This window comes from Thamnophis elegans, chromosome 2 (genome assembly GCF_009769535.1).
Source record: "Thamnophis elegans isolate rThaEle1 chromosome 2, rThaEle1.pri, whole genome shotgun sequence".
Classification (NCBI taxonomy): domain Eukaryota; kingdom Metazoa; phylum Chordata; class Lepidosauria; order Squamata; family Colubridae; genus Thamnophis; species Thamnophis elegans.
Window position 1 is genome coordinate 3,595,389 of NC_045542.1, and position 113,941 is coordinate 3,709,329.

General features: G+C 44.0%; 2 protein-coding genes and 1 long non-coding RNA gene across 4 annotated transcripts in view; 1 reads left to right on the forward strand and 2 right to left on the reverse strand.

Annotated features, from left to right (window-relative positions):
* Nucleotides 1-31,326, reverse strand: part of CRB3 (crumbs cell polarity complex component 3) — a 31,451-nt gene extending 125 nt beyond the window's left edge. The window contains exons 1-4 of one of the 2 annotated variants that reach the window (XM_032212330.1): nucleotides 31,102-31,326; nucleotides 9,416-9,646; nucleotides 3,926-3,993; nucleotides 1-760 (exon numbers count right to left, since the gene is read on the reverse strand). The exon at nucleotides 1-760 is cut by the window's left edge and continues 125 nt beyond it. In XM_032212330.1, coding sequence (XP_032068221.1) covers nucleotides 557-760; nucleotides 3,926-3,993; nucleotides 9,416-9,491 — 348 coding nt within the window. In that variant the 5' untranslated portion in view covers nucleotides 9,492-9,646; nucleotides 31,102-31,326 and the 3' untranslated portion in view covers nucleotides 1-556. Of the gene's footprint in view, nucleotides 761-3,925; nucleotides 3,994-9,415; nucleotides 9,647-31,091 lie in introns of both variants that reach the window. The other variant, XM_032212331.1, reaches the window with a different exon arrangement.
* Nucleotides 31,327-51,512: 20,186 nt separating this feature from the next.
* Nucleotides 51,513-107,645, forward strand: LOC116504002 (calcium-binding mitochondrial carrier protein SCaMC-3-like). The gene is given in 15 exon segments (XM_032210811.1): nucleotides 51,513-51,938; nucleotides 66,821-66,947; nucleotides 82,874-82,961; nucleotides 85,316-85,429; nucleotides 97,013-97,035; nucleotides 97,038-97,114; nucleotides 97,116-97,169; nucleotides 99,010-99,142; nucleotides 99,145-99,161; nucleotides 101,627-101,734; nucleotides 104,787-104,908; nucleotides 104,910-104,952; nucleotides 105,336-105,384; nucleotides 105,387-105,485; nucleotides 106,880-107,645. Coding segments are annotated over 15 exon segments (1,608 nt in total). The 5' UTR covers nucleotides 51,513-51,569; the 3' UTR covers nucleotides 107,065-107,645.
* On the reverse strand, nucleotides 63,861-81,133 carry LOC116504003. The gene is made up of 2 exons (XR_004254760.1): nucleotides 81,092-81,133; nucleotides 63,861-64,456 (listed from the first exon to the last, which is right to left on the reverse strand). It is a non-coding gene; the product is annotated as an uncharacterized LOC116504003 (long non-coding RNA).
* Nucleotides 107,646-113,941: the final 6,296 nt, after the last annotated feature.

Consider the following 113,941-nt stretch of genomic DNA (forward strand, 5'->3'; position numbering starts at 1 on the left):
CCCCCTCGTCAAAAAAAAGGGGAGATTGGATTTTATTAGAAAGTGGCATTCTTAAAGGCAGAGGGCAACCAGCACACACGTTAAAAAAAACCCTTGAAAGGCAAGTCCCCTCCCAGAATCCATCGGTTGGGCCAAGGCAGCAGGCTTCCTACCCCAAAGCCACAATCCTTCTTCTCTCTTCAGAAAGACCGACCTTTCCCCTACTGGCTGCGCCATCAACTCTATTCTAGGAAGATGACCACGACTTGTCCTGGAGGACAGTGCAAACAGAAGGTATCCCAGCCAGCATGTTCTGTTCCCATAGCATCCTTTCCTTTCTGGGTGCAGAGAGCAGGATCCCACCTTGCATCTCCACCCATCATCACAGCTCTTTCGTTTCTGGTATTTGGAAAGTCTCCACCGACAGCTATTCATAGCTAGCCAGCCAGATGGGAATGCTGCCAACCACACCAGGGATCTTCCAATTTCACAGGTCCATTCTCAGTCTTTATTTTTTTTCTTTAGTCCAGTGTGCTAAGCAGCTTTTGTCCAAGGAGAGTCCCTTTTCCCTCCTCTGTCAGATAAGTCGTTCTTCCGGAGGCAGCTTGAGGTTGGTCTGTGGTTCCATACGGGGCCCTGCTTGCTCCTCATTGCTGGGCCGGTAGGTCCCTTCTGTCTGGCGCTTCTCCCGAATTTTGAGTCCCATGAAAACCAAAAGGCCAATTAGCAAGAGTCCTAGAAAAACACAAGGCACGGCTATGGCAGCGTCGAGTTCCGCCTTCTGCAGAGGAACAGTTGAAGAAAGAGAGAGCAGGGTTAGTTGCTGTTCAACACAATAACAGAGAAAGGCAGAGCTCGCCGTGGAAACGCTACTAACCACCCTTTCGGTCTGTACTGCACAAATCAACAGATGTAACACATCAGTACAGGTCAGAGGTGGGTTCCTACCAGTTGGCACCTATTCGGTAGAACCGGTGCATCAAATCTACCGAACCGGTTAGAAGAGGTTCCACCAGTGGACCCGGAAAGCAGGCCACACCTACAGAAGAGGTTCCAAAATTTTTTGAAACCCACCACTGGTCCTTGGAGATGATTATTCTACACTATCATGCTCCTATTTATAAAACTCAGTTTATTTATAATAAAAGTGTCAAAGGAATACTGAAGTCTTGTTTAGCACTTGGGAGGAACCTGACTGAGGTTATCATGAGAGGAAAAATAAGACTGTTGATATTGCAACTTCATTCTCAGAGAAAAGGAAATGAGTGGGCCAAATGCTCCTACCCAAAACCTCTCCTTCCTGGAAGTGCCTGATTATTTATATTAATATTCTTATTTGTATCTCAAATGTCCTCGCCAAGCTCAAGAGGATTTGCAGAGAGACTTTTCTTCATTTTATCCTAGCAATTACACTGTGGGGTAAGCAGAGAGTAGATTCAACTGGGTCTCCCCTAGTCTAATCTAGCATCTAATTCACTGCACCACACTGACCATCGGCATTACTTAGACATATTCAAATATTTTGGGAAGGCACACCAGAGGTGGGTTCCTACCAGTTCGCATCTATTCGGTAGAACCAGTTCGTCAAATCTACCGAACCAGTTAGAAGAGGTTCCACCAGTGGACCCGGAAAGCAGGCCGCACCTACAGAAGAGGTTCCAAAAGTTTTTGAAACCCACCACTGGTCCTTGGATAGGATTATTCTACACTCTCATGCTCATATTTATAAAACTCAGTGCCTCTGTGAAAGGGAAGGATGACTACTGCGTTTGTGGTGCAATCAGAACATTGCGTGTGTTGAAGTTCTTTTAACGCAAACCAAAGATGCCTTTTAAGAAACAAGTTTACATCCTATTCTTATGCATGCCAGTGCTGTGTGTGGGGTAATTTAAGGTGGTTCTGACAAGTGTCGTTGGCATCTTCATATCCGGTCACATGGGCGGCAAGCCACTCCCATCCGGTCACATGGGCGGCAAGCCACTCCCACAAAGGAGGCCACACCCACAGAGTAGGTTCGAACAATTTTTGAAACCCACCACTGGTACAGGTAGTCCGTGAGTTATGGTGGCAATTGGGATTGGGTTGGCTGTTGTTAAGTAATATAATCATAAAGCATCAACTCTGGAGTCCAGGCTGCTGTCATAACACAAGAGCCACTTGGGTGATCGAGTGGGCAGAGGCAGAGGTCCCAGGCGAAGGAGTGCACCGGGGTCATGTGGATGATGTAGGTATGTTGTGGGTTGGAACTAGGGAGCATATATGGGCTGGTGGGACTGTGGTTGGGCATTGGGGGAGTGAGGTCAGTCCAGCAAGGACCATGGGCAGGTGGGGAGTGCTGCAAGCATGATGCTATGGAGCATGGGAGGGAGAGGGATATTGCAGACCTACTCCCTAGGGGGGGTTTCTCAGGAGGAAGAGTGGCAAAAGCAACTTATGGAAGTGGCTTGTGAGTTTCCCTGGTGGCTTTCCCTTGACTTTTGCTTGTGGGAAGCAATCAGGGAAATTCACAAATGGTTATTCTTTCACTGTAGGGAATCTGCAATGGGCACAACATTATGGACCCATCAAAAGTACCCCTTGTTCAGCACCTTTTAAACAGTCACTGAGTGGTAACGGGAGGACTATCTGCAACAAAGCCACAGCTTTGCTTATGCGCTAAGCCAGAGCAAAGCTTTTGAAAATATTTGGAAGAGGGATTTGAGATCTCACAGAAGCCAATAGCAATAGCAGTTAGGCTTATATACCGCTTCATGGGGCTTTCAGCCCTCTCTAAGCGGTTTTACAGAGTCAGCATATCGCCCCCAACAACAATCTGGGTCTTCATTTTACCCACCTCAGAAGGATGGAAGGCTGAGTCAACCCTGAGCCGGTGAGATTTGAACAGCCGAACTGCAGAACTGCAGTCAGCTGAAGTAGCCTGCAGTGCTGCATTTAACCACTGCGCCACCTCGGCTCGCCAGCCAAGCACCTCTGCTATCCATAAAACGATCAGATTGTCATTTTTAAAGCTTATGCACAACTGAAAAAGATTCAGCTGCTTTAAGAATCATATTCAAGACACACTGCTTCATTATTTGATTCACTAAACCACAACTTCTTTGTAGGCTTATCAATTATGGTAGGATGTATGGACACACAGACAGAAAGCAGAGACTTTTACGAGATCTTCTATTTTTTGTTGGTTTCTGATTCCAAAAGTGCAGTCCAAATCCAGACCCACATTGCCAATGCATTCTCGTGTTTGTGTATAATATACTGAAAACACTCAGACTTTTTATAAGCAATCCTGTGAGGACACAACTCATCTTTCAAGATGTGTCTCTTTTAAAAGGCTGAACACTTTGTGAGCCAAAGGGCACCATCTTGTGGTGATGTTCCACATTGCCCATCTTATAATGTACATTATCAATCTTCCAGTCACCCAGTTCACCATAGCAAATAGCAATAGCAGTTAGACTTATATACCGCTTCATAGGGCTTTCAGCCCTCTCTAAGCGGTTTACAGAGTCAGCATATTGCCCCCAACAACAATCCGGGTCCTCATTTTACCCACCTCGGAAGGATGGAAGGCTGAGTCAACCCTGAGCCGGTGAGATTTGAACAGCCGAACTGCAGAACTGCAGTCAGCTGAAGTAGCCTGCAGTGCTGCATTTAACCACTGCGCCACCTCGGCTCCTTATTGATACAAGCATCAATTGTGTTCTTTTCACTCACGGGAAAGAAGGGAAATTGCTCTAGAGCAAGGGGTCCCCAAACTTGGCAACTTTAAGACTTGTGGACTTCAACTCCCAGAATTCTCCAGCCAGCAGCTGGCTGGAGAATTCTGGGAGTTGAAGTCCACAAGTCTTAAAAGTTGCCAAGTTTGAAGACCCCCTTGCTCTAAGGGCTACTATACCTTTCCCTCAAGAACTTATTAATCAGTTAGCTCACATTCTGAGATACCTACCGAGAGGCCTTTGGAAGAAGTGGTTAGCACCGACGTGGGCCCGGCTGTGCTGTTGCCATTGGAGGAATCTTGGAGAGACATAAAACAGCATTAGAAATACAGTAAGAGCCTCATATCTGGCTCTGATGCCATGGAAGAAACTGTGCAGTTGTACAAGACTTTTCCATTAACAAACTACAGCATTCCAGATAAGGGACCACTGAAGCTTCCCCTAATTCTCTCCAGTAAAAAATAAGGCCACAGTCTCATAACGGCGTCTGTTCAAAATTGGGTGTCTATTAGGAAAGTCCTTCTGTTTGGGTCTGCGCATTTAATTTGTCTTCGGGAATAATTTCTGTTCCTTGGAGCACAAAAAAAAGGGATTCTGCTCCATCTTCTAGATGTTATTTCCCCCCCCCCTACATATTTGACAATTGATATCGTATCACTCCAATCTTCTCTCCTCAACCCTACACATACTGTATAGTCAATTTATTCTCCGTTTTTGTCATGGGATTATATGTCTTATATCCCTCACCATTCTGGCTGCCTTTCTGGACTTTCCACTTGCTGTTTTTCTTAAAATGTCAGTTAGCCATAAGTAGAACATGGCATTGCAGATGAAAGCACTGCTGAATGGAAATTATTCTTGACTATTAGTGGTTCTGCCACTTTGCTGGATCATGGTCTGCTTGTCAACAACTATGGCCCTTAAACTTTTCATTCATACTGTTGCCGCCTTACTCTATTTCCTTTGTTCTAGGACCTAAACTATCTCGACCCCTTCCAGTCTGGCTTCAGACCCGGTTACAGCACAGAAACCGCTTTGGTCGCATTGACCGATGATCTCTGGAGAGCCAGAGATGGAGGACATTCCTCCATCCTGGTCCTCCTTGACCTCTCAGCGGCTTTCGATACCATCGACCATGGTATCCTTCTGCGACAACTGCGGGAGGTGGGAGTGGGAGGCACCGTGTTGCGGTGGTTCTCCTCCTACCTCTCGGACAGGTCGCAGTCGGTGTTAGTGGGGGGGCAGAGATCGTCCCCTAGGCCCCTAACATATGGGGTGCCTCAGGGCTCGGTCTTATCCCCCCTACTATTCAACATCTACATGAAACCGCTGGGAGAGATCATCCGTAGGCACGGGATCAGATACCATCAATATGCGGACGATACCCAGTTGTATCTGTCCGCCCCGTGCCAACTCAATGAAGCGGCAGACGTGATGAACCGAGGCCTTGAGGCCGTTATGGACTGGATGAGGGTTAACAAGCTTGTGCTCAACCCAGAAAAGACCGAGTGGCTGTTGTGTTTCCCTCCCAAAGATTCGACCAATATTCCATCACTCAGGCTGGGGGGTCAAATTTTATACCCCTCAGAGAGGGTCCGCAACTTGGGAGTCCTCCTGGACCCACAGCTATCGTTTGACCACCACCTTACGGCTGTGACCAGGGGGGCATTCGCCCAGGTTCGCCTGGTGCGCCAGTTGCGACCCTACCTGAATCGGGAGGCACTCACAACAGTCACTCGGGCCCTTGTGACCTCTAGGCTGGAATACTGCAATGTGCTCTACATGGGGCTGCCCTTGAGGAGCATCCGGCGACTTCAGCTAGTACAGAACGCGGCCGCGCGAGTGATTGTGGGTGCACCTCGGTTCACCCACATAACACCTATCCTCCGCGAGCTGCGCTGGCTACCTGTCGATCTCCGGATGCGCTTCAAGGTGCTATTAGTCACCCATAAAGCCCTGCATGGTAGTGGATCTGGATACTTGAGAGACCGCCTTCTGCCAATTACCTCCCTGCGACCAATTAGATCTCACAGATTGGGCCTCCTCCGTATTCCATCGGCCAGCCAGTGCCGGCTGGCAACTACAAGGAGGAGGGCCTTCTCAGTAGTAGCCCCGACCCTTTGGAACGAACTCCCCGTGGAGATTCGTACCCTCGCCACCGTCCAGGCCTTCCGCACAGCCCTTAAGAACTGGCTAGCCCGTCAGGCCTGGGGACAAGGATAGCGGCCCCTCCCGAATGATGAATGTATGTTGCTTATTACTTTTATTATATGTGTCCACGTCATTGTTTTGTATTCCCCCTCCCTGATTTTATGTGAGCCGCCCTGAGTCCCCTCAGGGAAAAGGGCGGCCTACAAATGTTAATAAAATCTCAAATCTCAAAAAATCTAAATGCAGGAGCGTAAATCAGGCTCTAGATTTCCAGTTTGATAAACACCCTTTAGAAGCATTTAAATCAGGAATAAAAACGTGGAATGCCATAGGGCTTAGAACAGAACTTAATGGTATTCCATTCATGTCTTTCTTCTAAGGTGATTTTTAATAGCACACCAGCCAAGAAATCAAATCTGCCCAAGGTAATAATGAGTTATTTTAATTCAGCCGTGCACTACTAAATCCAATGCCACCTAGTGACTGTTATGATATAATATACCCAGGCATCTTTGTAATGCAGTAAACAGGTAGGTTTTCCAACCTGTTCGTCTGGATTTCTTTTTTGTTTGAATAAAAACAATGATATAGCAGTTCTGTGTGTGAAACAGACAAATATTCATGGGGAATCCAGGGTGGTAGCAGCAGGAATAAGAAGTGCTTGTCAAGGAATAGCTTCAATTATTCACTAATTCCCAGTGCTAGTTAGGGTTTGGTTGTTTCTAATATTCAAGCCAGTGGTGGGATTCAGACGGTTCGCACCTATTCGGGAGAACCGGTTCTTAACTTTCTAAGCAGTTCGGAGAACCGGTTGTTGGAAGAAATCTCCTTTTGTTTTTTCCCACTTTACAGGGCTAATCCTGTAAGGAAGGCAGGAAGGAAACATTCTGGTGTTGCTTCTAGCCTCATCTTTTTTGCCCTGCTTACAGAAACTGCCTCTCCGGTTAACCCTTATTATCATTGTAACAGCTAAGACGAAGCGCCCATCGACCTGAGTAACCTTGAGTTGACCATGCCCACATGGTCACATGACCACTAAGCCCCGCCTACCCACCTGATCATTAGGACAGAGAATGGGTTGTTAAATTATTTGAATCCCACTACTGATTCAAACTTACCACTAGGTCCTTAGATAATCACTAATACATCGGAAACCCTAAAGAGGGATAATGCCTGCTCTGTTTATACCCCAGTTAATGTTTTGGGCATTAGGGAAACGGAAACATAGATATACTACTTCCACAAAGTGTCATTCAAATCGTGCCTATATAAATACATTTTTTAGACTCAGTTGCTAATCTGTTTTGTTTTGTTTTTTTGTCCTGCTACAGGGACTCAACAATCTTTTCACCTGAATTAGTCCGTCGGTGACTTTCCTTTTAAAAATGTCCCAAATACCAGCAAGATTTTTAAGTCTCACCCAAGAATGCAACGTTTAGGGGAAGGACTTCCTTGACTATTGAATTGCTGGTTTTATTTTATTTATTTTTTTAAAGAAACTTCCCTTGACAAGCTTTCACCTGGCTCTCGAGGCAGGTGTGGCTCATGTTGAGATAGTTTCTGCTCCCAGGCATTCCGTTTCTGTCTTGGCCTGAGCACTGTTTCAATGAGAAGGTAGGAGGTGGTGGAGCCACCAGGTTTCAGAAGCCTTTCCAGGTTTCAGAGAATCCACGCCCAGTGTGAGAGGCGGGCACTAAAGATTTAGCCATTTCTCATTCCCTGGCCTGAAGGCTATATACCCTGAAACTGTTTTGCAATTCATAGGTGAGGTCTAGCCAAGAGTCAAAGCATTCAGGGGAAGCCACAGAGGGAAGAAAAGGGTTCTGCTTTTAGTTGAGATGTTATTTTAATGTCTCGCTACCTTTGAGTGAGCAGAAATTTTACGATTCGTGACTTTCTCAGATCGCAGAGAAATTGAAACTACTAAAACAAAGCGCATATATAATTGTGATCTCTTTGAGCAGAAACCAATTTGCTTCTCCTGCAGAGGTGGGTTTCTACCAGTTCGCACCAGTTCGGTAGAACCGGTTCGTCAAAGCTACAGAAGAGGTTCCAAAAATTTTTGAAACCCACCACTGACACACACACACACACACACACAGAGAGAGAGAGAGAGAAAGAGAAAGAGAAAGAGAAAGAGAAAGAGAAAGAGAAAGAGAAAGAGAAAGAGAAAGAGAAAGAGAAAGAGAAAGAAAGGAAGAAAGAAAAAAAGAAAAAAGAAAGAAAAAGTGAGAGATGAAAGAAAAAAAGGAAAAAGGGACAGAGAGACAAAAGGAAGGAAAGAGAAAAAGAGAGAGAGAGAGAGAGAGAGAGAGAGAGAGAGAGAGAGAGAGAGAACACATGGCCAGCAAGCCACTCCCACCAGGTCACATGGATGGCAAGCCACTCCCACAAAGGAGGCCACACCCACAGAGTAGGTTCGAAAATTTTTTGAAACCCACCACTGTTCTCCTGTCTACCAAGATGGAAGTCAAACATTTTCCAAATAATGCATTTATAACTTTCTGGCAAATTGTGACACTTGAAATTTAATAGGCTGTGTCCATAATGTTGGGTAATTTATTTATTAAAACTATTTCTAAGCTACCTTTATGAACTAAAGTCTCCCAAGATATTCAAACACGTTCAAGGGGTTAAGTTGAATTTAACTTAATTAAATTTGAATAAAAGGAGTTTCCCCAAAATAGACAATAAAAGCAGATATTGCACTACAATTTGCAATCCAATGCCTACTGGGATTGCTTTGCTCAAAATCTGGATCCTGCTGTGTTTTCAGAAAGCTTGAAGACTTGGCTTTGTTCCACAGGCCTTGGGGCAAAAAAAATGATCTCTTGCTCCATATTTGAATTGATACTGAGTATTTTACTTCGTTTATATTCATGCTGATTTTTTCCCAACATGCTTTTTAACGGTTTATTATTGATTTTTCTTTCGGTTTTTCCCCCCTCAAATGTTTTCATTAATTTCTTGCCTATTTCCTTAGATTTGCTTTAGCATTTGAGATGGCTTAGAAGGAAAACAAATGAAATAAAAACAAGTATATAATGATTCCTTACATGGAAGACTGTTTGAATATGACACTGCACTCTTGCTAAATACTTTACAGTCTAAGACAGTGTTTCTCAACCTTGGCAATTTGAAGATATCTGGATTCAACTCCCAGAATTCCCCAGCTAGCATTCGCTGGCTGGGGAATACTGGGAGTTGAAGTCCAGACATCTTCAAGTTGCCAAGGTTGAGAAACGCTGGTCTAAGACATTGTAGGATCCCTGCCAAAATAAAGCCATTCAATGAAAGCCAATCATACTCCCAACAGGAGATAGAATTCCCAGACTTTGTAGTATAAACTGGATATTTGCTATCAAAACTGTTGCAAATATAGAGTTTTATGGGGGGGGGGGGTTTACAGAAGACATTCTGACTGTTGGGCATGATCCACTCTTTGGGGCAATCACTAAACAGATGGGCAATTGTACCACCCACCCGCCAGCAAAGATGCCAGGTTCTCCCCCCAAATTCTAGCCAGCCCATTCTTATTTCTTTTATGGCAGCAAAGATAGCTCACCTACCCTGACCCCATGCAGGAAGCCAAAGGGATTGGAGAGACACTGTCAGAAGGAGTGCAAGGTGTCCAGAACCGGCCATTGCCCACCTCTCCAGCCAGGAGAGGGGCAGGATAAGGGAAGGAATTCCCCACTGCCGCCGGAGAGAAGCAGCTGGCACTAACTTCTGTCTGTATTGCAGCAACTTCCCAAATACTCCAGGTAGTTCTTCTGCTGCAAGAAAGTCCTTGTTTGCCACTGGAAAAGAAAGAGACAAAGTGAATGATACTCAAATGTCTGGGCAACTGCTAGGTTTGAATCCGGGCCTCCCACTGTTGTAATATAGTTCCTTGTGTAGGTATAGCGGTCACCCATGGCCCAGTGGATAACAGGGCATGCAGAGCCACGCTGAACCACACAGGAGAAAACAAACTCCTAAAACTCCATAACATCCTGATAGTTCATAACATAACATCCTGAGATGTGCCCTACCAATGACGCCCAGGATTTGACCATATATAGACAGAACTTCCCTGAGCAGTAGATTAGAAATTGTACTTTTACAGGCTGTTTTTAATCACATGCTATTGCTCCTCCTGCCTTTGTCCTATCTCAATAAAAGGGGCTCTCAGACCCCCAATCTGGGTCGCTCCATCCCGAGAAAGATTGTGTCCTGTCTTTTCTCCACATTGGCCTCATGGACGAACCACGGGAACGTTACATCCCACAACCTTAGTACAACAACTCCTACATGGCATCGGACCTGGGTACCTGAGAGACCGCCTCCTGCCAATTACCTCCCATAGACCGATCAGCTCGCACAGATTAGGCCTCCTCCAGATTCCATCTGCCAGCCAATGCCGGCTGGCGGCTCCCCGGGGGAGGGCCTTCTCTGTTGCAGCTCCGGCCCTTTGGAACGAGCTCCCTGTGGAGATGCGGACCCTTACTACTCTCCCGGCCTTCCGCAAAGCCACTAAGATCTGGCTGCTCCGGCAGGCTGGGGGGTATGTTGAAATAGCCACCCCCACTGTAACTATGAATGTTGTGTATTTTAAACGGTTGTTTGTCTGTCTGTCTATTTATCCCCTTCCTCTGTTTATTGTAAGCCGCCCGGAGTCCTTCGGGAGTGGGCAGCAGACCAATAAATAAATAAACTCAGAAATTGTCTGCAATCATCAGAAGGTATTTCTTCCTTTGAACAAATGGTCAATTAGATGTTCTTCTGAATGCACAATAAGGGTATGGAACAGAACTGCAACTGGACAATCTTTATGAAAATTACTCGCTCCCCAGTGTGATTAGCAGGGAGGGGAGAAACCGCATCTAAACTAGGATCTCCATGGCAGGAAAGTTTTAACCCCTCTCCATAATACCTAGGCCCGCCATGCTCCCCCAAGTTACTCCTGTTTGACAGAGTAAGAGAAGCATATTCTCTTCTTGTTCTTCCCATCCCACCTGGGAAGGTTCACTGAGCCAAGGTGGCGCAGTGGTTAAATGCAGCACTGCAGGCTACTGCTAGATCAGCAGTTCAGCGGTTCAAATCTCACCGGCTCAGGGTTGACTCAGCCTTCCATCCTTCCGAGGTGGGTAAAATGAGGACCCAGATTGTTGGGGGCAATATGCTGACTCTCTGTAAACCGCTTAGAGAGGGCTGAAAGCCCTATGAAGCGGTATATAAGTCTACTGCTATTGCTATTGCTATTGCTATCTGAGTCCCATCATCAACCTGATTATTCTTAAAGTAATTCAGCTTCCCAAGTGCTCCTCGGCAGGAACAGAAATATGCCTTTGTCAATGCAGGATGAAAAAAAAGTTTGGCTCTTCTTATCTTATTAAACATCACATTTCTATGGAACTTTCAAACAATCACAGTGTACCAAGTTTCAACAAAGGAAACAATTGTGATATTGACTTTTCCCATTAGTAAAGAACGCTGAACGAGATGAAGGAAGCAGCGGCATTCATAATTGAAAGATTTTTGTCAGAGGACCAAGAACTACCTGGAGAGGCTTCCTCAAACCAGGACTCTGTAACTAGAACCCAAGTCCTCTCAGAGAATATATTCATCATTACAATCACCAGAAAGAATTCCGGTTGGAGATCTCTACCACCGCATTTTGTTTCCTAGGAACTAATCAAATGCTCTGGGATGGTTACAAACAGATATTGCTGATGATGACTATCAAGCTTTTCTCCATTGGTTTTCTTTTGGGGGGGGGCAGAGGTGGGTTCCTACCAGTTCGCACCTATTCGGTAGAACCGGTTCGTCAAATCTACCGAACCGGTTAGAAGAGGTTCCACCAGCGGACCCGGAAAGCAGGCCACACCTACAGAAGAGGTTCCAAAAAATTTTGAAACCCACCACTGCCACACAGAGAGAGAGAGAGAGAGACAGACAGACAGACACACACACACACAGAGAGAGAGAGAAAGAAAGAAAGAAAGAAAGAAAGAAGAAAGAAAAAAGAAAGAAAAAAGAAAGAAAAAGAAAGAAAAAAGAAAGAAAAAAGAAAGAAAAAGAGTGAAAGATGAAAGAAAAAAAGAAAAAGGGACAGAGAGACAAAAGGAAGGAAATAGCAATAGCAATAGCAGTTAGACTTCTATACCGCTTCATAGGGCTTTCAGCCCTCTCTAAGCGGTTTACAGAGTCAGCATATCGCCCCCCACAGTCTGGGTCCTCATTTTACCCACCTCGGAAGGATGGAAGGCTGAGTCAACCCTGAGCTGGTGAGATTTGAACCGCTGACCTGCTGATCTAGCAGTAGCCTGCAGTGCTGCATTTAACCACTGCGCCACCTTGGCTCTTGGAAAGAGAGAGAGAGAGAAAGAGAGAGAGAGAAAAAAACACATGGCTGGCAAGCCACTCCCACCAGGTCACATGGCCAGCAAGCCACTCCCACAAAGGAGGCCACACCCACAGAGTAGGTTCCAAAATTTTTTGAAACCCACCACTGGTTTGGGGAGGGGGGGGTAGGGATGCCCTCAAGTCCGTGTTGAGGTCTGAGGACTGTCTGGATTAATCCCTGAAGTTTTCTGGGCAAGATTCCAGAAGCAGATCTTCTTCTGAATGCACAATAAGGGTATGGAACAGAACTGCAGCTGGCTTCCTGCATTCTTTGAACATTCTGCTCTCCACCAATATGGCAATTCCAATATTTTTTCCACTCCACACCCACACACAAAACCGGGACAATAGATCAGTCATCCTGTCCAGCAATATAAGATATTCCTCCATAAAAATGTGATGCTCCATAAACTGTTACTCATAAACTTACACCTGGGAGACATGGTGTGCGTTTAATTTCTGGCAACTGTCTTTCAAAGTATTTTAAAGGATACCCTTCTTGTTTGGCACAGCACACACTTAATAGAGCCGAGGTGGTGCAGTGGTTAGGGTGCAGTACTGCAGGCCACTTCAGCTGACTGCTATCTGCAGTTCGGCGGTTCTAATCTCACCGGCTCAAGGTTGACTCAGCCTTCCATCCTTCCGAGGTGGGTAAAATGAGGACCCAGACTGTTGTTGGGGGCAATATGCTGACTCTGTAAACCGCTTAGAGAGAGCTGAAAGCCCTATGAAGCGGTATATAAATCTAACTGCTATTGCTATTGCTGCACTGCATCCAGCCATTATGGATTAGAATGGTTTTTGATGGCACCAGTGGTAACCCGTGGATTGTTTAAGGAAGTAAACCAGAGTTTGATACCACTGCTTGTTAGCTTGTTTATTACAACTATGGCTTAACAAGGATCTCTGGATTCGGTTTATAGTTTGCTGGATTACTACTGGATTACTTTAGAGCTCTGCCTAAATGTTTTTCTGAATCAAACAGATGCAACCAAGGACACCTCAAATGGGAGCAAAAATAAACCAGTAATGTGACTAATCATACAGATTATCTATGTGGCTGCTGGAAGCCAAAAATGGTTTGCTGAAACATAATTAATCAATTGGCTAAACAAGCCACTACAATATTACTTTTCTCATTTACAAGGCTGATTCTGTCTCATTTCCCATTTAACAGATTATGGTAAAAATGATTTAAATGGTATTAAGTCCTTAAAAACGGACAGCCTGAACCAGAAAATGGCAATATAATCAATGAAATTTTCTTCTGATGTTTCTTCTGTTAGGTGTTTTTCTATTTTGTTGTATGGCGTTATTTTCCTTTTTAGAGCCGAGGTGACGCAGTGGTTAAATGTAGCACTGCAGGCTACGTCAGCTGACCATGGAATCCAGAATGTGTATCTGTGCACTGTGTAAACCTCCTACTTGATAGGATACAGGTCATAAATTTGGGGAATAGCCATTTATATTAGGAAGCTAGTTTGCATAGAACCATAAAGAACATGCTGAGGTGGCGCAGTGGTTAAATGCAGCACTGCAGGCTACTTCAGCTGACTGCAGTTCAGCGGTTCAAATCTCACCGGCTCAGGGTTGACTCAGCCTTCCATCCTTCCGAGGTGGGTGAAATGAGGACCCGGATTGTTGTTGGGGGCAATATGCTGACTCTGTAAACCACTTAGAGAGGGCTGAAAGCCCTATGAAGCGGTATATAAGTCTAACTGCTATTGCTATTGCTATATGTTAAATCATTAACGTATTTTAAAAAACAAATAAAAATGAAAAAGTGAATAATTTGTGTTTAAAAAATTGAAAACCACAAAATCAAAAAGATTTGCTGACAAATCCAGATGGAAGTACGGCTTCAGTATCTCACATGAGGCAAGCTGTGCTGCCTGAAGGGACCAGATGACTGCAAAGAAATGTAATCTTTGCACCACCTGTCAGCCCTGCAATTATATTCCTTTTAGAAATTTGGCCTGCCACAACTTTCTCTTATTTCATTACGCTGTTTCATTAGTATAGTTGATGGGAGGGGGGAATAGACAGGAGTAGGATGGTGGAATGTATTGTTGTCATTCTTTACTAGAAGCCAAGGTCATCCTTTGTCTCTGCACCAGTACACCTGACCGGAAGCAGTTGGGTGGAGACACCAGCGTGGAAGAAGAAGATTGGACCATGTCATTGGATTATGGGTGTGGGGACAAGATCATGAACTTTTAACTGGGTGGAATTCTGATGTCATTTCCAGAATTGGGATTAAGACAGATGTGCCTAAGATGTCTGCTTTATTAAATTGGAACTTTAAGGATCATTTTGCCTTGGACTCTGATTTAATTCTACATGATACTTAGAACGCTGACACCACCATCCTGCCAGAACCGCCCATCCTTCCATCCCTCTACCACCCAATCTCAACTGTCAATGCCTGTCCTCCCACCCACCTGCCATCAGAACTGATGAAGCTTCTTGGATGAGAAGCGAAACATTTTCTTCTTCTTCCTCAAAGAAAAAAAAACAGTCTAGGGGGGAAAAAAGCATCTTTGAGACAACTATGATCTCGATGACTGAGAATCTCCAGAGAGATCCTTGCTATCCCCACAAAAAAACATACCATTGCTCCTCTGAGGTGGAAATACTTCAACATTCATGACTTGTATTTGGTTAGTTAGGGCTATTAAGTCAGGCCCAACCCTGGTGATTTATATGGACAAACACTCTCTGCAGTTTTTCCAAGGACATCCCTATTATCTCCCTGATCCCATCATCCATTACATCCGCTGCCTTTCCCTCCCCTTCCCTGAACTTTGCAACAAGGAGAGGTGTTTTTCATACTCCAAATTGCATGCCCCAAATATGTGACGTTTTTTGGCAGGGTAACAACTCAAGGAAACAGGACCAATCTTGCCATCCGTGGCAGTCTTAGCAAATGACCTCTAATCTGTAACTCGGTGATTTTCTTTCACTCTCTCTTTCTCTTTCTCAATGCTCAACTACACAAGGTTTTCAAAATTCACCCACCTATATAGTCGATCCTTATTTATTTATTTTGCCGCTCTCCCTAAAGTGAACCCAACATCCAGAAGCTGCTCCCCTCTCCTCGTGCATATAAAAACGTAATCTTTAATGCACATTTCAATCCCACTCTGGATAGAAAAGAGGAACGTGCCCCAAATTGTTGGAAGTGTAAAAAAAACAAAAAAAAAACACCAGGCACTTTTTATCATATGTGGTGGACGTGCAATGAGGCAAAAAATTATTGGAAAATGATTCAATCATGGTTAGAACAAATGGTGGGAGACCAAATCTTGTTTAAACCGGAAATTTTTCTCCTAGGTATAATGCCGGAGGGGTTTAAGAAAGATACACTTTATTTAATTATTCATGTGCTAACTGCGGCGCGCATAACTTATGCACAATATTGGAAAAAAGAAAATACACCATCAGAGCTAGATAGAATCAGAAAAGAGTTGGCCTGTGCGGAAGCAGATAGGCTCCCTCTTGAGCTTAAAAATAAAGGGGGAATCAGAATATTTTGAAGTCTGGAATAGATTTTATGACCGGTATAAGACAAGGTGACAAGACTGGAACAAACTGTATATATTGTGATTGGACAGAAGGATTGATAATGTATTAAGTAGGCTAATTGTCAATGGTTGAGACTAGCTGAATATAATGTGGATTTATAGTCACTCCGACTTCACAGTACTGCATTGTTTTAAATGTAAAAATAATAAAAATATATTGGGGGGAAAAAAAGAAGGAGATGGATTAGAAATTGTTCCACTGAAATCTATGAGCACAGGTAGTTCTCGGCTTACAACCATTTGTTTAGTGATCACTGGATGTTACACCAAAAAAAAAAGATATGGCTGTTTTTTCACATTTATAACCATTGCAGCAATGGTGGGTTTCAAAAAAAAATTCGAACCTACTCTGTGGGTGTGGCCTCCTTTGTGGGAGTGGCTTGCTGGCCATGTGACCTGGTGGGAGTGGCTTGCCGGCCATGTGTTCTCTCTCTCTCTCTCTCCTCTCTCTCTCTCTCTTTCCTTCCTTTTGTTTCTCTGTCCCTTTTTCCTTTTTTCTTTCATCTCTCTCTCACTCTTTTCTTTCTTTTTTCTTTTTTTCTTTATTTCTTTATTTCTTCCTTCCTTCCTTCCTTCCTTCCTCCCTCTCTCTCTCTCTCTCTCTCTCTCTCTTTCCGTCCTTTTGTCTCTCTGTCCCTTTTTTCTTTTTTTCTTTCATCTCTCTCTCACTCTTTCTTCTTTCTTTCTTTCTTTCTTTCTTTCTTTCTTTCTTTCTTCCTTTCTTTCTTTCTTTCTTTCTTTCTTCCTTTCTTTCTCTTTTTCTCTCTGTGTGAGTCTGTCAGTCTGTGTGTCTGGCTGTCTGTGTGTGTGTGTGTGTGTGTGTGTGTGTGAGTGGTGGGTTTCAAAAACTTTTGGAACCTCTTCTGTAGGTGTGGCCTGCTTTCCGGGTCCACTGGTGGAACCTCTTCTAACCAGTTTGGTAGATTTGACGAACCGGTTCTACCGAACTGGTGCGAACTGGTTAGGAACCCACCTCTGCATTGCAGCCTCCTCTGGTTCGCACATGATCAAAATTCAGCAACTGACTCACATTTAGAACAATTTCAGTATCCTGGGATTATGTGATCACTTTTTGTGATCTTTTGACGAGCAAACTCAACGAATAAGCCAGAGTTGCTGAATAACCATGTCACTAACTTAACAACTGCAGTGATTCACTTAACAACTGTGGTCCTTATGAAAGGTCATAAAATGGGGCAAAAATTCACTCAACAATTGTCTTGCTTAGGAACAGAGATTTTGGTCTCAATTGTGGTTGTAATTCAAAGGCTACTTGTAGTATGAATGAGGTGTAGGATGGAGCTATATTTAACAAGCATATCCCAAACCCTGAGTGGTATATCAGCAAAGGCCCAATTGAAAATTCACCTCTGGCATGAATTTATTAAGTGGACTTCAAGGAAGCTACCCACTAATTCACATACACTAGTCACAGCTAGTCCTCAGCTTACGAACACAACTGGGGCCAGAATTTCTGTTGCTAAACAAGGGAGTTGTGTCCAACTTCATGACCTTTTTTTTGCCATTGTTTTTAAGCAAATCACTGTAATTGTTAAGTGATTCATGTCATCCTTAAGCAAATCTGGTTTCTCCCCTTGACATTGTGTGTCAGAAGCCAGCCAGGAAGTTCACAAATGGCAATCTCATGACCTGGCATGCTGCAACAGCTATGAATACATGTTGCCAAGCACCCGGATTTGATCATGTGACCATGGGAATACTGCAAGTGGGGGGGGGGACCACTGTTGTAACGCCAAATGATTGCTAAACAAACGGTGCAAATTATGATGCAAACTATGTATAAGGATAACAATATTGCCCTACCTTGAAATATGTCCTCAAGATAGAACTAAATAGCAATAGCAATAGCAGTTAGACTTATATACCACTTCATAGGGCTTTCAGCCCTCTCTAAACGGTTTACAGAGTCAGCATATTGCCCCCACAGTCTGGGTCCTCATTTCACCCACCTCGGAAGGATGGAAGGAATGAAACAGTAGCTCCAGGAACAGCAAAAGGCTATCTCAGATGGGATTTCTCATCAATAGTTGTTCCCATAGGTTTAGAGCAGTGTTTTTCAGGGATCCGTGAAATTAAAATCACTTGTCATATATTGAAAATATTTGCAGAAATTTAAAGCAACGTGGCTTTTTTCATTAATTTTGTAAAAGATACAAGGATTTTTCATAAAAATGTTTTACGTATGTTCATATTTAGCAATAACAGTTAGACTTATATACCGCTTCATAGGGCTTTCAGCCCTCTCTAAGCGGTTTACAGAGTCAGCATATCGCCCCCACAGTCTGGGTCCTCATTTCACCCACCTCGGAAGGATGGAAGGCTGAGTCAACCCTGAGCCGGTGAGATTAGAACCGCCGAACTGCAGCTAACAGTCAGCTGAAGTGGCCTGCAGTACTGCACTCTAACCACTGCACCACCTCAAAAGATGCATAGACTTAGCATTAAGATTTAACATGGGTTCCTGTTCTGGCCCCCACTTAGCCTGTTCCAAAACTAAAGTCACACAAAGCTTGCCAAAAGAAAGCCTTTATCAGTCCCGGCTCACCCTGGCTGTGAGCCCAAAATAAACATAGATAAAGTCTCTGGCAACAAGGGTTACGCAGGGTTACGCAGCAGAATGCAGAAACAAAACTCTTACAGCACCAGGTTTTCAGGAAGTAAATCACTTATCCAAGTGCCTCTCACAAACCACGACCGATGAACGACGAACCACAAACGAACGAGTGAACGTTGACTTCTGCAACCAGGGCGTGGCACCATCTGTCAGCATCACTTCATTCAGTAATCAGGAAAGAAAACCACTGGACTCCATTGGTATTGAAATCAAGTGTACTTTGACTAATTATAGATGAACAGTTGCAAAGCTAAGCTGAGTCTGGTTAATTAGGCGCGAAAGCTAATAATATAATGTATAATCCATTCCCCTCCCCTTGGCCTCCCCGTGCACAGTCCAGTCATATGTCCCCCAAATGTCAGGTGTGAGATAACTTCGAAAGGCATCACCAGGATGGAATGCTGGACCGTTGGCCTTGGCGGGAAACACCCCTCCTCCACATGCGCAGTAAGGTGGTCAGTTCAGCGTCTAGAAACTTCCTCCAGCACATCAAGGATTCCCCTCCCAAATACCATGCCCCCCTCCCTGTTTCAATAGCAATAGCAATAGCAGTTAGACTTATATACCGCTTCATAGGGCTTTCAGCCCTCTCTAAGCGGTTTACAGAGTCAGCATTTTGCCCACAACAACAATCCGGGTCCTCATTTTACCCACCTCGGAAGGATGGAAGGCTGAGTCAACCTTGAGCCGGTGAGATTTGAACTGCCGAACTAGCAGTCAGCTGAAATAGCCTGCAGTGCTGCATTTAACCACTGCGCCACCTCGGCTCTAATGGTAGCCGAAGCAGCAGCAAAGCAGAGGCTGACACCATCATTCCTTTTATCTCCAGAAGACGACACTAACAAGCCCCAGCTGCATTGTTATTCCTGCATCCCGACTCAACTCACAGCAAACTTCTGCTGAGTCACAACAGGTTCCTGTGATTTTTATTTCGGGGGCAGCTTTTATATTTAAGGAATAAATCAGGGGAAAAAAATAAGTTTTACCATATAAATAAGGCTGGGCTCTTATTTTTGGAGCAACAATCTCTCTCCACCAAACACCAAAACTTTTGACTCCCACTGTCAGCAGTGCAACTGGGGAATAGTGAAGGGCTAGATCACACTGCTAGATGTTCACTCCTGTTTTAAATGGTGTTTCTTAGAGAAACAGCACAGTGGAAGCCAGACTGAGACGCAGAAGAAGAGCTGTTCAGTCCAAAGACTTTGAGCAAGGTATGTTTTGATTCACATCACCCAGCAAGGGGAGATAAAACCAAACAGAAACACAGCAATGCGCACTTCCCAATCGGACTAGTTAATAATTTATCTGTGGGTCATAACCAGCATGCTCCCTGGGACTGATAAGGGAATTGTGGAGGACACCGATTCAGGAATAGGAGTAGGAAGGAGTATTAGATAGGTATAAGTAACCTTGAGTTACTTATAAAGTAATAAAAAATATAACAAATAAATACATTTAGCTCAGAACTTCTGGGGATAAGGTGGGGATAAAGAGTTAATCTGTATTCACGGGGAGCCAATTCACCAGGAGGTAAATTAATTAACATTTCAAAAATAGAGATTGCTCACTCTTCTGTACTACAACGTCAAGGGGGAATAGTTTCAGGGCTTTGTCAGGGAGGGGAGAGGAAGAGAAATTGGGTTTTGCATTTGCTTTTTTGATACAAGATCAAGAGCCCGGTGGCACAGTGGTTAGAGTGCAGCACTGCAGGCTACTTCAGCTGACTGCAGTTCTGCAGTTCGGCTGTTCAAATCTCACCGGCTCAAGGTTGATTCAGCCTTCCATCCTTCCGAGGTGGGTAAAATGAGGACCCGGATTGTTGTTGGGGGCAATATGCTCACTCTGTAAACCGCTTAAAGAGGGCTGAAAGCCCTATGAAGCAGTATATAAGTCTAACTGCTATTGCTATTGCTATAAGAGGAAGGGCGGGGGCTCCATATTCTCCAGAAATTGGACATCCTGCCAGCGATAGGGATGTCCAGATAGCTGCTTATGTACAGCACTTAAAATCAGTCTTTTAAAACAAAACCCATTGCTGTTTTTTCCTCTCCCAGAAGTTTTACATTTCTTAATTGCGTTAACCCATGGCAACAATTTCAAGTCAAGTTTTTTTTCTTTTCTAAAAAAAAAAACAGAACAGACTCTTTCCCAATTAGCCAGGTCCACGCACGATTTCTTCACCTGCAGGAACCCCATCAATTGCCCGCCCGGCTGTTAGGAGAGAACATACATGCCCTCAAGTAGTTAATTCAATGGGAGTGCGCATCAGCAATTGCTTCACTTCCTGGGCGGAAAGCAAAACCGGATTGCTTAATAATCAGCAGCACACACCAGAGGAATTTATTTAGTGAGTCGATCACACATCCACCTCATCTGGCATTTCGCCAGCCACCACCCCGTAAGATGCTCTGGAAAAGTTCCCAAGGGAGACAAGCCATGATGAAGCCATGATGAAGGCTGTGGCTAGTAGCCACCAATGAATACACCACTAATCATCTCTGACGGCTATGGCAGTGCCTATAACAGTGTCTTTCATTGCTTAAAGCAATGGTTCCCAAACTTGGCAACTTTAAGACTTGTGGATTTCAATTCCCAGAATTCTCCAGCCAGCTCTGCTGGCTGGAGAATTCTGGGAGTTAAAGTCCACAAGTCTTAAAGTTGCCAAGTTTGGGAACCACTGGCTTGAAGCACAATAGCAGGGACCTAAAAACTCTTTTAAGCCTGCCCAACGAAATACTATATTGTTTCCTCAGCACAGCTTTCAGATTTTACCTCCACTTTGCCCTTTGAACACACTTGCATGCATGCATGAGCACACACAAACACACACACACACACCCTTTTCTGGGGAGAGAAATGTAATTTGAGCACACTGGAAGGATCCAAATTAATCTGACCTTAGACTTGTAAAACAAGGATTACTCCAGATGCAAGTTGAATTAACAGCCCTGGGGAAAAAAATTCTACTGTTATCCACGTGGATACTACAGCGCTCACATCTTAGCCTATGTTCCTTGTGCATAAAAGTGTGCCTGCGCTACTGATTGTGGCTTCGCCCTCTGTGAATGCTAACTGTAAAGCAGCCTCCACATGGTGCATTAAAAAGCTTTCCTTGCCTTGTTTCAGGTAAAGGTGGATGTAATTTGAAAATAGTGAAAATCTTTCGCCTGCAAAAGGAATGGCATAAGAAAGCTTGCCCGATTATCAAAAGGGCAGCCATATTCAGCAGGGTTCCACCACAAAACCGCGGACGACAAAATTGCGGTCGACGAAAGCGCGTATGTGACGTCATCCCAGCGCGACGAAAAAGATCGAAAAATGTAAAAATAAAGCGAAAACCTTACCCTAACCCCCCCAAACCTAACCCTAAACCTAACCCTAACCCTAACCCTAACCCTAAACCTAACCCTAAACCTAATCCTTAACCTAACGAAAAACCTAACGCTAACCCTTAAACTAACGCTAAATGTAACGCTAACGCTCTAAACCTAACCCTAACCCTTAACCTAACCCTAACCCTAACCCTTAACCTAACGCTTACCTTTATGTGAATCGGCTTGCTGTAATTTAATTTTTATTTCAATTTTTCGATCTTTTTCATCGCGCTGTGATGACGTCACATACGCGATTTCGTCGACCGCGCTTTTGTGGAACGCGGTTTTGACGGGTCACGATTCAGCAGCCACTTGCCATAAGAAAAGCTTGCAAGTTTGCCCTCTATCTTCTGCTCCAGGACGCCATGAACTAACAATCATTTGCTCTGATCAGGTTCACGGGCATGCTTCCAATACATGCTGGGCTGCAAGAATCCAACATCCCAGCATGTCAGAGAAACAGACATCTTGATTTTAAAAAAAATGGCTGCCAAGATAGTATGTCAAGAATTCTTCATCCTGGACAATCCTTATGAAAATTACTTGCTCCCCAGTGTGATTAGCAGGGAGGGGAGAAACCGCATCTAAATTAGGATCTCCATGGCAGGAAAGTTTTAACCCCTCTCCATAATACCTAGGCCCGCCATGCTCCCCCAAGTTACTCCTGTTTGACAGAGTAAGAGAAGCATATTCTCTTCTTGTTCTTCCCATCCCACCTGGGAAGGTTCATCCGAGTCCCATCGTCAACCTGATTATTCTTAAAGTAATTCAGCTTCCCAAGGGCTCCTCGGCAGGAACAGAAATATGCCTTTGTCAATGCAGGATGAAGAAAAGGTTGGCTGTTCTTATCTTATTAAACATCACATTTCTATGGAACTTTCAAACAATCACAGTGTACCAAGTTTCAACAAAGGAAACAATTGTGATATTGACTTTTCCCATTAGTAAAGAACGCTGAACGAGATGAAGGAAGCAGCGGCATTCATAATTGAAAGATTTTTGTCAAAGGACCAAGAACTACCTGGAGAGGCTTCCTCAAATCAGGACCCTGTAACTAGAACCCAAGTCCTCTCAGAGAATATATTCATCATTACAGTCACCAGAAAGAATTCCGGTTGGAGATCTCTACTACCTCATTTTGTTTCCTAGGAACTAATCAAATGCCCTGGGATGGTTACAAACAGATATTGATGATGATCACTATCAAGTTTTTCTCCATTGGGTTTTTTGGGGGGGGGCAGAGGTGGGTTCCTACCAGTTCGCACCTATTCGGTAGAACCGGTTCGTCAAATCTACCGAACCGGTTAGAAGAGGTTCCACTAGTGGACCCGGAAAGCAGGCCACATCTACAGAAGAGGTTCCAAAAAAATTTGAAACCCACCACTGCCACAGAGAGAGAGAGAGACAGACAGACAGACTGACACAGAGAGAGAGAGAGAAAGAGAAAGAAAGAAAGAAAGAAAGAAAGAAAAAAAGAAAAAAGAAAGAAAGAAAAAAGAAAGAAAAAAGAAAGAAAAAGAGAGAGATGAAAGAAAAAAGAAAAAAGGGACAGAGAGACAAAAGGAAGGAAAGAGAGAGAGAGAGAGAGAAAGAAAGAAAGAAAGAAAAAAAGAAAAAAAGAAAGAAAGAAAAAAGAAAGAAAAAGAGAGAGATGAAAGAAAAAAGAAAAAAGGGACAGAGAGACAAAAGGAAGGAAAGAGAGAGAGAGAGAAAGAAAGAAAGAAAGAAAAAAAGAAAAAAGAAAGAAAGAAAAAAGAAAGAAAAAAGAAAGAAAAAAGAAAGAAAAAAGAAAGAAAAAAGAAAGAAAAAGAGTGAGAGATGAAAGAAAAAAAGAAAAAAGGGACAGAGAGACAAAAGGAAGGAAAGAGAGAGAGAGAGAGAGAAAGAGAGAGAGAGAAAAAAAACACATGGCCGGCAAGCCACTCCCACCAGGTCACATGGCTGGCAAGCCACTCCCACAAAGGAGGCCACACCCATAGAGTAGGTTCCAAAAAATTTTGAAACCCACCACTGGTTTGGGGGTGGGTGGGTAAGGATGCCCTCAAGTCCGTGTTGAGGTCTGAGGACTGTCTGGATTAATCCCTGAAGTTTTCTGGGCAAGATTCCAGAAGCGGTTTGTCCTTCCCTTCTTCCTAGGACTGAGAGAGAGAGAGATTGGCCTGAATTCACCCAGCTGGCTTTGTGCTTAAGGCAGGACTAGCACTCCCAAATCTCCTGGTTTCTATCTGCCTTAACCATTATGCCAAACTTGCTGGGTCCGATATCCAGCATCAAAAATACACCACCTCAGCTCAGGGAAGTCCATGAAGATGATCCCTACCAACCTTTGCCATTTTTTAATTCAGGTGTTTGGTTTCTCTCAGCAAAGCACAGGGGATAGAAACTTGACAGCAGTACTTAAAACTCGATGGAGAAACATCTCAGCCTCTCAGGCACTCTGGCTGGCCTCACATATCATACTAAACGCAGTCTTTCTCAACCTTGGCAACTTGAAGATGTCCAGACTTCAACTCCCAGAATTTCCCAGCCAGCAAATGCTATACTAAAGCCATGGCTTCCCCAAGATTCTTTTAAAAGCCATCATGGCTCAGTTTATTTATAATGTTACGTCATCAGTCATAATTTACCAGCTCTAGTGGTTCTGTCCACACACCACATTAAACTGGAATCATCCAGTCTCATTATGGCTGAAAGCAACTTGTGATGAGCCCAGTCGCTAAGTAATTTAAGGCATCCATTCACAAAGAAGAGGATCAACGCAGGAACTTTTGAAAGGATTGAGCTAAGGTTCTTCGGCAATCATATTTCTGGAAACCTGAGCCAAAATACATTGCTAACGAACTTTCAGCTTCTTTTTTCTAATCAAATTACACTGTAGCTTGCAGATCATATTACCTTCTGGTTAGGTTTAACTCTGGTTGATGGAATAAATTGTAATCACTTAGGTTATGGAACATGCTGGGTTGAAACCTACACGATACATTACTGTAATGTGTGAATTGAGCCTAAAAATCATAATTAGTTTATCCAAAAAATGTTTAATTAGCCCCTTTTAATATGACAGTGATTCGCATCCATAAGCCTACTTTACAGTACTTCTCACTTTACATATCAGTATCAGCCCCAGAAAATACAAATATGCTGAATAGCATAGAATAAGAATAAGAATAAGAATAAGAATAAGAATAAGAATAAGAATGAGAATGAGAATAAGAATAAGAATAAGAATAAGAATAAGAAGAATAAGGAATAAGGAATAAGAATAAGAATAGAATTCTTTATTGGCCAAGTGTGATTGGACGCACATATGGTTACTTCTAATTTCTCTAAACATTTCTTGCATCAAAAAAAGTTTAACAAGTGGTTTAGCCTCTGAGAGTCAATGAGATATTTTCCTGGATCCTTTAACAAATTATCCCACCTAGCTCTTGAAATAATTACATCCTTATTTTGTAGATGTAGATGTAGATAAGTTTATTTATAGGCCGCCCTTTTCCCTGAGGGGACTCAGGGCGGCTTACAACTTATGGGGAAGGGAATACACACAATGACATATAAAAACAATACATAATTAAAAATAGAAGCAACATTCATCATTCGGGTGGGGACGGATTATAATCTTTAACCCCAGGCCTGACGGGATAGCCAGATCTTGAGGGCTGTGCGGAAGGTCTGAAGGGTGGTGAGGGTACGAATCTCCATGGGGAGATCGTTCCAAAGGGTCGGAGCTACTACTGAAAAGGCTCTCCTCCGCGTAGTTGCCAGTCGACACTGACTGGCGGATGGAACTCAGAGGAGGCCTAATCTGTGTGATCTAATAGGTCGCGAGGAGGTAATTGGCAGGAGGCGGTCTCTCAAGTACGCAGATCCACTACCATGAAGGGCTTTATGGGTGGTAAGTAGCACCTTGAAGCGCACCCGGAGATCAACAGGTAGCCAGCGCAGCTCGCGGAGGATAGGTGTTATGTGGGCGAACCGAGGTGCACCCACAATCACTCGCGCGGCCGCGTTCTGGACTAGCTGAAGTCGCCGGATGCTCTTCAAGGGCAGCCCCATGTAGAGCACGTTGCAGTATTAGATAGTAAGATAGCACCACTTCTAGTTTGGGTCCTGTGGGAACCAAACTAAAATCGCTGACACTTTAAGTAAGTTCTTAGTGACTGCCACCAATGAAATAAAGGGTGCGTTTTCTTTCTACCATGATGGATCTAGGTTCTTGAATAATTGTTAATCCAAGTATATTTTATACAGGCAGTTCTTGACTCACCACCTTTCATTTAGTAACCATTCGAAGTTGCAATGGCACTGAAAAAGATGACTTATGGCCATTCTTCACACTTATAACCATTGCACCATCCCGGTGGTCATGAGATCACAACGTGGACACATTGATGGTTGCAATGTTGCAATGTCATGCGATTGCCTTTTGGGACCTTCTGACAAGCAAAATCAATGGGGAAGTCAGATCCACTTAACAATTGTGTTACTAACTTAGCTGTGGTGATTTACTGAACAACTGTGGTATGAAAAGTGGTAAAATGGGGTGAATTTCACTTAACAACTGTCTCACTGAGTGGCAAATTTTGGACCCAATTGTTGTCATAAGTCGACTACCTGTGTCTTAAAAAGTTGAAAAGCTCTGCCTTATATTACAGTGGTTTCTTGAAATAGATACAGGAACTAACCTTTGTGTATTTCCACACAGAAAGTTGTGAACGCCTCTTGACTCAGAGGTTTCCCTTCCCTCCCACCCCCTCTTCTTCCTTCTGATACCATATTCTAATGCTGGAAGCCCAGAGCAAAAAGTCAGCTGTGAGACAGACTCATTCCCATGATTTTTAGGAAGTTTTCGTGAGTCACTGGTTAAAAGGTGATACCAACTCTCTTGCACTGACACACGTTGATTTCATTCCACTGGAATCATAGCATGGAGCTAAACTCCCTTAGAAAGAGCTAAGCCCCTAATTAGCCAACCACATTTTATCTTCATGTCATGTGTGAACCTATTCATGGGTGTTAGTCTACAATTCAGAGTACTGTCTGTATTCTGCCAGCCAAGTCAAGAGGGCTGCCTGCTAATATTTTCAGCTGGGCAAGGCCTTGACCCTATCCAGGAATCCAAGTGGGTAAATCTCTCCAGTTACCTTTGAACTTCTGTTTCTAAGGCAAGCACACTGCAGGGGCTAATCATAGAGTAAACTACACAGGGATTGCTTACACCAAGAATTATCTTTAATAGCCAGAGTTTTGCCTGTGCATTAGACAGATCCTAGAAATATCCCTCGTCATTTCCACTTTGTTCCGAATTGATTTAACTTCTCTAACAGCAACCAAGTTCTGAGAATCTGAACCTTATTATTTCAGAGGTATATTCACATTAATGATACCGCTTCGAAGCATGGAAGAGAGAAAAGTGGAGTTTTGTTTTGCTCTTTTTCTTATCCTGGTTCCTACACTTTTCAAAAAGAGCAGGATTTATCAGGAGATATTTATGTTTGCTGAGTAGGTAATCATCATGTCATCAGATCTCTGCTTGGCAATTAAGGCCCAGAAGTCGAATGGGGAAAGGACCTTGGACCATCCTAGATTTCAGATAGGGAAGCTTTTAGACCAGTGTTTCTCAACCTTGGCAACTTGAAGATGTCCGGACTTCAACTCCCAGAATTCCCCAGCCAGCGAATGCATTTGCTGGCTGGGGAATTCTGGGAGTTGAAGTCCGGACATCTTCAAGTTGCCAAGGTTGAGAAACACTGTTTTAGACGTAGCATTGTCCAAGCAAAATTTCCACCCTTATAAAACACAGTGTGAAGCTGCCAAATATTTTATGGTTGGGTGGTATGAGTAAACCTTCCCTATCCTCTTCCTTTTGATTTGCACCACTGAACAAGTTTCAAGCCTGTTCAAGTAATACGAAGGCCCTACCCATCAGCACACAAATAACCACAATCGTTTCAAATCTTGGCAATCCATTTGGACTCTGAACGGTTACAGGTAAAGAAGAGCCTGGATTAATACACTTATGCTCTGTTTTGCTAAGTTTCAACAAGCATCACTAGCCTGGTTCACATATAATCCTAAACAACAAACCATGGTTTACAACCACATGGTTGACTCACAGTAAAACTAAATCAAAACACATTATGGATTTGAGCGGCAGTTCTTACGAGTATTCAAGCTCAAACACTTTTAACATTTCTCAGTTTTCACTTACAGTACACTAAATATCTATCGGTAAAATCCACATTAGCCAAAGCTCTTCAGAATAGGTAGTTATTTTAAGAATGTGAAGAGATCCCAAGATCAACCGCTAGCTTAGAGCATTGAATGAATCCAGGCAGAAAAAAAAGGGCAGCTTTCTACCTTCCCCACTTCCAAAAAAATATATTCTAATCTGATCTGATGTTTATTTCTGTGCACCTGAAAGTTTTAACTTTCTGGCAGTCCTGGGCCTGCAACTTCTATAACGATTGTCATTTCACTGGTTCCTACAATTAAGTTTCACAGAATCCTGACTGACTTTCCTAGTAAGGCAAAGAAAAGTCACTTTTCCCCCTCTGCAGAAAACAATCCCCCAGCGTGACAAAGGGAACCAAGGCCTCAGTGCTTTGAGAAATTTCAAAGGAGTTACACCTGCTCAATATCATACCTCCTATCTGTGCCAAAGGCGCCGCTTTTATTTATTCAAAAATCTTGTCCTCTGCACTCTAGGCAGAGCAGAAAGTAACTCACAGTCTATTCGGCTGTTTTTCAGCAGGCTACCTGCTGAGATGCTTGCAAGAATGCTAGGCTTAAGTTACTTAAAGGCACATGCTTCCAGAGAGCAGCTGTAGGAGGAAAAACCTGTAGCCCCTTCAAAACAAATGTACAGCAAAAATGTACAGTTAATCGGGTGCACAGAGTGGGGATTCTGAGTTAGGGAATATATATGGTGGGGAGGGAGAGATGGTTTATAAACAATGAGGCCAGAAATTAAAAAAGTAGAAAGTGTAAGTTAAAAGTACATCTCTCTACTACCTACATGTAAGAATAGAGCAGTAAAACGCATTGGGGGGGGGGGGGTGAAGGGAATTCCAGCCTTTTCTTTTCTAGTGATAATTTTTTTAAAAATTTTAAACACATAAGCACATCAACAAAAACAAACGCATAACTTAAAAACAACATAGGAACAGTAAGTCCCATCGTATATCATACTGCAGTTCCGAATCGGTTTCTTTGCAGTTGGTGTTTTCCCTTCTATACATTTCTATCTTGCGTTCATAATCTCCTTATTCGTTATCCGTTTTTATGTAAAATTCTTTATTTATTTAAACTTAGCTACTTATGACCAAATATTATTTACCTATATTATGCTACATATTTTGACTGTCATTTGTTCTCTTACATACAGATTATAGATATACATTCAGATAATTATTCTTTTTCTTTGCCATTCTTATATTATTATTATCCCACTTGGCAGGTTATAAGGTATAGTTTAAAATGCTTTGTTTGCCATCCTTCGCACCTGCTAAGACACCACCTCGTTTTCTCTTTCTTTTCTTTTCTCCCTCCCTTCCTTCTCTACTTCCTTCCTTCCTCATCTCCATCCCCTTCTTCCTTCCCTCCCTTCCCTCTTCCCTCAGCCTTTTCTTTTCTAAGAAGACAGGGCAAAACACAGGGGGGGAGATTCGCTGCATCTTCTCATCATTCCCAAAAGCCTTACATGAATTTCTCATCCCCAGCCTTACAAGATTTGGCTCAACTCCGTTCCTAGAGGTAAACAAGATCTCCCTCTACCCGGAGGGGTAGTAGGAAAGACAAGATGGAGAGGAGAAAGGAGAGGAATAGGAAAAAGGGAAGGGTAGAAGAAGGGGGGGGAGGTTAAAAAAGGAGGAAGAGAAAGGAGAGAAGGGAAGGGAGAGGTGGAAAGGTGAGAAGAAAGAGAAGAAAGTGGGATAGGAAGGAGAGAGGAAAGAAGGCAGGGAAGCAAGGAGGGCAAGAGGGAGGGAAGGAAGGAGAGAAGGAGAGTAGATAGGAAGGAGGGAAGAAAGGAGGGAACTTAAGAGAAGAGAAAGGAAGGAAGGAAGGAGGAAAGGAGGGAGGGAAGATATGAGAGAAGGAGGGGGGGAAGAAGAGAGGAAAGAGAGAGGGAAGGAAAGGTAGGATAGGAAAAGAAAGGAGGGAAGGAAGGAGGGAAGGAGAGAGGGAAGGAAGGGGAGTGGGAAAGAAGAAATAAGGGAAGGAAAGAGGGAGGGAGGGGAGAAGATATCTAACCTCTGATGTCTATAAGGATTTTGATATTATGGGAACGTCTTGAAACGCAGTCAAATGTAAAGCGAAACAGTGAATGTTGTACTGTTTTTTACCAGTTATTGGTTGTTGTATTTTTCTTTTACTAATAAAAATATTTATTAAAAAAAAAAAAAAAAAAAGATCTCCCTCTACCCGGTTTCCCAGGTCGGATTGCGAGGAATTCAAGCAGAGCCGAGGTGGCGCAGTGGTTAAATGCAGCACTGCAGGCTACTGCTAGATCAGCAGGTCAGCGGTTCAAATCTCACCGGCTCAGGGTTGACTCAGCCTTCCATCCTTCCAAGGTGGGTAAAATGAGGACCCGGATTGTTGTTGGGGGCGATATGCTGACTCTGTAAACCGCTTAGAGAGGGCTGAAAGCCCTATGAAGCGGTATAGAAGTCTAACTGCTATTGCTATTGCTATAAGCAGGTGACTCAATGGTTAACCTGGTCGCTTAGGAAGCACAACCCAGGGAGAAGTCGCTCCAACGGCGAGCTGCTCTAACCGCTCGCGGCCTCGGCTCGATCGGATCCCCTCCCAGACGCCCCCCCACCCTAGAAGCTGCCTTACGTTTCCCTTCCCAGCAGGAATGAAAGCCGGGAGCGCCCCGAAAGGACCCCAAAGTCCAACGGAGCCGTTTCCAACACCTGCTTCGCCCGCCCTTGCCCGGGAAACAGCTGGAAGTTGTAGGGGGGGAAGAACCGCCAAAGTGGGCTTCGGCGCCGGGCTCGGAGAGCGTGCCAACCACTCTAGCTCCCCGCACAAGCCCCCCGGCTTCATAGACTGAACCCCCCGACCCCACCCACCCAAGGCAGCCCGGCCATAACAAAACACCCCGCCCTGGGTTGCCGAGGATCGGGAAGGAGAAAGATACTCGCCTTCCTTCTCCCGGGCATTTTCAAGCCTTCAACTTCGCTGGTGGGGATGCCAAAGTCCGCGAACCCCAAAGAGGGAACCTCCCCACCCCCGTCCCGCTTCGCGCCATCCCCACCTTTCTTTACCTGTCGGCCGAAAGCACCTTCTGGGCTGGAGAGCTGGCTCTGAACCCAGCCGTGACTCTCCCGCAACGACGACAGCGCCGCCTCCTCCTCCTCCTCCTCCGAGGCACGTGATCCCCCCAAAGCAACAGGTACTTCCCGTCCCGTACCTGAGCCAGGTGAGGCGCCCCCTCCCGCTCACCTGGCTGCTCTGCGGAGCCGAAGGAAGCAGATCTCGCTCCCGCGAGTTCCCTCGGCCTGGCTGGCTGCTTCCCAGGGCGCATCTGCCTTTCCCCACCCCCCACCCCTCTGGTGCCCGCTTTTGCCGGTCCATTGGACTTCCTCGTAATAGCAATAGCAATTAGATTTATATACCGCTTCATAGGGCTTTCAGCCCTCTCTAAGCGGTTTACAGAGTCAGCATATCGCCCCCAACAATCTGATAGATAGATAGATAGATAGATAGATAGATAGATAGATAGATAGATAGATAGATAGATAGATAGATAGATAGATAGCAATAGCAATAGCAATAGCAATAGCAGTTAGACTTATATACCACTTCATAGGGCTTTCAGCCCTCTCTAAGCGGTTTACAGAGAGTCAGCATATTGCCCCCAACAATCTGGGTCCTCATTTTACCCACCTCGGAAGGATGGAAGGCTGAGTCAACCCTGAGCCAGTGAGATTTGAACTGCCGAACTAGCAGTCAGCTGAAGTGGCCTGCAGTACTGCACTCTACCCACTGCGCCACCTCGGCTCAACGTGGCTAAGCACGTTGCTTTACACAGCATAGTAAAGAAAAGGAGGAAGGCGTGCCCCGAGGAGACCGCAATCGAAGTGCCCGCCCGGAGTTATCACATCCAAATGATCACAGTGGCCAAGTTGGTTTCTCTTTTTCCCGGCTGCTGTGCTAGGCGCCCTTTCCTAAGAGTAGATGGCGCAGAACGGATGGGAAACAAAGTTAATCTGACGCTTTAACGTGGCACAAGGGAGCACCCCCAGTTCAGTGTTTCTCAAGCTTGGCATCTTGAAGATGTCTGGACTTCAACTCCCAGAATTCCCCGGCCAAGTCCTTTTCTTCAAATCCCTTATTTCCACAGGTGAACAAGGGCGTTCTGCATCCAGAAGAAAGTTGCAGAAAGTAGGAATGGCAGGGAGGAAGCATTTCAAGATTTGGATACCTTTAAATCAGTGTTTCTCAACCTTGGCAACTTGAAGATGTCCGGACTTCAACTCCCAGAATTCCCCAGCCAGCATTTGCTGGCTAGGGAATTCTGGGAGTTGAAGTCCGGACATCTTCAAGTTGCCAAGGTTGAGAAACACTGGTTTAAATAATGGATTTTAAAGTGGGCCTCCTTGACTCTGGTGCCTTTGGGGGATGTCGACTAGCCATTCCCATAATTATCCAAGGGAAATTAGCGGAGGCTGAAAACAAGTTGAGGAAGGTCCCTTGATATTCACAATGCTCCAAATTCTGTAAAATCTCAAGAAACCATCTAGTTTTCTAGCTTTTATCACCACCACCATCAATTGACAGCCACTGTCTTGTTGGTATGTTTGAGGATGTCTGATGATGTGGGGTTTGGCCTCAGGAATTCCTGTAATGAGTCAAAGGCCTGCAGACACTGAAATTCTCTCTCTCTCTCTCTCTCTCTCTCTCTCTCTCTCTCTCTCTCTCTCTCTCTCTCTCTCTCTCTCTCTCTCTCTCTCTCTCTCTCTCTCTCTCACACACACACACACACACACACACACACACACACACACACACACACACACACAGCCCAGAGGTGGGTTTCTACCAGTTCGCACCTATTGGGTAGAACCGGTTCGTCAAATCTACTGAACCGGTTAGAAGAGGTTCCACCAGTGGACCCGGAAAGCAGGCCACACCTACAGAAGAGGTTCCAAAAATTTTTGAAACCCACCACTGCCACACACATACACACATACACAAACAGACTCACACAGAGAGAGAAAGAGAAAGGAAGGAAGGAAGGAAAAAAGAAAAAAGAAAGAAAACACACACAGAGAGACAGACAAACTGACACGGAGAGAGAAAGAGAAATAAATAAATAAATAAAAACACTGGTTGAATAGAAGGCCATTAAACCATGCCAAGACCAATCAACCATGCCAGGACTGCTGTAGGCTGGGGCTGAAGGAGCAAAAGCCCCAGAATGCATCGGCACTTGCCGAAACCACTTCCCTTTTGTTGCCAAGAAAACTACTGTAAGTGGAGAGTCAGGGTTGACTTGGAACATGGCCTTTATCTTAATGTGTCACTGGCTGTTGCTGCTCGCCTATGGCGTTTCTCCCCCTCGTGGAAGCATTCTGCATCTTCACTGAACAAAGCATTAATCTGATGCACCCATGAAGTGTGTGTGTGTGTGTGTCAGTGGTGGGTTTCAAAAAAGTTTGGAACCTACTCTGTGGGTGTGGCCTCCTTTGTGGGAGTGGCTTGCCAGCCATGTGACCTGGTGGGAGTGGCTTGCCAGCCATGTGTTCTCTCTCTCTCTCTCTCTCTCTCTCTCCTTCCTTTGGTCTCTCTGTCCCTTTTTTCTTTTTTTCTTTCATCTCTCACTCTCTTTCTTTTTTCTTTTTTTATTTATTTATTTCTTCCTTTCTTTCTCTTTCTCTCTCTCTCTCTCTCTGTGTCAGTTCATCTGTGTGTGTGTGTGTGTGTATGTGTGTGGCAGTGGTGGGTTTCAAAAAATTTTGGAACCTCTTCTGTAGGTGTGGCCGGCTTTCCGGGTCCACTGGTGGAACCTCTTCTAAACGGTTCGGGAGATTTGACGAACCGGTTCTACCGAATAGGTGCGAACTGGTAGGAACCCACCTCTGGTGTGTGTGTGTATGTGTGTGTGTGTGTGTGTGTGAGGGAGGGAGGGAGGGAGAGAGAGGGAGACTAGGCCAATAAGATCCCATAGATTAGGCCTCCTCCGAATTCCATCAGCCGGCCAGTGTCGGCTGGCAACTACCCGGAGGAGAGCCTTTTCGGTGGCGGCTCCGACCCTCTGGAACGAACTCCCCGTGGAGATTCGTACCCTCACCACCCTCCAGACCTTCCACGTAGCCCTTAAAACCTGGCTGTCCCGACAGGCCTGGGGCTAGAGACCTCAACCCCACTCGAATAGTATGACTGTTGCGTTTTTTAATGATGTATTGTCTTTATGTTTGTAACTTGTTTGTCCCCCCTCCCCCTGAATTGTGAGCCGCCCTGAGTCCCCCCAGGGAAAAGGGCGGCATACAAATAAAGCAATTCAATTCAATTCAATTCAATTTCAGTGTCTGCAGGCCTTTGACTCACTACAGGAATTCCTGAGGCCAAATCCCACATCATCAGACATCCTCAAACATACCAACAAGACAGTGGCTGTCAATTGATGGTGGTGGTGATAAAAGCTAGAAAACTAGATGGTTTCTTACAGAATTTGGAGCATTGTGAATATCAAGGGACCTTCCTCAACTTGTTTTCAGCCTCCGCTAATTTCCCTTGGATAATTATGGGAATGGCTAGTCGGCATCCCCCAAAGGCACCAGAGTCAAGGAGGCCCACTTTAAAATCCACTATTTAAACCAGTGTTTCTCAACCTTGGCAACTTGAAGATGTCCGGACTTCAACTTCCAGAATTCCCCAGCCAGCGAATGCTGGCTGGGGAATTCTGGGAGTTGAAGTCCGGACATCTTCAAGTTGCCAAGGTTGAGAAACACTGGTTTAAACGTATCCAAATCTTGAAATGCTTCCTCCCGGTCATTCCTACTTTCTGCAACTTTCTTCTGGATGCAGAACGCACTTGTTCAACTGTGGAAATAAGGGATTTGAAGAAAAGGCCTTGAAAGAATTCTTGATGTTGCTTGGTCTCATCGGGGTGCTGAGGTCTCAGGAGATATGATGACAGAGCTTACACCAGTAATAAATAGCCGCTTTGTAAAGCAATCTCAGCTATATGATAGCTGCCCTTTCCTTGAGCGGCATTCTCTAGCCTCAACAGGCAGCCACGTAGGAATTCCTGAAAGCTTCTTATACCCATAGGAACCAAGGCCTGACCCAGGGGATAATTCAGTCTGGGGTCAGTTGAGACAAAAAAAAACAATCCCTTTTCCTTCGAATTAAGCGGTTCAATGTGAGCACTTCATGGCATGCGTGCATATAGTTCTTATACACCCACTCAAATAGAATTATTTGGCAATTATACTACCTAGAGCTACAACATGGCATTATGTTGCCTGCAACAAAAAACTTCAATTGTTTCTTGTTTCTCTTAAACTGTAGGAAGTTCAAACCCGCCCCTCTGCTAGAAAACTGAAATATCCTGGGAGCCGAGGTGGCGCAGTGGGTAGAGTGCAGTACTGCAGGCCACTTCAGCTGACTGCTAGTTCAGCAGTTCAGCGGTTCAAATCTCACCGGCTCAGGGTTGACTCAGCCTTCCATCCTTCCGAGGTGGGTAAAATGAGGACCCGGATTGTTGTTGGGGGCGATATGCTGACTCTGTAAACCGCTTAGAGGGGGCTGAAAGCCCTATGAAGCGGTATATAAGTCTAACTGCTATTGCTATTGCTATTGCTAAATATTGAAAAGGCAGAATATTATATTTTCCTGGATGGGAAAAGGGAGAAACATGTTTCTAAAGATAAAGTAGCTCCCTGCAGCTTCCTGCCCCACCACCTATTGTCAATGAGCCATTAAAGCCTGAGCTAGTCTACTTTACATAATAAAGGTAGGATTAACCTTCCACAGAAACTCACCACATGGCATCCGGAAACTCAATCAAACTTGGGACTCAAAACGCAGCCTAGAGAGTAGCCCCCTGCATGGCCCCATGGGAGTCTGACAACCAATCAGAATACATTTCCTTACACAGGAACAGGAAACAGAGAGGTGGGACTGAACAGGGTATAAAAAGCCTAGCCAGCCCCTCCCTCAGCCCTTCTCTTCTTCTCCACCAACATTGAAGCATGTGGTCACCTTTTCTGTTCAGGGCTCAAGCCATGTGGCCCTGTCCAACAATAAACCATCTTTCCAAGCAGCCTCCATGTCTCCAGTGTCTTTTTCCCCACTTGGAGCTGAACCCAGAAGGACATTTCTTTCAACAAAGCGATGCATTGGGATTCTCTCTTATGAAATAAGCAGGATATAAATAACATAAAGCAGTGGTGGCCAGGCATGAAAAGGAAAGCTGAATCTTTTACAGCCTTACACTGAAATGAGTGAATGCTTAGATTCACACCGTGACCCGTCAAAACCGCGGCAGACTAAAGCGCGCCCGATTAAAGCCCGTACGTGACATCATCAGCAGCGCGACAACAACGACCGCGGAGAAAAAAGGGCGCTTTAAAAAGCGCTTTTAAAGCAAGCCGATTCACATAAAGGTAAGGGTTAGGTTAAGGGTTAGGGTTAGGTTAAGGGTTAGGGTTAGGGTTAGGTTAAGGGTTAGCGTTAGGTTTAGCGTTAGGTTAAGGGTTAGGTATAGGGTTAGGTTTAGGGTTAGGTTAAGGGTTAGGCTTAGGGTTAGGTGTAGGGTTAGGTTTGGGGGGGGTTAGGTTTAGATTTACGCGTACGCGCTTTCGTCGAGCGCGCTTTAGTCTACCGCGGTTTTGTGGTGGAACCGATTCACACATATTCAACTAAAACCAGCCAAATTACATGACGATTTAGCGTGATTTAAAGTTAAGATACCTGCTCAGTCACAAATGGTTGACTTTAAAATATTCAGTAACGAGGAAAAATAAATTTAAGATTGAGGAACGTAGGATCAGATGTGATAATCAGAAAGATATTTTCACTCATTTCCTCCAATTAAATAGGCTTGTGGTTATTCACAGGCTAAAGTTGGGCTGTTCTTAAATGGCCAGTTAGCACCTTACAGATAATACAAAGGGTATGATTCCCTTTTTTCAAATAATGGAAGCCAGAGTTCTCCTAGCCCATTGCTATAACCATTTCAAAACTTTTGTAGCATATTAATTTCAAGTTGTTTTATTAGCATTCACTGGCAAAACTGCAAATATATACATTGCATAATTTAATCTGATGCCTTTTTTATTTATTTGCCTTGGCACCCATATTAAAAGATCACCCAAAGCTGGCTTTTCATTTTAGCCCAGGCGCAGACTGCTATTATTCAGAGACATGCTCTTAATTTAAAAACCTATTTCTTTGTTTCCACATTATCTCAATCAAAACTGGTGGGACTCTACTTTTTAGCAGTACACGTAGCCAGAGGTTGCATTAGGCTAATGCCAAAATTAAACTGAAGTAGTAGGTGGAATTAGGCAAAGGATGACTCTCTTCCTTTAGTACATCACACTCAGAAAAAATGAGTTAATATTCCAAGTATAATTTCCATCAAGTTTGTAGGAGGATGTGTGGGATAGAGCAAATTGTATAACAGTGTTACACTAAGATAATATAACAAAAAACGAGGAATAGATTTTTATTAGAGCCTGGCATTTTTAAAATGCTTCCTAAAATGCTAGAGATTAAGAGGTCTATACCTTGGTATGCACTGCAAGGATTTGCTTTTCTAAGCCCTTGGGGATGTAGCTCAATCCTGTCCAAAATACAGGAATAGGATAATGATGGTACAGGAGACGGGTAGGCTGTGCTGCTTCTCATTTTCAGCCTGTGAAATTATTGTAAAGGAAATGTAAATGTTTAATTTGCAATCATTATTCCAAAGTGTTGTTGCAGGATTAAAGGTGTCCTGTATTATTTGAAGCTAAATGATGCCTGCAAGGAAAAGGAAACCATTTGCATTTGTTTCAAAACTGATTCAGGATCTGAAACAAATTGGAAGAGCCTCGGGGAAACGTTGAGCTGGATCGTCATAGTTCCCTACTGTGTGTTCTCATCCGGAAACACAGCAAAATTTTATTTTTTTAATCCTAAACCCAATCTACTGAAACTAAATGCTTAAAATCCCTAACTTGACTAGGAGCAGTCTCTAAGACTGTGTGGGAAGTTATCATCCAGCCCTCTCCCAGAAAAAATGAAATATCCTGGGAAATATTGAAAAGGCTGGATGTGAAAAGAAAGAAACATGCTTTAAAAGACAGGATAGTTGCCTGTAGCTTCCTGCCCATCCACACTTTGTCAATAGGCCATTGAGAAGGCCAGGCTAGCCCACTTTACATAATAAAGACTTCTCCACTGCAGCTGTAGGGGGAAGGGATATTACTCAACTCTCCACATGGCATCTGAGAACTCATCTATACCTGGATTCAAAACAGCCTAGAGAGTAACCCCCCTGCATGGCACCATGGGAGCCTGACAACCAATCAGAATACATTTCTTACACAGGAACAGGAAACAGAGAGGTGGGACTAAACAGGGTATAAAAAGCCTAGCAAGCCCCTCCCTCACCCCTTTTCTTCCTCTCCACCAACATTGAAGCATGTGATCACCTTTTCTGTACAGGGCTCAAGCCACGAGGCCCTGTCCACCATTAAAACCATCTTTCCAAGCAGCCTCCGTGTCTCCAGTGTCTCTTTCCCCACTTGGAGCTGAACCCAGAAGGACATTTCTTTCAACAACTGGAAAGGCAGGAGCTGTCACATCTATAGGAAAAGCAGCACCTACATTCCTACCTCGCTAATGCTGTCCTAATTCTCAAAATTCCCAGCCCATGCAGTCATTGGCCATGCTGACTTGAACTTTCAGAAGGTGCAATCCTCTGGAGGGCGTAGATTATGAAAGTCAGGTCTAAGATGTCTCTTCTCCTCATGAGATATACTCATGAAACTGATGAAGTGGTTCGTGGTACCAAACCACCTATGAAGAAGCTCTTTTTATAGGGAAAAAAAAAGCCACGCCATGGTTAATTGTTAGTATTTAGGTGCCTGAGTTCTGCTGAAATGGAAAACCTTTTTTAGAATTGGCCCTAAGGCCGCATTCCGATGTGCGCTGAACTTACTCATCAGATTGGGTTGTAAACAGATTGACTGCAAGCCGTCATCAAAGTGACGTGGCCTAAAATTCATTTCAAAGTGAAAAAAGAAGTAGAAGCTCAACTGGCTGGCTGGAAAATCCTGCTTCTTTATCCAAGTGGAAGGATGGTCGTGCTTCAAATTTAACCCGACGTCTACTTTTCCATTTAAGGGAGAACATCTCCCCTGCCCCAGGAAGCATTTGCACTGTTCTCAGATTGGCTACAGGTCATCTCCCAAGGCAGTGGTGGGATTCAAATAATTTAACAACCGGTTCTCTGTCCTAATGACCAGCTGGGTAGGTGGGGCTCGGTGGTCATGTGACTGGGTGGGTGTGGCCAATTCAATGCCACTCACGTCGATGGGCGCTTCACGTTGGCTGTGACAATAGTAATAAGGGTTAACCAGAGAGGCAGTTTCTGTAAGCAGGGCAATAAAGATTAGGCTAGAAACAACACCAGAATGTCTCCTTCCTGCCTTCCTTACAGGATTAGCCCTGTAAAGTGGGGGAAAAAACAAAAGGAGATTTCTTCCAACAATTGGTTCTCTGAACTACTTAGAAAGTTAACAACCGGTTCTCCCAAATAGGTGCGAACCGGCTGAATCCCACCACTGGCTGCTTCACTGCTCATCCTCTTCAAAGGCCATGAGGTTTATTTAAAAGTGGGGCACTGTTTGGAGTTTCATTTGTAAGCTCCCTCCTTGGTCAAAGAGATTGGTTCCTGTTGTGTTTTTAGTATTTCAAGATCAGCAGCAGTAAGAACATGAGTCAGTTGTGAACTATTTGACAGGACTTGGGGCGAAAACAGCAAACTCAGAAAATAGCAATAGCAATAGCAGTTAGACTTATATACCGCTTCATAGGGCTTTCAGCCCTCTCTAAGCGGTTTACAGAGTCAGCATATTGCCCCCACAGTCTGGGTCCTCATTTTACCCACCTCGGAAGGATGGAAGGCTGAGTCAACCCTGCGCCGGTGAGATTTGAACCGCCGAACTGCAGATAACAGTCAGCTGAAGTGGCTGCAGTACAACACTCTAACCACTGCGCCACCTCGGCTCTTAAAGAACATGAAAAACATGAAAAAAAAAGAACATGAGTTGATATTGAAAGAGTAGAAAACGGATGTCTCCACCTAGTCATCAATTGCATCAATCTTCGCTACCATTGGTACAAAAAAGATTGTAACTGTACATCTACTTCTCATTCAGTGACTACCTTGGTTGATGATAATTCACAAATTATAATGGAAATAAAAGATAATAAAAATCATTTCCCAACCAATGTGTGCACTTCCAACAAAATTTCATGCAACTGACAACAGCATTTATTGGTATTAAAATAACTCCTTGGTACGCTAGAAAAATGTGAAATAGACAACATTATCACCAGATGGATTTTTGTAGCTGGCTGACAAACCATACTCAGTGAGTAGTCCTTAATGGTACTTACATCCACATGGAGATAAGTAAGTAGTAGGGTATCACAAGGCTCCATTTTAGGCCCAGGACTCTTCAATAGCTTCATAAATGACTTAGGTGGGGAGGTGTGGCCAGTGGAGCGGCGGGTCGACACCTTCCTCAGGGACTCCTGAGGTATTGTTGATATCACACCCGTCAGGGGGTCTTTTTTGACCGAAACCATCCTGTAGGGACGATGAACAAGTGAGGCATAGACCGACGAGCCAACGAAACTTCCTGATGTGGCTGGAAGAACAGACGACTGGGAGAACAGCCATTGCGAACCGTTAAGAAGCTGGGGCAGCCACAACGGAAGAATTGAAACAAACGAAGTGTGAATCATCTGGGTGAGATCTTTGATTTATTCTAAAGGGGGAAAATCTTTTCTAATCTCCTTGGACTAAGTAAAAGAGGAGAAAACGGCATAAAGAGGGGAGGTGGGAGTGGCGGGGTATATACTGCCTCACCTCTGGTAGTACAACGGTGAAAAAAGCAGGCAGGTTCAGCGGAAGAAGAAAACAGATAAAATAAAATTCGATTTGGAATAAAAGGACAAGGATCGGAAGCCTGATTATTATTTTTAAATTACTATTTTTGCGAAATCGAAATTAAATTAAGAGGATAAGGTGATTAAATGAACTATCTCTATAGCAGTGTTTCTCAAACACTGCTCTATAGTGTGATTTATCTTTCCCGTTTGAGAGCCAACTTTAGTGTCATCTAGCGGCACAAGTGAGATCGACAATTAACATAATGAATTAACTGAATTAAATAAATGAAAGCAACTGACCCTGACAAGGCTGGCTGAAAGGTGTTTGGTCTAATATACCGAGAGAGATAGGTTTTTAATACTAGCTGGGACAGTTAGAAATAACAAGAAAGCCTGGGGTCATTTTCTACTTTTACTTGTTTAGGTGATGGGGATATTTTTTGTTGTTGTTGTCTCTTTTGTGTTGGGGTAAAGGTGTAAGGCAGGGGTGGGTTTCTCGCCCCATTCCAACCGGTTCGGTTGGAACGGGGCCGGCGGCGTCCTCGTGCACGCGCGCAGTGCACGCATGTGTACTAGCGTCTGTGCGATGCTCCAGCTGCTCCTGGAGGATCGCGCAGGCGCTGTATGCGTCCTGCGCATGCGTGGAAGCGCAGAACTTGTCAAAACCGGGTAAGGAGCGCGGGCGGGCGGGTGGGCCCTTCGCCGTTCCCGGAAGTTACTTACTTCCGGGTTCGCCGACCAACCAGTTCGCGGGGACCGCCGCGAACCGGTTGAAACCTACCTCTGGTGTAACGCTATAAGTACAGATTAGGCGAGACTTGGCTCAAAAACAGTAACTGTGAGAGGGATCTTGGAGTCCTAGTGGATGATCACTTGAATATGAGCCAGCAATGTGCAGCAGCAACCAAAATAGCTAATACAATCCTGGGTTGTATAAACAGAAGCATAGAATCGAGATCACATAATAGTTCCAAGAAGAGCAACTAAGATGATCAAAGGCCTAATACATATGAAGGACTGCTGCAGGATTTGGAATTGGCTACTTTAAAGAAAGGAAGAATTAGGGGTGACATGATAGCAGTATCCCAGTATTTGAGGAGCTGCCACAAAGAAGAGGGAGTCAAATTATTCTCAAACAGGACAAGAAACAATGATTGGAAACTAATCAAGGAGTGATTTTGTAGCTTTAAAAATGGGTATTTTAAGCTGGGGCAAAAGTTTACATTCACAGCAATAATAGATTAGCAATACCACTCAGAGTCGGTCCCTGAAAGAGATGGGTGGTTCAAAAATGTGAAAAAATAATAAAATATATTACATGGGAAGAAGATAAAAAGAAACCGTAATTATGCATTTATTAAAGGTTTCTCTCCTCCCCCTGCAAATATCTCAAAAAGAAAGGTCATTAAATATAAAAGGAAAAGAAATCAAGGTGCAAGATAAATCTTTTTCATGGTACCCAAGCCCATACAAAGAATTTAATTGTAGCATATCCAGGACAAACAAAATGAGGAAAAGGGCTTTATTTCACACATTAGTCACTGGGGAAGCATATTTTGAAGTCTAGGAAAAATTCCTGCATTATCATGGCTTTTCGGAAAGGTGAGGTCTGGATCTGTCCTGGATCCAGTTTCTCACTCTTAATAGATCATATTAAGATACTGTCCTGTTCTGACCCCCCTCGTCCCACACCAACACACACTCCGAGCCAAAGATAGGTTACGGCATTTAATTAACAGACAGAGAGGTCCTTGGCAGCAAACCGGCACAGACAAGCTTGGGCAGCAAAACCAGCACAGATAAGCCGTGGCAGCAATCCAGCCTGCCAAGCTCACCATAATGTTCTCTGACATTAGTTCCTGCGTTGACTTCTGCAAGAGGGGCGTGTGCACAAGCAGTCCTTTTATGGTCTGGAGAGGAGCCTATTGACCACCAGCTGAGTGCGATTACCTCCTGTAACTGGGCAACTGTTCCTGATGCCTATTAGCTCTTCGGTGCCGTGCATCCAGGAACAACTCACTGCTGACCTCAGGCTCACACTTCCTTGTCTCCTCCCCACTGGTCCAAGGCTCAGGCGCCTCCTGGTGGCCAACCAGCCTCTCTGCGCCCTGCTCGGAGTCAGAACCCTGCCCAGGGTCCTCCACATCCTCCAGAGCCAACTCATAGGGCCCCTCGCTGTTAGAGTCTGGTGGCAGCTCCAACGGCTCCTGCTGGGCCACAATACTTTCCTGTGATATATTCCAGTTGGGATCAACATTAGGAAGGTAGTATATTGGTAGGAAAAGAAGGTTGGTGGATTAAATTAGTAGGAAGAACATTCTTTTTACAGTTTACCTACAGGAGAAAAGCAATCAACGGAGCCACAGAGTAAGAATAAGAATGATTTTGGAACGTCAGAATTCTCAGCTAACAATCGGCAAACTGTTGAATTCTCAAATGGCCCCAGCTGTGCATTTCAAAGCTGTGAGATGCGCAGCTTACTTAGCAGTGAAATGCCAGGTAACTCTTCAAAATCTGTTCATATACAATTGGCTGTAAACCATCTTGATTTGTAAGCCCACGTCAGGACTGGGCAGATTCCAGCTAATTAGAGATTGGAAGGGCGAAAGAAAATGTCACACATGATCAGAGATGTCCATCAATTTGCCACTTCTGGATCAGAAGCCTCTCCAAAATCACAATCCCTGCCAATCCCTGGCCATTGTTGCAAATATAAGAACTTTCATCATAAGGGTGGAGTACCTCTCTTTCCTCTCTTATGTTTTGTAGAGCAGGTGGAACAATGGAAATAATAGGCTGAACTGAGAGACAATGCCAGTCCTGAGAACTAGGAGCAAAACTGAAGCCGCCAAACCATTCTTGCAACATCGTATTTAATTCATGGGAAATGGCCTCCATGGTCCATTAAGGCTACATGGTAATCCATCTGATATTTATATTCTTATAGAAATAGTTTATAGTTTATCATCAGAAAGGCATTGGAAAAACTAACATTTCTATTCTGTATTAGTAAACCCTATCCACATATCTCATGTTTTTGTTTTTGTTTTGTTAAAGCACAACTCAATCCTTTCTTGGGTCTTCTAAAGTGTGGGCATTAAATTCCAGATTCCCTCTCAGCCAGGATGCCACAAAGGACAGAAACACAGTCAGTTTATTGAAAAACAGAGGTGGGTTCCTACCAGTTCGCACCTATTTGGTAGAACCGGTTCGTCAAATCTACCGAACCGGTTAGAAGAGGTTCCACCAGTGGACCCGGAAAGCAGGCCACACCTACAGAAGAACTTCCAAAAATTTTTGAAACCCACCACTGGTCCTTGGATATGATTATTCTACACTATCAAGCTCATATTTATAAAACTCAGTGCCTCTGTGAAAGGTAAGGATGACTACTGCGTTTGCGGTGCAATCAGAACATTGCGTGTGTTGAAGTTGTTTTAATGCAAACCAAAGATGCCTTTTAAAAAACAAGTTTACATCCTATTCTTATGCAGGCCAGTGCTGTGTGTGGGGCAATTTAAGGTGGTTCTGACAATTGTCATCGGCATCTTCATATCCGGTCACATAGGCGGCAAGCCACTCCCATCCGGTCACATGGGCGGCAAGCCACTCCCACAAAGGAGGCCACACCCACAGAGTAGGTTCGAACAATTTTTGAAACCCACCACTGTTGAAAAACAAGCATTTGGATCAGAGGGTGGTATTCAGCAGGTTCTGACCAGAACCAAATTTCCGGTACCGGAAATTTTAAATAGTTCAATAAATACCACCTCTGACTGGCCCCACGGCGCCCCATCTATTCTCTGCCTCCCGAGTCCCAGCTGATCAGGAGGGAATGGGGATTTTGCAGTAACCTTCTCCTGGAGTGGGGAGGGAATGGAGATTTTACACTACCCTTCCCCTGCCATGCCCACCAAGCCACACCCACAGAACCGGTAGTAAAAAAATTTGAATCCCACCACTGATTTGGATATAGGGTGGTGTTGTGGCCCAGCAGGAGCCGTTGGAGCTGCCACCAGACTCCGACAGCGAGGGGTCCTATGAGTCTGCTCTGGAGGATGTGGAGGACCCTGGACAGGGTTCCGACTCCGAGCAGGGCGCAGAGAGGCTGGTTGGCCACCAGGAGGCGCCTGAGCCTTGGACCAGTGGGGAGGGGACAAGGGAGAGTGAACTAGACGCCAGCAGTGAGTTGTTCCTGGATGCCCAGCACCGAAGAGCTAATAGGCATCAGGAACAGTTGTGAAAGTACAGGAGGTAATTGCACTCAGCTGGTGGTCATTAGGCTCCTCTCCAGACTATAAAAAGGACTGCTTGTGCACACGCCCCTCTTGCAGAAGTCAACGCAGGAATTAATGTCGGAGAACATTATTGTGAGCTTGGCAGGCTGGATTGCTGCCAAGCCTTATCTGTGCTGGATTGCTGCCCAAGCTTGTCTGTGCCGGTTTGCTGCCAAGGACGTGTCTGTCTGTTAATTAAATGCTGTAACTTATCTTTGGCTCGGAGTGTGTGTTGGTGTGGGACGAGGGGGGTCAGAACAGGTGGGGTGGGGTGAGATCTGTCTTTTTGTTCAGCAGTTGCAGAGTTAACAGCAGTTCTGTGGTTTGTCTGTGGCTGACTTCGGCGGGAAAGCAAAACAGGACCCTTCCAATCACAAACCAGGCAGGCTTCACGAGCAATGCATGGGTTCACATTTCAGTTCTGCATGCACAGCAAGATGGTCGGGAAGGTGTAAGCATGCATGATTAACAACTTCTGCAGCCCAAATAAATCACCCTACCAAGGTGGGGACACAAATAGCCCCCGTTCAAGATTGAAGGAACTGGAGGCAAGGTGTGTACCAAAGCAGACACTAAATGTGAAATTGCTTACGAAACTCTAACGACAGCAATAGGCAAGTGGTAAAAAAGGAAGTATGAAATGTGTGTCCAGCTGATTGATGGAAGCATTTACATACGATTACTGATTAGTGGGAAGTAGTTAATTTAGTGTACAAGGAAGAAGGAAGGTGGCTCTCATGGGCTAGATAATTGGATCTAGTACCTTTTCTCTGAGCAATAAAATAGAGTTAGCATATCTAGGTTGCAAAAATGCAAAGAACTACTAGATGGTATGAAAATAATTATTTTTACTATTATTATTATTATTATTTATTACAGTTCTGCCTTGCTCATCTCACCTAAGTGACTCTTGGCAGTTAACACCACCATTAGAGCCGAGGTGGCGCAGTGGTTAGGGTGCAGTACTGCAGGCCACTTCAGCTGACTGTTATCTGCAGTTCAGCGGTTCAAATCTCACCGGCTCAGGGTTGACTCAGCCTTCCATCCTTCCGAGGTGGGTAAAAAGAGGACCCGGATTGTTGTTGGGGGTGATATGCTGACTCTGTAAACCGCTTAGAGAGGGCTGAAAGCCCTATGAAGCGGTATATAAGTCTAACTGCTATTGCTATAAAACTATATAAACTTATGAAAAAAAGCACAGATCTAAAACAGTTAAGAACAAATTAAGATATACACAAATAAAAACCAAAGTTAAAAATTCAGAAGGATATAGACAATTCTTAACTCTTTCCTGCCATTCTAGCTAAAATGCAATAATGAAAGCCAGGTTGATCTACTAGTCCTGACTACGACTTCTAGTTCCTCCTTAGGCACGAAAGACGCCTGGAAGGCCTTGGGCCAATCACCCCCTCTCAGTCCAACTCACCTCACAGGGTTGTTATTGTGGGGAAAATAGGAGGAAAGAGTATTAGGTACAATCCAGAGGTGGGTTCCTACCAGTTCGCACCTGTTCGGTAGAACCGGTTCGTCAAATCTACGGTTAGAAGAGGTTCCACCAGTGGACCCGGAAAGCAGGCCACACCTACAGAAGAGGTTCCAAACTTTTTTGAAACCCACCACTGCTAAAGGGTTAGGGGTGCAAGGATCTTGTAACTTGACAGCTTTAAGACTTGTGTGCTTCAATGCCAGAGTTCCTGAGTCAACATGACTGGAGGAGGAATTCTGGGAGTTGAAGTCCACAAGTCTTGAAGCTGTCAAGTTTGAACACCCCTGGTTTTTTTTTAAAGGGTTAGGGGTGCAAGGGTCTTGTTAACTTGACAGCTTTAAGACTTGCACGCTTCAATGCCAGAGTTTCTGAATAGCTACTTGGACCGACCTTAGTACTAATTCATAATTTCATATCCGGTCACATGGGCGGCAAGCCACTCCCATCCAGTCACATGGGTGGCAAGCCACTCCCACAAAGGAGGCCACACCCACAGAGTAGGTTCCAACAATTTTTCAAAACCCACCGCTGGTACAATCCCCGCCAAGTTTTTTATAAAACTGATAAAGCCATAAAATAATCCACTGTTGAATTACTATTGCCATTACTGTAGTATCATTCATGAAATTCTAAGACACATAGCTGCTTCACTCTATTCAGCAGCGTATGAGTCAGCTGCCATAGAACAAAACGGACCTTTATTTTTTCAATGGATTTAAACTACGTGGAGAGAGAGCTATATATAGACAGAACTTGATTCAATGGCTTAGGTGACTGATGTGGACAATCCCAGTTTGCTAACCTTATTCATGATCAATGAAACAAATACCTTGGAAATTTAACTGAATCAAAGCAAACAGAGTTGCATCTAATGCAACTATGATAAATGTCAGGTTGGGACTAATGCAGCCTCCTGCCAGATGTTCCACTTGGGCTGCAATTGTCGATAAAGAATAAAGAACAAGTGTCAAACAAGTCGATTTTATTATATCTGCTAGTCCTGACATCTTCACAATCCATTTCTCCACTGTAGGTATGTAATCTTTCTGCAATTACCATATATAATAAAATCAGTTTTCCACATCTTTTCTAACTGGCCATCCATTAGTCCCAATAAAAAAAAAGAGTTCTGGTTTCATCTCAGTATTAACCTTCAAAATTCTTTACATCATATTATATATTTGTGTCCATTTTTATTTGTTCTTTTGCTTTTTCACAAAATCTACCACGCATGGTAAAATGTCCGTGTGTTTTTGCATTTCCAAAAATGACCTCTTTTCTCTGGTGTCTTATGCCTCATCTGATTTTCTCAATCTGAGAAGAGTGTGTGACTAAGAAGCTAAGAGGTGGAACATGGCACAATTCTTCTGTAGATTAAGAAGCTTTGACCCATAACCAGCCTCATTTTACATTAATGGTGATGTGGGAAGTTATCACGCAGCCCTCTCCCAGAAAAATGAAATATCCTAGGAGATATTGAAAAGGCAGAATATTTCTCTGGATGTGAAAAGAAAGAAACATGCTTTAAAAGACAGAATAGTTGCCTGTAGCTTCCTGCCCATCCACACTTTGTCAATAGGCCATTGAGAAGGCCAGGCTGGCCCACTTTACATAATAAAGACTTCTCCACTGCAGCTATAGGGGGAAGGGATATTACTCAACTCTCCACATGGCATCTGAGAACTCGTCTATGGATTCAAAACAGCCTAGAGAGTAGCCACCTGCATGGCTCCATGGGAGTCTGACAACCAATCAGAATACATTTCTTACACAGGAACAGGAAACAGAGAGGTGGGACTAAACAGGGTATAAAAAGCCTAGCAAGCCCCTCCTTCAGCCCTTCTCTTCTTCTCCACCTACACTGAAGCATGTGATCCCCTTTTCTGTTCAGGGCTTAAGCCATGTGGCCCTGTCCAACAATAAACCATCTTTCCAAGCAGCCTCCATGTCTCCAGTGCATCCTTATTTATTACCCCACCCAACCCATTGTCTTATATTGCTGCTCTATTTTGTTTTGTTTACTATTTGCTTTCATTTTTGTGTATATTACAGCAGAGTGTTTCAAACTTTGTTCCATGGAACCTCGGATTCTAGGAGAACTTAGAATTTCAGAGAATGGGAAACTAAGAACAAAGACAAACATTCACCAAAACGCAGCTACGTTTCTATCATTGCACCTTTGCCGCTTGTGATGAGGGGTTCCAGAATTGGTCTCATAGCTTGAAAAAGTTTGAAAATACCTTTATTAGGGTACGTTATAAATGGTTATTGTGATTCATCTTAGAAGGTTTTTGTATCAAAAAGAAGTTTGGAGACATTTCAAATGAAGAAATATAAAACCAGTTGTAGGAAGTTATCAACCAGCCCTCTCCCAGAAAAATGAAATATCCTAGGAAATATTGAAAAGGCAGAATATTTCTCTGGATGTGAAAAGAAAAAAAACATATTTTAAAAGACAGAATAGCTGCCTGTAGCTTCCTGCCCATCCCCACTTTGTTAATAGGCCATTAAGAAGGCCAGGCTAGTCCACTTTACATAATAAAGACTTCTCCACTTCAGCTAGAGGAAAGCATGATAATATTGGCCCCAACTGACCACATGGCATCTGAGAACTCAACCAAACCTGGATTCAAAACGCAGCCTAGAGAGTTGCCCCCTGCATGGCCCCATGGGAGTCTGACAACCAGTCAGAATACATTTCTTACACAGGAACAGGAAACAGAGAGGTGGGACTAAACAGGTTATAAAAAGCCTAGCAAGCCCCTCCCTCAGCCCTTCTCTTCTTCTCCACCAACATTGAAGCATGTGGTCACCTTTTCTGTTCAGGACCTCAAGCCATGTGGTCCTGTCCACCAATAAACCATCTTTCCAAGCAGCCTCCATGTCTCCAGTGTCTTTTCCCCCACTTGGCGCCGAACCCAGAAGGACATTTATTTCACCACAGTGAAAGAAAACTCACCTCTACATTTTATTATTAAGAGATGTGTTGAAATCTTCCTAGCTAGGGATTGTGGAAATGGAGGTCCAACACAGTTAAAGAAATCTTTAATAGAAGCCAGGCCCTTTGGGGGGTTTTATGCTAGACAACATTATGATACAACTAGGTTGTGATTAATGGTAGTTCAAATAAAACAATATTTGATTAAGTACAAATTACATAAGGATATCAGGGCTCATTTAATGCTTCCTGATTACCAATGGAGTTTTAGATCCTGCTACTTCAGTCTGCATTTGTTTATCTTTGAATGTGCAAAATAGACCAAAGAATGATAGAAACGCTATTGCACAAGTACAAAGAAGAAGAAGAGGCTCGTTATTACATCAGAGTAAAAAATTGATGTGGTTGAACGACATAAAAAATCCTGAAGTAGGAGATCATGTCAGAATGCCTATATCTATGGCACAATATTTGGTTTTTATTTTGCTTTCTACAGCTACTTTGACTTTCTTGACAATAAATGTAAATTATATATTCTTCCTATTGCTTACTGTGGGAAGTTATCACGCAGCCCTCTCCCAGAAAAAAATGAAATATCCTAGGAAATATTGAAAAGACAGAATGTTTCTCTGGATGTGAAAAGAAGCATGTTTTAAAAGACAGAATAGCTGCCTGTAGCTTCCTGCCCACCCCCACTTTGTCAATAGGCCCATTAAGACTAGCCAGGCTAGCCCACTTTACATAATAAAGACTTCACCAGTAGCTACAGAAAGGCATGATAATATACTCAACTGGGAGGGGCTTGCTAGGCTTTTTATACCTTGTGTAGTCCCACCTCTCTGTTTCCTGTTCCTGTGTAAGAAATGTATTCTGATTGGTTGTCAGACTCCCATGGTGCCATGCAGGGGGCTACCCTCTAGGCTGTGATGAGTTCTCAGATGCCATGTGGAGAGTTGAGTAATATCCCTTCCCCCTACATCTGCAGTGGAGAAGTCTTTATTATGTAAAGTGGGCTAGCCTGGCCTTCTCAATGGCCTATTGACAAAGTGGGGATGGGCAGGAAGCTACAGGCAAACTATCCTGTCTTTTAAAGCATGTTTCTCTCTTTTCACATCCAGAGAAATATGATATGATTTGATTTGATTTATTGCATTTCTACGCCGCCCTATTCCCAGTGGGACTCAGGGCGGCTCACAAACCAAAGTAAGTGGGGGGGGGGGATACAAACAGGAGGAATATTCTGCCTTTTCAATATTTCCTAGGATATTTCATTTTTTTTTCTGGGAGAGGGCTGGGTGATAACTTCCCACACTGGATTAGAAGGTCCCAGGTTCAAATCCCGGGATTAAAGTTCACAATCAACAGAGGATGTGGGGTGGGCGGAGGGAAGGGTGTTTAAAGCATGTTTCTTTCTTTTCACATCCAGAGAAAGATTCTGCCTTTTTCAATATTTCCTAGGATATTTCATTTTTTTTTCTGGGAGAGGGCTGGGTGATAAACTTCCCACAGTGGATTAGAAGGTCCCAGGTTCAAATCCCGGGATTAAAGTTCACAATCAGCAGAGGATGTCGGGTGGGCGGAGGGAAGGAAGGGTGTTTTTTTTATCCCCCCCCCCTCCCCTCCGTGGCGGCTAAATTCAAACTGGAGAAAAGGCTTTCGCCCTGCATTTCCCAGCCAGTCAAGCTCATTGCATTGCATTGCATTGCCTTGGCCTTCCTCTTGCAACGGGACTGACCCACGGACGCCCGGGGAGCGTGGTTCGGATCCCTGGATCTTCTCACGAGCTGCCTTCCTCCCTCCTCGAGGCGGAATCAGGCTCTGCTATCTTTGCAAGGAGCTGCTTCTTCTTTTTTTTTAAGTTGAAGGGGAGGAGGAAACGGCTGTGGGAGGCGACGTGAACCAACGCATCGTTCAATGCCCTTGTACGGGAGGGAGGAACCGATTCCGCAAAGCCAGGCTCAGAGCGAGCCGAGCGTGCGGGGGGCAACGACGCTATGGAACCCGGCCCGGGATACGCTCCGCCGCGCCGCCTTTGATGCCGCCCTACGCAGGGCTCCAGCGGGAAGAGCCAGGGCCATGCTCGAGCCCCGCGGAGGCTCCGGGCCCCCGCAGCAGCAGCAGCAGGTGTCCCTCCAAGAGGGCTTCCGCGACCCCGAGCGGCACCAGCGCTGGGCCAGCCTCTTCGAGCAGCTAGACACCAACAAGGATGGGCGAGTGGACATCAACGAGCTCCGCGAGGGCTTGGCGCGGATGGGCACGGAGGCCGGACCCCAAGCCGGGCAGGTCAGTGCAGGAGGAGGAGGAGGAAGAGGAGGCAAGGCTTGGGCTCGGCGGTAGAGTAAGACAAGGCGAGGCTTGGCTGCGGACGGGGTTGCTCGAGCCGGGCTTCCTCCGTAGGAGCTCTGCAGCAGCCCCGCCGCCACCCAGCTACCAACCCACCCCAAAACCGCGTCTCGGCTTCCCTTGCCTCCCTTCTTCGGTTTGCTTGAAGCTGCAAAGGCGGCGCCTGAGACAGCGGAGCGGGGAGGGGGGTTCTGCCAGGAGCCGATCCCACGCGTGGGTGCTGGGGAAGGACCACTTCTAGTGCGCCAAAGGATCCCTTCCCACGCGCCGGGATCCCTGCATGCAGGAATGGGAAGGTTCGCTTAGTGTTTCTCAACGTTGGCCACTTGAAGATGTCTGGACTCCAACTCCCAGAATTCCCCAGCCAGCGAATGCTGGCTGGGGAATTCTGGGAGTTGAAGTCCGGACATCTTCAACGTTGATTCGCTGGCTGGGGAATTCTGGGAGTTGAAGTCCGGACATCTTCAACGTTGATTCGCTGGCTGGGGAATTCTGGGAGTTGAAGTCCGGACATCTTCAACGTTGATTCGCTGGCTGGGGAATTCTGGGAGTTGAAGTCTGTTTTTATGTTTTATGTTTTATTGAACATTTATATGCCGCCCTTTTCCCTGAGGGGACTCAGGGCGGCTTACAACAGTAGGGGAAGGGAGTGCAAGACAAGACTTGAATAAGAAAAGAAACGTGAGTAAAAAAAATTAACCATAAAAACACAACATTCGCTCAACATTCGGGCAGGGTGAGAATAAATCCTATCCCCAGGCCTGACGGGATAGCCAGATCTTGAGGGCTGTGCGGAAGGCCTGGACTGTGGTGAGGGTACGGATCTCCACGGGGAGGGTGTTCCATAGCGTCGGAGCTGCAACTGAGAAGGCTCTCCTCCGCGTAGTCGCCAGTCGGCACTGACTGGCGGATGGAATTCGGAGGAGGCCTTCCCTGTGCGATCTGATGGGACGCAGGGAGGTAATTGGCAGAAGGCGGTCTCTCAAATAGCCAGATCCACTACCATGGAGCGCTTTATAGGTGGTAAGTAGGACCTTGAAGTGCACCCGACGATCAACAGGTAGCCAGCGCAGCTCACGGAGGATCGGTGTTATATGGGCGAACCGTGGTGCGCCCATGATCACTCGCGCGGCCGCGTTCTGGACTAGCTGAAGTCGTCGGATGCTCTTCAAGGGCAGCCCCATGTAGAGCACATTGCAGTATTCCAGCCTAGAGATCACAAGGGCTCGAGTGACTGTTGTGAGAGCCTCCCGGTTCAGGTAGGGCCGCAACTGGCGCACCAGGCGAACCTGGGTAAATGCCCCCCTGGTCACAGCCGACAGATGGTGGTCAAAACTCAGCTGTGGGTCCAGGAGGACTCCCAAGTTGCGGACCCTGTCTGAGGGGTATAAATTTTGCCCCCCCAGCCTGATTGGTGGAACGTTAGCCGAATTTTTGGGAGGAAAACACAACAGCCACTCGGTCTTTTCCGGGTTGAGCACCAGTTTGTTAGCTCTCATCCAGTCTTTAACAGCCTCAAGGCCCCGGTTCATCACGTCCACCGCTTCATTGAGTTGGCACGGGGCGGACAGATACAGCTGTGTATCGTCCGCGTATTGATGGTACTTAATCCCGTGCCTCCGAATGATCTCGCCCAGCGGTTTCATGTAAATGTTGAATAGCAGGGGGGACAGAACCGAGCCCTGCGGCACCCCACAGGTTAGGGGCCTCGGGGACGATCTCTCCCTCCCCACCAACACCGACTGCGACCTGTCCGAGAGGTAGGAGGAGAACCACTGTAAAACAGTGCCGCCCACCCCCACCTCCCGCAGTCGTCGCAGAAGGATACCATGGTCGATGGTATCGAAAGCCGCTGAGAGGTCAAGGAGAACCAGGATGGACGCATAGCCTCCATCTCTGGCTCTCCAGAGATCATCGGTCAATGCGACCAAAGCGGTTTCAGTGCTGTAGCCGGGCCTGAAGCCAGACTGGAAGGGGTCAAGATAGTTAGCTTCCTCCAAGGTACGCTGAAGCTGTAAGGCCACCACCTTCTCGACAACCTTCCCCTTGGCAGTCAGCCAAGAGGGACACGGGTCCAGTATACAGGTGGAGGAACTCACAGCTCGCATAGCCTTGTCCACATCCCCGGAGGCAACATCCTGAAACTCAACCCAGAGATGGTCTGCCAAGACGTTCCCCTGTGTCTCGACTGGATCTGCGAAGGTGGAGTCCAGTTCCGATCGAAGCCGAGCAACTTTGTCCGCCAAGAACTGACCATACTCCTCAGCCTTACCCTGCAGGGGGTTCCCCGCCTCCCTCCTATTTAGGAGGGAGCGGGTTATCCTAAACAGGGCGGCTGGGCGGGACTCGGCGGACGCTACCAAGTCCGGACATCTTCAACGTTGATTCGCTGGCTGGGGAATTCTGGGAGTTGAAGTCCGGACATCTTCAACGTTGATTCGCTGGCTGGGGAATTCTGGGAGTTGAAGTCCGGACATCTTCAACGTTGATTCGCTGGCTGGGGAATTCTGGGAGTTGAAGTCCGGACATCTTCAACGTTGATTCGCTGGCTGGGGAATTCTGGGAGTTGAAGTCCGGACATCTTCAACGTTGATTCGCTGGCTGGGGAATTCTGGGAGTTGAAGTCCGGACATCTTCAAGTGGCCAACGTTGATTCGCTGGCTGGGGAATTCTGGGAGTTGAAGTCCGGACATCTTCAAGTGGCCAACGTTGAGAAACACTGGCTTATGGATGAGTCTTGGGGCCAGAGAAAGCCGATCCCACGGGTGGGTGCTGGGGAAGGACCACTTCTAGTGCGCCAAAGGATCCCTTCCCACGCGCCGGGATCCCTGCATGCAGTCATAAGAAGGTTCGCTTATGACAGTGTTTCTCAACATTGGCCACTTGAAGATGTCTGGCTGGGGAATTCTGGGAGTTGAAGTCCGGACATCTTCAAGTGGCCAACGTTGATTCGCTGGCTGGGGAATTCTGGGAGTTGAAGTCCAGACATCTTCAAGTGGCCAACGTTGATTCGCTGGCTGGGGAATTCTGGGAGTTGAAGTCCGGATATCTTCAAGTTGCCAACATTGAGAAACACTGGCTTATGGATGAGTCTTGGGGCCAGAGAAAGCCCACGGCACCCTCCATAATCGGGAGGGGCATGTAGAGGAGCTAAAGAAGAGCCCATGAATTAAACAAGGGTCAGGGGCTTGGTTTTTTTTAGGCCCCCTGCGTGGCCATTAGAAGAGGCAGCTCTCTAGGGAGGCCAGCTGGTTTTAGAAGCGGGGAATTGAGGTGGCTTCAACGTCTCTCATCCCGGTGAGAAATCTAATCCCAGTACTGTGCAGAAGTCCTCCCTTTCCCAGCCCTGGTTACCCTGAGAAACTCATGTTCGCTCATAGTAAGTTTATACAGTGGATAATCAGTGTTTCTCAACCTTGGCCACTTGAAGATGTCCGGACTTCAACTCCCAGAATTCCCCAGCCAGCGAATGCTGGGAGTTGAAGTCCAGACATCTTCAAGTGGCCAAGGTTGAGAAACACTGTCATAAGCGAACCTCCTCATTCCTGCATGCAGGGATCCCGGCACGTGCGAAGGGATCCTTTGGCGCACTAGAAGTGAATGCTGGCTGGGGAATTCTGGGAGTTGAAGTCTGGGCATCTTCAAGTGGCCCAGGTTGAGAAACACTGGTGGATATATTGCAGAGTTTTTATTTGAGCCCTCGGGCCAGTCCCATGAAATACATTCTTGCAGCAATAAAGGAATCTGTGCTGTAAAATGCCTGCCTTAAGGTAAGCCCAACCAACTCCCCAGGCTAAGAGTGAGAAGCAAGACTGTGGGATCCAGCTGCTGTTCGCTTCTAACCAGGCTTCCTACAACGGGGCTGTCCTCAGCAAACTTGTACAGCAACCTTGTTCCAAAACCAACAAGCTGAATTGTGGCAGCGATATTAAAAGTATAAACTGTTGTGGATTAGAGGCCACTTCAGCCAAAGCACTGAAGTTGGCAGCTGGGTAAAAAACTAGAGGGGGGAAAGGTAAGCAGTGAGTGAGGCCAGTAGCAACAAAATTCAAATAGCATTGCTCAGTTAAGATAAATGCAAATTAGCACAGTCATTTTATTTCCTGGATAATTTTTTTTTTTTTTGGCTGCTGAGGACAGTAATAAAAATGCTCTGCAAACTGAAAGTTATAGCTCAATCTAGAAGGCAAGGGAAAGGCTCTTCGAAAGGAGGTATCCGTGCATGCCAGACTAGTGGTGACTTAATTGTTCTCGTTATTACATTAATAATTAGAGCTGTGGGAAGAGGAAATAAGCTATTTTCTTGGGGAACTTGGGAACAATGCATGTATTCGGAGATCCTTGCCTTTCCCCGTGGCTATTTTGCAAGTTCCTCTCTTTTGGAGTCCTCATGGGGGGTCATCGTCACTCTTTGTAAATTAATTAAAAGTACATTCAAGTACCTCTAAGCACAAGGCAATTAAACAGCTGCAGAAGCCGTCTTTAGAAGTGGTGCAAGCAATCCATTGAAAAGGAAATGGCAGAAGGAAGAGAAAAGGTATAGGAAAAAGCGTCTGGTTCTTCATGGGGGGGAAAACTTTTAACCTTGGTGCAGTTCAGAGGTGGGTTCCTACCAGTTCGCACCAGTTCGGTAGAACCGGTTCATCAAATCTACCGAACCGGTTAGAAGAGATTCCACCAGTGGAAAGCAGGCCACACCTACAGAAGAGGTTCCAAAAAATTTTGAAACCCACCACTGACACACACACACACACACACACACACACACTTACACACAGACTCACACAGAGAGAGAAAGAGAAAGAAAGGAAGAAAGAAAGAAAGAAAAAAGAAAGAAAAAGAGAGATAGATGAAAGAAAACAAGGAAAAAGGGACAGAGAGACAAAAGGAAGGAGAGAGAGAGAGAGAGAGAGAAAGAAAGAAAGAAAGAAAGAAAGAAAGAAAGAAAGAAAGAAAGAAAGAAAACACATGGCCAGCAAGCCACTCCCATGAGATCACATGGCCGGCAAGCCACTCCCACAAAGGAAGCCACACCCACAGAGTAGGTTCAAAAAAAATTTGAAACCCACCACTGGTGCAGTTCATTAACTTAAAAGTTCAACAAAAAAACGAATCAGGACCAGCAGTTAAAAGAATAAGAATGCCAAACAGTTTCAGTTTTGCCTCTGAGCTTGTGCAAAGTGCTGCTGGCTCATGTTCTTTGGCTGAGCCGCAGTAGCGCTGTAATGAGATTGCTTGATCATTGGATATAGATTTACTTATTTTGATAGTGGTTTAATTGAATATGCTTCAGGGGCTGTTCACACCATTAAACCATATGATGTGATTTACAGAACACAAAATACATTGTTTCACATGGTAGTTTTTTTAGGTTGGGTTTAGCATGTTATGGGGAATGTAGCTGTTAGGTTTTGAAATAATAAATTATGGCTTAGTGCCGTGATGGTGAACCAGTGGTGGGATTCAGCCAGTTCGCACCTATTCGGGAGAACCGGTTGGTAACTTTCTAAGCAGTTCGGAGAACCGGAAGTTGGAAGAAATCTCCTTTTGTTTTTTCCCCACTTTACAGGGCTAATCCTGTAAAGAAGGCAGGAAGGAAACATTCTGGTGTTGCTTCTAGCCTAATCTTTACTGCCCTGCTTACAGAAACTGCCTCTCCAGTTAACCCTTATTACCATTGTAACAGCTAAGGCGAAGTGCCCATCAACCTGAGTAACGTTGAGTTGGCCATGCCCACACGGTCACATGACCACCAAGCCCCGCCTACCCACTTGGTCATTAGGACAGAGAACCGGTTGTTAAATTATTTGAATCCCACCACTGTGGTGAACCTATGGCACGGGTGCCAGAGGTGGCACGCAGAGCCCTCTCTGGTGGGCACGCGTGCTGTTCGCTAGCTGCTCTTCTGGTTTCTGGCATCCACATGCACACTGGTTAGCTGGTCTTCGTGGGTGCTGGAGCATCAGAAAATGACCCCCAAAATGCCCCCCAAGAGGCCATTTTCCGGGCCGTTTTTGGCCCCAAAATGGCCAAAGGCTTGATCACATCCCCCAAAACAGGCATGCATGTGCCAGCCAGCTGGTCTTCGGGTTTCTGGTGCTGCGACACGCACATGCATGCACATGTACATGCATTCTGGTTTGGGAACTCAGTGCTGAAAAGGTTCACCATCACTGTCTTAGTGTGTTATGGCTACCATGGTATTGGACCTGGGTACTTGAGAGACCGCCTGCTGCCAATTACCTCCAATTAGACCAATTAGATCCCACAGACTAGGCCTCCTCCAAATTCCATCTAGTGGCCAATGCCGATTGGCTACCACCCGGAGGAGGGCCTTCTCTGTGGCTGCTCCGGCCCTCTGGAACGAGCTCCCCGTGGAGATTCGGACCCTCACCACCCTTCGGGCTTTCCGCAAAGCCCTTAAAACCTGGCTGTTCCGACAGGCCTGGGGTTGACGAGTTCTCCGTCCCCGCTCGAATTTGTGTGGTTGTTGATTGTTTTTAAATTGTTGTAGTTGTTTGTCTGTTGTTTTCCTTCTGTTTGTATCCCCCCCCCCTCCTATTTTGGTTTGTGAGCCGCCCTGAGTCCCTCTGGGAATAAGGCGGCATAGAAATGCAATAAATCAAATCAAATCAAACTAATAATGTAATAAACCATATGGTATAAATCAAGCCGGCTTTTTCCCCTTAAGATCCCCCCCCCCCAATTCTGGTTATTAGATATCTCAATAATTCCCAAATGAAAATGATCACAATTCCTGTAGATGTGGCACAGATTGATTTTTTTTTTATATTAGTCTCACTGACACTGTAGTAGGAGACAACAAGACAGCATTCCAAGCCACTATTTTGAAGCTATATTGCTAGTTCATAGTCTATTTTGAATCTAATATTCAAGCCAAGCTGAATTGGGTTACCAAGGAAACCACCAGCTTAAAAAAGAAAAATCCTAACTAAATATGCTAATCTGGTTAGTGCCTAGATTCAGTAAATTATCTAAAGTAAAAAAGAAAAAAATCAATACAGTATGACACAGCATAAAATCTAAAAGCAGAAACATTTTTTCCTTTTTTAAAACGGACCATTACATGAATTCTGGACCCCTAAATGCAGCTGATATGAAAGACTGTAGGTTTTTCTCAATAGAATTTTGTAAGCTGCCCGGAGTCCTTCGGGATTTGGGCGGCCTATAAATTTTGCAAATAAATAAATAAATTTACAAGATAGTATTAAGGATGTTTTGTGTGTGTGCAGATTAACGGGTCAGTTTGGATGCTGGTTAAATTAAAGTCTGGGATTTAATTTGAAGTAAATGTATGTAGTATTATAACCTTTAAAAAATCTTCAAACTATTTAAATTTAGTTTCTTGTGTATTTATGTACACTTCTATGTAGTTTTCCAAAATAATAGTCCCATGGGATAGAGGATTTTGTTAAAGGATTTTTGTCCTTATTAAGCATTGTATCCTTGATTTGCTAATAATGTGGAAAGGGGATTTAATCTGCTAGAAAGGGCAAGGAATATTAAACTGTAATGATAATTCTCAAGGTGCATTCGGATAACTAAGAACTATTTAGGACAAACAAGACTTTTCCTGGATCTCAGTGTATTTGCTCTGAAACATTTTGTGCAAAATGGATTGTGTCTACCCGCAATGCCAAGATGTACTTTTCAGTATATAATTCTTGGATGCATTGTTGCTGTCAGGGCATTTAAGTATTGGCTTAGTTTACAAGTCACATTAACTAATAAGATTCATTTCATATCCAAAACCTACATTCTGATTTAATTCTTCTGCATTAGAAGCACCATGGGAAGAAGGTGGAGATATCCTTACAGATTATCTAGGACAGCCTTTCTATCCTCTAGATCAGTGTTTTTCAACCTTTTTTGTGCAAAGGCATACTTTTTTCATGAAAAAAATCACGAGGCACACCACCATTAGAAAATGTTAAAAAAATTTAATTCTGTGCCTATATTGACTATATATAAGGTGTTTTTCCCACGGCACACCTTACACTATGTCACGGCACACTAGTGTGCCACGGCACAGTGGTTGAAAAACACTGCTCTAGATGAGTATTGCTTAATATTTGACTTCAGGACACCTTCCACTTTTAAAAATCATGGTGGATTTGTTCGCATGGGTGATATTTGCTATACATTAAAAATTAAAGCTGACACATTTGGTTAAATGCAGCACTGCAGGCTACTTCAGCTGACTGCAGTTCTGCAGTTTGGCGGTTCAAATCTCACCGGCTCAGGGTTGACTCAACCTTCCATCCTTCCGAGGAGGGTAAAATGAGGACCCGGATTGTTGTTGGGGGCAATATGCTGACTTTGTAAACCCGCTTAGAGAGGGCTGAAAGCCCTATGAAGCAGTATATAAGTCTAACTGCTATTGCTAAATATGAACATACGTAAAACATTTTTATGAAAAATCCTTGTATCTTTTACAAAATCAATGAAAAAAGCCACGTTGCTTTAAATTTCTGCAAATATTTTCAATATATGACAAGTGATTTTAATTTCACGCATCCCTGAGAAACACTGCTCTAAACCTATGGGAACAACTATTGATGAGAAATCCCATCTGAGATAGCCTTTTGCTGTTCCTGGAGCTACTGTTTCATTCCTTCCATCCTTCCGAGGTGGGTGAAATGAGGACCCGGATTGTTGGGAGCGATATGCTGACTCTGTAAACCGCTTAGAGAGGGCTGAAAGCCCTATGAAGCGGTAGATAAGTCTAACTGCTATTGCTATTGCTATTTGCCCCTTTATTCTGCTTGGACCACCATAATTGCTTTATCATCCTAAAACCAACGTTCTTAACACACTATCAATATTTTTCTCGTTAAAAAAAAAAAGATTTACAAAATGGTACATTTGTAAAACTCTCCACACCAAAAAAAGAAAACCCAGGAAGGGAGTTTCTGCAGAGTCAGTTTGCAGAGCTCTTTATAATGGCTTTATGCCCTTCAAGTAATTCAGATTCCCCTTTCCCTCGGGGGGTAGCACACTCTGGGGTCTCCTTGGGTCTTTTGGCCACAGTGAATATTAAATGCACTTGTTGCCAAGGCTTGGCACGTGAAGCAAAATTGAACAGACCTATTGGGGGGAAAGGGACAGATAACATTAACTGGGCATTAACATCCCATTTTTTGTAGCCCTAAAATCATCCGTCGAGTGGGACATCACTTTCACCGATGGCCACTTTAGTTACGGTGCCAGGGTTTGATCTCAAATCCACTTGGGATCCATTGACAGGTTTGCTTCAGTAACTGCAGGAAAGACCTCTTCGTGCAACTTTGGGAATGTGTAAGCCATGGTTTGTGTGCTAACTAAACCAACAGTAGCTTAGTGTGAGGTAAGATGCAATCCCAAACTTAATTCTCATTCATCAAAAATTTGCTGAGCCAGGTAATTTAATGCATGGTAGTGTTGAAAGAAATGTCCTTCTGGGTTCAGCTCCAAGTGGGGAAAAAGACACTGGAGAGATGGAGGCTGCTTGGAAAGATGGTTTATTGTTGGACAGGGCGACATGGCTTGAGCCCTGAACAGAAAAGGGGATCACATGCTTCAATGTTGGTGGAGAAGAAGAGAAGGGCTGAGGGAGGGGCTTGCTAGGCTTTTTATACCCTGTTCAGTCCCACCTCTCTGTTTCCTGTTCCTGCGTAAGAAATGTATTCTGATTGGTTGTCAGACTCCCATGGTGCCATGCAGGGGACAACTCTCTGGGCTGTGTTTTGAATCCAGGTATAGATGAGTTCTCAGATGCCATGTGGAGAGTTGAGTAATATCCCTCCCCCCTGCAGCTGCAGTGGAGAAGTCTTTATTATGTAAAGTGGGCTAGCCTGGCCTTCTCAATGGCCTATTGACAAAGTGTGGATGGGCAGGAAGCCACAGGCAACCTATTCTGTCTTTTAAAGCATGTTTCTTTCTTTTCACATCCAGAGAAAGATTCTGCCTTTTCAATATTTCCTAGGATATTTCATTTTTTTCTGGGAGAGGGCTGGGTGATAAACTTCCCACAGTAGACCAGAAAAAAAGAGAATCCATTCAGAAATAGGGTATAGTTAGTGGACATAAGGCACTCAACGTTCAGCCTCTTTAGTCATTAGAGCATTTCGCAGCTTGTTTAAACCATGCGGCATTGAGCTATCTTCATACTTCCATTGTTTACATTCTTTTGATTTGTCTGGCTCCTTTTCCTGCTCAGACTGTTCATGTGAGTGCCCTGGAAGTGTGTGAGAACACCACCCTGCTGTTCAAACCAAAAGAAAAAAAGAAAAGTAAAGACTCTGGATTGTTCGCTTTATTTACAAAATGGAGTAGGGACGTACCCATTTCCTTTGAAGCAGATGTGACCCTCTTTGCATTTGTCTTTGAAAACAGATCCTGGCCAATCTAAGCAACTCCAACTTTGTGAATCATAGATATTTTTTTTTTTTGAAAAAGTTTTTATTTTTAGACAAACATAAAACAAACGGACCTAAAAACACACAAAATAAAAACCCTTCTCCAATTACTTACAGTGTGTCAATTAGTTACAACGCTCTTGTGCTTTCTTACAATAGTCTTCATTTGCAATTTACATTAAAACGTATCATCATTCTAATATATATATATATGTATACAGTTGTTATGGTTATTAAACATTCATTTGACTATAACTATTATTACATTATATAAAATATTCTAAATTTAAAATGAATTTATATTATGGCATTTCATTACATCATCCTGAAATCATCCAATAGTATTACATTTTTTTTCAGGCTCAGAAGTTTTATTTCTTTTAAGTGAATCATAGATATTAATGGCGTTGAGGGAGACCAAAAAGAAAAGAAAAAAAAAAACGATTTAGGCAAATAAGACAGAACGGGCACTGTGCCAACAGTTTATAGCTGGAAAATGGTGATTGAATTGAACAGGGTTGGTGGGGCGGGGGGAGGAGGAAAGGTGAGGTGATGAAAAGGCCTGGAATATTAAAAAGAGGAAATATGTCTTTTAGGGGCTGCAATTGAATGAATAAGAAAGGATGTGACTATTTGAAATACGTACACAGGAGTTCCCATCTTTGCATTCAGGAGGTTGCAATTATTACAGGAAAACTCGCCTAAGAATAAAAAAATGGTAGACACTTTATTTATTTATTTTATTAATTAGACTTATATCCCGCTTCATAGAGCTTTCAACCCTCTCTAAGCAGTTTACAGAGTCAGCATTTCGCCCCCCACAGTCTGGGTCCTCATTTCACCCACCTCGGAAAGATGGAAGGCTGAGTCAACCTTGAGCCGGTGAGATTTGAACCGCCAAACTGCAGATAACAGTCAGCTGAAGTGGCCTGCAGTACTGCACCCTAACCACTGCGCCACCTCGGCTCCTTACTCCTCGACTTCCCTCCCCTCGTGGTATTCAGTAGACATGCTTTGTATGAATGTAAGAGCCGAGGTGGCGCAGTGGTTAAATGCAGCACTGCAGGCTACTTCAGCTGACTGCAGTTCAGCGGTTCTAATCTCACCGGCTCAAGGTTGACTCATCCTTCCATCCTTCCGAGGTGGGTGAAATGAGGACCCAGACTGTGGGGGCGATATGCTGACTCTGTAAAACCGCTTGGAGAGGGCTGAAAGCCCTATGAAGCGGTATATAAGTCTAACTGCTATTCCTTGAGTTACAACTATATTATGGACCCTGCCCATTACAATTGTAAATTGTTAGTGGCAAAACAATTTTACATTTTTTTTGTGGCAGTCAAGCAGAAACTCGGAGGTAAATCATGGTTTGCTACGGTGTGGTTTTGCTGATAACCGGAAGTGCTGTCGTAATTTTGGATCCAGGTCATAAGTCCCCTTTTTAAGACAAGTTGCACCTTCAACTGGTCACAAGCCAAGGTCTATGTGTATTGCATTTTAACAAGTTGACAAGGAATTGTTAATTCCATCTTTATTCCCATCTATAGATTTATCCTTAATTAAGAGAAATCCTTGGAAAAGCAGGGCTTATTTTTTTAAAAACAAAAATATGACTCCCCCTTCCCCGGGGTTTTATATATTCACAAAGGTACTATCTTTATGAATAAAAGCTCTAGCGAACGTACAACATATTTTGTAATATTTTGAGCTGCAGGAAATTAGTAATTACTTTATGTCACTTCTTCTGTCTTCAGACTTACAAGAGCAGAAATAATTCTTGTTGTCTGGTTTAGCGGAATCTGCATGTAGCCTCACATCTGGCCTTGTCCAGCTAAATGACTTTCCCAGCTCTTGTTACACTTAAGCCTCTTGGAGTTAGAATAGCAGTGGTGGATGAACGCTTTGCAAATTAGAGTGACAGCCGAAGTTATGCTAGCTAGCTTGTGAGCAAAGATGGTGTCTCCCCAAGAATTTCTGCCTCCTCAGCCAGATCTTCATCTCCAGGACATTCCCCTCCCCATTGTAGGCATCCCCATCAGCTTTCTGTAAGAGAAAGAGAAGGATCTCCAGGTCTTTGGACTGTACAATTTCTAACTATGGCTCTACAAAGAGGGGTTGTGTCTCCTTAGATCAGGAGATCTTACATCAAACTCACAATGATATATTGTCATGTGATGTATCGCAACTTTTCTCCCCTTTGCTAAACCGGGTTTGGGTGTGCATGGCGCATCCACCCCACAGGCCACAGGTTTGACACCACTGCCTTAGATAAAAACAGTGGTGTCAAGAAGAAAAATTCTAGCCTGGCCTTCTCCTGGATATCTTCACCAGGAACAGGGGTGGGTTCCTGCCAGTTCTAACCTCTCCTATAGAAGAGGTTCCATAAATCTACAGTGCTGGTTAGAACCGGTTCCAGCTCCCTCCCCCCCGCCTGTCCGCACATCATCAAGGTGAAGAACAAGAGGAAGAATTCTGGTAGTTGAAGTCCACAAGTCTTAAAGCTGTTAAGTTTGAACACCCCATGGGTTTTTTTTCTAAAGGGTTAGGGGTGCAAGGGTCTTGTAACTTGACAGCTTTAAGACTTGCCCACTTCAATGTCAGAGTTCCTGAGCCAACATGACTGGAGGAGGAATTCTGGGAGTTGAAGTCCACAAGTCTTAAAGATGTTAAGTTTGAACACCCCTGGGTTTTTTTCCCTAAAGGATTAGGGATGCAAGGGTCTTGTAACTTGACAGCTTTAAGACTTGCACACTTCAATGCCAGAGTTCCTGAGCCAACATGACTGGAGGAGGAATTCTGGGAGTTGAAGTCCACAAGTCTTAAAGCTGTTAAGTTTGAACACCCCTGGGAGTTTTTTTTCTAAAGGGTTAGGGGTGCAAGGGTCTTGTAACTTGACAGCTTTAAGACTTGCGTGCTTCAAATGTTTCTGAGCCAACAATTTGGTTGCTAAGCAAGAGCGTTGTTAAGTGAGTTTCACCACATTTTTACAAGTTGGCCACCCCCACCCAGTCACATGACTGCCAAGCCACCCCCCCACCTGGTCACATGGCTGGCAAGCCACTCCCACAAGGCAGGCCACACCTACAGAAGAGGTTGTAAAAAAATTTGAAACCCACCACTGACCGGGAGATACCCATCACAAGCATTGCCTAAAAGACCAAGCTATGAATCAGGGAATTCCTAGGGCAAGTGTCACCTCTGCCGCGAAATCACTTGGCAGCATTAAGGAAATTTGTTTTTTCTCCACCTCACCTCTTCATTTGCTAAATATAGGCACATTATTTCCTTCGCGGGTCAACAGTAGGGACTATAATTAGGTACTACAAGTGGAATTTGAAACATTTTAAAAGTTAAGTGTCATATGTAAAGGACATAATTCACTGTAGGGTTTTTCGCTTGTGAACTTTTGGAATTTGAACATTTTCTTTCAGGAATCTAAACATATTCTTACAGTGAGATGTAGGCATGTAACTCCAGTATAAATCAAAAGACATGACAGATGTAGACATGATGTACACACTTAAAATATCACGCTGACAACACTTGTACAGAGCTAGGTATGCATATCTTTTGCAATAGGAGAAGCGGATTGCGTAACCCATTAAATCAACTTGTGTTTTCCAGATATGTTAGACTTTCTATCCTGTTTTCCTGCACTGGACATGAAACATGAGAATTATAGTCCATTACAGTACTGGGCCACTGTCGTGGGGAAATGTGCATTAAAACAATCACTTAGATCAGTGTTTCTCAACCTTGGCAACTTGAAGATGTCCGGACTTCAACTCTCAGAATTCCCCAGCCAGCGAATGCTGGCTGGGGAATTCTGGGAGTTGAAGTCCGGACATCTTCAACGTTGATTCGCTGGCTGGGGAATTCTGGGAGTTGAAATCCAGACATCTTCAAGTTGCCAAGGTTGAGAAACACTGACTTAGATATATAGCAATAGCAGTTAGACTTATATACCGCTTCATAGGGCTTTCAGCCCTCTCTAAGCGGTTTTACAGAGTCAGCATATTGCCCCCAACAACAATCCGGGTCCTCATTTTACCCACCTCGGAAGGATGGAAGGCTGAGTTGACCTTGAGCCGGTGAGATTTGAACAGCCGAACTGCAGAACTGCAGTCAGCTGAAGTAGCCTGCAGTGCTGCACTCTAACCACTGTGCCACCTTGACTATAACTTCCTCCTGCAATATCCAAGGTGCTTTGAAATGGTAACGTTCACTTTGGTCCGGCGGTGTCAAACTGGCAGCCCCCAGATCAGATGTGTCACAGGTAGGCCACGCCCACCCCTGCCCGTGAAGGGGAAACCGTCGCAAAATCTATGTGACGCCACGAGTTTGACTTTGGTGAATTGCAGTTTTCTCCAACTCCTTTCTAAGACTCACTGTTTTTTTTTTTTGCAGGATATCTTACGGGAGGGTGACACGGATCACGATGGGGAACTCAACTTTGAGGAATTTGTTCAGTACCTTCAGGAGCGGGAACGGAAGTTGATGCTGATGTTTCACAGCCTGGATCGCAACAATGATGGTAGGAACCTCCCCCAAATATTAGTATGACTTCCATTCTGTCCGAGTCTAAAGTGGAATCAGTTTTAAACTCTTCTCCAGCTTAACAACATGTAGTGCTTGGTTTATAATTGTGCCATTTTCCTCATTCCCCTCCCATAACAGACCTATTAATAAAGCTAATTTCTTTTAAAATAGCAAGGAGTATTTCATATATATTTATTCTCTATCCTTTGAGCAGAATCTAAATGTTAAAAAACCCTTCATTTCAGACTTACAGATCTGTTCTGACCCCCCCCCCCCCGTCCCACACCAAAGCACACTCCGAGCCAGAGATAAATTACAGCATTTAATTAACAGACAGACAGGTCCTTGGCAGCAACCCAGCAGAGACAAGCTTGGGCAGCAATAAACACAGATAAGGCTTGGCAGCAATCCAGCCTGCCAAGCTCATAACAATGTTCTCCGACATTCGATCCTGTGTTGACTTCTGCAAAGAGGGGAGTGTGCACAAGTAGCCTTTTTATAGTCTGGAGAGGAGCCTAATGACCACCAGCTGAGTGCAATTACCTCCTGTACTTTCACAACTGTTCCTGACGCCTATTAGCTCTTCAATACCGGGCATCCAGGAACAACTCACTGCTGGCTTCCGGCTCACTCTCCCTTGTCTCCTCTCCACTGGTCCAAGGCTCAGGTGCCTCCTGGTGGCCAACCAGCCTCTCTGCACCCTGCTCGGAGTTGGAACCCTGTCCAGGGTCCTCCACCTCCTCCGGAGCCGACTCATAGGGCCCCTCGCTGTCGGAGTCTGGTGGCAGCTCCAACGGCTCCTGCTGGGCCACAACACAGATCATAACAGTATTTAAAGCCAGAATGTAGGTTACCTGATTTTGGTTTAGCATGTTGTGCTACAAGATAGCATAGTAACCTCATATTGTGATTTTCTAAATTCATGACCACCTTAACTCACTTCATACAATTCTTCCCATGTCACATTTGCCCAGAAATAATACCTTTCTGTATCTTCACTAATAACAATATATCCTGGCTTGTTCTTCTCTGATGCACCTCTAGTCTCATCTGTTTGGGACTCAATTAATACCTGACTTTCCCAACTGTGAAAATAGAGATCCAGGGCACAAGAGTCTCAGAGTTTTTGTCCTTTTGGTCATCTGTTCTGTTCTTTTCCTGGATTGAGTTCCAAGAGCCAAGAAGTATCTGCCCTGTTCTATTTTTTTTTTTTTTAAAGAATGCCTGGTTAACTTCTCCTAGACCAGTGGTTCCCAAACTTGGCAACTTTAAGACTTGTGGACTTCAACTCCCAGAATTCTCCAGCCAGCAAGTCTTAAAGTTGCCAAGTTTGGGAACCACTGTCCTAGACACTTCTATGATACAGTATAGGCAAGGCTTCTTAAAGCCTTGACTTCTAGCAATAGAAGGCCTTACATATATTATTATTATTACTATTGCTGCTGTCATAGCCCTTCCAACTTACACCTGACAATTGCAGATTCTTTTTTTTTATAGCAGATTCTTTTTTTAATTATTTTTTCCCTTCTACAACACCTTACAGTCATTACATCAACATTGTTATGTCATCCTACCTGTACATGTATATAATATTTCGCTTCTATATTTACACATTTTATACACAGTTCTATATATATATTTATATATATTGCTTTTTGGCTTAATTGATTTTATTCTTGTTTTGCAGCCATTTGTACCAATTGTTCCAAATTTCATAATATTCCGACTCTTCTTTTATCTTTTAATTTCAGTGTTAATTTGTCCATCTCTGCACAATCCAAAGTTTTTTTTTATCACTAATTCGTCCAAGGGGATATTATTTTGTTTCCAACAATTGCAGATTCTTTCAGCTGGCTCCTCTTCCCTTACAAAAAGACACAAGTAGCCACATGCCACTATTTAGTTGGTGCTGCCTTCTGGTCTACTTAGATGCAATGCAGTCAGTCCTGTTATCAGGCAGAGTGCTGTTGTAGGGCAGTCCAAGATGACCAGTCCAGATTTAAGGATAAAACTAAGCGTTACCCGGCTTGAATATATGTTGTGTTTAGCCATGAAAACACAGGATGTTACTCTTACATCTCTTGCTCATTTCTCTCTGATTCATATGCCTGGAAATAATGGATATTTCTAGGCAAAGCTTTTATGGTATAAAATACATTGGACTCATCCAGAGGTTGGGTTCCTACCAGTTCGCAGCTATTCGGTAGAACCGGTTCGTCAAATCTACCGAACCGGTTAGAAGAGGTTCCACCAGTGGACCCGGAAAGCAGGCCACACCTACAGAAGAGGTTCCAAATTTTTTTGAAACCCACCACTGACACACACACACACACAAAGAAAGAGAAAGAGAAAGAAAGGAATAAAGAAAAAAAGGAAAAAAGAAAAAAGAAAGAAAAAGTGAGAGAGAGATGAAAGAAAAAAAAGGAAAAAGGGACAGAGAGACAAAAGGAAAGAAAGAGAAAGAAAGAAAGAAAGAAAGAAAGAAAGAAAGAAAGAAAGAAAACACATGGCCAGCAAGCCACTCCCACCAGGTCACATGGCCAGCAAGCCACTCCCACAAAGGAGGCCACACCCACAGTGTAGGTTCGAAAAAATTTTGAAACCTACCACTGACACACACACACACACACACACACACACAGAAAGAGAAAGAAAGGAATAAAGGAAAAAAGAAAAAAGAAAGAAAAAGTGAGAGAGAGATGAAAGAAAAAAAGGAAAAAGGGACAGAGAGACAAAAGGAAAGAAAGAGAGAGAGAGAGAGAGAAAGAAAGAAAGAAAGAAAGAAAGAAAGAAAGAAAGAAAGAAAGAAAACACATGGCCGGCAAGCCACTCCCACAAAGGAGGCCACACCCACAGAGTAGGTTCAAAAAAAATTTGAAACCCACCACTGACACACACACACACACAGAAAGAGAAAGAAAGGAATAAAGAAAAAAAGGAAAAAAGAAAAAAGAAAGAAAAAGTGAGAGAGAGATGAAAGAAAAAAAGGAAAAAGGGACAGAGAGACAAAAGGAAAGAGAGAGAGAGAGAGAAAGAAAGAAAGAAAGAAAGAAAGAAAGAAAGAAAGAAAGAAAGAAAGAAAGAAAACACATGGCCAGCAAGCCACTCCCACAGGTCACATGGCTGGCAAGCCACTCCCACAAAGGAGGCCACACCCACAGAGTAGGTTCCAAAAAATTTTGAAACCCACCACTGGACTCATCATTCATATATAATGACCCCATGGATTCCATATGTCATTTTTATCCACAAACAAACACACACACACACACCAAAAAAAACCCCAAGCTGGTGAAGAAAAGAGACAAACCCAAATTTTTAAATTGTGCAGTTGAAAAACCTTTCCTTTTTGTATGGCCTCCCCTGTTACAGAACTACTTTGTGTTTTGCTAAGCAAGTTGTTTCTCTAAACAGAGAAAGCAGAGATAAATCCACTTCCCGCTAAGTTAACATTGGTAGGATCTGGGCAGTGTGGTTACATAAATCCATCCTATTCATTTATTTTTGAATTTGAAGATAATCCTGAGCTGCAGAGAGACATGCTGTTGTTATTGTGCAAGGGGTTGCATTTTTCTCTTTAAAGGAGGCATGAAAGTAAACTTGACGAACAACTAATCAAAGTTCACTTTGGCTTTTCCTTTTGAGGAAAGAATACTTGGAAACAATGAACCAACAGTGAGGTAGATGAAGATGCCACAAACTGTAGTTTTGTGGCGACTTCTGAAACTGAATAATTAAAAAAAAAAAACTCTGAAACTATCAGGTAACTTTTAAAACTGGCCTTGTTCTAACGAGAAAAAGGAAAGGTTGAGTTTGAGATTGTCTAAATTAGCTTTTCCAGCTGTTTTCAAATTGGAATGTCTAGCCAGAATGGTCCAAACCAGATTGTTAAAAAGACTGTGCTAAAAAAAGCATCCGTTGCTAAAGGATGAAATCATGGCTCTGGTTGATTCTTCGTGACACATTCTTTTTATATTGCTCTTATGCAGGGCAGATCTGAATCCCTTTTTGAAGTCCTTGTCAGACAGCCCTGGGGATTATAGAGCTTCCATCCTATTACATAAGGGTCTTCCCAATTGGCTTGCAATTTTATTTTCAGCACTTAGTGTTTTCATTTAATGCGCTCAGCTGAAGCTGCAGCCTTATTTCCAGATCTTTCTGTCATGCCTTTAAACTTCTGCTTACTCAGCAAACATTAAGTAGGTGCAGTTTTCCCTTGAAGTCAGGGGTGGGTTTCAACCGGTTCGTGGCGGTCCCTGCGAACTGGTTGGTCGGCGAACCCGGAAGTAAGTAACTTCTGGGAACGGCGAAGGGCACACCCGCCTGCCCGCGGTCCTTACCCGGTTTTGACGAGTTCTGTGCTTCCACGCATGCGCAGGACGCATACAGCGCCTGCGCGATCCTCCAGGAGCAGCTGGAGCATCGCACAGATGCTAGTACGCATGCATGCGCCACGCGCGTGCACGTGCGCGCTGCACACGTGCACGAGGACGCCGCCGGCCCCGTTCCAACCGAACCGGTTGGAACGGGGCGAGAAACCCACCCCTGCTTGAAGTCAAAATAAGGGGAAGGGCAGGGGGGGAAAGGCCAATATAAAAAAGTTTATCAATCTTCTTTAAGAATTTAGCGCTGGAGATATAAAACTGATAGTTAAATATGCAGATACTTGAGGAATGCTTGGGAAACGCAGCTTGCTGAATTAGGCCCAAGTCCAACAAATTGAGAGTGAATGCAGAGGTTTCATTCAGGTCTCCTGCATGGGGTTGCAAACTCGTGGTCCATGGGCCCCATGCGGCTTGTGCTGGCCCCGCCCCCCACCCAGTTTAGCGAAGCGGGGGAAAGCCCTGATACGTCACGTGATGCCGCCGTGTTGACAGGGGTTTGAAACCCCTGATCTAGTGCAATCAATGGAAAAATATGTAAGTTCTATTCTGACCCCTCCCTCTCAACTACTGCTGGAGCAGGGGTGGGTTTCAACCGGTTCGCGGCGGTCCCTGCGAACTGGTTGGTCACCGAACCCGGAAGTAAGTAACTTTCGGGAACGGCGAAGGGCGCGCCCGCCCGCAGTCCTTACCCGGTTTTGATGAGTTCTGCGCTTCCACGCATGCGCAGGACGCATACAGCGCCTGCGCGATCATCCAGGAGCAGCTGGAGCGTCGCGCAGACGCTAGTACGCATGCGTGCACCGCGCGCGTGCACGAGGACGCCGCCGGCCCCGTTCCAACCGAACCGGTTGGAACGGGGCGAAAAACCCACCCCTGTGCTGGAGAATCATGCTTGTTCTTCTTTGTAACTTTGCTATATGTTCTGTCTCCCTGGCCCTGAATGAAGGTCCTTTTTTTAGCGATAAAAAGCCAGCTTCTCTAGTCAACAATCTGTCCTATGAAAGCCTATGAAAACAGAGGTGGCAATTTTCTCGCATTCTCAAAAACAAGCTCAAATCGAAGAAACAAGATAATGGCTTAGTATAAGGTGGGAACTAGTGGTGGGTTTCAAAAATCGTTCGAACCTACTCTGTGGGTGTGGCCTCCTTTGTGGGAGTGGCTTGCCGCCCATGTGACCGGATATGAAGATGCCGACGACACTTGTCAGAACCACCTTAAATTGCCTCACACACAGCACTGGCATGCATAAGAATAGGATGTAAACTTGTTTTTTAAAAGGCATCTTTGGTTTGCGTTAAAACAACTTCAACACATGCAATGTTCTGATTGGGCCACAAACGCAGTAGTCATCCTTACCTTTCACAGAGGCCCTGAGTTTTATAAATACGAGCATGATAGTGTAGAATAATCATATCCAAGGACCAGTGGTGGGTTTCAAAAACTTTTGGAACCTCTTCTGTAGGTGTGGCCTGCTTTCCGGGTCCACTGGTGGAACCTCTTCTAACCGGTTCGGTAGATTTGACAAACCGGTTCTACCGAATAGGTGCGAACTGGTAGGAACCCACCTCTGGTGGGAACCTACCCTTCTAGTTTGTAAACCATAGCTTGCATCTTGGTGCATTGAGTCAAGACAGCCAATGGGACTATATTCAAACTATAATTTAGCATACCAGAGTTTGATGTAATATGTGAGCCAGATCCATAATAATCTCTTCCTTTTAAAAGAGCTGGCCTACTTATAAAAAGGAAAAAAAACCTCTCTTGCTTCAATTTTTCTGATTGCTCAGTGTCTTTTCCTGTGGGGATAAAAATAAGGATTTCAACCCGTAGAGAAGAATATAAAGTTGGCCCAGAGCAAAAAAAAACCCACACTATTTGGAGACAACAGAATCCATGGAATTGGGAAGGCTGCTCTTCCACAAGTCTTGATTTCACAAGACTATACACACACAAAGGGAGACAACTGGTTTCCTAAGATAATTTTGAAAATGACCTCCAATTCCACCTCCTTGCTCTCTCTTCTAAAAGAAATGTTAGTTTGGAAGCCAAGGCAAAAAGCCCTCTTTTAGATGAAATTGTGCTCTTTCTATAACTCAAGCCAACAATAGTCATCTTGATGATGATTGTGAGTGATGCCATCCGTTTGTTTCACACAATAACAGTTTGGTCAAATTTTATTGGAGATTATTAAAGACTGGCTGTCGTTCTACCCCATTAAGCAGCAATTCTGGATTTTTCCTTGTATTAGCGTAAGGAGAAAGAGGCAATATTTTCTTTCTCCTATTAAGAGAGCTGGCTATGTATTTGTGTGGGAGCAACCGTGGGTTGAAAAATGCCAAAGAAAGCATCTTTCTAAACTGCACTCTCACTGCAAAAATATCTAGGCATGTGTGTTGTTGCTTGTTTTTAAAAAACACAATAAAGCACACAAACAAAATATCCCACTGGTTTTAAATGTAGACTTAGCAACCATCCATTCCATTTTCCATTATTTCCTCTTTTATAAAAGGTTCAGACATAACTCCTTAATCAATGGCCAATAACTATTACAGTTGTTGCAGTCTGCCTTATTTCCCCATTCGTCTGGTAGTCATACCACTAGGTCCTTGTTCTCTGATCCCTTGCCCTACCGGGAGGGAAAGATGATGCTTTCTATCTTGTGGTTGTGTAATTTGTTGTTTATCTTGTCCTTCTCGTTGTCTTTCTCCGGATCCAGATGATTCAGAATGTCCCACCTTCAGGGTCTTATGATAGAAATCTCGGGCTTCCCATACAGAATTGAGACGATATTTTTGCTCACCAAGTGTAATTATAATACCAATTGGCACATCCCATCTATACTGTATCTGACGGTTTCTGAGTTCTTCCACAAGAAAAGCGTAATCTCTCCTGGCTCTTAACATTTGGGGTGGTGTTTCTTTGAAGACAATCAGATCCTGTCTGCCAATTTGTAGCTTGGTATTATAAGACTTTTGTAGTATCCTATTTCTAGACTCTCTTGTAGCAAAATATATTTTCCATTATTTCCAAGATAGACTGCTGCAGTGAGATTTAATGCAGGACTGACCTTGTGTGGTTCGCCAGAAGCTAACTGTGCAAAACTTGTGGATATTCTCCACGGGCTGGATCTAAGCAACTTTCAAACAAAATCAGATATTTTTTATTAAGTGGTTGATTACTTTGAAGATGACATTAAATAAATATCTTTGTCTATTTAATATTGTGGGAAGTTATTATCCAGCCCTCTCTCAGAAAAATGAAATATCCTAGGAAATATTGAAAAGGCAGAATATTTCTCTGGATGTGAAAAGAAACATGTTTTAAAAGACAGAATAGTTGCCTATAGCTAATGGGCCATTAAGATGGCCAGCCCAGCCCACTTTACATAATAAAGACTTCTCCTCACTGCAGCTGTAGGGGGAAGGGATATTACTCAACTGACCACAAGACAACTGAGAACTCATCACAGCCTAGAAAGTAGCCCCCTGAATGGCACCATGGGAGTCTGACAACCAATCAGAATACATTTCTTACACAGGAACAGGAAACAGAGAGGTGGGACTGAACAGGGTATAAAAAGCCTAGCAAGCCCCTCCCTCAGCCCTTCTCTTCTTCTCCACCAACATTGAAGCATGTGATCACCTTTTCCGTTCAGGGCTCAAGCCATGTGGTCCTGTCCACCAATAAACCATCTTTCCAAGCAGCCTCCATGTCTCCAGTGTCTTTTTCCCCACTTGGAGCCGAACCCAGAAGGACATTTCTTTCAACAATATAATTAGGCAGCTGATTTTTTTTAAAAAAATATATCATTTTCAATAAAAGCATATATAAGCAGGTGACAATAGATATGCCATTTCTTCAATACATAGGAAGAATGCTTCTCCTATGATTTCTTCTGGTCCATATATGTGCCCATCAAAAAAATGATATCCTTCCTAATAGAAAAATATTTGACACCTCCACTTCATTGGTAGATTACTTACTGACCAGTTTAAATCAGTTACAATTTATTTTAGATATATTCAGTTAAAATTAAATTAATAATATTAGGAATCAGGACTGAGGTGGGTTGAATAATAATTATTATCTACCCTGAGCCTCAGAGTAGATAGATTTTATAAATTCAGAAATAGGGGGATATGCAGGACTGAATCAGGATTCTAAATTCGTGTGGGTGGCCATTGTTACACCCCTGGGGGGGCAGGACACTCACACGGAACACGATCATTTGCATAAAATTAGAATATTCTAATTGAGAGAGGAGAGTGATTAAGACTGGGCAGTGCTTTGGAATCAATTTAGCACTTCGGAATATGGAGGAATGCAAACACAATCCTTGTCTGCAATTTACTAGAACAGCTGGAAGTTTCCTCAAAGGAGCCTCAGGAACAGGTTTCAGTTTCAGTTTCAGTTTCACTTTATTTGTATGCCGCCCTTTTCCCTGGGGGGACTCAGGGCGGCTCACAGTTCAAAGGGGGAGGAAGGACAAACAATTTACAACATGAAGACACTACATCATTTAAGAACACAACAGTCATACAATTCGAGTGGGGTTAGAGTCTTTAACCCCAGGCCAGCCGGGACAGCCAGATTTTAAGGGCGGCGCGGAAGGTCTGGAGGGTGGTGAGGGTCCGAATCTCCACGGGGAGTTCGTTCCAGAGGGTCGGAGCAGCCACAGAGAAGGCTCTCCTCCGGGTAGTTGCCAGTCTGCACTGGCTGGCTGATGGAATTCGGAGGAGGCCTAATCTATGCGATCTTATCGGTCTAGTGGAGGTAACAAGGAAGAAGGCACATCTGTTTGTGTTCTCCTGTGTTCTGAAGCACTTCTTCCCAACTGAATCCAAAGCACAGCGTAGCCCTAATATGTTTGCCAATCCTAAAATAACTGCTATCATTTAAATCGAAAACTCAGAAGACTCAATATTGTGGGTAAGGTTGTGAGCAAACATTTGAACATCTGCAGCCAGGGCCGGATTTTCCTATAGGCTAACTAGGCTTCAGCCTAGGGCCTCAAGATCAAGAGGGGCCTACATTCAAATTGTTAGCAAAATTAAAATTACACTATTCTAAAAACAGTGAACACTAAAACACTGAAGCAAAAATAAGGAGAAATTCTACGCATATGACTAATAAACAAACATAAAAATGTATTAGCAATAGCAATAGCAGTTAGACTTATATACCGCTCCATAGGGCTTTCAGCCCTCTCTAAGCGGTTTACAGAGTCAGCATATTGCCCCCACAGGCTGGGTCCTCATTTCATCCACCTCGGAAGGATGGAAGGCTGAGTCAACCTTGAGCCGGTGAGATTTGAACAGCCGAACTGCAGAACTGCAGTCAGCTGAAGTAGCCTGCAGTGCTGCATTTAACCACTGCGCCACCTCGGCTATTGGTTAAGATCGTTCCAGCGCCGCGGCAGTTGGGGAGCCCGCCCACGTTCCCGGCATCGGCGGTCGGGCGAGAGGCGCGGCCGCTCCCAGTAACCGCCCCGTTGACGCGGAGCCCACCAGTGGCCAGGCAGGTGAGGGCGAGGGGGCCGAGCCGGGCAGCTGAGCGCAGCAGGGGAGGCGGCTGGCCTCGCTGCCTTTGCCGCAGAGCAGAGCCGCCCTCCGTCGGGAGGCCAGCTATATATATTGATATATATTGATATATACCACAGTAATGATGTATTTTATTGTCTCTCGTGTAATTTACAAACTTAAAAATGGGAGGTGAAAGGGCCTCATAAGTGGAAGAGCCTAGGGCCTCTTTTCATCTAAATCCGGCCCTGTCTGCAGCCCATATAGTCCTTGTTGATAGACATCCCAGAACATCCACAATTTCTTCCTAGGAAGCTTCTCATTCAAACCGACTTGGACTGCGCTTCTAAGGAGGCCTTCAGATTTTGTCAGTCCTATACAATAGTCCATGCTTGTATCCCCATTGTTGGGAGACTGGTGACCTTCCGTGTGCTGTTAGTTGTCCACTGTGACAACAGATTCCTGCACTAGATAGGCTAGGGGTTAAATCCAGTTAGATGCTATTTTTGTTGTTAGGAAAGTGTGTGTGTGTGCGTGTGTGTGTGTGCGTGCGTAATGTTGAGACCGCCTTGATAAGAGTGTACACTGCAAAGAACTAGAATCCTTAAGGATTGATTTGTCCTTTAGAAACCATCACTGAATCTGACCATAGAGGACAATTTTCTCTCCGTATCTAAGATGGTTGAGATCAAGTGCCATGCCAGCAGAAACAAAGTCTTAGGTGCTGCAGGTTGTCAGTGATTTGCTTCTCCAGCACATGGATAAATACACCTGGAAACATCTACCTACCTACCTATCTACTCTCTCTCTCTCCCTACCTACCTACTGTATTTCTCTTTCTCTCTCTCTATCCCTCTACTTTCCTACCTACCTACATACTCTCTCTCTCTCCCTATCTACCTACTGTATTTCTCTCTTTCTCTCTCTCTCTATCCCTTTATCTACCTACCTACCTACCTACCTACCTAACTACTCTCTCTCTCCCTACCTATCTACTGTGTTTCTCTCTATTTCTCTCTCACTATCCCTCTACCTACCTAGCTACCTACACGCTCTCTCCCTACCTACCTACTGTATTTTTCTCACTCTATTTTTCTCTCTATCCCTTTATCTACCTACCTACCTACCTACCTAACTACTCTCTTTCCCTACCATCTACTGTATTTCTCTCTATCTCTTTCTATTTTTCTCTCTCTATCCCTCTACCTATCTTCCTACCTACCTACACACACTCTCCCTCCCTCCCTACCTACTGTATTTCTCCCTCTCCCTCCCTCTCTCTCTTTCTCTCTCCCCCCTTTATCTACCTACCTACTCTCTCTCCCTACCTATCTACTGTATTTCTCTCTCTCTCTCTTTCCATTTCTCTTTCTCTACCTCCCTACCTACCTCCCTACCTACACACACACACACATACACACACTCTATATATATTTCTTTCTCTATCCCTTTATCTACCTACCTACCTACTCTCTCTCTACCTACCTACCTACCTACCTACCTACCTACCTACTATATTTCTCTCTCTTTCCCTGTCTACCCCTCTATCTACCTACCTACTTTAAAAAAAATTGCCTCTTCAAAACCTTGGTGCATCTTATACTCCAGTGCGTCTTATACTCCGAAAAATATGGTAGCTAATTTGTCTAAGGACTTTTCCACACCACAGCTTTAAGTTACAGTAGACTGAGCACAAACATTGTGAACATTGCTTTCTTATTTTGAGTTGTCTTAAAATAAGGAAGGGTGAGGCAATATATTTACAGATCTCAAAACAAATAATGGAAAAGTGCCACCTACTAATCTTATGGTTGCTTACGGAACTCAGAAGAATATCTAATGACATCTTGTCTTAGTCTGGTTGAAATTTCTTATTTTGAACACGGTGAATACATCTTGTGCTTCCAATGTTCTATTCCTATTTTTATTCTGATATCTCTGGGGTAATAAAACATTCGGCATTGAAACTACGCAGTGCACCTAATTGCATATTTGTTCTTAAAAAGGCATGCAGTTTTTCCAGTTCTGCCATTTAACTGCTTTTAATATAATTGTCCTGATGGAAATGGGATTTTTCCCCCCCTAATACCCAATTAAAGCATCCTTTCTTGAGCTATGCAAATATATCAGAACTCAGTTCCCATGAACCCCAAGTAGCTTGTTGGGTTAAAGCAACCTCTTTCTTTCATGAATTAATTTCCTAGGATTTTTTACTCTGGGTAAAGGCCAAGGGTAGTTTTCCTGCTGTTTCCCAAGGAATGCAAGCCAAAGGCAGGGTGGGTTCCCATGTCACACTAAACCATACAATTAGTGACCAGGGGAGCCTTTGCCCAGGTTCGCCTGGTGCACCAATTGCGGCCCTACTTGGATCGGGAGGCACTCCAAACTGTCACTCATGCCTTACTCACCTCAAGGCTGGATTACTGCAACGCGCTCTACATGGGGCTACCCTTGAAAAGTGTTCGGAAACTGCAACTAGTCCAGAATGCAGCCGCGCGAGCGATATGGGGTGTACCTAGGTACACCCATGTTACACCTATCGTCCGCGAGCTGCACTGGCTACCTATTGGTCTCCGGACGCAATTCAAGGTGTTGGTTATTACCTTTAAAGCCCTACATGGCTTAGGACCAGCATACCTGCGAGACCGCCTACTGCCACACTCCTCCCAGCGGCCGGTAAGATCCCACAGGGTTGGCCTCCTTCAGATGCCGTCAGCCAGACAATGTCGGCTGGCGGCTCCCCGGAGGAGAGCCTTCTCTGTGGCTGCTCCGACTCTCTGGAATCAGCTACCCCCAGAAATCCGGACCTCACCCACTCTCATGGCCTTCAGAAAATCTGTCAAGACCTGGCTATTCCGGCAGGCCTGGGGCTGTTGACCTCATTGTTGAGGTCCAGCCCCGACTGAAATGAATATATCTGTGTGGTTTTTAACTTGTCTTATTTTATTTTTACTTTCTTTTATTTTTTTCTCTTTCCTTTTTTTTTAAATTTTTAATTTTATCAATTTCATATATACATTCACAATTATATGATCTCATAACTGTTATTAATAATATGTATTTATAACAATTTTTTCCCTACAGTTGACAATATACTTGAAAGTTGCTTTCTTACCATCCCATAGATCCATCTTATCTTACAACGGTCCTACTTCTTCTTCCCTCCCTCCCTCTTTCCTTCCCTCGTTTCTTCTCTCCTACTCTCCTTCCTTCCCTCCCTCCTTCCCCCTTCCCTCCTTCTCTCCTTCCCTCGTTCCTTCCCTCCTTCCTTCCTTCCTTCCCTCCTTTCTTCTCTCCTTCTTCCTTTCCCCCTTCCTTTCCTCCTTCCTTCCCCCCTTCCTTCTCTCCTACATTCCCTCCTTCCTTCCCTCCTTCCTTCTCTCCTTCTCTCCTTCCTTCCCTCCTTCCTTCCCTCCTTTCTTCTCTCCTTCTCTCCTTCCTTCTCTTTCCTTTTGTAAGCCGCCCGGAGTCCTTCGGGATTGGGCGGCCTATAAATAAAATTAAACTTACAAACTTAGTGGTTACAAATAATAACTTCTGGGCTTACAGAGCACGTCAATCCAGAGCTAAACAGACTACTTCAAACCTTAGCAGGCTGTGTGATTTGAGTCATGTATTTAAGAGCACTCCTGGGAGAAGAGAGTTTGACCTGTTTGTGCTATTCCTCTGTTGTACTAAGTACACAGTTTCTGACCCTTTCTCCCACTTGGCCTGATTGAATTACAGGGATGCTATTGCAACATTTATTTATTTTTTAATGGGCAGGCTGTGAGATTTCTTCCTTTTCATCCTCAGCAGCCCATGAGTGAGATAGACTTAAGTCATCCTTAGTTCCAATATTATTTACGTTCAGCCTCCATCTAAAATCATGTTGGATGGAACACAGGCAAGAAAATGGATAAGCAAGACAAGGATTGGTAACGGAGTCAGCAGATACCATGCCACAGTGGTGGGTTCCAAAAATTGTTCGAACCTACTCTGTGGGTGTGGCCTCCTTTGTGGGAGTGGCTTGCTGCCCATGTGACCGGATGGGAGTGGCTTGCCGCCCATGTGACCGGATATGAAGATGCCGACGACACTTGTCAGAACCACCTTAAATTACCCCACACACAGCACTGGCATGCATAAGAATAGGATGCAAACTTGTGTTTTAAAAGACATCTTTGGTTTGCGTTAAAACCACATCAACACACGCAATGTTCCGATTGCACCACAAACGCAGTAGTCATCCTTACCTTTCACAGAGGCACTGAGTTTTATAAATAGGAGCATGATAGTGTAGAATAATCATATCCAAGGACCAGCGGTGGGTTTCAAGAAATTTTGGAACCTCTTCTGTAGGTGTGGCCTGCTTTCCGGGTCCACTGGTGGAACCTCTTCTAATCGGTAGATTTGACGAACCGGTTCTACCGAATAGATGCGAATTGGTAGGAACCCACCTCTGTCGTGCCAGTATGGTTTTACGCTTGTTCAAGTAAAAATGGAAAAAATCTTTCAGCTCTCCAAATGGAAAAAAAAATATTCTGTAAGTCAGGACTGTGCTAGGTTTCCTGTGCGAATGAAAGTATTCAGAAATTTCAAATGGAAAAATGGAGGTGATTAAAACGGCTGGTTTCCCTCACTAGTTACTCTCCCACACAATCTTGCTGTTTTGCCAACTCTTCGTTGTCTAAAATTTAGTTCCGTGATGTTTGTTGGACTGTACTCTCCCTCCCAATTCCTATGCAAATGCTCTCCACTCTTCCCAAATAAAGAGTTGCATCAGCTAGGCTGCTTACAGCAGTCAAGGCTAAATTGATATTCTGTGTGAATCCTGCAGATCGTCTGTAAATATTATCCAACTGGCTGCCCTCCGAATGATTGTGTTCCCAATTCCATCACTTCCTCCTCATGCTGACTAGCAGATTAAAGGAACTTGCAGCCCAACCTCTGTATGAAATAGCACAGTAGTTTTCAATCTGTGGTCCGCAGACAAACTGGGTGGGTGCAGTGTTGTCACAAGGGGTCTGCAAAGGCTTGAAGAAATGTTATGATTTAAACCTTGAGTTAAGTCTTGATGGTCCATGACCATGGCCCGTGGTCACAACAGGTATTTAAAGGGGATCCGTGATGAAGAAAAGGTTGAGAACCACTGAGATAACCCATTGAGAAAATTCTAAGTCCACTAGCAGCTATGTTTACAACTAAGATGAAAAATGTGGTTAAAACCCAGGTTAATAGATTCAAACAGAATACTAAGCTGTTGTGGCCCAGCAGGAGCCGTTGGAGCTGCCACCAGACTCCGACAGCGAAGGGCCCTATGAGTCGGCTTTGGAGGATGTGGAGGACCCTGGACAGGGTTCCGACTCCGAGCAGGGCACAGAGAGGCTGGTTGGCCACTAGGAGGCGCCTAGCAATAGCAGTTAGACTTATATACCGCTTCATAGGGCTTTCAGCCCTCTCTAAGCGGTTTACAGAGTCAGCATATCGCCCCCACAGTCTGGGTCCTCATTTCACCCACCTCGGAAGGATGGAAGGCTGAGTCAACCCTGAGCCGGTGAGATTAGAACTGCTGAACTGCAGATAACAATCAGCTGAAGTGGCCTGCAGTACTGCACCCTAACCACTGCGCCACCTCGGCTCTCTTCATTCCTTCTAGTACAGCCCTCCAATATCCAACCAGAAATCTCCCTCTTGGTCTCTTGCAGAGTCCCGTGAGGCTGTCTGTTCTCTAGCTGTTTAAGCGTTTGCTCTAACTCCCCATCAGTTCCTCTTCAAGCCTGGAAGATTGACAGAGGGCTAAATATTGGCAGTTTGGAAAACAGGGATGGCTGATTTTATAGTCTATTTTTCCCTGCACTTGCAATACGCAGCCCTGAAAAAATGGATCCTTTCTTAGCCCCATGAAAATTTTGAGCACAGCTCACTTCATCCTACCAGAACCCTTCTAGTCTCCTCCTAACCGATCAGCTTCCTGGACGGAGCCCTAATCCCCCAAATGGATAGCCATGTTCCTTGTCTTTGCATTTTTGTTGCAGGCCAGATCGATGTCTCTGAGATCCAGCAAACTTTCCAAGGCCTGGGAGTTTACATCTCTCTCCAGCAAGCGGAGAAAATCTTGCACAGGTGAGACTCAAAGTGTTCTGTTTTTTCCTTTCTTTCTTTTTATTGAACATTTTTGGGAAAAAAACCACAAACTTTTACAAATGTTTAGTTCCCATCCCCTCCAGACCCCCCCCCAATCTTCCCCCTCCCCCCGACTTCCCAGAACCAATACAGGGTATAAATCTTTAACAAAGAGAATCTAAGGTACAGTTAAAAAAAAAACAAAAAAAGATAGTTAATAACCTATTTCCATTGAGCTCTGCTCCTCCTTGCTGGACTAGCTCTAGATAATTTATAATTCCTGATCTCTAATCATAAGGTATCTGGAATTTCTTAGTCCCATATTTGTTTTGAGTATAGTCAATCCATCTTTTCCACTCCAGTTGATATCTCTCGTTTGAATGGTCCTTAAGATATGCTGATATTTTAGCCATCTCGGCTAGGTTTGTTACTTTCAATGTCCATTCTTGAATAGTAGGCAAATCTTCCTTCTTCTTCCAGTATTGCGCCACCAACAATCTAGCTGCAGTTATCAAATGCAATATCAGATTAGTCTTTACAACTGTACAATCAGTAATTTATACCCTAACAAAAATAACTGAGGGGTAAACTTTATCCTTTTTTAAAGAACATTTTGCATAATCCACCATATTTTTATCCAAAATGCTTTTAACCTTTTTGCAAGTCCACCATATATGAAAATATGTAGCGTCCGCACAATCACATCTCCAGCATTTAGGTTGTAAGTTCAGATACATAGAAACCATTTTTTTTAGGATCTAAATGCCATCTATAAAACATCTTATAAAAGTTTTCTATCAAGTTTTGGGCAAACTTGAGACTCAAACTGTTCTTGCTTAGCGCCACTCCTATCTCCTTATCCTACAATATCGGAATTGCAGCCCAGAGGTATTTCATTTGCTGGATTGGAATGAAACCTAGCAGCTGCATTCCTTTCTGTTGACCAGCTGGACTAAAAGGTTGGAGGAAAGTCCAGTGCTCAGGAATGATCTGAGGCTTCTGATTTATCCTATCAGCTCTCAGTGCCTTCCCTGAATCTGTCATGTTTATTTCCCTAAGTGTTGAGAGTGGAAAGTTAAAATGCAAAGCCCTGGTGTTGGTGACACCGGTTAATAGATTTCCAGAGACTGATTCTCTGAGCATTTTATTTATTTATGTATTATTTATTTATTAGATTTATAGGCTGCCCAATCCCAGAGGACTCCGGGCGGCTTACAAAGAAAGAGAAAAGAAAAGCGAAATAAAAGAATAGTTTAAAAATTCCCAACATGCATACGTTCTGATCGGGGCTGGACCCTAATAAGGTCAACAGCCCCAGGCCTGCCGGAACAGCCAGGTTTTAACAGCTTTCCTGAAGGCCATGAGAGTGGGCAAGGTCCGGACCTCTGGGGGTAGCTGATTCCACAGGGTCGGAGCAGCCACAGAGAAGGCTCTCCTCCGGGGGCCCGCCAGCCGACATTGTCTGGCTGACGGCATCCGAAGGAGGCCCAATCTGTGGGATCTTATCTGCCGTTGGGAGTATGTGGCAGTAGGCGGTCTCGCAGATATCCAGGTCGTGAGCCATGTAGGGCTTTAAAGGTAATGACCAACACCTTGAATTGCGTCCGGAGACCAATTGGCAGCCAGTGCAGCTCGCGGAGGACAGGTGTAATATGGGTGTATCTCGGTACACCCAATATCGCTCGCGCGGCTGCATTCTGGACTAGCTGTAGTCTCCGAACGCTTTTCAGGGGTAGCCCCACGTAGAGCGCATTGCAATAATCCAGCCTTGAGGTGACAAGGGTGTGAGTGCCCGTTTGAAGTGCCCCTGTGTCCAAGTAGGGCCGCAATTGGTGTACCAGGCGAACCTGGGCAAAGCCCCCCCCCCCCCGGTTTTCACTCTCAGGGTTCTTCCTCCTAGTTCCAGCAAAGACACTGGGATTTCTATTCTGCATTCTGTCCTACCATTTCGAACAAAGCACCCTCTCTCTTCTAGGTTGTCCCCTTGTTCCTACAGTGAAGCTCCAGTTTTCCTAAAGAGGGGTAGAATCAGGGGTGGGTTTCAACCGGTTCGCGGCGGTCCCTGCGAACCGGTTGGTCGGCGAACCCGGAAGTAAGTAACTTCCGGGAACGGCGAAGGGCCCGCTCGCCCGCCCGTGGTCCTTACCCGGTTTTGACGAGTTCTGCGCTTCCATGCATGCGCAGGACGCATACAGCACCTGCGCGATCCTCCAGGAGCAGCTGGAGCGTCGCGCAGACGCTAATACGCTAATACACATGCGTGCATCGCACGCATGCACGAGGACGCCGCCGGGTAGAATCAACCCAGTATATAGTTCCTTGTCCTCGCTAAAGTGTGGGCTTGTGTTTTGCAGCATCGACAAAGATGGCACTATGACCATTGACTGGAATGAGTGGCGAGATCACTTCATCCTCAATCCATTAGAGAACATGGAAGAGATAGTGCACCACTGGAAGCACTCAATGGTAAGTCATTTTTCCCATCCAGCCAGGCCTGGGATCTCATCTACGCCATTCCTCTCCGCTGTTTTGAAAATTGGCAAGCTTGGAGTTACAGAAATAGAAGAAATCAGACCCTGTAGGTAAACACCCCATAGGCAAGTCACATCTCTTTGCTCTGACAATGAGGCCTGGGAAGATATTAAGTCTAGCATGGATGTAGCTTTGGAGAAAAGAGCACTTGTATCTTTCTTACATTAGTGGGCTATATGCAGTGGTGGGGTTCAAATAATTTAACAACGGGTTCTCTGCCCTTATGACCATCTGGGTAGGTGGGGCTCGGTGGTCATGTGACTGGGTGGGCGTGGCCAACTCAATGGCACTCAGGTCAATGGGCGCTTTGCCTTAGCTGTTACAATGGTCATAAGGGTTAACCGGAGAGGCAATTTCTGTAAGCAGGGCAATAAAGATTAGGCTAGAAACAACACCAGAATGTTTCCTTCCTGCCTTCCTTACAGGATTAGCTCTGTAAAGTGGAAAAAAACAAAATGAGATTTCTTCCAACAACCGGTTCTCTGAACTGCTTAGAAAGTTACCAACCGGTTCTCCCGAATAGGTGCGAACTGGCCGAATCCCACCTCTGACTATATGTTTCCCCAGGTTGAAGTGAATATTGTCAGCCAGCTGTAATCATTGCCACATATTCGGTCTGAAACAACTCAAATTAGGGGCTTCAAGGCAGCTTCTTGGGTGTCCTAGAAGACCCTGGTTTAGATTTCCAATGGGGAGAAAATGTACATAAAGAGCACCAAGGACTTGAATGGGACTATAAACCCGTTGCCCACCCACTCATTCTGTGGGGGAGGGGGAGAGCCTTCGGATGTTATTGGACTACAACTGCCATCACTCTGACCATGGGGGACATTATGAAGATTCTTAAGATTGGGAGAGTCTTATGAATAGCATTTGCATTCTCTTTATCAAGTAGACATCATCAAAGGAGGCCACTGATTAAGGGAAAACTGGAGGAAGAGCTCAGGGAGGTTTCTTTATTGGGGAGATGAGTGGCATATATATTTAATATATATATATATATATTTAAAGAGCCAAGGTGGCGCAGTGGTTAAATGCAGCACTGCAGGCTACTTCAGCTGACTGCAGTTCTGCAGTTCGGCTGTTCAAATCTCACCGGCTCAAGGTTGACTCAGCCTTCCATCCTTCCGAGGTGGGTAAAATGAGGACCCAGATTGTTGTTGGGGGCAATATGCTGACTCTGTAAACCGCTTAGAGAGGGCTGAAAGCCCTATGAAGCGGTATATAAGTCGAACTGCTATTGCTATTGCTAATCTCACCGGCTCAAGGTGACTCAGCCTTCCATCCTTCCGAGGTGGGTGAAATGAGGACCCAGACTGTGGGGGGCGATATGCCGACTCTGTAAACTGCTTAGAGAGGGCTGAAAGCCCTATGAAGCGGTATATAAGTCCAACTGCTATTGCTATTGCTAATCTCACCGGCTCAAGGTTGACTCAGCCTTCCATCCTTCCGAGGTGGGTGAAATGAGGACCCAGACTGTGGGGGCGATATGCTGACTCTGTAAACCGCTTAGAGAGGGCTGGAAGCCCTATGAAGCGGTATATAAGTCCAACTGCTATTGCTATTGCTAATCTCACCGGCTCAAGGTTGACTCAGCCTTCCATCCTTCCGAGGTGGGTGAAATGAGGACCCAGACTGTGGGGGCGATATGCTGACTCTGTAAACCGCTTAGAGAGGGCTGAAAGCCCTATGAAGCGGTATATAAGTCTAACTGCTATTGCTATTAATAAATGAAATATTTCATTGACTTTTTTTGGGTGGGGGGGGGAATATTATTTAGAGCATACATTATTTGAGTGAGAACTATCCCAACGTGAGTTTTCTTTTGCATCATGTTGCTGCTTCTCTGTTTTTTTGTTATGGGTGGAACTGCAGGGTAGCCTCCCCACAGTTTGATCCGCTTCAGTGTTTCATTGCAAAGAATCCTGCCATATCCTATCCACACTGCTGGACAAGACGTGATGGGAGGTATCTGACTTATACATATTTAATCTACCCACCTCAGCCTCTTTTTTCCTCCCACCCTGCTCCCGATCAATCCTCTGAACACAATTACATTGTATGTGTAGATGCTTGCACCTTTTAAAAATGTTTGAACACAAGACTTCTGGAATTGCAAAGTAACCTTTTGTTGGGACTCAGCAGAAGTTTGCTGTGAGTTGAGTCGGGATGCAGGAATAACAATGCAGCTGGGGCTCGTTAGTGTGGTCTTCTGGAGATAAAAGGACTGATGGTGCCACGCCCTGGTTGCAGAAGTCAACGTTCATGGTTCATCGGTCGTGGTTTGTTTGTGAGAGGCACTTGGATAAGTGATTTGCTTTCTGTAACCCTGATTCAAAGAGACACTTGGAGAAGTGATTTGCTTTCTTTCTGTACACCTGGTTTGGCCGTAAGAGATCTTTGTTTTTGCATCCTGTTATCTTCTTGGCAGAGACTTTATTTATGTTTATTTTGGGCTCGCAGCCAGTCTGAGCAGAGACTGATAAAGTTATTTCCTTTTAAGTCTGTCTGACTGTCGTCTGTTAACGAGCAAAGAAGGGGAGGTCAGAACACCTTTCCATTCTATGTACCTTGCTGTGTCTTCATGTCAATCATTATTTCTGTTATTTGTAACTGGCGAAAGACACTAATTTCAAGAAACATAAATAAGAAGAGTTTTATGTCCTTATGGCCAGACAGGTCATCTTTGTTAAGAGAAAGAAATTGTAGACTGACTGCTGTAGTCCAGTGGTAGAGTTGTCGAGAGTCTCGCTAAATTTTAAAATGCATTATTAATGTCCTTTCTTTTTTTGAGGCAGGGTAGAGATGCCACATGGGATGCTAATGGGTGCTCATAAGCATTATGTTGCCTACACTAAAATAACATTTACTTTACAATCTCCATTTCATAGCCGACTTTAAACCACAAGCTTTCTAGCTAAAACACAGATTCTAATTCGAGGGATTTTATTTATTCATAAACCTGAGTGGCTGAATTCTGTCATTTTAAAAGCAATTATATTTCTTCCAACTGTGCATTTTACATCCTCCCCATCTACATGGACACACACACACACACACACACCAATTAGAAAGTCTGTGATTTTGGCAAATCAGTCAAGAAACGAGTAACCTGGAAATTTATCTTATATTCTCTGACTTCTTTCCTGCTTCCCTGAATATTGCAGATATTGGCTGGGGTTGAAGTCTGTAAACACACATGGGCGAAACATGTTAAAACAGTATCTTTCCCCACTTGGCAACCTTCAGATGTCTGGACTTCAGGATTTCTGGGAGTTGTAATCTACACATCTTCAGGTTGCCAAGTTTGAGAAATGCTGTGTTAAAGTTATCTTTATGACATAAGGAAGGAAGGCATCTATGGAAGTTAGACAAAAAGGGAAAGGGGGAAAAAAAAACCCCTAAGATGCTGAAATGATATAATTTATTAAAGATGGACATGCAATGCCAGAAAAAGGGAACAGATTTACTCAGTTGGCCTTTCTATACAAAAACATAGGATGTAAACAAAATCCGTGACCCAACAAATGCACGCACGTCAAAAGCGCGCCGACGAAACCGCGGCAACAAAAACCGCGACATCATACACGCGCCCACAACAACGCGCCAACAAAACCACGCCCACAAAAGCGCGATTTCAGTTAAGGTAAGGGTTAGGTTCAGGGTTCTGTTTAGGGTTAGGTTTAGGGTTACGTTTAGGGTTAGGGTTAGAGTTATTTGGTTGTTATTACTTGTTCACTGAAGGCGCGCTGTTGTCGGCGCGCTTCTACACTCATTCATCGGCGCGATTTCGAACTCACGTTTTTTTTGTTGCCGCGGTTTTGTCGACGCGGTTTTGTCGAGCGCGCATTTGTCGGTGAACCAACGAATCATAGGGTGGAAGCAGGGGTGGATTTCTCGCCCCGTTCCAACTGAACCAGTTGGAACGGGGCCGGCGGCGTCCTCGTGCACGCGCGCGGTGCACGCATGCGTACTAGCGTCTGTGCGACGCTCCAGCTGCTCCTGGATGATCGCGCAGGTGCTGTATGCGTCCTGCGCATGCGTGGAAGCGCAGAACTTGTCAAAACCGGGTAAGGACCGCGGGGCGGGCAGGCGCGCCCTTCGCCATTCCCGGAAGTTACTTACTCCGGGTTCGGCGACCAACCGGTTCGCAGGGACCACCGCGAACTGGTTGAAACCCACCCCTGGGTGGAAGGGACTTTAGATATCATCAATGTCCTCTCAGCGCAGGATTTATTTATTTATTTAATTTCTATGGCCCCCCATCTCAGTCAGTGATTATTAGCAGAATAAACCTCCAACGAAAGGAGAATGACTGCTTCGTGTGGTTCCTTGTTCCACCGGCTTACAGCTTTGAACTCTGTACAAAGTCAGGGTTTCACCTGATGTCTGGTCTGAAACTTTTTCCTTGTGGTTTTAACTTACTGATTCAGTTCCCACCCTTGGGTATTTATCTACTTGTGGAGGAAATTATGTGACTAGGGAAATTAGAATACAGAAGGAACAAGGGGTGTGGGAGGTATGCCTTTGCATGATAGAAGTGTGAGGAGGGAGGGAAGTGGGCTTCAGCTAGAGGGCCAGGTAGAAAGCAGCAACAGAGAGACAGAAAACATACATGTAGTCCTCAACTTACACTTCATTTACTAACCGTCCAGAGTTACAACAGCACTGAAAAATGTGACTTACGGCCGTTCTTCAGAGTTTCAACCTTGGCAGCACTCCCATAATCCTATGATCAACATTCAGATGTTTGGCAACGGGTTTATATTTATGACTGTTCTGTGTCCCACGTGATCACCTTCTGTGACCTTCTGACAAGCAGAGTCAATGGGGAAATTGATTAACTTAACAACCAACTTATCAACTGTAGCGATACACTTAACAACTAAGCTATGGTGGCGCAGTGGTTAGAGTGCAGTACTGCAGGCTACTTCTGCTGGCTGCCATCTGCCTACAATTTGGCAGTTCCAAATCTCACCAGGCTCAAGGTTGACTCAGCCTTCCATCCTTCTGAGGTGGGTAAAATGAGGACACGGATTGTTGTTGGGGGCAATATGCTGACTCTGTAAACGGCGTAGAGAGGGCCATAAAGCTGTATATAAGTTCGAATCTAATTGTGGCAAGAAAGGACATAAATCGGGCGAAACTCACTTAATAAATGTCTCACTTAGCAACAGAAATTTTGGGCTCAATTGTGGTTGTAAGTAAAAGACTACCCGTATTTGGTGTGTGAGATATTGCCTTTGATTTAAACCATCTCTTTTTTTCTTCCATTCCCCCCGCCAATCAGTTTTGTTCCATCTGGAATTGTGAGGGTTTTTCCCTGACCGCATGCTTGGAATATATTCTTTCTTTTCTTTTGGAAAATTGAACAATGATCCTTTAATAGTCAAGCCATCTGATGGTCTCACTTGTGTAGCAGAGGCCATTCATTCTTTGCCGTGGGCAAGAGATTTCATTTGGATAGATCCTTCCCAGCAGAATTCTTCTGGTATGGGAAGGGGCCAAGCCTTGATTTTTATCTTTGGTTTTGATTAGTAGGAATTCCTCTGCCTTGGAATGAGCGCTATTTGACTTACGCAATTTTTGTGATCTTTGTGATGGAGCCTGAAAACTCTTTTTTACAACATGCCAAAACTTCCGTGTATGCATTTCAAAGGTTACATTTGCCTTTGATCTGGGTTTCCAAATACGTATGTCCCTCTGAGGATCCTCTAGGAAAAAGAGGATCTGAAAAATTTGTTATCTCTGGGCTGGCTCTTAGCCAAGGTTCTCTATCTTCTCGCTGTGTTAATCTCATCGGTTGATTGAAATAGGGCAGATTAAAGTTTATATTTAAACCCAAAGTCATCTGTAGCAGATGTGCTGAGCAGAGAGAAAGTAGAAGTTTTCTAGGCTATGTCAAGTAGAATCTACCAACCATCATGTGTTTTAAATTAACACACGATGACTAGAGCCAAGGTGGCGCAGTGGTTAAATGCAGCACTGCAGGCTACTGCTAGATCAGCAGGTCAGCGGTTCAAATCTCACTGGCTCAGGGTTGACTCAGCCTTCCATCCTTCCGAGGTGGGTAAAATGAGGACCCAGATTGTTGGGGGCAATATGCTGACTCTCTGTAAACCGCTTAGAGAGGCCTGAAAGGCCTATGAAGCGGTATATAAGTCTACTGCTATTTCCAAGAGTAAAAACCATTAATTTGCATATGTTTATTACTGCCATATTAATCCAAAACATCAACTACTCTAGCAGGCACAATTAGGGCTGCAAATATCTAGGCTACAGCATCCACTAAATGGCAGCGGTGAGATATAAAGAACACCAGCTGCTGCCATCTACTGACCATCCAGGGTATAGCATTTGCCTTATCAAATGGAATAAATTAAATTCAGACATTTGCTGCCCCCAAAAACGATAGCTATCAGCTCAGTAAGTGTTGAAATGGAAGCTATTTCCTGCATTGTGGCTGGTATTAATCATCTGATGGTCTTGCAGCTGAAGCCGAGGTGGCGCAGTGGTTAGGGTACAGTACTGCAGGCCACTTCAGCTGACTGTTATCTGCAGTTCAGCGGTTCTAATCTCACTGGCTCAAGGTTGACTCATCCTTCCATCCTTCCAAGGTGGGTGAAATGAGGACCCGGATTGTTGGGGGCGATATGCTGACTCTGTAAACCGCTTAGAGAGGGCTGAAAGCCCTATGAAGCGGTATATAAGTCTAACTGCTATTGCTATTGCTAACCTCCTGCTACTTATCCTGCTATTGCTGGATGTATTCCTAGAAACTAATGTTTTCCTACTTTGGGGGACAGGGAGTTTACCCTAAACCAGGATTGTATTAGAAAAATTGGGATGTCTGATCATCTGATCTCAGCAGAAGTATTCTTCTGTTTTGTGTTGTACTTTGAGATTAATAAGGATAGAAGATGGTTGGAATTCCAGTCCTTATTCTCAGAAAATAATGAGGAGTTTATTGATTGGAATAGAATGGAGACCAAAAGAAAGTTCATGTTACCAATCTGCTGAGAAGCTTGGGGAGATGTATAGAATCTGTATGCAATCCATGGGAAGGTTTCCTGCAAAGCCCCATTTCAATGGATAACATTGTGTTAAAATGAAAAAAAAAGAGTGCAATGTCCTTTTATTTCAAAGTTAGGAAAATGTCAAATGAATTATACTCTACATCAGTGTTTCTCAACCTTGGCAACTTGAAGATGTCCGGACTTCAACTCCCAGAATTCCCCAGCCAGCATTCGCTGGCTGGGGAATTCTGGGAGTTGAAGTCCGGACATCCAGCGAATGCTGGCTGGGGAATTCTGGGAGTTGAAGTCCGGACATCTTCAAGTTGCCAAGGTTGAGAAACACTGCTCTACATTCTGTTTGGTGGGAGCCAGGCTTCACTTGAATTCGCCTTCTTCCGCATCAAAATGTTTCACAAGTCCATCCTTTCCCAAAGATCTGGTCCTTTCTCAGCTTCTGATTTCCTGCTCGGATCGGAGCAGGTCCATTTCCCATCCTATAATCCGCAAACGCTGATAGGATCGACTCTTTCAAGCCCCTCCCCATCCACTTTTAGCTCTTCAATCCCATTAGGAGGTTGCTGGAGGGCTTGGCTGCGTCCCTTCTTCTTGCCTTCTCCTCATCTGGCCTATCCTTTTGCCCATCATGGAAAAGCTTTTTTCTATCAGGAAGGGCCCCAGTGCCTCAGGGATCCATGGGGATGCACAGCTGCTGACCCTGGTAAAACTCTGGGAGGCTGACCATCGACAAGGCAAAGGCTTGGAGTCCATCGTGGGAGACTTTGATCTGGTAGGTCAGGCGGTGCTTCCTTCTGCAGGATTCTTCTTCTTTGCTCTGCACGCCAGATTGCTTAGGCTTCTAGTTCTTTTGCCCCACTGAGCCCCTTGATTCTGTTTACATCTTGTAGCTCGTCATAAAAGAGGAATACAGGGACCTTGGCAGGAGGCCTGTTTATAGAAACTGGGCTCCATGCAGAATTAATTTCTGCTTCTGGTGTTGGTAAATAAAAAAGCAGCACTTGAGTCTGTTTTGCCCCTTTAATATATATATATGTGTGTGTGTGTGTGTGTGTGTGTGTGTTGTGTTGTGTTGTGTTTGTGCTGATAAATAAATAAAGGGAGACTAGTATAGATCAGATTTATTTATCAGCACAAATACAACACAAATGTAACAAAGGCAACAGTAAAAATATTGGCTTTCTGTCTGGATGGTCTCTTGTGATGAGCCGATGGACAGAGAAAGGAAGCAGTATGCCTCCTCCCATATTTGGGCATACCAGGGGTTGTGACACTAAATACGTGTGTGTGTGTGTGTGTGTGTGTGTGTGTTTGTGTGTGCTGCATTTGTGTTGATAAATAAATAAAGGGAGACTAGTATAGATCTATTTCAAGCTATTTAGCTCTAATCAGCTAGCCATGCCCTTACTAGGAATCGAACCCAATACATGACACAATACATATCTATATCTGTATCTATATCTATATCTATATCTATCTATATCTATATCTATATCTATATCTATATCTATATCTATATCTATATCTATCTATCTATCTATCTATCTATCTATCTATCTATCTATCTATCTAGTATTAATACTGATATCAGCACAAATAAAAAAAACACAAATATAACAAAGGCAACAGTAAAAATATGGGGTTTCTGTCATGATGGACTTTTGTGACGAGCCGATTGACAGATGATGGAAGCAGTTAGCTTCCTCCCATAATTGGGGCTTACCAGGGTTTGTAAAAATCACAAGAGACCATCCAGGCAGAAACCCAATATTTTTACTGTTGCCTTTTTGTTACATTTTTGTTTATCAGCACAAATACAACAAATATATATATATATATATATATATATATATATATATATATATATATATATATATATATATATTCATTCATTCATTCATTCATTCATTCGAGTCTATTAAATAGATTGAAGATTGTTTGAGTAAATCTGATTGTACTTTTCTAGTATTACATCATCATAATTTCTCCCAATCTTCTCATAATCCAGCTCAAGTATTGAGGATCTGTTTTGTTCTGTTCTGTCCCCCCCCCCCAATCAAATCTATATACATTAGAAACTGGTGGAATTATTTTGCATAATAATTGCCAGCTAGAGGTATTTAAGACCCCTTAAATTTTAATCAGACCCTACAAACCATATCTCTGTATGCTACCTCTATCCTCTGCACTTTCTGCTAAACACTGAAGCAACTGGTTTCTTTGTGGTTATTCTTTGCATAATTATGTATTTTTGCAGTTTGATTGGAATAAATTCATTGGGTTTGTTATACAGTGTTTTTATTCTGCCTTTCCTCCAAGGAGCTTACCATAATAACATTTTATCCTCAAGATAAACCCCGGGAATCTATTCTTGCCCTAGGTCATCTGTGAGCTGCCTGATTGAGAAGATATTTTAATCTGGTTTTTCTGGTCTTTTATGTTGCTGCTATTGAATCAATTTACTATCCCAGCTGCACTGTATCATTCTGTTCCCAGTAGACCTGTGCATTTTCCAGGGCCTTTAAAATGAAAAGTAACGTTAAATGAATTGGTTGTTTTGCCTTAGAAGCTACATTTAGTGTTTTTAAGGAACATTTTGGCTGGGAATGTTTTGAATTTGCAGAGTTCACAGTATGGGCTGCATTCTTATTACACAATTCAGTTTATAAATCTTACGTTGATCCGGTCTCTAGTTTCTCCTTTTGGATTACTTTATTTTTCATACTTAAAAGGAGCAGGTAAAAAGACTTTAACCTGTGATGTTGAGAAAAGGGAAAAAAAGGATGACTAAGGAAACCTCTAAGGATTAATGCCAACACAGAAAGGAGCAATGGGCAGAGACCAAGATGTTTTGGCTGTTTTTTTTTTTTCTAGTTTAGATAAGGATATACATTGATGCTTATGACTATTTTAATATGATAATCCCTGCCATTTTTATAGCTTCTCGCAAAATAGTCTTATTATGTGTGCCGGCCTGGTTTCATTTTTTATTCAGTTATGTGAGTTCTTGAGCACAGTGCTTTCAATATTAACCTCCTTTGAGCAGGATTTCCAACAGGTCGTCAGCTAACCATGCAAGCTTCATTGTGATTACAACCCCTGATGTGCGTGGGATGCGGTTAATTCCATACTCAGAAATTTTTGGAAACAGGAGTGTAGGAAGGCTCAACAGCAGTCCGTGGTAGGGGTTCCACCACAAAACCGCGTTCGACTAAAGGGCGCTCGACGAAACCGCGTAGCTGACGTCATCACAGGGCGACAACAGGGTGGAGACAGAAGCACGCTGTAAACGCTAAACCTAAAATTAACCCTAAACCTAAACCTAACCCCCCTAAACCTAACCCTAAACCTTAATGTAACCCTAAATCTAACCCTAACCCTTAACCTAACCCTAACCTAACCCTAGCCCTTAACCTAACCCTAAACCTAACCCTAACCCTGAACCTAACCCTAAAGCTAACCCTAAAGCTAACCCTTACCTTAACTGAATGTCTTGCTTTTAAAGCGCTATTTAAAGCGCCCTTCTTTCTCCGCGCCCCCTGTTGTCGCCCTGTTGATGACGTCAGCGACGCGGTTTAATCGGGCGCGGCTTAGTCGAGCGCGTTTTGTCGTGCCACGCGTGGTAGGAAGCCTTTGCTTGTCAGTGGAGAAGAATAGAGGCCAGAATGTGAGAAGACGAATACATTTCTAGCGACTTAATTTGGTTAAAAGGTTTATGGAAATAAAGTGTTCTGTAAGCTTTCTTCACCAGGAAGGTGGGATAGAACTTGCTTTTTGAGCAGTTATGCAGAGTTGCGATCCCCAGCATTCTGACCCTGGGTTCAACTTCAATTCCAGCTGTTTAATATTTGATTGCCCATCCTTATCTGTTTGGATTTTGATGATCAGTATAATAACCCAATAAAATAACCCTATCAATAGCGTTTGATAGGGAGGGAAGGCTGGGGGTGAGTGGGAGGGAGGGATATATATTAGGCTTGACGAGGGTGTTAGATTTTAAAGTAATAGCAGTAGACTTATATACCGCTTCATAGGGCTTTCAGCCCTCTCTAAGCGGTTACAGAGAGTCAGCATATTGCCCCCAACAATCCGGGTCCTCATTTTACCCACCTCGGAAGGATGGAAGGCTGAGTCAACCCTGAGCCGGTGAGATTTGAACCGCTGAACTGCTGATCTAGCAGTAGCCTGCAGTGCTGCATTTAACCACTGCGCATGTGCAAGTAATATGATTGCACATGTTACTGTCTTCTCTTATTTTTTTCTTTAAAACTAGATATGTTAAGTATATTGATATGGAAGCATAAATACCATCACATAGAATGGAGTTTGCTCAGAAGCTGAAATACACCAATAAGAGGAGTTGAGTTCAGTATAATGAAAATTGAAGATGACTTCCTTTAGAATATTCGCCCGTTACTTTTGCCTCTAGCGTATTTCTCCCAATAGTGCTTGACCCCTTATTTTTTTTTTCCCTTGTCTTGATAGGTCCATTGACATTGGAGAATGCCTCACTGTCCTGATGAGTTTTCTGAGAAAGAGAAGAAAACTGGGATGTGGTGGAAACAACTCATAGCTGGAGCTATGGCTGGCCGCTGTCTCTCGGACCGGAACTGCACCGTTGGATCGATTGAAAGTTTTCATGCAGGCAAGAGCTAACAAGCATTTGTGATTGAGAAAGGGGAGTGGGGTTATGCCTTGCAACAGTACCTGGAAAGCAGTAACGATTCCTGGGGAGAGAAATGCAAAGGGAAAAGGGGGGGAAACAGGGGCTTTTGGGGAAATTATCTTCATAGGTGTAGTGAGTAGTTGTCCAAAATATACTTTTATGTCAGTGGTGGGATTCAAATAATTTAAACAACCGTTTCTCTGCCCTAATGACCAGCAGGGTAGGTGGGGCTTGGTGGTCATGTGACTTGGTGGGCGTGGCCAACTCAAGGTCGATGGGCGCTTCGCCTTAGCTGTTACAATGGAATAGGGGTAACCGAAGAGGCAGTTTCTGTAGCAGGTTAATAAAGATTAGGCTAGAAACAACACCAGAATGTTTCCTTCCTGCCTTCCTTACAGGATTAGCCCTGGAAAGTGGGGAAAAAAAACAAAAGGAGATTTCTTCCAACAACCAGTTCTCTGAACTGCTTAGAAAGTTAACAACCGGTTCTCCCGAGTAGGTGCGAAGCGGCTGAATCCCACCACTGATTGTGTGCTGGATGACTTTTCCCATCTTCCCTCCTCATTGGCACAATTGGACTCTTAGCAGCCTGCCTGCCAATCAAAGCAAGATTTTAATAGAAAAGAAATGTAGTCTTCTCCACCTGAATTGCATGCTGAATGATAGGTGGAAGCAAAAGAACGACTCAACAAGAGGCTTGAATGTTAACAGAATAGCAAGAGTTGGAAGGGAACTTGAAGGTCTTTTAGTCCAACCCCCTGTTCAGGCGAGAACCCTATACCATTTCAGGCAAATGGTTAAAGAGGTCTTGTGAATGAACACACGTAATACCCCCCCAAAGTGTCATTCCATCCTGTCACCCTTGAATGCAGAGGCTTAACTTCAACAAACATAGCTAATGTTTTCTTTATATTCTATAATTCAGAGGCTGCCTCAACTTTCTAATATTTGGAAGATGAACGTATAGCCAGTCCCTCTTTTTCAGCTTTAACAGTATTGCAGTTAAGAGATTTGATGAGTAAGAATTATAAGAGTTATATAATGTAGGTCTTTCACATTGCCTCCATTTTTAAAGGTCTTAAAAGACCCTCAATAGCCCTCCAACAGTACAATGTTGTCACATACAGTACATGGTTGACTACTGTAACGCGCTCTACATGGGTCTGCCCTTGAAGAGTGTTCGAAGACTTCAGTTAGTCCAGATGCAGCCGCGCAAGCGATTGTGGGTGCACCTAGGTACACCCACGTCACACCTATCCTCCGCGAGCTGCACTGGCTACCCATTAGTCTCTGAATCCGCCTTCAAGGTGCTGGTCGCTACCTATAAAGCCCTACATGGCATCGGACCTGGGTGCCTGTGAGACCGCCTCCTGCCGATTACCCTCCCTCAGACCGATAAGATATCACAGGTTAGGTCTCCTCCGGATTCCATCTGCCAGCCAATGTCGGCTGGCGACTCCCCGGGGGGAGAGCCTTCTCTGTTGCAGCTCCAGCCTCTGGAACCGATCTCCCCGTGGAGATCCGGACCCTTACTACTTCCTGGCCTTTCCACAAAGCCACCAAGTCCTGGCTGCTCCAGCAGGCCGGGGGGCTTGTGAAACATCCAGCCCCACAGAAATTGTGAATGTTGCATCTTTTTAAAGTGTTGTCTTATCTATTTATCCCCCTTCCCTTGTCTATTGTGAGCCGCCCGGAGTCCTCCGGGATGGGCGGCATACAAGACAAATGAAATGAAATGGTTACTCTTGTTTTATGTCATCGGCAAGAGCTTCTCATAGAGTAGGCAGGGATTAACTTGTGTCTGCCTCTTTTCCTGCAGGTCCATGCATCGAAGAACAACAGCATGAATGTGCTTGGTGGACTGAAAGGCATGATTTACGAGGAGGCATCTTGCTCGCTGTGGCGGGGCAATGGCATCAACGTTCTCAAGATTGCACCCGAATCTGCCATCAAGTCATGGCTTATGAGCAGGTATGACTTGAAAGGTGTCTGCAGCTCTGCACACTTAATACCCACAAGCAAGCCTCAACCGTTGCAGCTCTCAAAAGTAGGAGGTGTTATGATAGTAGATGACATCCCTTCTCAGTTGGATGGCATATTTTGTACCAGCCTAACTTGCCAATGTGGCAGCTCCACAGTACAAATTGTACATCTGCATATCTTAAGGACCACTCAAACGAGAGATATAACGAGACTGGGGAAAACTGTATCGATTATATACAAAATAAATATGGGACTAAGAAATTCCAGATAGCTTATGATTAGATCAGGAATGATATAAATTGTTTAAGTTAGCCTAGCAAGGAGGAGCTAAGTTCAATGTAAAGATGTTATCAACTTTTTATTCTTTTTCCAATATATTTTAGACTGTTTTGTTAAAGATTTATACCGTGTATGGGTTCTGGGAAGTCGGGGAGGGAAGGCTGGGGGTGAGTGGGAGGGAGGGATGAATATTAGGCTGACGAGGGGTGTTAGATTTTAAGTAATATGATTGCCCATGTATACTGTCTTCTCTTATTTTTTTCTTTAAAACTAAGATATGTTAAGTATATTGATATGGAAGCATAAATACCATCAACATAGAATGGAGTTTGCTCAGAAGCAGAAATACACCAATAAGAGGAAGAGTGGGAAACAGAGGAGAGAAGAAAGATGGGAAGAGAGGGATAGGAGAGAGGGTAAGGGGGGAAGATGAGGAGGATAAGGAGGAGGGAATGAAGAGAGGAGAAGAGAAAGGAAGTGGAAAAAGAGTAGAAAAGGATGATGGAGGGAAGAAAGGAGGGTAGGAGAGAGGTAGAAGAAAGAGGTTATGGAGAGCAGAAGAGCTAATAATGGGTTTTATCTTTTTCGATTATTTTTCTTTAAACTAGGATATGTTAAGTATATTGATATGGAAGCTGAAATACACCAATGGGAGGAAGAGTGGGAAACAGAGGAGAGAAGAAGATGGGAAGACAGGGATAGGAGAGAGGGTAAGGGGGAAGATGAGGAGGATAAGGAGGAGTGGAATGAAGAGAGAGGAGAAGGAGAAAGGAAGGGGAAAAAGAGTAGAAAGGATGATGGAGGGAGAAAGGAGGTAGGAGAGAGGTAGAAGAAAGAGGTGTATGGAGAGCAGAAGAGCCATAATGGGTTTGTTATCTTTCTGGGCATTGATGACAAGAGGAAACTGATGTAATTACTACTTAATACAATAGGGATATTGGCTATGTAATAGTATACATGTGATATATGTTATGAAAATGGAAAATAAAAAAGTATACTTTTTAAAAAACAAATTGTACTTGTCCATCCTTTACAACAAGGCAAAGGATGATAGTTTCTAGTGTCCCCTATTTTTGAAAAGCATCAGCCAAACGTGAGCAAAGTCTTTCTTAACCAGGCTTCTATCCGCTCTTCTTAAAGGAACCATGAATCCAGAAGGACTCCCAGATTACAAGCTTGCTGTCACAGCTGGACTATAAGTTTATTCAGAGCCAAATACCATGCTTTCTGCCTGGTATTCCCCCCTGGTAATCTGTTGCAAAAAGAATAGTAGGTTAGATGGTGGACTAGGAATGGGAGTCCTCAGATTCAACTCTGCTTTCTGCACTGGATGCTTTGGGACAAATTGCCAAGTTCAGTCGCTTCTGAGAATAAAATAGGAGAAGGAAGTCTGGTGGGTGATGTCTTGAACTCCTGGGAAAAAAGTTGAGAAGAAGACTAATCAATAACAAAAATTCTAGGTTCCACCACAAATCCGCGGTAGACTAAGCCGCGCTCAACGAAAGCGCGTACGTGACATCATCACAGCGCGATGAAAACGGCACGCTGTGAGCGGTAAATTAAATTACGCGAAAACCTTACCCTAACCCCCCCAAACCTAACCTAAACCTAATCCTAAGCCTAACCCTTAACCTAACCCTAAACCTAACCCTTAACCTAACGCTAAACCTAATGCTAACCCTTAACGTAACCCTAAACTAACCCTAACGCTTAACGTAACCCTAAACCTAACCCTAACCCTTAACCTAACCCTAAACCTAAACCTAACCCTTACCTTTATGTGAATCGGCTTGCTTTAATTTTATTTAATTTTAATTTAATTATTTTAATTTTATTTGTCGCGCTGCTGATGACGTCACGTACGCGCTTGATCGGGCGGCTTTAGTGGACCGCGGTTTTGAACGGGTCACGAAATTCTATATGTTCCAACATTGTTCTCCTTCAATCTAAATTTCAGCTAAACGAAGCAACTGATCTAGTCAAGTTTAGTGAAGATTTCATTGCTTGTACTGAAATCCCTACAAAAACTGATATCCCAGTGCAGCAACATACCATCCCCGATATTCCCCCGGATATAAAATGTAGTAATTTCTATGCGTGCTGCCCTTACTCGGTTAATTGAGATGAAAATGGAGGAGTCCCCAGGCTGACTATATCCCTTGTTTTCTTTCCAGATAAAGCGAGCAATTCGTGGGCAACAGGAAACTTTGAGGGTACAGGAGAGATTTGTCGCTGGCTCACTGGCTGGGGCCACCGCACAGACCATAATCTACCCCATGGAGGTAAAATTGCCCTTCTTTGGTACTATGGTGTCTGAAGGCCATGCCTCTACCAACAAGTGACCTTTTAATCAAATGTATACACCTCAAACAATTCATTTCATTTATTAAATTTATAGGCCGCCCAATCCGGAGAACTCCGGGCGGCTTACAACGAAAGAAGAAAAAAGAAAAGCAAATAAATAAAAAAAATAGTTTAAAATTCACAATACACATACGTTCTAATCGGGGCTGGACCTTAACAATAAAGTCAACAGCACCAGGCCTGCTGGAACAGCCAGGTTTTACGGCTTTCCTGAAGGCCATGAGTGTGGGTAAGGTCCGGCCTCTGGGGGTAGCTGATTCCACAGGGTCGGAGCAGCCACAGAGAAGGCTCTCCTCGGGGGCCCGCCATGCGACACTGTCCGGCTGACGGTATCCGAAGGAGGCCTAACCTGTGGATCTTATCGGCCGTTGGGAGGTGTATGGCGTAGGCGGTCTCGCAGATACGCTGGTCCTGAGCCATGTAGGGCTTTAAAGGTAATAACCAACACCTTGAATTGCGTCCGGAGACCAATTGGCAGCCAGTGCAGCTCGCAGAGGACAGGTGTAATATGGGTGTATCTTGGTACACCCAATATCGCTTGCGCGGCTGCATTCTGGACTAGCTGTAGTCTCTGAACGCTTTTCAAGGGTAGCCCCATGTAGAGCAAATTCCAAGAATGGTCCAAGCCAACCATCACCATAGGGTCAGGTTTAGGCTTCCGCTGCAATTATTTCCAATTTAGTAGTTTTATTCCCCAATAATCTTCTTAGATGTCTCCTAAGAGTTCTTTCTAAAATTTAGAAAGGTTTAGGTTTAGAAAGATGTCTTTCTAATTTCTTAGTCTTTTTCTATCAGCTTGTGAGGAAGTAGAGGGCTTTGCAAGTTTACAAAAGCATCTCCAGAATGTTTTATCATTTATTATGAACTGACCAATCAGAAGAGGTGCAAAAATATGAGCACAGAACATTGCTTAGATTTTAAAATGAAGGGAATCATTGGAAATATGGTCCATTGTGATGATAACAATAGGGGAAAAATAGGTAAAATAGATACATTAGGAGCTTCAGGCAAATGTGAACACTACTCAGCAGATGCTACTAAGTAGATTCATTTGAATAAAGGATATAAGAATTGTATTTTGCTGTAGTGTACTAATAATGGTGTTTTTGGATGGTGTCCAACCAAACTTTATCAAATGACTTTTCCATGATTTATTAGTTAGGATGAATGAGCATTCAGTCTGCTTACTTATTATATATATTAACAGTGCATGTGCTTCTTTAGGTAATGACATAAATCAGTCCCGCCCAGAGTAAATACAATTTTAATCTCATACCAAGAGTTACTCAAAGGTTGGTAGGGAGGAGAGGAGAGGGCATTTACCTAACTGTGGAATTCCTTCTTAAACTGCTGGTAGAGGCTCAGAATGCAGTTCATTCCAGGTATGACCAGGATAATGTATGGGGTATACTGTGTTCTATTCCTTTATAGCACCTTTCTTAGTACAATCTTAGTATACTTTTTTGATATAAAATGAATGCTATATATATATATGGCCAGTATGCCAATTTGAGATAAGATTTTTCCATTGTACTTGTAGTTTACATAAAGAGAATGTCGGTAAGGAGAAAGTTGAGCGCTGCACACGAATGGATGTGTCACAGCTGTTCCTTCTCACACATCCTTATATTCATGGGGAAATTCGGGCAGAATTGATAATTCTGCCCGAATAATAAGTTCAGAAAGGCGTCTGCTTTCTATCTTGGTTCCATGTTGGGAAGGAGAGGGACATAGAGTGATCTTAATACCAATACCAGAGATATATGTCGTGAATCTTCCTTTCCAATTTATCCGGGATATTAGCTAAACGCTATCCAGGAAGCAGCATTAGCAGACCAAAATCCAATTTTTGTGATTTGTTCATATTTAGATTATTTTAATCTGCTTTTGGTCATCGTGATTTCCAAGACATGATAACAGCTACAATACCAATGACACAAATAAATAGAAACACCAATAAAATAGAAACAGTAAAATAAGCTAACATAAATCATATCTAGCATTTAAGTAAAAGAAGCACCAAACATACACTGTATTTAAAAAGCCACGGATGTTGCACTGTGTTAGACATCTGATTCCAACACTCAGATGCTATCGTCAAAATGGCATCTTGAATATAGCTTAAACATATATCTTTAATCGACAAAACTCCTAAAATGCTTATATGTGTTCTGCGGTTAACTTGGCTGCCATAAGGTTAGATTAATCATTGTTTTCCAAATAACTATCAGAGGCAGCCATGCAGTAATTGATATAGGAGTTTAGGACCTGTGTTACAATTCCATTTTTTCCCGCTGAAAGTAGCTAAGTTAGTACCTAAAGTTGATAATATGTAATCTTGGTCATCACCACAGCCTGAGTATGCAAAAAGGCATCCAGTATCCTAAGTATTCCTGATTGAAAATGGTTTTTTAATGGAGATCATGACTCCCAACAGAGCTAGGTTATTCCACATTTTCACAGGAATTCAGAATGCCTATCACGGCAACCCTATTGATCTGAAAGGGCATCCTCCTCCAATTCATTATCAATTTCAGATGTTAGCCTGGTAAAGAATTTGTACCACCAATTTCAGATCGCATAGATTGCTTAATGGTTTTTTTTTCCTAATTAGAAATTTTAAGTACATGATCTGAGGGACAAAACAAACAATAGAAAAACACTGTCAGTTTAGGTAGAGACAATTGATTGACAACTGGAAAAGTCATTTCTTTTTTGCAGCGGTGGGGAACCCCATTCACCGAGAGTAGCATGAGATGGATCATAACCAAAATGGTCTGGGCCAATCTATTTTTATAATTGACATCCTACAAACCACCAGGAAAAAGAAAATGTGTGCTACATTTTGACTAACCACTTTGCAGAAGACTCTTGAAAGTAGGAGCAAGGAAGATGTAAAATTGGAAGAAACAGATTGCAGGTACCGAGACTGTTTTCACATCTGATTCATTAATTTTTTCGTCCCACTAGGTTATGAAGACGCGATTGGCCCTCGGCAAGACAGGCCAGTACTCAGGTGGGGCACACTGTGCCAGGCAGATCCTACAGAAGGAAGGAATCCCTGCCTTTTACAAGGGCTACCTACCAAATATTTGGGCATTATCCCTATGCTGGTATCGATCTGGCTGTTTATGAGGTCAGTGGCTGGGTGTGGGTCAGTGGTGGGTTTCAAAAAGATTTGGAACCTCTTCTGTAGGTGTGGCCTGCTTTCCGGGTCCACTGGTGGAACTCTTCTAACCGGTTCGGGAGATTTGATGAGCCGGTTCTATCAAACCGGTAGGAACCCACCTCTGGTGTTGGGTTCAAAGAATAAGGGAGTTATCCAAGGAAGAGGCTAGGTTGGACACGCTCTTTCTTTAGAACACTTTTCGAGGATTCGTTATTCATACTTAGAAGAGTGCTTACTCACGGGTAAAAGTGGGGTTCCTATTTGGCTTCCCTCCCTTTTCTGCAATTTATTTGTGCTCAGCTTTTGATGCCCATATCACCTTATGCCCTTACTCCCATTTCTCAACAAAGACACTGAAGAACACCTGGTTACAGAAGTACAGCAAGAACACCGCTGACCCAGAGTTTGGTCCTCTTTGGCCTGTGGCACCGTCTCCAGTACTTGTGGACAAATTGCCAGCTATCCCCTAGCCCTGGTGCGAACCCGGATGCAGGCACAAGGTAAGAAAGGAGCATCCTCAATGGGAAGGTTGACAGCCATTATAGGTGGGTAACCATAACAGGAGGGATATGGTGGCTCAGTGACTAAGATACTGAGCTTGTCGATCAGAAAGGCCGGCAGTTCGAATCCCTATTGCTATGTAACGGAGTGAGCTCCTGTTACTTGTTCCAGCTTCTACCAACATAGCAGTTCGAAAGCATGTAAAATGCAAGTAGAAAAATAGGAACCACCCTTTGGTGGGAGGAAAACAGCATGCCATGCACCTTCGACATTTAGTTGTGCCGGCCACATGACCACGGAGACGTCTTCGGACAGCGCTGGCTCTTTTGGCTTTGAAACGGAGATGAGCACCGCCCCCTAGAGTCAGGAACGACTAGCCCATATGTGCACGGGAACCTTTACCTTAATCATAACAGGGAAGATAATTAAGCAGGCATCTTAGTACAGAGGAGTAGACATAGGGGAGATTAGTGGGAAAGAAAAATGAGAAGGAAAATGGGATAGGAAAAGTAAATAAAATTTCATCCTGGGGCTCAGTCAGGTTAAAATTACAGGTCTCCAATCTGACATGTATGTTTATGGTTGTCTGTTCCTCCAGGAAAAAGGAGGAACGGTTTTCACATGAGGAGCTAGAACTAATAGAAATCAGGTTGTTTTCTTTGTTGTTTCAGGTTTTATAATTTAGTATACAAACAATGAGCATTGACTCTGAGAGAGTCTAGACGTAGTTTCTAGGGTGTCTATCCCAATTGATCTGGGTACTTGAGAGACCGCCTGCTGCCAATTACCTCCCAAAGACCCATTAGATCACACAGGGTTGGCCGTCCTCCAGGTTCCCGTCAACTAGCCAATGCCACGCTGGCTACTACCCGGGGGAAGGCCTTCTCTGTTTGCAGCTCCGGCCCTCTGGAACGAACTCCCCACAGGGATTCGACCCTCACCTCTCTCCAGGCCTTCTGAAAAGCCGTCAAAACCTGGCTTTGCCGGCAGGCCTGGGGTTGATGAGTTCCCTCCCCTCTCGACTTGTATGGTTGTGTGATTCTTGCTTATTTTAATTATCTGTATTCTGTTCATGTTCCCCCTTTTCCCTTTTTGAGTTGTTTCGCCGCCCTGAGTCCTTCCCGGAGAAGGGCGGCATACAAATAATAAAATTCAATTCAATTCTATGAGATTATCTTTAGGTCCTGTTCGAATTCTGGCATGCAATACTTCAGCCTTGATCTGTCTGTCCTTCTCGGTCTCTGCACTTTCAGGCTTTGTCCCATGGGTTTCAGTCTGAGCCATGTAGGACCTGTGATGCTATTCAAACAAGAGTGTCTGAACTGGTTTATCAGGTATGTTGTGCCAGGCGTCCTACTAATATTTCCTCTTTTTTTTCACTCTCTCACTGCAGCATCCATCGAAGGTGCACCACAGCTAACCATGCTGGGTCTCTTTAGAAACATCCTTTCCCGGGAAGGGTTCCTGGGTCTCTACCGTGGCATCGCCCCCAATTTCATGAAGGTTATTCCTGCCGTGAGCATCAGCTATGTCGTCTATGAGAACATGAAGCAGGCTCTGGGAGTAACATCTAGATGAAGGAGGACCCTGTGTCACCAAAGTGCAGGGCACCTAGCTCACAAGAAGGGTGTTGGAAGGGGCAGCAAAGGTGGGAGTATCCTACGGTAATTGCTGCGAAATGGAGAGCTTAAGAGGGTGTTTGAAATGATTGGGTCCGGGCCACCTTGGTCAAAAGTACAAACTTCTCCATGAACAAGAGCCAACTTGCTCACTAACAACCAAGTTTATCCTGCGAAGGCCTTGGTTGTGGGGGGGGGGAAAAGTGACCTCTTGGAGGCAATTATTTTTGTCTTGCCCACATTCTGGAATTTGCAGAGATGGTCTCAAACAGACATGCTTCTGAGCCACCTCCTGCATACGCATCTTGTCCCCGACATCTGAACACGAGAACCGTGACATGTTAACAGCCACGTCACAATTTAGCGGAAAATGAGCACTGATTGGCAGATGTCAATGGGTTGACTTTTGATAAATAGCCCTAACAACTCCTGTTAGCAGTTTTCAATACTGGAGGAATACATTCAGAGACAATTCATTTGACTGGCACTAGGATATCTGTGATTATTCCCTGGAGTCCACCGATTTCTTCTGCAGATGTTCAGAAACGGGAATGTCTGAATTTTCGAGGACTTTGGCCAATAGATTCTCCACTCTTTCGTTAGCATTTCTATTTGCAATGATGAATTCCTTTCGACTCTTCCCGCTTCCATTCCTCCTAGAACCTTATAGGGGTGCTGGAGCCCCTGGTTGCATTTTAGCCCAGACCCACTTTACTTGTCTCTGTCTCTATGGAAACTGTCTGTATATTTTGCACATTGGACTGTTTTTAACTTATAAGGCTAGGTTGCAGCCTCTACGTGGACCCCTGTGGCGGGAACCGAAGCCTCTCCCATTTTATTCCATTCCCTTCTATTCTGAGGGAGCAGAGAATGTTGGAATACATTACAAGGGCTACTATTTTCTGGTAACCATCAAAGCACTTTGCTGAGACCCCCTAATATGGTGTGTACATATTTCTACTCATTTTGAGATATTTGCAGTAGCTAGAGCAGCTTCACTGTTGCCACGATTAAGGTCCTTGAAGCCATGCATTCGGGATTTCTTTTGGGCTCTGCGTTGCATTGCTCTCCTCTTTTATTTATGACCAGCTGAATTACGTGCAGTTGGGCATTCGGTTTTTTTCCCCTTTATGTTGGAAAAGGCAGGATGGGGGGGCTATAGATCTTTTCAGTCCACAGATTCTCTTCTCACAAATTTCTCCTTTACCAGTGTCTCAATAATGCTCCACTTCATCTTCCCGTTCAAGATGGGTAACCTGGTACCCATCTGGAAGAATCCTACTGGAGAAGGCTGTGGAGTCCTGCATTCTGTCACACCCAGTGGTAGGAATTCAAATAATTTACCAACCGGTTCTCTGCCCTAATGACCAGCTGGGTAGGCGGGGGCTCGGTGGTCATGTGATTGTGTGGGTGTGGCCAAGTCAATGTCACTCAGGTCGATGGGCACTTCGCCTTAGTTGTTACAATGGCAATAAAGGTTAACCGAAGAGGCAATTTCTGTAAGCAAGGCAATAAAGATTAGGCTAGAAACAACACCAGGATGTTTCCTTCCTGCCTTCCTTACAGGATTAGCTGTGTAAAGTGGGGGGAAAACAAAACAAGATTTCTTCCAACAACCGGTTCTCCGAACTATTTAGAAAGTTAACAACTGGTTCTCCCGAGTAGGTGCGAACCGGCTGAATCCCACCACTGGTCACAGCCAACATGATTGGCAAAGCCAAGTGAGCAAGGGCAACATGGATTTCAGGAATAAATCTTTCACATTGTTCTGGGGTGGGTACAAATCCTGAAAGCTGTTAGGGTTTGAAAACCTATTTTTCCCACATCTCTCACAATCTGGACACGTTGCCATCTCTTCTCAGATGAACCAAAATCCTTGTCCCCTGCTTCTATGCAATATTCTCACACCAACCAGTTGCATTTGAGAGGATCACAGCCATGAATGGGAAGGGGACAGACCTGTTCCACTGTCACTTTTTAAGAGCTGCTGTTGCCTTTTCCAATCTGATCTCCTCTGGAAGTGTTAATTACGGTTCCCCTTATTTCCAGCAAAATATATATATGTTGAAGAAAGCTGTAATGGTCGATACAATAATATGACTTTTGGAATTTTGAGTCACATCCTTGAAAGACTATCATCTGAGTGTCTGCCGCAATTGTAGCGATACTAGCAATAGCAATAGCAGTTAGACTTATATACCGCTTCATAGGGCTTTCAGCCCTCTCTAAGCGGTTTTACAGAGTCAGCATATCGCCCCCAACAACAATCCGGGTCCTCATTTTACCCACCTCGGAAGGATGGAAGGCTGAGTCAACCCTGAGCCGGTGAGATTTGAACAGCCAAACTGCAGAACTGCAGTCAGCTGAAGTAGCCTGCAGTGCTGCATTTAACCACTGCGCCACCTCGACTCTAGAAGTACATTGATACAGGGGGGCAGGCGGGGAGAGGGCTGCAAAAAATGAATGCTCGAAATGGGAGGTTTGTTTTTGTCGGACTAGAGTATAACTTCAGTTTTAGTTATCTACAAGAGGTAATCAGATAGGGAATTGGCACTTCCATTTGAGAAAAGTACCTCATTCAGTAGACCTCATTGCAAGTAAGGCAGGGTTTTTTGGTTCCTCTTGGAAGTTCTTATAAGACGCTCCTTCAAATGAAGTGCCAAGGACAGTGGATGTTTTGCCCCATTGAGTCCTTGGGAGAAGGGCGGCATATAAATCTAATCTAATAAACCACTATAGAGTTTTTAGTGGTATGTTCGCTACGGTCCACCTTATCTATAAGAGAGTGGATCATGCATACGAGCTTGGAGTTCCATAAGATCTACCTCATTTGGTTATTAAATGTCTTGAGTGAGAAAACAGGATAGCAATAACACTTAGACTTATACACCAACCCAGAGTGCTTTTTGTGGTTCCACCACAAAACCGCGCTCGACTAAACCGCGCCCGACTAAAACCGCGTCGCTGACGTCATCAACAGGGCGACAACAGCGCGGAGACAGAAGCACGCTGTAAACCCTAACCCTAAAATTAACACCTAAACCTAACCCCCCTAAACCGAATCCTAAACCTAAACCTAACCCTTAACCTAACCCTAAACCTAATCCTAACCCTTAACCTAACCCTAAACCTAACCCTTACCTTAAGTTGAATCGGCTTGCTTGCAAAGCGCTATTTAAAGCGCCCTTCTTTCTCCGCGCTGGCTGTTGTCGCCCTGTTGATGACGTCAGCGACGCGGTTTAAACGGGCGCAGCTTAGTCGAGCGCGGTTTTGACGGGTCACGCTCTCTGAGTGGTTTATAATGTCAGCATATTGCCCCCAACAATCTTGAGTCCTCATTTTACCAACCTCAGAAGGATGGAAGGCTGAGTCAACCTTGAGGCTGTGGGCAGAGTCAGGCTGCAATACTGCATTCTAACCACTGCATCACCAGGTTCATGATACAAGGAGGTTTTTTCCAGGGAGAAAGGTGAAGAATGATTCACCAGAATGAAAAATAAGAGAAAGATGCAATGCCTTGCACAATAGAATCATGTCCTTTCTAAGCTGCTTTCATCTGGGAAATGTTAACATTATTTTCATTGGGAAGATTGTACATTCGTGAGTTTATTAAAATAAGGGTAGGATTCTACACCCGTTTATTTAGCATTGATATCATGAACTTGCTTCTGAATGGGCATTGCATTGGCATTGGTGCATAAGTAGAATGGGCAAGAGTTGGCATGTCCCAATATTATTTTGGGATAGTTCTGGTCAGTCCTGCATCCTCTTACAGGAAAGATTCAGTAAGGACAAGGCGGCAGGATTGTCAAGTTCCAAATTGAAAGTGCCTTTTGTATTAGGCCACCAATTGCTATCTCTGCTACCCATCCACATACCTATATTTGGTCCCCTTCTGGTGCCTGTGGGGTAGAAGGTTCTTATTTGTCTTGTAGAGAATGTGAAAGAAGATTATAGAGAAAAGAAAGTATGAAACCTGCCATTGTCTCATCTCCTCATCCCCTTCAGCTTCATGTATATTCAAAAGAAGAATCTCTGGTTTGCACAAGATACCTATATGTGGCATATTCCAAGATGTGGGCATTGACACATCTGGAGAGTCCAAGAATGGAAGCAGTAGGCTTGATAAGGTGTCCTCAAATGCTTTCCTGGCAGTAGTTGTATCCAAAATGTAGTAGCAGCAGCCAATTTGCATGGCTTTAAACAACTGATAATCTCTCCATGACATCTCACTGAATTGTCAAGAATTTTCAGGATCAGAAATGTAATTCATCTATAAATACTGTTTGCTGGGTGAACAAAATGGGAAAGAGATGCTGTGGTTATAGTTCAGTGGTGGGTTTCAAAAAATTTTAAGAATCTATTCTGTAGGTGTGGCCTGTTTTGTGGGAGTGGCTCGGTGGTCATGTGACTCGGCGGACATGATTTGGTGGGCGTGTGACCGGGTGGGTGTGGCCAACTTGGAAAATATGGTGAAACTTACTTAACAATGCTCTTGCTTAGCAACCAAAATTTTGGGTTCAATTGTGGTCATAAATTCTCTTTCCTTTTCTTTCTCTCTTTTTCTTTCTTTCTTTCCTTCCTTTTGTCTCTCTCTCCCCTTTCTTCTTTCTTCTCTCTCCCCCACTTTTTTTCTTTTTTCTTTCTCTTTCTATCTGTCTCTCTCTTTTTTCTCTCACTCTCCCTTGATTCCTTCCTTCCTTTCCTTCCTTCCTTCCTTGTGTGTATCTCTCCCCATTCCTTCCTTCCTTCCAGAATGGGTTCCAAAAGGTATACTAAATTTCATGAACCGGTTCTGGCGTACCTGTGCAAACTGGGAGAAACCCATCCTTGTCATAGTTTATGCAAGGATTTTCCAGAGGGAGTGGTTGGTCCCTGAGGAAACAAGTTCTTTAATTAAACAAAGGTCTTTCATTTGATCCAGGAGATTATCTTCTTAATGTTAAAAAAAAGTTGTACTATAACTCAATAGTAGTTTTGAGCTTCTCAGTGAAAATCTACTGATCTTTTGAGATGCCAATTGGAGTAAGGAAGAGCATCTGATAAATCAAATAGCCTCCAATTTTAAGTTTTCCCCACAAAAAACTAGATACCTAGTTTGCACTTCTACACAGAACCAACTGTCTTGTTTTGGGGAACTGAACAAACGCTAATATACTGGTATTATGATATTTTAAGGACTTCTCTTGCCTGAATCTAACTCCAGTGAGATATCTCTATATTTCTGCCACTGCTCCTGATGCATTTTATGTTAAATTTTCAAAGAGAAATAATAAAACGCATTTTCTAAACTTTGTTTCTTAGCATGGTATCTGTGAAATGAATTTAGAAGTAACAGAAAAACACCTGAGAAGACATGATACTTCATTTTGCCTCTGTTCTCTAACATAGGCTTAATATACCTATTATTTTGAAAAATGAAATAAAATTTACTCAAAAGGGAGAATCATGGTTTCAGGGTTCCCAGAAAAATGGCTTCATGTCCATAATCATCCACTGCTGTTTTAGAAGGTAATTGTTGCCACAATAAAACAATTAAAGATGGAGTACACTTGTGGAAATCATTATTAAAAATAAAGTTAATACCATGCAAACAACAAGCGCATGCAAAATGCCATTATCTCAGTAATCCTTTCATGTTTTGACAGTTGTCCACAAATATATATTCCATTTCCAAAAAGACCTTTGACAAAGTCTCTAACCAAAGATACTTAAGCAAACTTAAAAGTCATGGGAATTATTTATAAACTGAAAGCTGATTAAAGAACAGGAAGCAGAGTAGGTATGATTGCATATTTAATGGCAAACAGTAGGATGTGACAAAAGGTCCAATTTTTGTTTTGTGCCTTTGTGTCAGTTGTCGCCGATGGTGATCACAGGATTAATCCCTGCAGTATTATTGGAAAGATTTTTGAAGTGTTTTTCTCTTCTTCCTGGTGCTAAGAGAGAATCACTGGCCCAAAGTTACTCAGGTAATTTTTGTGCCAAAAGCAGAATTAGAATTTATGATCTTCAGATATCTAGCCCAATGCCTTAACCATTCTACTGAACTTGCTCTCAAAAGATCTGCATTAGGATGAATTCATTTTAGCTAGGGATAAATTCATTGAGATGTATGCTGAAAAACATTTGCTGATGGCATACAGTAATTTTAGAAGGGTAAGAAAACAGATGAAACATGTTCACAGAAAGTGAATGGATATTAAAATGGCATACAGTAGCAAGTATGAAATGATACATAATGGGGCAAAGATTATAACCACACATTTGACAATGGCCAATTAGTAATGGGTTTTTAGGTTCCACCACAAAACTGCGGATGACAAAATCGCGCTCGACGAAAGCGCGTATGTGATGTCATCACAGCGCGACGAAAACATCGCGCTGTGATCGATAAATGTAAAAATAAAGCGAAAACCTTACCCTAACCCCCCCAAACCTAACCCTAAACCTAACCCTTAACCTAACCCTAAATCTAACCCTAAACCTAACCCTTAACCAAACCCTAAATCTAACCCTAAACCTAACCCTTAACCTAACGCTAAACCTAACGCTAACCCTTAACCTAACCCTAACCTTTATGTGAATCGGCTTGCTTTAATTTTAATTTTATTTCAATTTTTAATTTTTTTCGTCGCGCTGTGATGACGTCAAATGCGCGCTTTCGTCGAGCGCGCTTTTGTGGACCGCGGTTTTGACGGGTCACGGGTTTTTATATTGAGTTGGCTCTTCACCTCATAGTAGATTATCACTAATAATCTGATTATCAGGTTATTCTCAAAAATAATTGTGAAAGATCTTAGGAATTACCTCCCACAATTATATTTGTGCTATCC